Genomic DNA, 132,709 nt, shown 5'->3' on the forward strand with positions numbered 1-132,709 from the left:
ACATTGTATGCACTCTATAAGAAAGTGGCACTTATCGGGGCTAATGAACGGGAAGAAAAAAAGAGTCAAAAGATGATATTTGAGATCATATGAGTTACAGGAAATTCCAGTATTTGTGGGCAATGAGATAAGCCATGTATTCATGCAACAAGTGGCAGAACGACCATGAAAAGTAATCGCTTGTGTTTAAAGACAACTAAGAAAGCACAAGAAGAATTATCTAACCCACGATTTAGAGTTAGTCACGGTGATTCATGCACTAAAGATGTGGAAGCACTATTTGTATGGCATTTATGTTGATATATATACAGATTATAAGATCCTTCACTATATCTTCAATCAAAAGGAATTGAATTTACGCCAAAGGCGATGGTTGGAGATACTAAAAGACTATGATGTTGATATTTTAAACCATCCAGGAAAGATGAGTGTAGTAGCCGACGCCCTCAACCGTAGATCTATGGGTAGCCTGTCATATTTACAACCATAGAAGTGTGGGATAGCCCATGAGATTTATCAGCTAGCTAGTCTTGGAATTCGATTACTGGACTCAGGTGATACCGGAGTTACTATTCAGGACACGACAACATCCTCTTTATTAATGAAGTGAAGGAACGACAGTATGAGGATCATGTGCTAGCTCATTACATAGATACATCCCCTCAAAAAGAGAACACACCATTTGAGATTACATGAGCTGGAGTCCTCAGATATCGAGGTCGATTATGTCTTCTAATGTGGTAGGGGTGCGTCAGCAGATTATGGGAGAAGCTCACCATTCTTGTTATTCTATTCATGCAGGAGCGACGAAGATGTATCATAATATCATGGGAATATACTGGTGGGACGGAATGAAGAAGGATATAGCAGAGTTTGTTGATCAGTGCCCTAATTATCAGCATGTTAAAATTGAGCATCAGAAACCCGATGGAGTATTATAGGCTATAGAGATTCCGACTTGGAAATGGGAAGTGATTAATATGGATTTCATCATAGGCTTACCTCTTACCCAACGTAAGTTTGATTCTATATGGGTTATTGTCGATAGACTTACAAAAGCAACCCATTTTCTGTATGTCAGGACTACTTATTCAGTAGAGGATTATGCAAGGCTTTACATTAGGGAGATAGCACGACTTCATGGTGTCCCTATATCTATTATCTCAGATAGAGGTGTTTAGTTTACAGTTAATTTCTGGCGGTCTATCCAAAAAGGATTGGGGACCCAGGTAAGTCTTAGTACAATATTTCATCCCCAGATAGACAGTCAGGCTGAACTTACTATTCAGACACTGGAGGATATGCTACGGGCTTGTGTGATGGACTTCACGGGTAGCTGTGATGATCATCTTCCACTTATTAAGTTTGCATATAATAATAGTTGTCATTCCAGCATTCAGATGGCTCCATACAAAACTCTTTACATACGGAAGTGTAGGTCACCTATCGGATGGTTCGAGGTTGGGGAAACTAAGTTAGTAGGACGAGAGTTGGTACACCATGTAGTTGAGAAGATTAAGCTTATATGGGAAAGGCTATTAGCAACTCAAAGTCATCACAAGTCCTATGTAGATAATCGACAACGAGACTTGGAGTTTCAGGTAGATGACTGGATATTCCTAAAGGTATCACCGATGAAAGGCGTTATGAAATTCGGTAAGAAAGAAAAGCTTATCCCTCGGTACATTGGACCTTATAAGATTATACACAGAGTAGGCCAAGTAGCATATGTGTTAGACTTGCCTTCCAAGTTGGAGTCCGTACATCCAGTATTTCATGTGTCTATGATTCGTAGGTGTATTGAAGATACCTCTAAAGTCATTCCGGTTGACGATGTTCAGGTTACAGAGCAACTATTAAATGGAGAAGTTCATATTGCTATACTAGATAAACATGTTCGGAGATTAAGAACTAAGGATGTAGCTTCGGTTAAAGTACTTTGGATTGACAATAATGTGGAGGATATGACTTGGGAAGCTGAAGAAGAAATGAAGACTAGGTATACTCACTTTTTTCCACTTCCGGAGGAGGATCAGACTGAAACATCACAACCTTTAGGTACGTATATGGTACTTGATTCTTATGTTAGTTATTGTTATTGGTCGTGTGAGGCCATTGGTGTTATTGATAGTTGTGGTCCTGTGTGGCTTTGTATTGTTGGGTTTACTGTGTGACAGGTTGGTAGTAGTACCGTTATAGAGGAGACTCTACCAAAATTTTAATAGATTTCTGGGAGTTTAACATTCGAGGGCGAATGTTTCTAAGGGGGAAGATTGTAACAATATGTGCATCTCAAGGTGACGTAATGAATATGAGACTTGTTAATCATGATTTAAATAATTTTAAAGTCATAATATATCTATATATGATGTTTGGATAAAAAATATGAAGTTTGGGAAAATCGGATTAAAGTTGCGAAAAAACCGACTAAGGATTTGCCTTGTAATAAAGCTTTTTGAGAAATACATTCTGTGTGGTATATGAGGTCTTTTTGGGACATATTATATACCAAATTGAAGGTCTTGGAATTTAGTTTCCAACGTTCTTAACCGTTCATTCATACAACACCCAGATAAAAAGTTATAAGCATTGGAAGAAGGGCCAATCATAGCGTGCCAAGTAGCACCTTTTTGACTTTTTAAAAAAATGGGATATTTACATCCCATCTCGTCTCTTTCTCCATTTTTCCATAGAAAACACCCAAATAACACCCCTAACTTTACTCTTAAGCTCTCTGCAAGAGCTTCAAACAAGATTATCATCCCGGGCATAGAATTAAGAAGCGTTAACATTAAAACGATCTCTATGACGTAAGTATCGCTATATCGCCTCTCTTTTTCTTTGTAGTTTGAGTTTTGGAAGGTACTTCATAGTTAAGAAAATGTGTAATTTCTGTATTTAAGTGCTTAAATATCAAGGAATATTGATAAATTCGTTTCCTAATAGTTATAACTCATGGGACGGTGATCAGAAGTCGTGAGTTCGAGTTATTTGGCTTGTAGTGGACTGTTTTGTGGGTTGTTTCGTGTTGCCTTTGGGCTGTATATTTTTCTACTGTTTAATGGATTTTTGGAGGACAAATGGTGTGGATAAACACCACATAATGACGGAATGGTAGGCTGGTCGTTCGTCATTACATTTCTTTTTAGTTGTTTGACACTACTTTGGTTGTCGTTTTATGTATGAAGTGATTAGGGTGTGTGGGATGTTTTGTGGTATATTGTGCTGGAGATAAGGTTTGAAAATTATGCTTACATGTTGTTATTGTTGTGTTCTTGTTGTTGTTGGTATATGGTATTGGAGGAGGGCCTAGTTACAGGGGAGATGCTGCCCAAATTTACGTGAACGAGCTATTAGTTTAAGTTGCGCACTTAGCCTTTAATCAACACTAATTTTGAATCTCTTTATGATGTGGTAGGTTGGGTTGAGTTGTTTGAAGAATTTATGGGAAGGTATTAAGGACTCACCGGAGTTAAGGTATGTCAAGGCTATCCTTCATTTCCCTTTGGCATGATCCGTACGATACAAACGAAACGAGCGAATACACAATTTTCATTAATGACTCTATTCATAGAAATACTAGGTATGTCTATATTCTTGATTCCCCACGTGTCTTATTATTCTATCGTCTGTTCATGGGTCTAAAAAAAATACGCAAGTTGATAAAGTTTATTTCATGATATTAATCAAAGGCATAATGATCTTATGACATTTTGAGAAATCTTATTAACGTACTTCTTATGTATTTCATTCATGTATACATGTACATTGACCCATGACCAGATGGAGTTATATACGCATATATTATATGTATATGGGATATGGAAAAAGGTTATGGCGTTATATACGCACCACCACCTGATCAACTGGTATACGTTGATGATTTTGCCCACAATGGCTGAGATTATATGATGGGATGCCCTCAGAGGTTTGATGATGTTATGTACGAATATACCTATGCATGGTATGGCATTTATACGCACATGCATGACATTATAAATTTTCATGATTCACACAGCTATTCAGAATTACTATATGTTTCTTTCATGTCTTTTATATACTACTGTCATGCCTTACATACTTGGTACTTTATTTGTACTGACGTCCCTTTTTCCTGGGGACTCTGTGTTTCATGCCCGCAGGTCCCGATAGACAGGCTGAGAGTTCTCCTAGTAGGCTATCAGCTCAGCAGAAGGTGTTTGTGACACTTGCTCCGGAGTTGCCTATTTGGTTAGTATGATTTGAATATGTATTGATTGGTATGGCGGGGCTCTGTCCCGACCTTTATAATATTTATGTACTCTTAGAGGCTTGTAGATAGATGTCATGTATACAGATACTGGTATGGCCTTATAGGCATGTACGTCATATGTATAAGTCAGTATATCAAGTTGGGTCACCCTATATTGAGTATTTCCTTATGTTTTATTCTACTTATCTCACGACAGCCTCTCCGGATCATTTACCTATGATAGTATGATACGAAATATACGTTACGTTGGTACTTGGTTGAGTAAGCTACCGGGTGCCCGTCGCGGCCCATCGGTTTGGGTCGTGACACCTAACTATATTACTCGTTGGTGGCTTCAACACGATGCCAAGCCCAGACCCCTTTGCGTTCGAGGCGTCATCCGTAAAGAGGGTCCAGATTCCGAAAGAGGTCCCCGAGTTCAACAACAACTCATTCTCGACCTCAGGAATTAGGACCAAAATTTGAGATTTGATGGCGGTTCAGGGTCGATATTCGATATCGTATCCGCTAATCTCCACGACCCATTTGGCCAATCGTCCCTAGAGCTCGGGTTTATGCATTATGTTTCTCAATGGGTAAGTAGTCACAACACATATGGGATGGCATTGAAAATATGGTTTTATCTACTCATAGGCGCTTAGCAAAGCGAGCGCTAATATTTCTAGGTGAGGATACCTAGTTTTGGCATCGCCTAGAGTTCTACTAACATAATAGATAGGAAACTGCTTACCTTCCACTTTCCGGACCAGGACTCCACTTACCTCTATCTCGTATACCGCTAAGTACACGTACAACTGTTCGTCTACCTTTGGAGTATGAAGCAAAGTTGGTCTCGAGAGGTACCGCTTGAGTCCCTCCAAGGCTTGTTGGCATTGTGGCGTCTATGAGAAGTTATTCTTATTCTTCAATAGTGAGAAGAGCCGGTGGATCTTGTCGTATAACCTCAAGATGAATTGACCCAAAGCGGTTATGTGCCCGGTTAACCTTTGAACGACTTTGACATTATCCACAATGGTGATGTCCTCAATGGCCTTGATTTTATCGGGATTAATCTCGATTCCCTAGTTGGACACCATGAATTCGAGGAATTTCCCAGGACCCAACTCCGAATGCGCATTTCTTCGGATTCAGCCTCATGTTGTATTTCTTCAATATATTAAAGGTTTCCTACAAAAGTTTCAAATGGTCCTCTACTCGCAAGGACTTAACCAATATATCGCCAATGTAATCCTCCATTGATTTTCCTATTTGCTTTTCGAACATCCAATTTACTAGGCGTTGGTAAGTGGCATCGGCATTTTTAATCCGAACGACATTATGTTATAACAGTAGGTACTATATTTAATGATGAAGGACGTTTTTCCTAGTCGTCCGGGTCCATCTGAATTTGATTGTACCCGTAATAGGCGTCAAGAAAATTGAGGATCTTGTGACCGGATGTTGCATCGATCATGCGATCGATGTTTGACAAAGAAAAAAAGTCCTTGGGGCATGCCTTGTTTAAGTCTTTATAGTCTACATACATTCTTAATTTATTCCCCCTTTTGGGGACTACTACTACGTTTGCTACCAATCCGGGTACTTAACCTCCTAGATGGACCCTATTTTAAGGAGTTTATATACATTGTCCTTGATGAATGCATGATTGACTTCGGGCTGAAGCCTCATTTTCTGCTTGACTGGATGAAACTTCGGATCTAGGCTCAGCTTGTGAGTAGTTACCTCTAGCGGAATCCATGTCACATCGAGGTGGGACCAAGCAAAACAATCTATGTTAGTTATAAAGAATTGAATGAGTTTTTCCATTAGCTCGAGACTTAACCCTGTTCCCAGGTATACCTTACAATCGGGCAGGCGCTCGATCAATATGACTTGTTCCAGTTCTTCGAACATTGATTTGGTGGCATCGGAATCATCAGGGGCTATGAAAGACCTGGGAACTCTGTAGTCATTGTCCTCACTCGTCCTCTGCTTCTCCGATTCGATCGAGGCTGGTGTCGGTAATTGCTATTTGGTTTTCTCTTTGGCCCCCAGACTTAGACCATTCGATGTCGAAAGTGCGGACATCGGGATCACCTCATCGACCGCGAACATCTCCTTTGCGGCCAATTATTCTCCATAAACTATCTAAATCCCTCATAACATTGGGAATTTTAGCACATGGTGCAGCGTCGAGGGTACTGCCCTCATGTTATGAATCCACAGTCTCCCGAGCAAAGCATTGTACCTCATGTCTCCTTCGATCACGTAGAACTTTGTTTCCTGGATGGTTCCGGCAGTGTTCACCGGTAATGTTATTTCCCCTTTAGTGGTCTCACATGCCATATTGAATCCGTTCAGAACTCTGACTGAATGCACGATTTGGTCTAGTAGACCTAGTTATTCCACGACCCTCGATCTAATGATATTGGCCGAGATACCTGGATCAATTAACACACGCTTAACTCGAGATTTATTTATGAGTACATATATTACTAGTGCATGATTGTGGGGCTGCACGATGCCTTCAACGTCCTCGTCGTTAAAAGACAAGGTTCCTTCTGGTATGTAATCTCGAGTTCGTTTTTCCCTTGTGATGGATACTTTGGTGCGCTTTAACATCGGCCCCTAGGGAACGTCGACCCCACTGATGATCATGTTAATGACGTACTGAGGCTCTTCCTGCTCGATCTGCTTACTAGAATCTCTATTCCTGAAATGGTTTTTGGCTCGATCACTCAGGAACTCCCGAAGATGTCCGTTGTTGAATAACCGGGCTACTTCCTCTCTCAATTGTCGTCAATCCTTTATTATGCGGCCTTGAGTGCCATGATATTTACATGTTAAGTTGGGATCCTTTTGTACCGGATCAGACTGTATAGGTCGAGGCTACTTAGTGTCTTTGATGCGTCTGATGGTAGACACGATAGCAGCAACATCGACGTTGAAGTTGTACTTCGATAACCTCGGCTTCCTTAGGCCCGATGGGCTTATCAAAACCGTTTTTGCTCATGAGTCCCCAGTTATTTTGACCTCGATCACTTCTTCTTTCACTTCTCACAGGGTTCCGTCCAGACCCGTTACCCCTTCGATCACCGTTGTACGGTTGATACCGATCTCTACTTGACCTTGGTTTATGATCAATGTCTCTATTTGATATGTCACTAGCTCGGATTGGATAAACAGACCCGGAAGGGGTCTCAAGCTGATAGTCTTCGACCCTAATTTTTGATTGGTACCGGTTGTGCACATCGGCCTAAGTTACATCCGGATATTCTACTGGATTTTGCTTCAACTACTGCAAAACCAATGAGCTTCGGGTATTGAGTCTTTGGGTAAAGGCCTAAACGACCCAATCATCTGCCACAAGCGGCAGGTGTGTCTGTTCCATTTGAAACCTTGACATGAACTCCCTGAGCATCTCGTTATCTCTTTGCTTTACCTTGAAAAGTTTCGACTTCCTGATCTTGTCCTTGATGGCTCCGGCGTGCGCTTTTACAAAACATCTGCAAGCATAGCAAATGAGTCAATAGAATTGCGGGGCAAGTTGTAATACCATATCATAGCTCTTTTTGACAAGGTCTCTCCGAACTTTTTCAGCAGGACAAATTTGATCTCATCATCTTCCAAGTCGTTCCCCTTGATGGCGCACGTGTACGAGGTCACATGTTCATTTGGATCAGTTGTTCAGTTGTACATAGGAATTTCAGGCATGCAAAACTTCTTCGGGATCGGCTTCGGAGCTGCGCTCGGAGGAACAGGTTTTTGAAAAAACTTTTTGGAGTCTAGGCCTTTCAATATCGGTGGTGCTTCAGGATTTGGTCGATCCTGGATTGTAGGTCTCCACCTTCTTGTCGTTGGCTTCGATCTTCTTTTCTCCCGTTTCTATCCATTTTGTCAATTCCTCGAGCATCTTTATTATCTCAGGGTTGGTCCCGGGTTCAGCTTCATTTGGCCTATCTGTGGCTGGTTCATTTCTGCGAGTGTTTTTCCGGGACGGTTCGGGCTCAACTCTACTAGGAGCGTGACTTTGGTTCTGCAATTGGGCTATCGCTGCCTGCTTAGCCTGCAATATTTCGAAAATCACTCGTAAATTGATCCCATCCCCTTTACCATCACGAGTATTTTGGGCTACCGATCGGACTCCCCCGCAGACGTTGTTCTCAGGATCGGTAGGCAAATTCATGTTAATGGCCACATGTGAATTGGTGTCGATCGGGTCCGCGGCCGGAATTCCATAGGGATCAGCATGGGGCACCTCGTTATCGGGCACCATGTTGTTGTTCTCGCCATGGTGGCCAGACTCAACATCTGTGTTTATAGGGACAAATTGGGAGTTCAACATTTTAAACTTATACATGAAATCAAAGACACTTCAAAGAACAAGTGTGAAATGGGGTGTGTTGTAGAAATTTGTATCAAATTGCCACTATTATCCTTAGCCCCACGGTGGGCGCCAAAGTGTTTACCCTCAAAATGGGATAACAATTAAATTTGTAAGTGGTTTTAAGGATATGCAGATTAATTTGATACAAAACGATAAATTGAGTTAGAATGCACGAGTAAAGATACTGTAAATTCAAACCACGCGAGGAGGATGATTCCAGCCTCAATGAAGCATTCACCCTCGATCTGGACTCACAGTGGACAACTTTGATGAACGAGAGAAAAGACTTACAATAACCGTGAAAATAGTAGTATATTGCTTTGTAATGCGTGTTACTATATCTCATGAATTATCAGACCCTCTTTTATATAGTAGGGAATCCTACTCTAAGTACAACTCTATAAAAGGTAAAAATCTTTTGTTTAACTGATTGTCGGCTCTTCATCGATACGTGCCGAGATCCACGCCGTGATATTCAGTCGGTCGCGGATATTACGACCTTCTATCGGTCGTGTTCGATTACCCGAAGTCTTTCAGGATTTGGATCTATCTCGACTCATGACCCCTATATTTTTTAGGGCAGACAACGTGCCCCCGGTTTCTGACCCGATGAGACCTTTACTTCGATCTCGATCCTTCGCAATCATTTTTGAGCCCGCTCTACCCTAATGGAGGCCAGAGTGTATCGTGAGCCCGGTTTTTACCCGTATACACAAACATATGATTAATGCACAATAGTATCATACTTTTCCTGAAATATGATTAAGATACATAAATTAATTACGTTTACAACAACACGTGTTGTAATTAAAACATATGAAACTAATTAATGTATGGCTCACCTCATCAGTATAACCCCATACCTCTCTTAACAGATCCCTTAATGTCATACGATTTGTAAATATGTTACTTTCAAGTGGTATCCCAAGCTTGCATGTTTTGGTTCAAGATTGATTTTGATATTAGATCTGACAAAATTGTTTAAATAATTTAAACATATTCCAATATTAAAGAGAATAAATGGTAAATACGTCCAATAAAAAAAAAAATCTATATTAGAATGAACCTTGTAGTCATCATTTGGATATCCGATATTTCTGGATTTGTTTATATCTTTGTAGCGTTAGTACTTGATAAGCATATATTGCCTGAAACGCTATATGATATAGTCAGTTAAAAAAAAGCAAGCGATATATATAAAACAATCACGTATATATTTCATACATATCGCTTATATATTTCATTGCACCTATATAATTTTTTATAGTAACTGATGTGATGATAATGATTAATGATTCGTTGCCTTGTGAATAGACAAATATTTTAAGATGCTCCGCAATATAATATTTACAGCATCACTCTAATACTCGCTTTCTTGCATCCGTATGAACAAAAAAAATTAAGACGTTTAAACATGACAATACAAAATAATATCTATTATATATATATTAAAGGAATAAAGTTACTATATATATTTGACATTTTGGTTAAGTCAAATGGCAAGCTAATAAATGCTAATAGTATATGGTAACTTTATTCTATATTTGACTATGTTAATCAAATAGAAATACAAGTGTGTATATATATATAAACTGAATTTGAATTAAAGGATAATTTTGAATTTATAGATAAAGTTTTTAAATTTGAATTAAAATAAAAAAGAAATTTATCTTTTGTTATCATGTTATCATAGGTAATTCGGTTAATGATTATATGCAATTAGGAACTTTTGTAATCTTTTCTAATTATTTAAATACTACTTCGCCCCTAGCAAAAAAAAAAAACTACTCCATATAACTATAGAATCCTTTCACATTTAAAACCCTATAATTATAGTTATTTAAAATACTATATCTATATTTGAATAAAGCAATTTTTTTTTAAAATAAATGTAATTTATAGGGTACACGTCTATGTTATCCATATAACAAAAAAGAGTCTAAAAATCGAATAAAAGTTTACTTACATATATAATGAAGTAAACCTACACGATGGAGAAAGAAACAACACAAAAATCAGTCAATATTCAAAAAAAGTTATTTTTTTCCCTTTTGAAAAATGTTTGTTTGAAGAGTCAATTTGTATAAATCGACATCAAACAAATAACAAAACTTTGGCTATACAATTACTATCATTAATTTCAATTTAGCACCTTTTAGGAATTGAAGGGTATAAGCTAAAACCTCTTCATTTAGATGCCGTCAAGCCAACAATGCAAGGGTATAATATTTTTTTCATTAAAGAATATTAGTTTTGAATCATTAGATTATGGAAAAGTTTTTTTTTTTATCGAATTCAACAAGAGGGATATTACTTTCTAATTGATAGTTTCTATAGCGATAAGAAAAAGTATATTTAAAAAAAAAAAATAGTATGACGTGATTTCTTTTTAAAATGTAAACAAATTATTTCGAAATGTGATTATTTTTTAAAATATAATGTAATTTTAAAAATAAAAAGATAATATATTTTTGAATTTTAGTAGAGATTTTTTAAAATTATTATAATAGAAGTCATATCATGGATAAAATCAAGAAATCGAAATCTTATGTAATATTTACATAAATATCGGTCAGATTTATTGTTTGCTTTTTATAGCTAATATACATAGATGATATACCGGCAACACACGATTATACACATATTATATATGAATTATATATAAAATTACTCATCCTTAATTTTTTTTTTAATTTAAGTGGTTGTGAGAGCACCTATTTAGGTTGATTAGATAAAGCCAAAAGAAAAAATATGAAAGAATTTCAACCAAAGACTAAAAATATAAATAAAATTCTTATTGAGACAATTTCAATTAAAACTCATCCTTTTATAGTGAAATAAATTAACTTTTTGTAATAAAAGAAAGAAAGACATAAAAAATAATATAAAAGAAAATAAATATAGAAAAAATGTATGAAAAATCTAAAAACCAGAAATAAGAGATGACAACGAATTTCTTCTTTTGTTTCATCTTTGTTGAGTATAAAACAAATTGGAAGTTGATCTCATTGATTTCAAATATTTTTTTCAACTCAAATACATAGATTATAAGATAAGGATATCGTAGAATATTTTTCTTAAATTACATTATGTGTCGTTTTAAAAATATTACTATTACTAACAAACATATATGATATTCGAATTTGGATTTAAATGCAATTTGCGTAGTTTGCATTGAGGTTAAGCTAAGTATGGTGTCGACAAAAATTATTTGGCAATTTTAAGACAATATATGTAATGTTATATAATGACAATTAACTAATTTAACATTTAATGATTTAAAAAACAAAAAATCGGTATATATAGGGTATTCAAAATTCAAAATATGTGGCTAAAGATAAACTCAAAATGGAGTCATACTGAAATGAAGTTTCACCGGCTAAAGAATTATTTAAATTTTTAGATAGCCAATTAAAATAAATTTTAAATTAAGGATACTATCCTTACTTGCATCACTATAAAGATAATCATTATTAAAATATATATAAAGTTTTAGAAATTGGAATTTCAAAATAGAAATAATTTTTGAAAGATAACAACATGGAATGCAAGAGTTCAAGTCGTAGTAAAAGAGTCAAGTCGTAACTAAAGAATTGTTTATATTGTGTCAACCTTTGTGCTTTGCCATAAATACGAGTTATTATTCGCTTTGTGGCAATTTTTAGGTTCAAATGACACCAATGAGAATGGTTCAGAAATAAAATTATCACTACGAGATTTGAGAAAATGTTAGTCTTTTTTCATGTATTGTTTCTTAATTAATATTTAAGGGTTATCAATAATTATCTTGAAGGTTTAAATTTTAAGGTTATTTACATATAATTCAAATAACTCAGATATTTAACATTATTAATATCAAATATGAAAATGGAGTCATACTAGGAAAAATAATTCATTTGCTAATATATATTTTTTAAATTTTTAGATAACCGACTAAAATGAGTTTTGAAATAAGGATAATATTTTCACTTATATTATTATAAAATTAATTATTATTGAAAAATAAATTTTAGAAACTGAAATTTTAAAATAGAAATATTTTTAGAAAGATATCAACACACCAAATAAGAGTTCAAATAGTAGTAAAAGAGTTAAGTAATATCCAAAGAGTCCTTCATAGTCACAACATTTGATTGTGTTTGCCATAAATATGAGTTATTATTTTGCTTCCTAGCTATTTTTAGGATCCAATGACACCGACGAGAATTGTACCAAAAAGAAAAAATAGAATTATAACTAGGAGATTTGAGAAATGATTAATCTTTTTCATGTAGCGTTGCCTAATTAATATCTAATGCTTATCTATGTCTATCGAGAATATTTAAATTTTAAGATTATTTACATATAATCTAAATAACTCAAATATTTGACATGATTAGTGTCCGTGCATCCGCGCGGGTGCTAATACTAGTTAATAAACTAACTCCGATAATAGAATCTCCTTATCTCTCTTGCTCTTGTTACCATATAACCTATATTCAGCCAACGAACGTCACACATCCTATAACATCTACGTTAGAAAACATAACAAAAAACTTAGAAAATAAATTTAAATTTTTTAATAAGGCACAATGATTTTTAAACCTGTAAGTAGTCAGCTATCACTAATTCGGGTCTCAGTAGTTAGGACTTAGGACGTCAATAAATTGAAAATCATGGATTTTGGGACTTCACAAAATTTTATCATTTTTTTTAATGTAGTAAATATCAAGAAATATATCATGTGATTCGCCATAAACCGGCATATAAGTTTCAGTATTAGGAGCCACCTTAAAACCCACAATTACGTATGCACAATATTCCTGGATCTTATCCTACTGCCTCATAATTTTATTCTTGCGAATGGTTTCAGGTGGTGTGTATATGGACCGAGTTGGTTTGGTTTTCAACTATATCAATTTGGACTGGTTCGGTTTTATCGAATTTTCGGATTTTTTTGTTACATGAATATTATTTCAATCTTACTTTGTTAAAGTTAATATAGTTTTGATAAGTGAATATATGTTTAGTAAATATTGAAAAAATTGACAAACATATGATCTATTAAAATATTCTAATGGGAAAATTCTTTTAGTAACACATGATAGTTATTTTCTTAGTCGTCTAACAATAATTTTTCGTTAATGTACGCTTTCAAAGTTAACACATGATAAGATCCCAAATATTTCTATATTTTTTAAAGAAAATTCAATATAAAGTCTTAAAAATATATATATAAATTAAATATTTATATGTCGGTTTGGGGTTGCTCTAGTAGTGAGCATCCTCCACTTTCAACCAAGAGGTTGTGAGTTCGAGTCACACCAAGAGCAAGGTGGGGAGTTCTTGGAGGGTCTATCAGAAACAACCTCTCTAACCCAGGGTAAGGTTAAGGTCTGCGTACACACTACCATCCCCAGACCCAGACTCCACTAGTGGGATTGTACTGAGTTGTTGTTGGTTCGGATTTTTTTACTCAATACCAAACCTAGTCGAATTTTTTAATCGATTTGGTTTGATTTTTTCGGTTTGGTGCGATTTTTCGGTTCGAGACTTTCATGTATCAAAATCTTTGGTTGGAATAAAAAATAACAATAAATTCGCATAAAAGTTTCCCACAACTAAAATATAATAGGATAATATAATGCTTGAGACAAATAGAGATTCATGACACGAAAGAACCAATAAAGAATCAAAATAAAACTGAAACACGTACATCCTGATCAATAAGAATCATGTCGAGGCTAATAAATGTTCTTCAAATTGACCAAACGCCAAATACGACATATACTGGCTCTTATGGATCAATCTTCCATAGAAGGATTGAGGTTATCAAGCGATGCCGCAACTGTTTCCTCAAGAGGTCGTTTAGAAAAAATAATTAGTCGTAACTATTTAAATTCTACCAAAATAAATTCACATGGATAGTTTACTAATATTGTCCCTTTATATAGCCGATGCAAAGGAGACGTCAAAAGGATAATAATTCTATGTATCTAGCTTAGCGATGCATAGTGGTGACCACCGGGGGCGGCCCAAACTCATCGGATGCCTAAAACAAAATTTTAATAAGAGACCTTAATATATATATATATAAAATTAACATCGTTTTTAAAAAAAATTAGACAAGTGTTTATGTAGAATTAAAAAAAAATAAGAACTTAGTTTTATAAAATACAAAAAATTAAATAAATTTAACGTTGATTGCATCACAACTGAAATGGGAAAACCCTGAAAACATAAGTGACTCCTTTTTTTTAGTAAGTCCCTTTCTATATTTGGTAACAATTCAACTTTCGATTTTTATTTTTACCATTAATGAGATGATTTCTAGCCCAAAAACTTCTATGATTTATTTAAGACTACAAGTTTCAAAAGCCTTCCTTTATTTCATAAAATCCATGTCCAGTCAAACACTTTCATATAAATTGGGACGGAGAGAGTATAATTTATGTAAGAAAAATAAATAATAAGTTAGATTATTAGATATAGTTACGTGACCAATTAATGAATAGAAAAATATAATTAAGGAAAAAAGTAAAATAAGATTGACAGAAAACTATTTTAGTTATATTAATTAGAGAAAGAAATCGAGTTATTAAAAATTAATATGACAATAAAGAAATAAATTTATCAATAATAAAAGATAATTATATAAATAATATACTACTATATATAGAGAATACTAATAATTTTGGGGCTCTTAGATTTTTGGGGCCTAAAGCAAGTGTTTCACTTGCTTTAGGGTTGGGCCGCCCCTGGTGACCACTCTACACTTTCAACCAAGAGGTTATGAGTTCGAGTCATCCCAAGAAGAGCAAGGTAGAGAGTTCTTGGAGGGAGGACGCCGATGGTCTATCGGAAACAGCCTTTCTACCCCAGGATAAGGGTAAGATCTGCGTACACATTATACTCTCCAGATCCCACTAGTTATATTATACTGGATTATTGTTGTTGTTGTTGTAGCTCAGCGATGCAAAGTACTTAAAGAATACAGGGAACTCAAAAAATTACTACACTATTAAAGATGAAAAGCTTTATAAGACAAGAATAATGCAAGCTTAACAATCATGAATGCATCTGAACAATCAGAGGCAGAGCTAAAATTTGAAGCTTGTGAGTTCGGGATTGTAATCTTTTTAAGTTATTGGGTTCTAAATTGATAGTTTATATGTATTCAATGAATTTCTTAAGACAAATATAGAGTATGAACAAAAGCTACTGAGTTCGGCCGAACCCGCATTCCACACTCTAGCTCCGCCCCCGTGAACAATGTTACTAGCATTCAAAGTATTGTGTTCACTAAATGCTAAATGAGCAAGCAATCAACATGCTAAATTGAAACTACAATGAAAAAATAATTTAGGATTCGTCCAAAATCGATTATCTGCTTTCTGAAGTGGGTAAGGGTGGATAAAGAGAGGAGAAAAGAGTAAAGAAAAAAATTAATATTCTAAAAGAGGAGGATTAAATTTTCAGAAAAGCCAAAACTACCCACCCTTTAATTATGCTAATTGATATAATCAGATATGAATTAGGGTTTAAGATTCACTTGTTAAAAAATAAAGGTAAAAATGATCCAAAATTTAGACGACCATGGTTTAATTGGTAGTTTGGTACCAAGATTTAAGGGAAGATAGGGCAGCGCAATGCACTAAGTATTTGCTGTGTGCGAGGTCGGAGAAGATCGAATTACAAGGATTTATTGTAATTAATTTTACCTATATTTCTGTAAGAACACGTGTAACATAACAACAACTTTACTGTAACGCCTAATTTCCTAGTTTAGGGTTTATTTTGGCCCTTTTTGTGTTTATTTATGATCACCAATTCACCATCGCGTCTGTTAGTCCCCAGTCTATTCTGCCCTTCATATATCGTTTTACTACTTTTTCTATAACTTGGTTTATCTGTAATTTTATTTAAATCTGGACCTAAACTTTATCAGTTCTAGGCTTTCTGAACAATTCCGCCGCCTCCAATCATACACCTCTTTGTTCCTTATTTCTGCTCCGCGGGTACGTTAATCTGAGGCTGTTGCTCTTATTGCGATCTCACGTGTGATCTCTGCGCTGCATTATTTTTCTTGCTGAAGGAAGAAAAAAAAAGGACAGAAAGATTCAAAATTTTCTGTTGTAAGTCCGCTGATGCTCTCTGGCTCTCTCTTTCTGCCCCTTTCTCTTTGATTTTTTTAAATATTCTTAGATTCTACTGTTTTTTTTTCGATCCAAAATCAAGATGGATCGAGTAAGGGTTTTGGGCTTACAGCTTGTTTGGATGGTTGTTAATCATTGTATTGTATTGCTATCCAAAAATAATATTTGTTTTGATTGTTTTATTAAAATTGATTGTATTATATTTTTAAATCTATTATTCCGTAACAATGAAAAGTTTCATTTTTTTAAACAATACATGTGGTGAAGTGAGATTGTTTCCTATTTTTCTTTCCAATTATACCATAACTTATTACTCCATTATTCTATTTTACCCTTTGCTTTTTTTTCTTTTTTTTTTTAAATTTTAACTCCAAATCTCCCGCCTATAACCTATTGTTTCTTCTTTCCTTTTTTTTCCAGAACTTATGTGACATCCAACTCCAACTTAAAATTGCTAATTTTGTTAGAATTTGCATGAATTTAATTGTTCAGTCTATTTACAAGACATATTTGGTGATAAATTAGTAGAGAAAAGGGTTTTCTAAAATTATTTTTATGCGTAATTCTTGATAAATTTAATATTTAAATAATTGAGGGTATTTTAGTAAACTTATCAAGTTACAGTACAGTGCGATACAGTCAAACCAAACAACAAAATGTTATTTAACAACAACAAACAATACAATCTATCCAAACGTTGTGTTTATTAAACGATACAATACAATACAATATAAAACTATGTGTAACAACCATCCAAACAAGCTGTTAGGGCTCGTAGGAAGTAGGACAAATTATAGATTTATGGCTATTGGAAAGCCTGACGGTTTAGAGGGTGGTCCTTAAAACGTTTTACTGAGACTCAGCTATACTAAAATATAAAGAAATTGGTTCCTGGACAAGGTTCAGTCCAAATTAGGACTAGTGTTTTAAGTGGATTCAGTTATTCAGTACGTGTCCTACATGTGCTGGTAGGAGGTGACATGTACCCGATGGAATAATTAAGGTGCACACAAGCTAACTTGAACACCACTATCATAAAAAAGAGAGGATTAGTGCTGATCTATACGCCTACCCCTAACTTATCTCGGAATGATATTGAGAGCTGCATATCAGGCTTTCAGAGTAGTGGCAAGAAGATAAAGTCCTATCTGACACTAAGAGTTTTTTGACATCTTTCTTGCACCTTCTAGGTTTTGAAATATAAGAATACTGTGCTTCTATGAGATTAAGATATTCATATGGCTTGAAATTGTTGTAATATTTTCTTACTTGGGAATGCTCAACCTTTTTTTGCATGTGTAGGGTTTCTGCAGTTGGAATGAGTAATTGAAGTTACCTATATTCTTTTGGAATTTTGTCCGAATTTGGAAGTTGGAATTTTCTTTTCTTATGAAGTCCAGTCATTTTAACTGCAATCAAGTCATTTTGACATTATATCAGTGTATCCTTTTTGCTACAAGAACATTGATTTTAGATTTATCAGTGTTGTCAAAGGCAAAAAGCTCTAAAAAATGCTCTAGGTCTGTTGGGGCTTTAAGCGCAAAGCGCACTTAAAGTGTGGGCTTTAGTAAAAAAAAAAGGCGCAATGAAGGGGAAATATATATAGAACAAAGTAACAAATTCATTCAAAATATTTTCCTTTACAGCTAATACACTTATTTTATTTTCCGATTATGTTTGTTGTTTAGTGCTGCTTGATTTACGACAAAACTCATGGGCAATGAGGTGCATGTCTTAGTGCCTTGCCTTAGACTGAAGTGCAACTTAAGCGTGTCGAAGCACCCTCCCTGAGCTTTTCTGAGTTTCAAGGCTTAAGCGCGCCTTAAATGACCCTTTGACAACACTGAGATTTATGAGATGAGTACTATTTAAGCTATAAGAGTTGTTTAATATAACTGATGGTATTGATGTGGCTCCCAAAACAAAAAACCAAAGAAAAAGCAATGTGTATTTCCTGACAATAGCATCACGGTTATATGAAGATATGAATCTAATTCGTTCATGTATTGTTAAGAAATAAAAAATAATTGGTTAGTATTATAGCAAGTGTACTCAAAGGGTGGGAAAAAAAGCTATTATTGCCTTTAAGCTTTTAGAAATTTGAATTTCTGCATTTGAAATTATTGAGCAAATATAGTAGATAATCAAGAAAGGTCATGGAATTTCTTCTCTATCATTTTCTATCATTCTTAAGGCACCATAATAAATCATTTAATGTACTGCATATGCCCCTGAAATGTGATCAATCTTGTGATTTACATGTAACTAAAGTGATGAATGAATGATGCTAACGAAACAAAAGGATGCATGTATCAGTTGAATGGGCACCTTGCGACCCATCAATTAACATAATGTGGTAACTAATAAAATGTTAATTTTCTGAATTATCATATAAAGGCACATTTTTATTTGAGTCAAAATCCTTCTTTATATTTAACATGTATTTTTTTTGCCTCTGCAATGAGTAAATAAATTTTCTCATTGTCCGATTATCCAGGAGTGGCTCATTTCCAGGTGAAAAAAGAGTGAAGTCCCTTTACATTTTTTGTTTTCTTTTCTAATCTTTTTGTTTTTTTGCTTTTGATAATTAGATTTTTAACTTTCATTTAGCTGTTTTTTTATTACTTTCTGGAATTGATCAAGTGATTCTTCTGCAATCTATATTTTGCTTAATCATTTTTGGGTATCTTGTGATTGTTCAAGTCGCAAATCCCATATCTCTTTTCTGACTCTGGAAGACATCTATTTTACCTATCTTGATCTTATTGATGCTTTGCAAAATAAACTTTTACAACTTTATAAATTCTTTTTCATCCTCCTTTTTTATAAAAACCACCAGTACTCTTTCTAGGAAGTATTTTCGGGGCCAAATGAAGAATGAATTAGCTAGGATCCATGGTATTCAGACTCAAGTCATGACTCGAATAACTCTTTTGATATTGATGAAATCTCTTCCCTCTATCTTCTTGTTTTAGTTGATTTTGATTCTTTGTTGATCTTATATATCTTTGGTAGTTTTGTAGTTGGTTTTATCCATTGACCTTTTTAATGATAGTTGTTCTGTTTCTCTGTGTAAAGCAGTCTAGGCGTTTCAAGTCTGGACGTTTGAACATGGCAGCTCTAAAGGACCTGCTTCCACCAGCAAAATCTACTAGCAGTACACACTATGATCATACAAATGACCCGTGGTTCAAGAACAGATATACTGCAAGTGAGGCAGAGAAGACAGCAGTCATCAAGGCAAATCCTGTTCCTCCTTATCTGAAAAGAGCTGGCTTTAGGCCATCTAAGCTCGAGGATTTTGGGGATGGAGGTGCATTCCCCGAAATTCACTATGCTCAGTATCCACTGGATATGGGCAGAAAGAAGGATTGGAAACCTGGGGGGAAGACCTTGCCTGTTACGGTGGATGAGCATGGTGATGTGAGGTATGATGCGATTGTGAGGCAGAATGAAAATTCAAAAAAAATTGTTTATTCTCAGCATAAGGATCTTATCCCGAAGTTTGTGAAGGATGAGGATGACGAAGACATGGATGTGGAAGAGAAGCAGAAAATAATTGAGGAGACCACCCAGGAGACCAAGGCTGCTCTTGAGAAGATTGTAAATGTTCGGTTGAGTGCTGCACAGCCCAAAAATGTTCCTACGCAATCTCAAGACTCCAAGTTTATTAAGTACAAGCCCTCCCAGCAGTCGGCAGCATTTAACTCAGGTGCAAAAGAGAGGATTATTAGGATGGTGGAGATGCCTGTGGACCCTATGGAGCCACCAAAATTCAAACACAAAAGGGTTCCAAAGGCCTCTGGTTCTCCACCTGTGCCAGTAATGCATTCTCCACCTCGTCCTGTTACAGTGAAGGACCAGCAGGATTGGAAGATACCTCCGTGTATATCAAACTGGAAGAACCCCAAAGGTTATACAATTCCTCTTGATAAGCGTCTGGCTGCTGATGGTAGGGGACTTCAGGAGGTGCAGATCAATGACAACTTTGCAAAACTATCAGAGGCTCTATATGTAGCAGAGCAGAAGGCCAGAGAAGCCGTTGCAATGAGGTCAAAAGTCCAGAAAGAGATGATGATGAAAGAGAAGGAAAAGAAGGAGATGGAACTTCGTGAGTTGGCCCGCAAGGCAAGATCTGAGAGAACTGGTGTGGCACCTCCAGCAGCTGAGAGGGGAACCATGAATGATGATGATATGAGTGTGGATTATGAGCGTGCAAGAGATTTTCCTAAAGAGTCAAGGGAAGATAGGGAGGAGCGATTACGGAGGGAGAAGATACGGGAGGAGCGGCGTCGAGAGAGGGAGAGGGAGAGAAGGTTGGAGGCCAAAGATGCTGCAATGGGTAAGAAGAGCAAGATTACCAGAGACAGAGACCGTGATGTCAGTGAAAAAGTGGCTCTGGGGATGGCCTCTACTGGCACATCAAGAGGGGAGGTTATGTACGATCAGAGATTATTCAACCAAGAGAAAGGGATGGATTCTGGATTTGCCACTGATGACGCTTACAACGTCTATGATAAGGGCCTGTTTACTGCTCAGCCTACACTTTCTACTCTATACAGACCGAAGAAGGATGCTGATTCTGAAATGTACGGAGGTGCAGATGAGCAGCTGGAGAAGATAATGAAAACAGAACGCTTTAAACCTGACAAGGCATTTGCAGGAACATCGGAGAGAGCTGCTCCAAGAGATGGACCTGTACAATTCGAGGAGGAGGTTGAGGAAGCTGATCCATTTGGTTTGGATCAGTTCTTGACAGAGGTTAAGAAGGGTAAGAAAGCAATGGCGAGTGTTGGTAGTGGAGGAACTATGAAGGCTAGTGCTGGTACCACACGAGATGGCTATGAAACATCTAGCAGAACTCGTATTGCTTTTGACAAGGGGCGTTAAAGTACCTTCAGGTAGCAGGAAGTACTGGCTGTGGACCATTGCTGACTGCATCTACTATGCATAGTGTGCGATAATCTGCTGGTGTTTCATTCTGTACTATTTGCCAAGTAATTGCTCTTTGCATGACAAAAATAGTAACTGCTCTGTCTTCATGCTCTTGTAACACATCTTCTTTGTTACTCGTTACTGTTTGGCTTTAATTTATTCAGAATAATTCCTGTCTATCTTTTCTGAGTTTGCAACACTTCTTTATTGTTTGCTTTGACACTTAAAATTTTCATCGCTCAACTAAATGAAGCGCCTTTGACCAGTTAGATGATGCTTTAACTGTAGGTGAAATGAAACGTGAAAACATGGAGGAAATGGGTTTCATTTCCAATTTAGAGAAATTCGTGGTCCAACAACGATCAAATAAATATATTCAGAGATGTAAAATCAGTTAGCAGAGATGTCGGAATGATGGAGGAGCTGGAGCTCATGCCATAACACGTTTTACAATATCTCATTGTTTCTTAGAATTGGGATCAACTGTGCAGAGTATCCACATCAAAACTGTTACGTGGCGCCTTCCTGATGTTCTTCGGAAGGGCGACGTAAGGCTAAGCAACCGATGTCAGTGCGGTTGCTATGCGCCAACTGAGGTCCTCGCCGTACGCTAGACTAGATTGTGAGTGCCGTACGGGAAAACCAATGTCGTGTTCAATTGAGCAGCGGAAAATGAGCAACTGATGATGAAAGCTGATGATTGTATTGATAATGATGATGAAAGCTATTACAAGATGCTATGCGGTGTCGGGGGGGAGAGACACCAGCACAGAGAATTGTTTGAATGCTTGAATGCTTTGGTCCCCCTTAATAATGCTTAAAAAAAAAAAACCAAAGTTACATGAGTTGACCTAAGAAAGCTGTTGAAGCACACTGAAAATGAATGAAGTAAAACTACTCTATAATTACAATGAAAAGGACTTAGTCTTCTATGGAAGCAAGTCCGATGGCAGCAACTTTGTCTTGAGCAGCAGGGTCTGCGCGCGCATTGCTGTGGGCGCGCGCGACACTATTTGGATCTGCCAGCGGCTGGGCGCTGGTGCTTGGCATTGGGTCTGCGCGCAGGGCATAGTCTGGGTGTGCGGCGCTGATGGCAACATGATGATTTGTGCGCGCGGCATTGTCGGTACGCGCGACACTGATGGCATTGGCCAGCCGCTGGGCGCTGGCATTGATTATCGGTGGGGCGACAGAGGCGCATGCTCGCTTGTCACTTGGCGCTGCCGAGACCACGGGGCCGACCGTGGCGCTAGGCGTTGGGAGGCTTGCCGGGATGCCACGGGGCGCGTCCAAGGGGTCATGGGTCGATGATGGAAAGCAGCCCATGACATTCTCCCCCACCTGAGTTGGCGACGTCCTCGGAGCCTTACCTGCAGGATGATGATGATTGGTCAGGCTCTTGACGGCTGGGAGGTCTGTTCCCCTCGGTGCTGTGAGATGTCTTTCTGAGTGATCTTCCATGCATTTCTGAACTGGCTCGAGGCGGATGACATGGAAGACTGGATGGATTTTCCACCAGGATGGTGTGTTCAGCTGGTATGAGGATTTCCCGATGCGCCTTTCAATGGAGAAAGGCCCGATGAGGTTTGGCAATAGGCGAGGATCTTGGGTCCTCTTTGCAAATAAGTTCCGCCTCGGGGTTCTTACCATCACTTTGTCCCCTGCTTGATGTTGGGCAAAGTGAAGGTTTCGTTCGGCATGCCTCGTTGCCCTGTCTTGGGCCCTGACAAGATAGCTCCGCACTATCTTCAAAGTATGTTCCCATTCTGTGGAGAAACTGGCAGCTCGATGAGATGATGGTATGGTTGGTGCATTCACATTATGTGGGAGAAGCGGTTGCTGTCCGGTAACAATTTCAAAAGCGCTTTTGTTTGTATGGGCGCACTTTTGGGAATTGAAACACAGCTGAGCAGCATCCAGAAGCTTCACCCAATGAGTTTGTGGCCCGGTAGCAAATTGGCGGAGATATTCCTCCAGCATGTCATTGAACCGGTCTGTTTGATCATGTGTTTGCTGCTGATGATGATGGTTTGAGTTGTAACTCAATTTGGATCCGAGGCAACTGAAGAGTTGGGTCCAAAACTTGCTAGTGAAGCGTGGGTCGCAGTCACTGATGATGTTGTTGGGTATACCCCAATGTTTGACAACATGGGAGAAGAAGAGTCGAGCTGTTGCTTCTGCCGACTGGGGCTGCGATGAAGGTAGCATATTTGGAAAACAAGTCTACTACCACCATGATGGTTGCATGATTTCCGACCTTGGGTAACCCTGTGATGAAATTCAGGGAAATGCTTTCCCAAGGTCTCTGTGGGACTGGTAGCGGCTCCAAGAGTCCCGCTTTTGCTGGGTGATCCGACTTGGCCTTTGGGAATGCTTGGCCAGTCTTCACACAATGAGGGGCGCCATGAGCTGTTGGGCCCCGATGATGTGATGCCTGTTTGATGATGTTGAGGGCAGCCGGAACTGTGGGTTTAGGTCTGTTGGTTCCCTCCTTAAACTGCATGGCCGTGATGTTTCCAGCGGCCATCTTCTTGGATATGCATGGTATGGTGTGGGGTTTGGCCCCTTTGTCTCCCATCATTAGGAGCATGTTGGCATATGGTACCGGGATGGTGTTGGTCTGCCTGAGGAATTCCAATCCCACTATCAGTTCGAAGTCATCGATGATAGCTATGCGTAGGTCGAATATTCCCTTATATGGGCCAAGCTGGATTGGCGCTTCTTTGGCTATTCCACTCACTTACTGAGATGGAGAGTTGATAGCCTTGACACGACCCTTGCATTTTTGCACTGCTAGACCGAGGCGTTGCACCTGAGTTGAGGCCACGTAGTTGTGGCTAGCACCCGTGTCTATCAATGCCCGAATAGGTCTGCCATTTACTTTCATGTCAACGAACATTAAGGTCCTCTTTTGTGATGTGGGAGGCCTTTCGTCCGCCTTTCCTTTCCCTTTCTTGTCGATTGGGAATGCCTTCTTCTTGGGGTTGCCAGTACTGGTTCCCGCCAAGGTATCATGAATGGAGCCGACAAATGCGTTGAAGGCACCTACTTGATCGGTGCCGTATGGGTCGTCGGTGTCTGTATCGTCATTGTCAATAGTTTGTTGAGCATTGACTTGTATGTTGGGGCATTGATTGTTCCAATGTTCCCCGTCGCAATGACGGCATTCTGATGGGGGGTTTCTCCCCTGATGGTTGTTGACTGATGCAGTAGTGTTATTGCTTGAGGTAGGAGTCTTGGATTTGGATGCACCTCGATCTCCTCCGTTTCTGTTGGGGCCACCGTTGCTAGGTTGGCTCCCGTTGTATCCCCCTCGGACAGGCGGCTGGGGCCTATCCTTCTGAGTTTCCAACTGATAATCCCCAAGGCACTCAACAGCTTGAATGGCCTTGGGTAGGGTATCTACCCGCTGTCTTTGCAGTTCCATACGAGCATGAGGTTTCAAACCTTCTATGAATGCGAACAGTTTGTCTTTGTCCCCCATATCCCGTATGTTTAGCATGAGTGCGGAAAATTCACGCACGTAGTCCCGCACCGACCTGGTGTGGCGGAGTTCACGCAACTTTCTTCGTGCATTGTATTCCACATTTTCGGGGAAGAACTGCAGGCGTATGGCGGCCTTCAGTTCTGCCCATGTCTGGAGAGTATCTTCACCGGCCCTGATGGCTTCGTATTTGACTCGCCACCAGAGTTTTGCATCGCCTTGAAGATACATGGCAGCAGTTGCTACCTTTTTGGATTCTTCCAAATGTCCAACGGCATCGAAGTATTGTTCGATGTCAAAGATGAAGTTTTCCACTTCTTTAGCATCCCGGGCTCCGTTGTATGGCTTGGGCTCCGGAATTTTGAGCTTTTGTGGAATGGGGCCAATGTTCATGGCACCCCTGATGTGATTTTCGCCCCCTTTGAGCAGGCTTTGTAGTGCAGCATTGACAACATTGAGCTGGCCTGTCAAGTTGTCTATGGTTTGCTGCATGACTGTCAGTCTGTCTGCCTCTAGTTCCCGATGGGCTAAATCCTCGGCACGCTCCTGTTGGAGGTCCTCGAATTTGCCATGAATGTTGGTTGCCTCGACGGCAGCCGTTTCCCGGTCTTCCTCAGAGTCTTGACTGATGTTTGCAATGTCATTTTCGGCCTGCCGCATTTTGCGGTCCAGGTCGTCCAACCTTTGCACTAGGCTGGTTTTTAGACCAGGCAACGTATCCACGATGGGCCGTAATGCGTCAACCGTCTCTTCTAGGGACGTGAGTCGATCCCCATGATTCACCATGGTCAGAAATGGTGATGATGATGCCAATGAGTTCCCTCATCCGATGTCGAGCCTAGGCTTTGATACCAACTGTTACGCGGCGCCTTCCTGATGTTCTTCGGAAGGGCGACGTAAGGCTAAGCAACCGATGTCAGTGCGGTTGCTATGCGCCAACTGAGGTCCTCGCCGTACGCTAGACTAGATTGTGAGTGCCGTACGGGAAAACCAATGTCGTGTTCAATTGAGCAGCGGAAAATGAACAACTGATGATGAAAGCTGATGATTGTATTGATGATGATGATGAAAGCTATTACAAGATGCTATGCGGTGTCGGGGGAGGAAGGGGGGGAGACACCAGTACAGAGAATTGTTTGAATGCTTGAATGTTTGAATGCTTTGGTCCCCCTTAATAATGCTTAAAAAAATAAACCAAAGTTACATGAGTTGACCTAAGAAAGCTGTTGAAGCACACTGAAAATGAATGAAGTAAAACTACTCTATAATTACAATGAAAATGACTTAGTCTTCTATGGAAGCAAGTCCGATGGCAGCAACTTTGTCTTGAGCAGCAGGGTCTGCGCGCGCATTGCTGTGGGCGCGTGCGGCACTATTTGGATCTGCCAGCGGCTGGGCGCTGGTGCTTGGCATTGGGTCTGCGCGCAGGGCACAGTCTGGGTGTGCGGCGTTGATGGCAACATGATGATTTGTGCGCGCGGCATTGTCGGTGCGCGCGACACTGATGGCATTGGCCAGCCGCTGGGCGCTGGCATTGATTATCGGTGGGGCGACAGAGGCGCATGCTCACTTGTCACTTGGCGCTGCCGAGACCACGGGGCCGACCGTGGCGCTAGGCGTTGGGAGGCTTGCCGGGACGCCACGGGGCACGTCCAAGGGGTCATGGGTCGATGATGGAAAGCAGCCCATGATGGAGGAGCTGGAGCTCATGCCATAACACGTTTTACAATATCTCATTGTGTCTTAGAATTGGGATCAACTGTGCAGAGTATCCACATCAAAACACATGTGCAAACACTTCCGAATCAATTGCTGAATATTTGGAGTCCGAAACCAACGTAAAATTGGGCTTCAAGAACCAAACTCATGTAAAGAAAAGTATCTATAGCGCATGGTATGCATGTGGTATACCATTTTGGTCTGATGAATCAAGCTAACGGGTATTATCAGGCCTAAAGAGGTATAGCGCATGTATATCATGTGCCATAGGTCCCCATTTTAAAATCCACTTTCTTCCCCCACATAACAGAAACAACGCTCCCCCCCCCCCCAAAAAAAAAAAAAAATTCTGCCATTAGCGGCGGATCCAAGGTCCCACCACGTAAATTTAATCAATTTTTTTTAACGAAAAAATACAAGATTCAAGGTATATTCGAGGCGTAGAACACGAATCTTGCTTGCATTTCGAAAAAGGGAGTCGTTTGTCCACATTGAACAATGAGGAAAAATCTTCAAATTTAGCTATTTTCCCTAATATTTTTCTTATAATAACTAAAAAATTTATATATAGTATTAACATTAAACTATGTATTCTTGTAATTTCCTGTTTTTATTCATTTTTATAGTAATTTTTGAAAATTAGATTTTCGGGAAAATTCTAGAATTTTTGTGTTTGTGTTTGTGTGAGGGTTGATTCTTTTGTTGCCTATGATGCCTATGCTAATATCATTTGAGTTGTGGTTAGCGACGAACGTGGCTATTTAGTTGTATTAAGGCGTATAAGGCCCAAGGCAAAATTTATGAAATAGCAATGATGCGTAGAATCGTGTGGGACTTGGTGTATTGTATTCTTGTGGCTTGCTAACTGGCTAAAATTTCTAGGTAGGCCTAGAAACAAAGAAAACGTGATCTTTAAGTGGAGGAGAATGTGGCATACCACATATTTTTAAATAGTTAAGACTTCATTGGAAAGTCATTAAGCACTAAACATATCATTTGCATGCTAATAATAGTTAAGGTTATCAAATAAATTTGTTTAGGTATGTGAAATTGTGTTGACATAATTTGGAGGGTTATAATGATGTTTAGAAGTCGGGGGAAGGAATTTGGAACAAGTTGAAATTGTTAAAAGAAAAAAGACGCTCAAAGTTGCACATGACTTAACTTCAAACTATCATAACTCTCTCTATATAATCTATTGTACTGTGTTTAGAAATTAAATTAAAGATCTTTGAGTCTAGTTTTTAAAGGTTCAAATCATTCGCCATTTGAAATTTTATACACAAAATTACGGCTAATTTAGTGAGAATTGTCCATTCTATGCATCCGACTGTGCGGCGATGCAGCCGAGAGCGCACCTAAGGAAGTCTATCCTAAACCCTAATATCGACCTTTCAAGAGTTGCCCATCCACATAAGCTCTTCTCCGTTTCTAAGGCGACTTTTATAAAATCAATGACCTAAAGCAAAGTTTAATAAGAGGTCTTATACTTTTCTTTAATTGGAATTCACATATAATATTTTTAAATAACATAAAGCCTTTAACTTTACATAATATTGTTATTTATATTATAGAGGTTAATTTAAATAACTAAGATGCTAGACGTGTATTTAAAATATATTACCTTTGATATTATTGTAAAACACTGTATTTACTAATATGAAGATTCAAGTGGTTTAATTCAAATACTCTAAAATATTTTATTGTTTAAGAGCAAACACTCTTTCTTGTTTTCTTTCTTTTTACAGGATTTTTGTACTTTTTAATTTTTTCTGTAAACTTTAATATTGTCTAAATTTAAATAAAATTATAAAATCCACTATAAATTTTGTGGGACCTCAAAATTTCGAGTGCCTAAATCAAGGCTTTACTAGCCTCCCTTTTTACTCACCTATCCATCCGTAACGTTCGTCAAATTTTATATAGTCTAAATTAAGACAACCATGACAAAGAATATTGTGAATGTGTCATCCAATTACCAAATGTGAATAAAGCTGATTGAACATAATATTCACGGGACAATGCTTTTAACGGAACTAGTAGCCTAAAACCAAAATATATTAAAAGATACTTAAACTTCTTTCATAAAATTTATATAATAATGAGATATAAAAAAAAGCATACATGACTTTGATCCAGTGGTAGGAGCACATCATGGTATTAAACTCTCCGGTACACAAAAATGTAATAAAAATCGAGTTTTGAACTTTGTGTCACTTGTCTTAGAATTTTCTTAATTAAAAAAGATATACACACAAGTACTTACTTATGATGTATGGAATATGGATCATTCTTGAATTTAGAGTTGAAATTTAAAAATAAATTATACATAGAAGAATAAAAATAGAATTGATGAGAAAGTAAATATATTATTTAATTTAATGATAATTCTTTTTATCTTTATTAACTCATTCAATACTACTTTTTTCATTTTTTTTTAAAAATTGAAAAATAAAATCTTTTATTCATATATATATAGAGGGGGGGGGGGGGGGGAGAGTACTTAAAGGCAAGGGCTTCACTCTGCCTTACCCTAGAGCCGCCCTTGTCTCCAAGTACTCCCTCCTTCCCTCAACGCTTTTTACTAGGGTTCTTTCTCATGCTCTTTTTGCCTTTATTTTTCTCCTAATTTTCTCAAATATGCTTGTGTTTACAAAATATTAGAGCTGTTTTTTGCATATAAATTATCATTCATTCGTTTTTGTCAATTCGAAATGTCTTTGCTGTTTATTTGATCTTGTTTTGACATGATTTTCCTTTTCCGTTTTTTCAATTTCTGAATAATTGAACTGTAAAATCACTTGGGTCAATTCTTTTTGTTGGAAAAATCTTAGCTTTAGAATATACAACAATTTAACTGTTGCCTGTCAAATTGTGTGACTGACTTTGTGGTAAAGATTTTTCAGGTCAGTTATAAAAGGAGGGTACAATGAGGTTGGAGAAATGCTGGTTTTGCTCCTCAACTGTATATCCAGGCCATGGTATTCAATATGTTCGAAACGACGCTAAGGTAACAATTGTTTTTCTTCTTTTTCTTTTGCTATTTTCTCCCTTGTATATCATGGTTATGCTGAATGTTGCGTCCTTTGTTACCTCAAATTTGCTGGACTAACTAGTTGTTTAGTTGTAGGAGTTTAATACTTTGGTTTACTCATATAATCAGTAGTAAGAGGGGTCTACTGCTTCGATATATTAGAATCATTAGTTGTAAGAGGAGTCTACTACTTTCTTTATGGCTCTTTAAAGCCTCATGGTTAGTAAAATTTTGAGAGAAATATATTCAACCAAATTTTTTATTCTTGTTGCTGGGTCTTTTCAAAAAAAAAAAAGAACTAACAGGTTAAGATATGAAGGATTAGTGATTGCCATTTGTTGTATTGCAATTATAGTGTCGTTGTCCCAGTTGACCCGAGTCAATGTTTTTCACAGCGGCAATTAGGACAGTAGATTTGAGTTGTGAGCACAAACATTTGCTTATTTGAGGATTTTGAGCAAGTGATATTAGTAGTTTGTAATTCGAACTCTGATTAAGCAAAGACTAGTATTGAGTCGATGTGTTTTTCAGTGGGGAGATTAGGTGAGTAGCTTTTGCGTGTAGATCCTTGGGAAACATGCTCATTTTAGGATTTCGAGCAGGAGATGTTAGCAATTTGTATTCACACCCAAGGGCGTGACGTAGTAGTCAATAAAGTGTGTGCAAACCTTGGAGATAGTAGAGACAAAAACCACCGGATGATTTCTTCCCATCTGCCTAAGTTTTGGTGGGCATAGACCATAGTTACTTGGTACCTGAATTGGTGTGAGGTAGCACATACCGGGTGGAGCAGTTAAGCTACACACAAGCTGGCCCAGGCACCAGTGTCTTAAAAAAAGTTTGTAATCTAAATAAGCAAAGGATTAGTATTGAGTTGATCACTTGATTGAAGGTGATAAGTTTCACCTTTTTGAGACTTCAGAATTGACTGCTTGGTATTTGCAGTAGTGGTACAATTTTCCCGAATTCAGAAGGCTATAACTGGGTGAAAGTTGTCCTTCTCAAAATTTACATGGATAAACTACTCAGCTAGTACAAGAAGCATGTTGGTTGTCAGGTGTAAAAATTGAGAATTATTTGTACATGTGCTTTTTCTGACATTTTTTATATAAAAAATTGTGTGCTTTGTGACATTTGACAATACTGGAAAACTGGTGCATAAAGGCCGGAGTACGTTGTAGTGCATTTCTGTGATCTGTAATATTTTCTTTGTCTTTATCATGGTTGGTCCACCATAGTATGATGATGCACCTTCAGACAAAGCAATAAAAAGTAGTGGCTGGTTTTTCAGGAGATAAACCATCTCTTTGGCCTTTGCGCTCTATTTTTCTCCATGTCCTTTTGTTTTGTTGGTTTTTCTTGCTTTCCTATTGCTCTGCTAATGTTTGATAGTGATGGCATCTAGCTTTAGTGACACGAAACAGGTAGATTCTCACTTTTTGCTGTTTGATCAAGTAAATGAAAAGTTGTTTTCTGTTTGCAGATATTTCGGTTCTGTAGATCGAAGTGTCACAAGAACTTTAAGATGAAGAGGAATCCACGAAAAGTTAAGTGGACTAAAGCATATAGACGGCTGCATGGAAAGGACATGACTCAGGTGAGTAGTATTCCTCCTTTTCATTCTTCTTTTCCTGTTGCATTTGCTCCATCCACTCCACTGATTTGCTTATTCTTCTTCAATTATGAATTCTGTTGTTGCTGCATGTTGCTATTTGAAGGACTCAACATTTGAATTTGAGAGGAAGCGCAATAGGCCGGAGAGATATGACAGGAATGTCACTGAGAACACTCTGAAGGCCATTCGCAAAATTGATAAAATCAGAGTTGTCAGGGATGAAAGGCACCACAAAAACAGGTCCCTTTTATACTGCTCCACTAATTCGCATCATGTAGTTTTATTTTCTTTTTTTATATACTAACATTAGTTGGAAAATTGGACAGGATGAAAGGAAAGAAAACCAAGGAGCAGAGAGAGGCAACAAAGGAGCTCGAGCAGAGCATTCATATGGTTAAAGCTCCTGCTGCGCTTGCGAACGACCCATCTCTCACCTTGCCTATCAAGGTCAAGGTTTCACAGCAGAAATCCGAGGAAAATCGTATGGAGGAGTAAACATTTCCTTTATTCTCAAAACTGAAATGCAAAATCATAACTTTCCTGCAGTGGTCAATTTTGTCGGCGTGCGTAACAATATGTATAGCCTTTTTGATGACTTGTTAATGGTCATTACTTTGAGAAAATACACTTATCTTTCGTGCTCACCAGTGATGACTCTTTTTTTGAAGAAATTATCAGAATACTTCATCCTGTAGAAGAAATGTTTGCTAGTTGGGTATATCTTGTGTTTTTGATTATGAATTATTTGTTGGATCTTTTTTCTTTTCTTCTGAAGAGACACAGTGCGCTTTGACTTGGATTGTGGAGAAGTAGATAAATTGGAAAAGATCGACAGGTTGATGCTTAAGAAGCCACCTGCTTATTGTTTGCTGCAAAAACCATGATATAAAATTTGCACAGTTTAGATTAGCTCTTTGAGAATACTGGCTATTTATTGTTTGTCAACCGTATTAGGCAATAGTGTATAACCATTTTCTACGATTCTTATCCATATTCGATTCGTTTTTAAAAAGTTTATTATTCAATTTATTTTTAACGGATAATATGAGTGGATAACTGTATTTTTTAAATCATTTTGCCACCTGTACTCACAATTTACCTTTTCGGAGGTGAAAGCGTAGGTTGTACCGCCGATATTGGCGACAACTAAACTTATTGGATACATGATTCTCCAAAAAAAAGTATGTGTTATTCCCAAGATTGACACTAATTCCTTTTTAGTTGGGTAAGAATAGAATGATACATCTTTAAATTTGAAAACAAGTTTAATTGACAAGCTTTTACATAGATGCCACAAAATATTTAAAATCACAAATTTTAAAAGTCAACAATGACATAAATGAGTGTATTTTTGTATATCCCATGGCAACGACCTACATTGTATTATACCGGAAAAAAGAAGAAGAAAAAAGGAGACAAGAACAACGTTTCAGATTTTAGTTTCGTGTATATGTAGAACTTTTCTCATCATAATTCTAATAACAATGACACTTGGCTTTTTATAGTTATGCCACTTGGCTTAGTGAGATTGCTTTTTCTTCTTTTAATCAAAATATAATTATAGATAAATGTTGAAAATAACGAGGTCAACGGAGATTCTCCTTGACGCATTTCAACAATAAAATTTCTAACATCAGACAACAATACAGTTGTTGATTCTCACTGCCAAATCTTCTATATCTATATATTATTAAAATGAGAAGAAAAAAAATACCATATTAAGCCAAGTGACATTGCCACAATTAGCCAAGTGATACTCATTTAGCACTCATATTGAAAAATTTACTAAAGTTGTTTGGCTTAAAATCTCCTCTTATTTTAACTGCATTTTTTGCGGATTCTTCGTTCTTCCTCTAAATAAACTAGTTTTTTCCTTTTTTTGTTTAATTTTAAGCGCAATAGGGATTATCAAAATACTTCTTCATATGCTGAAGAAATGAAAAAAGGGTACTTGAGAATGACTTCAAAGTCCATGGCAGAAAAATATAGTGACGGTACAGACATGGATTTCTACGTACTAACTACTAAGATTTGTATTCTCTCAAAAAGTACAACTTTAGAGAAGATTGTATCCAATAAAAATAAAGGATAAAAAAAGATAATATAAAACTAGAAGAAGTCTATCACATAAAATGCTAGACACAAATTTTAAAAAGTTGGTTAACCAAGCTCATTGGTTCGAATGACTTCATTACAACACTCCGAACTTGGTAAAGAAAAAACACAACACTTGAGCAAAACTCTGCAGCATAAATGTCAGATCATTGACTCTACATAGCAATTATTTAGGGCAAGGAGCTTAGAACTAAATAAAGGACTGCAAAATGGCCACATACCTCTGATAAATTACTCTTTTCAATATATGTGTTACTCTTTATTGTATGTTCATCTTCCTGATTGATTTATTGAGGAAATAATCTTAAATCCCAACTTTATAAACACGTAAATAGAGAAAGCAAGTCTTTGACTTAATAGACCAAATTAAAGTTTAGCTACTTCCTCCGTCCCAATTTATACGAGGATTGACCTATTCAGGAGTCAAACAACTCTTTCTTTGACTACAATTTTTTCTAATTCCTTTCATATATATTATGCAGACTTATAGTACTTTTTATATAGTTTTCAAATATATAATTTTATTAAAAATACTCAGAAGAATCTATATTTAAAATTGAGTTAAAGGAAGAGTTATTTGACTCCCCAAATAGGCCAACCCTCAGATAAATTGGAATGGAGAGAGTACATCTTATGTGATATGGATGGTGAACTAAGGTACGATGCTATATCTTCTGCCTCGCTTCTTTGTTGGTATATGTGTGTATGTACATTCGAATAGTCAAGTATAGAGTGCAGTAAGATGATTAGCTCGAAAAGATGCAAGTTTTATATTCCCTTTTTACACATTAGCATTCTGCTCGGATAATCACAGTTTTACCCATTAATCGGATGCTCCAAACTTTACTATCATTCTATGACAACAGAAAAATCATATGGGCAAATTTTATGTGTATGTTTTGTGTGTGCGTCTAATCAAGTTTATCATGTAGTTTGTAACTTTATCGAGACGTTGAAGAATATGCTAAAGATATATGATCAAAACTCGCGCGAGTTTGCCATGACATATGTGGCTGAAAGTTGATGGGAAGACATAGAAACATCAAAAGTATAAACATTGTAAAATCTTAAGAAAAACAAATTGTTCAAAGCTTTCCTTTTGGAAATTTCTAAGTAATTTTAGTTTATTTATAATTGATTAGGATACCAACGCCATATATGAGTGGAGTTGCTATGAGGCATAATTTTTTAAGCATGATTAAAACTATAATGAGTGTCAGATGTTTGATCCACAAATATTAATAAAGCGTTCTCAATGTCTTCTTTCCTTAGATATTATTAACAAGCAGAATGGAGATCTTAAAAGTAAAAAGCGGGCTATTATCAAACTTTACTGTTATATATAAACTAATGCATCCATATTAGAACTATTATTATACTTTAAATAAAGTTCTTCCGTTACAGTTGTGTTAAGCTAATTGTGCTTTATTGAGATGAACGCAATTATACTATGGAATTCAATTTTTGTTTTCTTTACTACAACATCCGTGAATTATGCAGGTACTTATAACAACAAATAACAATATACTCAGTATAATTCCATATTATGAGATCTGGGAAGAATAAAGTGTATGCAACTGTTTTCTAAAGACCCTCAACAAATACTTATTATATATTATATAAAAGCAAAAACTTTAGATTTGTCATTGTACCAACTGTCTTTATTAGATACGTCCATAAAATTTATATTTAACTTAAAATAAGGCAATAATTTTTTATGATTTTTTTCTCTACAAATCTCCAATAATAAAGTTGGAGTTTAATAGGCAAAAAAGTCGCTCAAAACCGGTTCATTTTTTGCTACGCTCCAAAATTGCTCTTGAAACCCAAAATAACTACTTGAATTAAAAGAGCCCCTAACCTAAAACCAAAGCTCACACTTTGCAATGAACAATGGATTTGAAGATTTGGATCAAAGGAACATGGATCTGTGCCGATTTTAGGGATAATTGGAGCTATTATTGAAATTTTTGTAATTTCAATTCCTGTTTGTTACTCTTCTATCTCTCTTTCTGCTTTTTTCTCTTTGCTTATTCTCAATTTATATTTTTGTATTTGAAAATTTCTTCTTCCTTTTTCTTGGCAAGAGGTTTAAATAAATATTTGAATGGACTATAATGGATGTGAAAGAACAATCAACAATGTCGCTAAGAATGTCAAAGGGTTTGTACAATTGTTATTCTTCTTCAAAACAGAAGCTTTCTTCTTCAATCAGTCGAGCGGCCTTCTAAATTCTTTTTCTCCATTTTCTTTGTATTTTTCAAGATTGTTCAAATACAACTTCAAATAATTTGGCCTTTTCCCCATCCTCTATTTAATAGAGTCTTTACACACTCAATTTAGTTAAGTTTTAATCGATTGATTCTGATATCTTATCATTTTATCTTCATGTTCAAGTACAGTCAATATTTATGAAAACTGAATTGCTTAGATTTTTTTTTTAAATTCCAAGGTCTTAAACTGACTATGTTAAAATGCAGTGATTGAAACATAGAATGGGTCAAACTCTGTTTACTCGCAAAGGTAAAGCAGAATGCTGCGATTTGAACCTCACAGAACAATGCAGAGTTTTTTTCATTCTACTCGATTTCAGCTTATAGTTTGAGGACGAGGATAGTTAACCATTAATTGTAATTTTTTTGGATGTTGAAGAAAGTACAAAGCAAGGAGATGCAAAGCAATGGGAGTAGTGAAGGATCAGGTAATTTAGTGCCCACTATTTCTAGAGAAAATATGTTTAAGGGCTATTGCCCAACCTGTTGAAAATTTTATTTATTTCGGGAAAGTTCTCTTTATGATAAGATGTCTATACAATAGGAGTCAAAAATCTTATTAAATTCGTCAACCCTTTTAACTTTATTGATTAAGGTGGTAATTTCGTACAACAACCTTTCTTACATGAAAGTAAAAGATGACTATCTATTATAGTTTGACTGGAAATTTGTGATTATATTGGATGTATAGGAAAAAGAATTGTGTGTTGGTAGCCTATACTTTAATTTAAAAGGTATTCAGACTTCACAAATTATTATGCATACATGTTTGTTGCCACTGTGCCACATGAATTCAAAACTTCAATTATGACTTTCTTCCCAGTTGATTGCTTATGGACAATGTTCAGCAATAAGTAAAATATGATTTTTCCTGCTGTGCTTGCAAATTTGGAGAATAAGGAAAAGGAGGACTTAGAGTGAAACCATGTCGTACTATAGGTTATGTCAGTCATACATTTGCGTGCTTTAATGTATGATACTATAGATACTAATCCCAATCTTTAATGGGAAAACAAAGTGAACAAACAAGCAGTATACTTCACACCTCATTTGATTCAAATGTTTATCAAAGAGCTGACTGCATTCTTTTTCTATTTATTGATTGCAGATCTTAATATTTTTAGCCTTTTCGTAATTGCATAAAACTAGATAATGACATAAGAAACAAGGACGCACATTTCTTTTTCAGGCGAGTTTCTGTTGTTATACACGATCTTCCTTACTTCAATATTTGAATTATGGTTGGATATGCAAAGATCTAATTATCACTCACTCTTTGGTTAGTTTTGTTCATTTTCTTACTAGAAAGCATCTCCCGTGCCCTTCCTTTGGCATTGCTGTATGGTCTAAACTATCTGTCCTTAACCCAATTCATCGACTGCTTTCACTAGCAATATAAGCTTTTACACAGTACATCTTGCAGTTGTCTTCAATGTTCTGTTGTTTTCCTCCTTGAACTTATGTCGTTCATGTTCGCTGACTTCTTTGAATGAAAATCCTGAATTGCTCATGAAAACAGGAAGTCAAAATTGGGTATTGTAAAATCTTCACTTAAATTTTCTGTTTCTGAGGCTCTTTGGGCTGTTAACAGTTAAAGAATTTGCTGGTTTGACATCCTTAATCAGGCTTTGAATAGTATAGGTTAAGGTGAATTAGACAATTCTAATTGTTGTTGTTGTTGTTGTTGTTAATTGGAAAAGAATATTAGATTCTTGATGCGATACTGACCTGCAAAGAATTAAAAGCTCTTCTTCTTTGATATTTTCTTCAACTAAGTTTTCTGCTATGCGGGGAGGAAGCATAATTCCTATTTTTACTTTAATTGTCTACTATGACTTAGGACATTCGTTCCATTTGACAGAAGTTCTCTGTCAACACCTTTCTTACAACAATAGAACTATTGTAACGAACCGATCGGTCGTTTTGAGTATTATAATCCCGTTCTCCCATTTACTGCTTAATTTATGCCTTATAGTTATTTTATGATTTACCGGGTTAGTTGGTTCGGGTCAGGAATGAATTCAGAATGAAATGAGACACTTAGTCTCATAATTAAAAATTTAAGTTAGAAAAGTTAACCGGATGTGGACCTATGTGTAAAAGACCTCAGATTTGAATTCTGATAATTTCAACAGCTCCGTATGGTGATTTTGGACTTAGGAGCGTGTCCGAAAAATTATTTGGAGGTCCACAGTGGAATTAGGCTTGAAATGCCGAAAGTTTAATTTTTGAGAAGTTTGACCGGGGGTTGACTTTTTGATATCGGGGTCGGAATCTGATTATGAAAATTTGAATACCTCCATTATGTCATTTATGACTGTGTGCAAAATTTGAGGTCAATCGGACGTGATTTGATAGGTTCCGAAGTCATTTGTAGAAATTAGAAATTTCAAAGTTATTAGGTTTGAATTGGGGTGTAATTCATGGTTTTAGCGTTGTTTGAGGTGATTTGAGGTTTCGACTAAGTTCGTATGATATTTTAGGACTTGGTGGTATATTTGGTTGAGGTCCCGAGGGGCTCGGTTGAGTTTTGGATGGTTAGCGGATCAAGAATTTGAACTTGAACAACTGCTGGAATTTTCTGATATCTGATGGTGTTTTCCTTTTACGCGATTGCGTGAATGTGTCGATCGCGTAGGCTTAGTTGGTCAATGGAGGTTTTTGTTCTACGCGATCGCGTAGGGTTAATTTGAGGCAGTGATATTTTGTGCATCGTGATCGCGTGAAGTGGGACGCGATCGCGTAGCTATGTGAGTTTGTTATTCGTGAACGCGTGAAGAAAGCCGTGTTCGCTTAGAGGAAATGAGGCAGAAATGGAAATCACGCGTTTGTGCTTCACGATCGTGTAGGTCTGTGATGTTGTGCATCGCGATTGCGTGGGAAAGTCTGCGATCGCGTAGAGTTAAACCTGGGATGTGGAAAACTCTTCTTCGCGATCGCGTGGAGATGTTCGCGATCGCGTAGAGCAAATGTCTGGGCAAGGAGTTTAAGTTCTGAAAATGAGACCCATTTTCATTTTTTGACGGATTGGAGCTCGGGAAGAGGCGATTTTCGAGAGTTTTTCAAGAAAAACAACGGGGTAAGTGTTCTTAACTCAAATTTGATCAAATTACCCGAATCCATAGTTGTTTTTATCATTTAATTGGTGAATTAAGTTGGAAAAATTTGAAAACTCTCTTGGTTTAAATAACTTTTGTCGAGTTACGAGACGTGAGCTAAATTTGGGATTTTTATGGAAAATTAGCATTTTATTATGGAATTAATTCCAATGAATTTATTGACTGAAACGAATTATTTATGACTAGATTCGAGGCGTTTGGAGGCCAATTCACGAGGAAAGGACATTGCAGAATAAGAATTTCACGGCTAGAGGTAAGCAACCGTTTTAAATCTGGTCCTGAGGGTATGAAACCACAGATTATTTTATTATGTGAGTATTTTGGAGGTGACGCACATGCTCGGTGACGGGCGTGCACCATGGGAATTGGAACTTGGTCCATTCCGTGAAACTGAAAAGATGAATAAGCTTGTCCTTAGCTATGTGCCCTTTTTGTGCTATAAAAATTTGACAGTGAAGCATGCTTAGGCTATGTGATGGTGCTGTAAAGACCACAAAGGTCTTGTCCATGTTGAATTATCTGGTAAATTGTTGTTTTGTATTCAGTCACAATTTACTTGTTTATTTTATCTTAGTCTCTATTGTTCATTATTGATGCATCATATTATTGTTATTTGGGCTGAGTATCATGACTATTGAGAGCCCGAGAGGCTGGAGAGATTTATGACTGAGTGAGGCCGATGGCCTAATTGTGAGTTATTATACTATAGCACGTGAGTTGTCCGTGCAACACGTGATTTGTCCGTGCGGATCCAGATATTTATACTATGGCACGTGAGTTGTCCGTGCAGATTATAGTGCTTGGGCTGTAGGAACCCCTCCAGAGTCTGTATACCCCAGTGAGTGCGGGTACCCATTGAGTGTGAGTGCTGAGGACTGAGAGCCGAGTGATTGAGTTGTTGTGATGAGTGGAGTGATTGTTGCCCTGAGAGGCTGTACTTGCTTTTCATTTATTGTTGCACTTAGTTATTATTTGTTATTGTTGTGAAAGTCTCTGAAAGATTTTATATCCAGATTACATGAACATGAATTGTATAAATTGATTTGACTTAAACTGCTGGATTTGAAAGCATGTCTATCCTCTGTTGGAATTACTGAAAATGAACTATAAATGTGTAGCTCGTCACTATCTTCAATTCCTTATTTATTATTGTTACTTGCTGAGTTGGTTGTACTCATACTACACCCTGCACTTCGTGTGCAGATCCAGGTCCTTCTGAACATAACAAGTGTTGATTTTCTCGCACAGTTGATTTTTCGTAGATTCAGAGGTAGCTGCCGTATTTTGCAGACCTTGTATCTCCTTCCCTATCTCCTTGTTTACTGTATTTGGTCTTAGAATATTATAGACCGTTTTCTTTTGGCTTGTATCCATATTAGATGCTCATGTACTCAGTGACACCAGGTTTGGGAGCGTTGTATCGGAATTTGCTAGATTTTTGATATTGTATTAAACATTATGTTTTCAAACTTAAAGAAAATCGTGGGTTATTGATGTTGTCGGCTTGCCTAGTACTGAAAGAGGCGCCATCACAACAGGTTATGATTTTGGATCGTGACATCTATTATCGTAGTAGTATTAAATTACTATTTCAGATCCTATACATTAACATGCGTGTTCAATTTTCTATGCGCCTGCGGCTTGTTTGTTAAGTAGGTGTCGTCTTTTGACAATATGACATATGTCCAGAGAAGAGGCCTCTCCAAAAAACTGGAAAAGGTCAATCATTTGAAGAGCAGGGACAGTAAGGAGGAGAATAGTTCTTAGCATTTTGCACCCTAAGGGTGGTTTGCTTAAGATTTCTATTGTGTGACATAAGAAACAAGGATGCACATTTCTTTTTCAGGCAAGTGTCTGTTGTTATATACGATCTTTCTTACTTCAATATTTGAATTTTCTAAATATCTTTTAGCCTTTCGACCTTTCTATATTTTGGACGGTAAACTGAAAGCTACATCTTTATGTACACTTTACAATCTTTCTACTGTTTTCATCAATTTAGAAAGGATGAAAGAGAAAGAATTGAAAAAATAAAAAATACGTTTCTATTTATCTTGCTAAAAAAGAATTCCTGAATCCGTTGAAACCTTAAAGATAATCACTTTCATAAAGAGAGCTTGCAACTATCTTACATATGTATAATTTTGTTGCCAGCCTCGATCTCTCTAGAGAAGAAAAAAGAAGAGGAGCTGCATGTTGAAAAATAATACTCTGCTAAGACAAAGTAATAATGAAAATTCATTTTAGAAAATTGTTCCAAACTTGAGAAGTTTAAGAGAGGACTGGGATTTGATTTTACATTTGCCAACTGCATTAATAAAATTTGGTTTTTTGGTGATAATGTTGTTAATTGTACAGTTATTCATGACATGCCTCAATATATTAATTGTTCAATCAATAACAACGGGGTAACATTATTCATCACTTTGGTATATGCCAACTGTAAGGCTCATCTCAAGGAATTACTGTGGGATGATATCCTATCTTTTTCTAATGATATGCCTTCACCATGGATGGTCGCTGGCGACTTTAATTCTATCGTGGAGCCTGAGGAGAAGAAGGGGGGTAGAATTCATAGTATGTCTAAAAGCCTTCCTTTCATTAATTGTATAGTAGGTAGTGGTTTGATGGACTTTGGCTACTGTGGTAACCCCTTCACCTGGTGTAATGGGTGGGCATATAGTAAGAGGATATGGGCAAGATTGGATAGGGCATTAGTAAACTCTGAATGGTTGCAAAACTTTCCTGATACTTCGGTTGTTCATTTGGTCAGAAATGGCTCTGATCATGCCCCATTGCTTATTTCTACGGCTAACAATCAATGGGAGCCTAAGAAATATTTCAGATTCTTAGATTTTTGGACGGAACAAGAGGACTTCTTAAAAGTCGTTGAACAAGCTTGGCAGATACATGCCGAATGAGGTCCTATGTGGAAATTTCATCTCAAGCTTAAAAATGTTTGTAAGAGTCTCTCCTCCTGGTCTAGGAACACTATTGGGAATATTGTTGACAAAATCAAGGAACTACAAAATAGACTTGCAGAGCATGAGGATAGATGTTTGAATGATAACTCAGAGTGTAATAGGATGGAGTACAACAATGTGTACTCAACTTATTAGGCACATTAAAAATGAAGAATCTTTTTGAAGGCAAAAAGCTGGATTGAAGTGGTATTCGGAGGGGGATAATAACACAAGGTTCTTTGGTTATGTTATCAACTCCAGAAGGAAAAAGCTACACTTAACAAGAATTAAAAAACAGGATGGCACATGGATTGAAAATAAGGATGACATAGTTATTGAAGGTGTTGCCTTTTTTGAACAACAATTTGTATAAGGGACTACATGTAGAGATTTTTCTATGCTCAGGAGGCTTCCCAGAGTGATAGGTGAAGATGACAACCTGACATTGGAGGCCATTCCAACTATGAATGAAGTGAAACAAATGGTCTTCTCTATGAGTAGTAGTAGTTCACCTGGTCCGGATGGATTATCTGGGAAATTTTTTCATCACTGCTGGGATATTATTGCTAAGGATCTTTATGATGTTATACTGGATTTCTTTTTTGGTAGTGAACTTCCAAGATCTTTCACTTACACATGTCTAGTCCTTATCCCTAAAATAGACAACCCCAACAATACACTGATTTTAGGCCCATTAGCTTAAGCAACTTCACTTCCAAAATCATATCCAAGCTGCTGAATACTAGACTATCCCCTTTGATGAATAAGATCATCTCCCCTAACCAAACGAGCTTCATAAAAGGGAGATCGATCTCTAACAATGCAATGCTCACACAGGAATTGGTTCACAATTTAAAAAGGCCAAATATCAACGGGAATGTAGTATTCACACTGGACATGGCCAAAGCTTTTGATAGGGTTGCTTGGGACTACCTTTGCCAGACTTTGAGACAATTGAGATTCTCTGAATTTTGGATTGACATGGTTGCCAGGTTGGTCTCTAACAACTGGTATTCCATTAATATTAATGGAGTTAGGCATGGATTTTCCAAATCCTCAAGAGGTCTCAAACAAGGTGACCCACTATCTCCCTCACTATTTGTTATTGGAGCTGAGCTATTATCTAATATGATGGAGTAATTGAAGAATGAGAATTTCATCCCCTTTTCCGTGGACCATGGCAGTCCTTTGATCACTCATCTTACATATGCCGATGACACTATACTCTTTTTCTATGGGGACCTCCTATCCATTTCCATGATGATAAGGAAGCTAGAAATTTTTGAGCAAGTCTTAGGCCAAATGGTGAATAAAAGAAAATCTTCTTTTCTGGTATCTCCCTTTACTCCTATTTCTATCATAGAGGATATCAAATGTATTACTGGTTTTTCTTATTCCCCTTTCCCTTTTACTTATCTGGGGTGCCCTATTTACTATGGAAGATTTCTTTTTTGTTATTTTGGAAATATGGTGGCCAAAATAGCAAATAGAACTCAGGGGTAGAAAGGAAAACTTCTTTCTGTTGGGGGTGGAGCGGTCCTTATCAGGTCTGTACTGCATTCACTATCATTGCATATCATATCTGTTGTGCATCCACCAAAAACTACCCTTGGACATATTGAAAAATCTTTTGCTAATTGTTTTTGGGGATCTTTAGAAAGTAAGAGAACTTATCACTGGTTTTCATGGAAGAATTTATGTTACCATAAGGTAGAGGGAGGGGTAGGATTTAGGTCATTGCATGACATGTGCATTTCATTTGCTGCTAAAGCTTGGTGGAATTTTAGAACTCATAACTCCCTTCTCACTCTCTTTTTGGAAGCCAAGTACTGTAAAAGAAGTCATCCAGTTTCTAAAAATAAGAACTATTCTCAATCTCACTCTTGGAGAAGGCTAATGGATATCAGAAAAGATTGTAAAAAATATATTTTATGGAAAGTGGGGAATGGCAACATCTCCTTTTGGTGAGACAACTGGACAAACAAAGGTGCATTAGCCAAAGTAATTGGACAAGGCAACAAATCTAAGAATATTAGAGTGTCCGATTTTATCTCAAGCAATCGATGGAATCTGAAAAAGCTCCATGATGCTCTTCCTCCTAATTTGGTATCTCATATCGAGTCTATCAGTATTACTTCGGGAGAGAAAGATCAACCTATTTGGCTTGTGAATCACAATGGATCCTTTTCAATCAAATCAGCCCGGAAGGCTCGTAGAAAATCTAAAGGTTCCTTACTCACCCTCTCTAAGATTTGGCATAGTAAGTTACCATTCAAAGTCTCTTTTCATACATTGCGGTTATTGAATGGTAAATTAGCCACATATGATTCTTTGGTTAAATTTGGTGTGCATGGCCCTTCAAAAAGCTATTGTTGTCCTAATGATACCTCTAAGTCTATTAAGCATCTATTTTGTGAAAGTGTGGTTGCTGGAAAAGTTTGGAAATATTTTCAAGATGCATGTGGCTTGAGAATGCAATCTACAGGTGGCACAAGAGCTAAATTTATTAGATGGTGGATTGTCCAACCTCAAAATAAAGTTCATGAGTTGATATTGCAATGTCTTCCATCTGTTATATGTTGGAAAATTTGGAAGTATCGATGTACTTTTAAATATGAGGGAGTTAGAAATACTACTAGCAGTATCATTGCAAAAATTACATAACTGATGCGACTGCTTCTTTCGGCCCAATTCCCTTCTTTATCCTTCACCTTTCCCTTTCCAAGAATTACCCAAATGGTCGATAGGATTAAGCCCAAGCTGAGCATCATTCCAGTGATATGGAATAATCCTGCTTTCGGTGAGTTCAAATTAAATGTAGATGGGTGCAGCAAAGGAAATCATGGGAGCGGAGGGGGTGGTGGGATTTTAAGAGATCACCTTCGACATATGGTCATGGATTTCACTGTGTATCTTGGGTGTTGCTCCAATAACTCACCTGAGGTGCAGGCTATTAAAACTGGAATGAGGTGGTGTTTAGACCACGACTTTAATAGAATAACTATTGAATCAGTCTCTTTACTTGTTCTTCAAATGATAAAGGGAGAAATCTCCACAGCATGGCAAATCAGAGAAGAAGTTAAAGAGATTCAAGCAATGAACATAGATGGACAGTTTTAATTCACTCACACCTTCATGTAAGGTAACATTCCAGGTGATCTTCTAGCAAATTTAGCGGAAAGAGATAGAAAAAATCAGTTCTTCATTGGGGCTATAAATATGCCAAGGCAGATTACATCCTCACTGAAAAATGATGAGTTAAGAAGACCAAGTTTTAGAATTAAGGTGAAGAAGAGCACCTTCATCTTTGATCCAGGTTGAATGTGATATTTGTGTTAAGTTTCATACTTAGCAATTTTTGGGACCTTAATTGTTTCAGGAGTAACCCTCCTCCTTTTCTTTCTGTTTTCTTAGGGATAAGACAATTGTAAAGTTGGATTTGTCCAATTAGCTCTATTTTGATGAGGTCAGGTATATGCCTCTATGTTCCTTTTGACTTATCTTCAATATAATCTCCTATGGAGAACCTTTGGCCAAAAAAAAAAAAAAAAAAACAATTGTTCATTGCGTTGCAAATTTCATATTTTCTCGCAGACGCCTTTTTTTTGTCCTCCATGTCTTTGTTACATTCAGGGATTTGAACCAGTGTGAAGAATATGAATTCCTAAAGATAAGGGGGATGGATACATGGTGCCTTTCGAGTTTGAGAATTTTACTGCGGTGTACCAATCCTTGACTCTTTTCATATATCTAAGCTTTAATAGACATAGCTAACTTACATATGCAATAACGAAAGGATAGGTTGTCACAGTTGCGGTGCTAAACACTTCTCTATGGAGTTGCTGACTAAGTGCTAATTCATGTGTTCCAAACGAAAAGAAGGATATGCAATATAGCTTTCCAGAAAGAAAGAAATATCTTAACTTCATGTTCATCCCAGAAATTAGATGTTTGAGTGTTTAAGAAATCAACAATAAAGCTTTTACAGTTTTAAACATCTTTTTAGTTAGTTTGAAGCGAATATAAGCTAAACAACAAGAGATGACTCTTCCTGGAGAATTATATATGATATTAGATGGGTTCAAATATATGTCCTCAACCTAAAAAGATAATTTAAATACTAAAACATTAATTTTGATGTGATATTATAAATAAGATATAAATACCAATCTACTATAGTTAGTTCCTTTTAATATTGACCGCGCATCGCACGGGTACTAATACTAGTATACATAAGAAAAGAACAGCATATTACCTTACAAAGAGAAAAGGTTAGAACAGCTTACCGTCGTGCTTTTAGCTTTTATAAACTGGAAATAGTAATGAATCAACAGTGGTTTACTGGCATTGCCCACAAAGTATTTTAAGGTTAATATGGCATACAATGAATAATTTTATCATTGCTCATATTGATAATTATACAAGCACCTACACAATTGCATATTCCTCTTGCATAAAACTTGGATTCTCTTTACACCACAATTTCTCAGTGTTCCAAAATTTTCCTATATAAGTTACAAAATTAGTGTGACATTTTGAAAATCAGCACGAACACATGCTTCTCTGCTGTCTAGCATGTTGCATGTCAATCTCCTAACTGCTGTATTTCAATCGCTGAATTGTGCCTACAAGAGAAATTGGTTATAGTGATGGGAACGTTACTTCCAGCAGAACCTAACTACTGTTTGTCGCGCTTGTATGTCAAAACTGCATGAGAATCAGACAATTTCAACCTCAAGGAAATCTCTGAATTTCAACCAATGGATAGACGCAAGACCATGCCATGAACATCTCTTCTCCAGCACTGATCGAGGACTCTTCGCCTTGTCAAGATATTCAGATCTACATGACTGCTGGTTTAATTAAGCAAGAGTGCTCTCAACATATTCCATTGCTTTTCTTTTCACAGCCTCCATTCGATCGTCATCACCAAGCGTCTTCTCATACTCGAGATACTTCTTAAAAAGGAACTGCACTCCAGACATCAAAAGCCATTAGAAAACCATAGAATCGCTACCATCTTAAAACAATTAAGAAAAAACAAATCGCAAGAAACATCATAAAGAATATTCCATGGTTTTTAAAAATATATAACACCTTCATCTTTTTGGGTGGAAGGCTAAGAGTAATTGCCCTTTCAAATAAAGCACGGATCACTTCCGCATCTCCTAGTCGAATCTCCTGTTCATTTGATTTAATTTGAGTCATGTACAGTAAAAAAAGATTTTCTTTATATATACAAATATGTCTATGTATTTGTATCAAAGTTCAGTTTAAGACGGTACTTGATCAAGATAAACACTCCACAAGTCAGTTCTCTTGGGATACTCGCGAAGCATTTTCTCAAACAAGGAGCGACCCCTGTCAGGAACCCCACACTTGAACTCTAGAATAGCTGTCTGTGAAATAAACTTAATATGCTTGTGCGGAGGAAGACTTAGTAAAGCACGATTCACCACTGACTGGACCCCATCTTGGCTTTGTTTCAATAGCCACTGAACCCGCCTGAGCCAAACCTAAATGCAAAGAGAACAAATAGAGTTGGCAATAGTTAAATAGGATCAACCAAAATATTTCCAAAACCACTTTTAGTTGTCAGTACCTTGCACGAATGCTTGAACTTCTTAACCATCTTGTTAAGCAGTTCATCTGAGAGTGTGTGTTGCTCAGTCCTCTCATACATTCCTAACAAGGCCAGATGCACCTTTTTGGGATCACAATACTGCAATGCTCTTTGGAATACTTTTGCAACAGCTTCCTGGATCGAAATCAAGAATAAGGGCTTCAGAGGAAAATATAGGAGGAACTCTCATTGCAAAATGAAATATAACAAGCATAAAAAATGGATCAATATCTTTGTTTTGTCATACCTGTGAGGGATTTCCATACTCATTTTCTAAATTAAAGTAGGCAACCCAAACATTCAGCTTCTCCGACTCTTCTCGAACATTTATTGTCCTCAAAGCCCTTGAGAAAAGAATCAAGACACAATTAACAGGTTATATATAGATAATTTTCCATCACATTTTACACCTCACAGTACCTAAGAACACTAATGCACGAAAAAGAACAAATATCATGGCAATTTCACTTCAGTGGCCAAGTATGAGCTGTGCATATGACTTTGCACCTCATGTGGTTCTCTTAAATTGTTTCATGCAAAAGACTCCCCCTTTTGGAGCAGAAACATTATACTTAAAAGCCATATGTATATCACAAAAAAATCTCTTCCGAGTCCATTAAATCTGATGGTACAACCTGCCCAAGATAGTTTTTCCAAAAATGTGTTCTTAAGAATCCAGAAATCCATATACTTATCCTTAAATAATCTTTTCATGCTTGCAATTTGACAAGGTATACATGACATTATAATCTTATAACCTCGTCAACATATTGACTGTTCTATCACATTGGAGCACAAGAAGTAGACATAGTTTAGAAGAGTGACAAGAAATAATGGCTAACTGAGAGCTTAAATACCAATATGACGAGAGGCTTGTTTATTAACTCTTCATTTGGCAGAAAGGAAATTCACTGTTTGTTCTAGATGAAGAAGATATAACTTGAAAGATTTACCGTTCAGCAATTGAGCGTGCCTTCTCAACATCAGCCAAAGACAGCACAAATGCCATGTATTTTATCCAGACAAAGCTGCTATTTGGGGAACTTCTAACTAATTTCTCAAACTCATCTTCATCTCTGGGAATATCTTTTTCTAGTAATCTTTCCTCAGCAGCTCTAATTTCTTGTTCCCTGCATTAAAAAGATTGTATCACATGAAGACAGTAAAGATACAGACAACTTTGCTTTCTATGAATTTGTAAACCTGAAGAGAAGATTAATGATCAAACAGTACCTCAATCTTTTAGCTTTCTTTGCTGCTAGTTTCTTGTTCTTTTCATCTGAAGTACCTAAATTGCTAGCATCACCTGAGTCTTGATTAACTACATCGCCCACATCCAATTTTTCTATATCATCAAGTGGGACCTCCAATGGGGGTATTGATGCCCGAGATTCAACTTCAGCAAGGAACGGGTCCATCCCATCTACAGATTCTTCGTCAAGATTATCCCGTTCTTGGGAGCTCCTCTCAGGTGAAGGAGTTGACTCGATACCTCTGGAAAGAGCATTTCCTTCCACTGCACAACCAGAACTGTGCCTTATATTTGTTTCACCACTTGTAGCATCATTAAAATATGAATTCTTCATCCCAAGTGATATTCTCTGTCTTTCCTTATCCACCTAACAAAAGGTTGAAAAAAATGAGTTTGAGTGAAACAGACCCAGATGGAAGAAATAACACACAAGCTACAGCCTAAGTCATCACTCGTGTTATTCTGGAAGCTATATTAGCACTTGAAGTGCTTCAGATGGTATGATGATTAAAGAACTTGAGATGCGCATATTAAGTGAATTCGCTTATATAACGTGGGGTAACATTCTTATTATTGTCTGAACCAGGAAACCAAAAACCAAGAAAAGAAAACAGAGAAGAAAAAGAAACAAAGCAAGGCATATAAGCAAAAAACTTTTCCATTACTCTCCCTTTTCCTTTTAGTTTTGATAAAGTTTCCACCTAGTCCAAAGTATTTGTCTACTCTGTGGAACTGCATTGTCATACAGAACAAGCATTTACCTTCAAAATCTTTGCCGTCGCTCTATCTCCAGCTTTGTATCTAGAGTCAATATTGTTGACATGATCGTCAGAGATCTCTGAAACATGGCACAATCCAACCTAGAAAATGAAGCTGAATCATCAGCACACAAGTAAAACACAAGCTTTCTGCTAAGAAACATAGCTCATCAATATTGTAAACTGATGAGAAAAACATATTCATGATGAACACCAGAACTTTCTTAAAGAATAGAGAACTTGTTTATAGCTGATGAAAATACAAGACAAGAAAAAAGATACACTTATCAGTAAAGAGTCAAGAAGTTGCTTTACAACTGATGAAATTACAATACGTAAAAAGATATAGACTGAATTTCCTGTGAGTTAAAGCATGTGCAAAAGTACTAATGTGGTAACTTGAGTCGTAACTTACTACCCAAAGGCAAGTCATAACTGTTGGAAGTGACAAGTTACATACCATGTTTGTGTGATCAACTAGGATAAACAAGCCATACGGTTCAACTCGCTTAACTCTGCCAGTTATGACATCCCCAACAGTCAAATTACTTAGAGCATCTTTATCAGACTTGGAAGCACCGCCTGCACTTGATGTCCTTAGAGTGACTTCAACTCGCTTAGACAATGGCTCCACTGACACCACCCTACAATAAAGGAACTTAGTATACGACAACATGAGGATTGAGTCATAAATAGTTTATCCATACTGACAAAACTTACTTGCCAACGACAAGTTTCCCAACAGGGAATTCTTTCTCCGGGTTTTCAACATAGCCATCATACAAGTTTGAGAGAAGAACTTTTGCATCAACTTTGCGCGAAAGCATTACGAAACATCCTTTCGGTGTAACATTTTTCACATATGCCTAAAAGTATGAAAATGGGAAAAGAAGAGAGGAACCTCCACATTAATTAACTCGCAAAAAAGGAAATCCATCATCATTGCAGATGACAGTAACATCGATAAACTGATACGCTAAAATGATTTTAGTAATGAGTTCATCAGTACAATCAGGTCATATCCTATGTGTTATCTTTTTATTCTTTTACAACTGAGAAGCCAGTTCATATCCTATATGTTGAACGATTTTAATGGAAAACGATGAATAGACAACAAATTTTGTCCTGTGCATATATAAGAATGAGTTTGTTATGACCTCAGCACATATCCATTTATTATACATATAGAATACAAGAGGCATCTGCTAGCAGTCGCACAAAAAGTTCAGACTTGAGACCGTGTGAAAGAAGTTTCATATGAAGGATGCATAAACCTTTCAGCAGAAAAGTAGAAAGGAAAAAGAAACAAGAAAAACCATATATGCGATGCAATAGAATCAGTTACTTCAAGATTTTGAAATTAGTGGGCAGGAAAAAGAAAACGTATCTGAAGGGAGTGTCATTAGCATCAATTATAAAAATGTAGTACACTTTCCAATCTTCCCAGATATATAACATATCTTTTAAGACGCCAGCCACAGTAAGCAGAAGAGATTAATCAATCAGCAAAGTGGCACTTGAGAAATTTTGCATTGGTACTATAAGTGACAGCAGAAAGGAGAAGGTTAACTTCAGACAAGTATGGGGATGAAAAAGGGACTTGGGGTACAAGGGGCTAAACAGTTCATAAGGGACAGCTCAATGGAAATATGTAATGAATTTTGGGTGATCCAGAACACGTAAGCTGAAATTGGGAAGACATTCTTTCAGCAACCCTTGGTTTGAGGTCAGTTCATTGAGGAGAGACTTGACGTTTAAAAAATAACTAAAAGGTTTTGTTTTGTATTTTAGGGGGAGGGCATTAGCTGTTAAATGTTAGCTTCTTTTCGCTATGATGCAGTTTTGTCCCTAAATGTGAAATCTGATGTTTAATATGTAGGGTGTCGGTTGGTTTATGCCACTTACAGTGAAGGATTTTATAGAAAGCTGAAACTTCGAGAAAAGCAGATGTTGGATGAATAGCAAAGGAAATTATCCTCCTTGTGGGATTTTGGGCTACTTTTAGATAATTGGGTAGGACTGATTATGGTCAGGAAGGAGCAAGTGATTACCTAGTAGTGATGTCGATGAGATATTAGGCAGATCACTTCATTTGGTCCAAGGGAGGAAGAGAATCATATGATTTCTCCAACCACTGGAAGAATACGTCCCTTGGACCTCAGGGAAAGACAAGGTATTTTACCTCAGCCTTTCTTAAGAGAGGGATTGAACCTAATTTGAAGGGTTTTAAAGCCTTCCCAACTAGATGATAAAGATGGCTTTCCTCCCTCTTTAAGTACCCCCAATCTTCTGATTTTCAATCTAGACAAGAGTTACATAAGATTCAATACCAGATGATCATAAAAATTAACTTAGAGACATCTATCAGAGTGTCATTGTCAATGTTGCACATTATCTTTTGCGTGAAGGGGGAATGAAAACAAGACGCAAGCAGAGGCGGATAATATAGGTTTGAAAAGGTCAAGAAAACTACAGAAAGAGCATTGATTGCATATTAATGCAGTTTGCAAAGGGAAAAAAAATACATCTAAATCACGTGGTACCTGCACCGCCATATTTGGACGAAGATCCTCTATCTTCTCCACCAATCCAGGAAAATTCCTGAATAAAAGTGAACAAAGAAAAGAAAAATAAATCAATCAAAAATAAAAAAGAGCAAAGAAATGATATGGGTGCCAACCCCCTATATATCAACATTATTAGATAAGCTCAAGGAGGAAAGGAAGCAGAGGGGGAAATACGGGTCTCTGAATACTTCTTTTGGTATAAGTAATAAACTTCTCATCCAATTGTTTAGTGTAGTTGGAAAGACATCTAAATTGTTTCTTTTGATTCTAGAAGGACTGGAAAAACTAATTAATGTGGAGGCTCCACTTCAGTTGCCCTTGTCTTTTATTTCCTAAGCCAAACCAGGGAAATACCCCCCCCCCCCCCCCCCCCAATTACTACATACAGAGTGAGATTCCAAAGTAATACAACTTCATCAATTTTGTAACCTGTTTACCTAATATATTAAGAGACCACCATAACCGTACAAGTCATCTTACTCATCTAAAATTAACTCCCTTAGGTCTGCAGCGAGGAGGATCGTGAAACATAAAGAAGTCCAATGCACTTCAGATAACATAAGTCACCAGGAGCAAGTGCATAGCACACACATTGGCCTTAGAATTCATTAAAGAGAACTCTATTGTGCTGCTAATCATGTAACATTGACTACCTCAGGTCTGCAAGCAGGATCATGAACACATAAAAAGATCCAGTGCACTTTGGATAACAGAAGTCATCACTGGGATCAAGTACATAGCACACATCAGAGTGAGAGTTCATTGAAGAGTGCTCTCTAGAAACCACCTAAAAGGCTTAGGCAACAGCAATTTTTTATCGGTTATAAGCACCAACATATTCCATTAATAGAAATTTTGAAGCATGTTTTAAATTTGCAGCATGATAATAAACCTAATACCTATGAAGATTATAAATGCATTTAGTATCATGAAGCTCATGTTGTTGACCTTGAAGAAATAATGCAAAACATTGCCTTAAGAGTAGTCCTTAATACGATTCAAGTAAGGAATTTGGAACTTACACAGTGTCATTGTTTACAGCAAGCTTCTGCTCCTGGGTTCTGTGTGAAAGAGACTGCAGCGAAAGGTCAATATGAACAGTGCCCTTGCCTGAATGAGTAGTCTCCAGAACTTTGCACTTTACAAATTGTCCTTCATGATATCCAGACAGCGGATCAGCAACCCCTGGATCTGTCAGTTCAGTGAAATGAACCTTACCATATAGGTGAGGATCAATCTGAACAAGCAATCCACCAACACCTGGAAGGATTTTGGAAATCCTGCCACCCAAAACACTGCCTTCACGAATATGAAATGCCATATTTTCACTTGAATGATCCGTGGGGCCATCTTTTTGACGGGCAGATCTTTCCAGGTCAACCAACAGTGGTCGTGAAATCAAGCGCACCAACTTCTTCTCCTTATTAGCACTTAAAACATAACCGGAAAAAGACCTGCCGATAGAGAACCTTTTCTGAAATTCATCTAGCTCATTAGGCTCACTTGAGCTATCTAAGACGTGGAGCTGGGCCTTAACATCTCGAGATATCGTTAGCCAAGCCCATTCATTGTCAACTTTGTACACAAAGCCAGTAACGAGTTGGCCGGTTGAATAATTGAATTCTTCAACGGGCTCAATTTCACCAGATCCTGGAGATGCAAGTAGAACAACGATAGTCAAAAGGAATACCTTAAAAAAAAGTAGACTTGCCTCACTTGAACATGAAATCAGTCATGTCTATTAAAGAATGTCAATCTGACCATCTTAGAACAACCCCTGGTTCATAAGATTTATTTTAGTTTGTATTTCTTTGAACGGGATAAAAATAAGCTTTTCTGCATCTACCCTGACCATTGAAAGCCAATTTTTTTTTGTTTGAGAAAGGTAACCAAAGAAAGCCAAGATTTTTAAATCTTAGCAAGTCAACATTTGTAGCCATAAACTCATGTAAACAATGAATGTGATTTATTGAATAAAAGTTAAGAGCTCTCAGCATCATGCATATATGCGCCAACCACAAATATATAAGAAAGGGAACAATAGCCCAGTCAAAGAATGGCCCGACATATCCTGTATATAGCAAAGGATAAAATCACGAGACTTTTTGGTGTCAGTAACATAAGAATAAGCAACACGCGCAAAGACACAAGGATTGGGTAAAATATAGGTCCTACTACACATATTGGGCTTGTGGAGCTTACAAAGTAACAAAAATAAGTTAACAAACCTTCTAGTAATATGTCACATAATACAGATTTCAGTATATTTTTTTGATAAGGTACCATCTGGAGTTTAACAGTCAAAAGGTAAAGTTTGACAATCTATGGACAGAGGCGGAGCCAGAATCTGAAGTTTCTGGGTTCAGGATTTTAGCCCTTTTAAGTTATTGTGTTATGAATTAATAATCTGAACATATTAAATGAATTTCTTAAGACAAATATAGAGTTTGGACCAAAGTTACTGGGTTCGGCCGAACCGCTCCTCGGTCTCTAGCTTCGCCCATGTCTATGGATTTGATCTAACAAGAAGAATGCAAATATGTCCAAATTGGATGAGGTAGAAGACAAGCATAAGTGGATGAAATTCATATGAAGTCATAGTCAGTATAAAAAAAAGGTCTCATGCCATACGTGGCCATGTTATCATTTCACCTGCAAGTGTGGATGGTTTAATGGATAGCTCCCACTGATAGCCTCTCTTAATACTTTCTGACATATTGGACTTTGAAATAATCCTTGCAGTAAGAGTCTGCCCAAATCTGAAGTTACTAAATGGAGCTTCAGCATGATTGTCATCTGATGCCTATTCATCAAGTCATCAAGAAATTAAAAACCACAAGTTTAGAAACACTGAAAATCAAATTATGTTTTTTTTCTTTTCCTACTATTCTTTTATTCTTTCCTTTTCTTTCGAGAAGGGTAAGATCTCTATTAAGGGGTCTTTGGTTCAAACACGAGTTATGCAGAGATTAATTATGCAGGGATTAGTTATACATGGACTAGTTATCAGAGTTTAATTACACAAGAATTAGTAATGCGGGGATTAGTTATACGGAAATTACCTTATGTAAGGATTAGTAATATAGAAATGTACTGTCAGTATTATTAATTATTTGTCTAGTTTATTCTATTAACATTGTTAGCATATTATAAATATGTTTTTTAAACCAAAAAAAAAAGTTTGAATAGAGGGTATTCTTGTCATTTTGTGTTTTAATCCAAGTATTACTAATACATTTATTAGTTATTCCATCTTCTACCCTGCATAAAATAATACATAGATTCCCCTCATAACTTATACATGTATTAGTTATGGAAAAGAAAAACATAAACCAAACATTGTATTAGCAATGCTATGTTTAATGTGGAAAAGAGAAAAAACCAACCAAACATTGTATAACTTATGCTAGATTTTATGTGGAGATTATTTTTCCTCATTTTTGTAACCGGCAACCAAAAGACCCCTTATGTAATCAGTTGAGAACAAGTCATCAAGTAGTGGCTCACCTCTGTTATGTGGACCCTCCCATGGAAACCGGACCCAAATTTGAGTCTCAATTCAAGTGGCCTTATTTCAGTAATCTGCAGTTAATCGAAAAGACAAGATATAATCCCTAGCTAATTTATGATCTCAATCTTGCATGCAGTAAGAGTAACTACTACCAGGGACGATATCCATACCTCCGCCTGAACCAGCGATCCAGCATTATAACTAGATTTCTTTTTAGCCCTCTTGGAACTCGACGTTTCAATAGCTTCACTAATAGATTTAAGCAGCAGCAGCAATCTCCCACTTGTTGAAGGAGAGGGAGTGGCCATAACAGTGGCAATGACACTACATTAAAAGAAAAATGAATTACAATCTAGGAAAAAATAAATAAAAATATTACTAACTAGAAACCACAATAGCATGCATTAAATACATATGAATTACTTTAGCTATCCATAGAATAGAAAGCAAAATAGCATGAAGCCGGAGACATGAGTACATTATTGAAGCAAGAACAGTACGTTCTTCCACAGCCTTATGGAGAGGAAATTCTTAGCAACAACTTGTAGCTGTAGAGAATTTCCCCCCCTTTCACCCAACTAGTTTCCACATAAGTCATTCTAATTTTATTGTCCCGTGATTAAATTAATAATTCTTGAGCCTTGACTTAACAACCGAAATCCCCTAATATTAAAATACTACATAGAAAGAGGTGTACGCTCCTGACGTTCCTATATCACAAGTGATTCAGATTCCATGGTAGCTTTCTCTTATATATTCTTCCATTCACATATCAGCTAGCCATAGTATATGCGCACATATCATACTAGGATGAAAGGGCAGCCCGGTGCACAAAGCATCTCACATTCACGCAGGATTCGGGGAAGGGCCGCACCCCAAGATGGTAACTCCTATATCTAAATTCCCTCGACTTTATCAAGATGGCACATTTCCCTTGAACCATACTAGAAGATTCTTCAACATACATTTTTCCTTTGATCATACTACCTCATTCACCCATTTGCTATTCAAAAAGCATAAACTACAACCACGTCGATGCAAGTTTTACTCTCTGAACTTCCTGATTTTCTCTTACTTCCTTCCCAAGTCTAGTGATACTACCTCTTGGAAGATGTCAAATCACAGCATTTAGACCATGATTTAATGCACATCTCATTTGCTTTTCCTTTAGAATTCGTAAACATCAATTTCATTGTCAACTCGAGTACATTATATTCCAAACATCAGCAAAACCACTAAATGGTAAAAACCAATAAATGAAATGACAATCTGTTTTAGCTGCAGCTAGACATCATAAAGTAACTGACAATGAAAACACAATTAAAAAAATACAATGGAAATTATCCGGATTGTTACCTCTCTCCATTGGCAAATGATTTAGGGGGTAGATTTTGAGTGTTGTAATCAGCTCGTGATGCATATCCAAGAGTGTTATTATATGATGGTAGTGAAACCACCTGGTTAACAGAAATGGTTAAGCATGCCTAAACAGTATGGATAGAGTCAAAAAAATTACAACAAAAAACTGAAAAGACTTGCCAAGTAATTTTCTTTAACAATCTCCACAACTGCATTTACAGTTTGATTTACTTCCAATTCCCCAAGTGCTTCCCTCTTGCGTTTCTGTTTATGAAGGGAAAGTAATCAGATACATGAAAGAGAAAAAGAAATGTAGTGCAACCTGTGAGAAGGCACGGGAGAAAATATGTTATTGATATTGGATCATAAATACAATACAAGAAGTCTCTATTTATAGCTATACACTACAAGAAGATATTACTCCTCTTCTAATATGGGACAAGACTACACTATACATATCTGTAAACTAACACTCCCCCTCAAGCCGGTGCATACACATCATATGTACCGAGCTTGTTACACATGTAACTAATACGACAACCAGTAAGAGCCTTAGTGAAAATATCTGCTAGTTGATCATTCGACTTTACAAACTTTGTAACAATATCTCCCGAAAGTATTTTTTCTCTGACAAAGTGACGGTCGATCTCAATGTGTTTAGTCCTCTCATGGAACACCGGATTTGACGCAATACGAAGAGCAGCTTGGTTATCACACACTAGTTCCATCTTGTTGATTTCTCCGAACTTTAACTTCTTGAGCAACTGCTTGACCCAAACTAACTCACACGTCGCCGTAGCCATGGCCCGATATTCGGCTTCGGCGCTAGATCGAGCAACTACATTCTGTTTCTTGCTCTTCCACGAGACCAAATTATCTCCTACTAGAACACAATATTCAGACATAGAACGTCTATCAAAAGGTGATCCTGCCCAATCAGCATCTGTGTACCCAACAATCTGCTCGTGGCCTTGATCCTCGAATAATAATCATTTGCCTGGAGCTGACTTTATATACCGAAGAATGCGAACTGCAGCCCAGTGACTATCACAAGGAGAATCCATAAACTGACTTACAACACTCACCGGAAAAGAAATGTCAGGTCTAGTCATTGTGAGGTAATTCAATTTGCCAACCAACCTCCTATATCTCGTAGGGTCTCTAAGAGGCTCCCCCTATCCAGGCAGAAGCTTAGCATTCAGATCCATAGGAGAGTCAATAGGTCTACAACACATTATTCCAGTCTCCTAAAAAATATCTAAGGCATACTTCCGCTGTGAAATAACAATACCTGAGCTAGACAGAGCGACCTCAATACCTAAAAAATATTTCAATCTGCCCAGATCCTTAGTCTGGATGTGCTGAAAGAGATGTTGCTTCAGATTAGTAATACCATCCTGATCATTACCAGTAATAACCATATCATCAACATAAATCACTAGATAAATACACAGATTAGGAGCAGAATGTCGATAAAACACAGAGTGATCAGCCTCACTACGAGTCATGCCGAACTCCGGAATAATTGTGCTGAACTTACCAAACCAAGCTCGAAGGGACTGTTTCAAACCATATAGTGACCTGCGCAATCTGCACACACAACCATTAAACTCCCCCGGAGCAACAAAACCAGGTGGTTGCTAATATAAACTTCTTCCTCAAAATCACCGTGGAGAAAAGCATTCTTAATGTCTAACTGATAAAGAGGCCAATGACGTACAACAACCATGAACAAAAAGAGACGAACAAATGCTACTTTAGCCACGAGAGAAAGTATCACTATAATCAAGCCCAAAAATTTGAGTATATCCTTTTGCAACAAGACGAGCCTTAAGACGATCAACCTGGCCATCCGGGCCGACTTTGACTGCATAAACCCAACGACAACCAACAGTAGACTTACCTGCAGGAAGACGAACAAGCTCCCAAGTGTCACTCGCATGTAAAGCAGACATCTCGTCAATCATAACATGTCGCCATCCTGGATGAGATAGCGCCTCACTTGTAGACTTAGGGATAGAAACAATGGGCAAAGAAGATATAAAAGCATAATGAGGTGACGACAGACGATGATAACTTAAACCGACATAGTGGGGATTAGAATTAAGTGTGGATCGTACACCTTTGCGGAGTGCAATTGGTTGACTAAGAGGAGACAAGTCCGCAGTAGGTGCAGAATCTGATGTGGGGCGTGAATCACCTAGGCCCGATGCTGGATGTGGACGGCGATGATAAGTTAAGAGTGGTGGAGCTGCAGAAGGTTGAACTGGATTAAGTGGAGGAACTAGAGCCATAGGTGGTGGAGCTACAACCGGAGCTGTAGGTGGTGGAATTGGAGCAATAGGTGGTGGAGCTACAACCGAAGCTGTAGGTGGTGGAACTGGAGCTATAGGTGGTGGAGCTACAACTAGAGTTGTAGGTGGTGGAGCTGGAGTGACTGAATATCTAAGTGATGACCTGAACCAGTGAAGTATGATTGGGTTTCAAAGAAGGTAACATCAACGGATATAGGGTACCGCTGGAGGTCAGGAGAGTAGCATCGATACCCCTTTTGTGTTCTCGAGAAACCAAGAAATACACACTTAAGAGCACGAGGAGCTAACTTATCTATTCCTGGAGTAAGGTTATGGACAAAACAAGTACTTCCAAAGATACGGGGTGGAAGAAAGAACAAAGGTAAGTGGGGAAACATGACAGAGAATGGAACTTGGTTCTGGATAGCTGAAGATGTCAAACATCCGACTAGGACCCCAAACATCTGAATGGACTAAAGTAAAATGTGACTCTGCTCGATTATCAAAACGCCAAGGGAAATGGGAGCGGGTATGCTTACCGAGCTGACATGACTCACACTCTAGAGCTGACAAGTCAGATAAACCAGATATCATTTTCTGAAATTTTGACAAACTGGGATGTCCCAACCGTTTATGTAATAAATCTGGTGAATCAGTAACAAGACAAGTTGTAGAAGAAAGACAAGATGTGAGTCCATGTGATTTAGCAAGGATAAGGTAATAAAGTCTGTTTGATTCATGCCCGGTACCAATGATCCGCCCCGTACTGCGTTCCTGTATAAAAACATGGTCATCAAGAAATAAAACAGCGCATTTAAGTGATTTGACTAAGCGACTAACAACTATGAGATTAAAAGGACTATTGGGAACATAAAGGACTGAATCTAAAGGTAAGGAAGGAAGTGGGCTTGCTTGATCTATTGCAGTTGCCATGGTTTGAGACCCATTGGCCATTGTGACTTTTGGAAGAGATTGAGAATACGAAATAGTAGTGAAAAGAGATTTGTTACCAGAAATATGATCTGATGCACATGAATCAATGACCCAAGACTTAGAGGACGAAGATTGGGAGAAACAAGTCACGCTATTACCTGTTTGAACAACAGAAGCTATCTCAGAAGATGTCTGCTTACATGCTTTATACTGAAGGAACTCAATATACTCTGCTAAAGAAACCATCCGACTATTCAAAGCATCGGTTCCCATGTCGCTACAATTTGTAGTAGTAGGGTTAACTTGAAATAGTGAAAATAAGTAACTCTTGTGAGAAACCTGAAGAAATAGCTTGAAAAACACTGTTTACAGCAGGAAACAGAACATTGTTCTGTGCCGGAAACACTGTTGTCGGAATTTGTTGTAACCAGGATGGATAGAATCGGAATTCCTTTGCGAGCAAGTTGTCCTGAAGAAATGTTTTAAAAAAAAATAGCCATGAAAGGTCACTGTTCACGCCGGAAAATATATTAAAGTGGTCGGAATTTGATTTGAATTAGATGGGTAGGCTCGAAATTTTGAGAAGAGCACACTGTCCTGAAGAAGCTTCGCGAAAAAATGGCCGGAACCCTCGCCGGAAAAGTTGTTGCCGGCGCGTGGAGGAGCGTGGTGGCTTTTCTGCCAGATAAAATTTCAGGGGTTGGGCGTCGGAGGGTGATCTACCTCGTGGTGGTGTTGGTTTAGCAAAACACCGACAGAAAGTGACTTTCACTTAGACAAGCCTTAGGTCACCGGAAAAATTGCAGGATGACTAAGTTCTTTCTTCCCGATTAACGATGGAATGACGCACATCAATCTTTTCTCACTAATGCTCTGATACCATGCGAAAAGGCATGGGAGAAAATATGTTATTGATATAGGATCATAAATACAATACAATACAAGAGGTCCCTATTTATAGCTATACACTACAAGGAGATATTACTCCTCTTCCAACGTGGGACAAGACTACACTATACATATCTGTAAACTAACACAACCAATATAGATGCAAGATAAAAAGATTGCATACACAAAATTAATAGTTTTTCTTCTAAGTAGTAGTATGAGAGCAGCCCCCGAAGGCTTTGGACAAGTGGTAACCGGTAAAACTTGTGATGTGTGGGTTAGCCGCACATCGCGGTTCAAACGGTGTTGCAGACAAAAGCCTGGTATTTAAGTAGAAAAGGGTAGAGGGGCAAATCCATTATAAACTGAGTTTCGAACCGTCCGCCACTAGCCCTTGGTATTTCTCCGTTATCAAAAAAATTAGTATGAAAGCAAGAAGCTATTATTTTTCTTTAAAATATCCTTAATGAGGCAAACAAAACTGAGAGAATGAACATTACAGCACAACAATGAAATAGCAATTTCAAGAATGACCTTCTGGGCTTGATTATTAGTGGTCTCTTTCTTTGATTTATTCACAAAAGCTGGCTTCAAAGACAGATCCACTAGGCGTTCTATCTTGGAAACATCAAGTACCGTGGTTCGAATACTTGAGCCAGTTTCCACAGAGATTCCACCTACTGCAAAGAATCTCATATACTTAGTATTGGTTCTCAGGGCAACAAATAATAACCGGTTATTCAATGTTTCACAGGGACTTACACTGATAGTGGGAGATAAAACCAAAAACATCATCATATTTCTGAAAGCTTACTACAACACCAAATTCCTTTATTTCATGAACTTTTCCCTTCACAGTGCTACCAAGATTGAATTCTTCCACCCATCTTAAGTCAGAACTTCCAGAGTCCACCGACTGCAGCTTTGCAATCTGATAGCAGTGAAAGATGAATAAAGATCCAATCAAAATGATATAGATGTTAAGAGAAAAGAGTGTCCCTACATCCCCTTTAATATAACAAGGTCTGATTGAGCACAGAGATCCAATAGTTGGTATCTCATATTTGTACTACAAAAGAAAACATTACCTGATTCTTTAAGCATGAATTGCTCAACGAATTTGAATACTTGAAACTTGTAAATTGGCATAGATTACTTATAATTACGAGTAGAAGTGTATCTTTGTGATACCCAAGAAATACAAACATTCCTACTGACAGGGAACAATGATGAGACTAGAGACTCCAATGCATGACCTTAGCACACAGGATTTTTTTATTTTAATCTTGACTCAGTTTGCACATTCTTCTCTGTAAGCAGGAGATAATACACATACAAGCCCCACCTATTCTAGACCCAAGGCTGGAATTCATGCTCTTGAAAGTTGTAAAGGTTAATAAATGAGAAAACAGAGGAGCTAAGACCGCAACAGACTTGATCATTCAAGTCAAAAGCTACAAAGCAGAAGATTTATGGTACTTCCAGAAGTTTCAAGTCAAAACAGCCAAATCATAAGAGCACGTGATATTTTTCTTTCCATTCCAAATGGACACAACCAAGAATAAGAAGAGAAGATAAATCAAACGGGAAAAGTCTCGACTAAGGACAGAAAATCTGCCTGCACAAGGCCTATACAGTAATAAAGGAGCATTTCCATGTACACAGACCTATACTGAAGAAGATTTTCCTACAGATTTCCAAAATGTTTCTTTGTTCTGATAGTTCTTTTTTTACTTTTCTTCTTCTGACAATTGTTCTGATAGTTCATTTTCCTACCAAGTGATTACATGTGTAAAGAGACATAGAATAATCGATGTGTCTGACAAGCAAACAGGGATTTTTTGCCAGTCGTGATCAGAAGAGTTGTTCGGCAATATGGAATTCATTGTCAGTAATTACCTTCTCCTCCACAAGGAAGTATTCTTGAATAAAGGATGCATCAGTTGAAGAGCAGGACGACTGCTTCAAAGAAACTGTAATTCGATTTGTTTCACTGCTAACCTGAATGAGAGAGAGAAGGGAAGAACCTAAATTTCAATGGGAATCGCAAAAACATAACATACCAAAGCTTCATTTTACCAAACGGTTGACCTACATCAACTACGTTAGAGCGGACAGACTGTCCAATCTGGTAAACTTCAGAAAGACTAGATCTTCTGTCATCAGTAGCCTTCACGAAAAACGATGATGAATCAGCGATTTTTATTGATCATATAATGCACTTCATCCAAATAAAATAGACAATTATGAAGGTAGTAGATTTACTGCAAGAAGTATATACCCTGTTTCTTGGAGAAAAACCAGTCAAACGCCCGAGGTAGCGAATGAAGACACCACTTTCAATTATATTACAAATATACCCCTGGATAAAAAGATACATGCTGTGGTTATCGAGAAGTGGAATTACCAGAAAGTAATAACATCATAGTTAATAAATTAACTTCAACTACTAGTGCTTTGGGGGTTTCAAAAGATCCTTTTAACTTTATTTGTTGTGACCTCTTCAGTCATGAACAATCACAATTTGCAAGAACCACGCCCACCCATAAGAGGAGTAAAACAAAGAAAAAAATATGCCTCAGTTCCTTGCCATTTGGATTATAAACAGTTACCTAACTCACCTAGAAGGGAGGGATGAAAGAAACTCAGAAACTAGGAAGTAAGTTTCTTACATGCAGCACAGAGTTAAGATGGACTTGACTAACATCCAGCGGAAGCTGCTGAGCTGAGGTCGCAAGAGAATGTTTTGCAGAGAGTATTAAATTGCTGCCCTCAACATCTACAAACATCAAAGATCCAGACAAATATCTAGTCAGTGCACGTGTTTAAATACTCTCTCTCTCTCTCTCTCTCATGCAGCCCGAAAAACTAAAAGAATATAGAAAAACCACAGGTTAGTCTATCAGTCGCAGTTGGTTAATCTACAGAAGAATCACATAAGAACAAGAACAAATAACAAGTCCAGAGGATACAAAGTCGACTGCAGCATTAATATAAGGTATTATAATGGATATCTCCAACATCTACAGCAGTCTTGGTTAAATTAGTATTCAATACTTTGACTTTGTAGCATGCAACTAGAAAACCTAGAGCTAGAAAGCTTTGCACCCTCTTTTGTTTTTTCAGTTTCATACTGCACCATTGATAAGTTTTCCTTAACATAATGAATTTCATTAATTTCTCAATGACATGCCTTATCTAGATTAACAAGACACCATCTTTTTGCTATTATTATTCAGGAACACTACAACTTTGGCCTCTTGTCAGAAAAACTATAAGCTATATGTCTATCCAACAAATAAAAGACAAAATTACTGGACAAGTGAGCAGTGAGCTATGAAACAAATGGTGGGAAATGAGCAGAAATTAACTGTAGAGATAACTGAATACAGCTGGATGTAGGATAGAAAAAGTACCAAGAACCAAAAGCTGATCAAACTCATACCCAGGCCTCAAGGCAGACTTCATCAACTCAGCATGGCCTTGCAAAGTGGCAAAAACAAGAATATTAAACGCCTAATTGATGCATATAGTGCACAAGGACATAAAAAAGGGCAAACTGTAAAAGCAATTGAGGGAGGAAAAAGGATTCAATTGCATAACATTCACCAGTGTGATCAGCCAAGTGTTGAGGAGAGATTGTGCCCTTAAAATGACCCTGAGCAGTAACATCTATGACAACTGCATCGGCAGTTACTCGCTCAACCACTCCAGAAACAACCTTTCCTGGTTTGACCAGTTCATTGCTAGATACCCTAGCATTAGCATTCAAATAAATGGAAGAATCATTTATTTAATAAAAAAAATGCAATCCAGAAAATGCAACCTCAAAAATAAAGCCGTATGAGTACAGGGCAAAGAGACATGCATATTTGATCAATATGGCAATAAAGTGGTTTCGTGAAGAAAATCTTGAAAGTCACATAAATGTTTCAGTCTAAAGATGTCAATGATTCAAGAGACACCAACACTCTAACAAACCACCATGAAGAAAGTAAAAAAGCTGCAAAAAATATTAATTTCAATACATCCATGTATTGAAGATCCACAAAATTTACATCCAATAACAATAGCAACATACTGTCACATAAAGTCCATTTATTAAAGAAGATTGCTGACATCCTTGCAACACATTTGAAGGAACACTTTTCAGGCACGATATCATTACTGGAATACAAGAACTCCATATATTTAAGCATATGAAAAGTTGATCCCCTCATTATGAAAAATATTCAGCTGTTTCTTCAATCGCTTGAGAGTGATCATCAATAGAAATGAAAAAGGATTCCTACATAACTTGTTCTTCTAACGGAAGCTCATTAGAGGAATAAGAAAAAATATTTAGACTGGAGTTACGGTTTTATAAAAATAGTTTCAAGAGCATGTTAGAAATGAATTCTTTTTACATTATTAAAGCAACTTCTAACGAAGACAAAAAAGAAACAAACCTTGAGGGTGTTGTTGTCAAACTGAGGTTAATACGCCGTGAAGCCGGATTAGAACTGGTAACTCTACATTTCACCACTTGTTCAACGTGATACATGGAACTTATCTCACAGCACGGATCTAGTCCAAGTTCAGATCTGGATATAAATGGAAGCATCAGTTCCAATAAGACGCTGCAGAATATAAATTGACATACAGAGCCAAATATACTGACAAATCTCAGATCATATGTAGCCTTTACCCTGATCTTAAAATCATTTTTTGATCATCCAATTCATTTTAATTTACATTAAGTCTTATTTCAATCTGTCAGAACGCAAAGAAGAATAATAATAAAATTTTCCTTCAATGAAAAAGTTAACATCCGCAAAAGATAGTCTAAGAGCACATATTTGAAGAAATTATGAAAACACGAGCAGCGCTGATGCAAAGGCAATTTGCAACACTTCACTACTTCAGTAAACTTCTATTGCACTCTTCCTGATACTCTAAATGTTTTATCGGATAATAGCAATTCAGTAATCTCATACAAATAATAACATATTAGATTATAGCTAATCCACACAAGTATATTCAACTTTCCATTACAAAGCAATTATGTAATCTCATACAGATAATAACAGAGTTCAATTCTGAAAAGAGATTCTTAAAGCTAATCTAGAATATATTCTACTTGCCATTATATCAGTCCACATCCATAGAATTGGTAAAGCAAACTCATAACTCAGAAGAGAAAGAAGAAGTCTGGAAAATATAGGTAATACACATTTAATCCTCTCAGAGATGTAAAAATGATTAACTGATGAAGGAACAGAATGAAATAAAAGTACTAACGTTTACAGAAACATAATCAGATCAGAAGTGAAAAGAAAAGCCTAAAGTCAATGTGATACCACACATTATAAAATAACAAAAATACAGATATACAGATAGGTATTGGCATTTAGTTTGGAGGGTGAATTGCAAGGGAGTAACCTAGGGGCAAATCCTTGTACTCCATTGTAAAAGCGGACAAAGCAACCGTGGTTTTCAATCTTCGTTATCCATCCGTGTATTATTAGTCCTTCAGTAGCATCAGCATAAGAGCCAAGAATTTCAAGTTTTGATTTAACCTACAAAAGACACCAAGAACAAATTGTTAACAACGGCCAAATGATGAGCGAGTGACAAATAGTTAATTTTCTTAAATGCCAATTTATTACAAGGTTGCAACAATATAATGGATAAGAAGCAAGTGATAGAACAGATGAACAGTTAAATGGATTTTGCAGCGCAGGAGGCAAATGGATGGTTTTTCCCAGATAGGTATTAAGTGCGGACTCAAAATGAGCTTCACGGAATGGTTCAACACAACGTAATGCTTTTTTTTGTCTAACTGCAACTAACCCCACTTCAACATGTCTCACCCAATGCCCATATTCACTGATGTCATCTTTCAAAAAGCTAAAACCATATCAAAAATCCAGAAGAACAATGAGATTATAAAACATGATAGTCATCTTTCTTCTACTCTTCGGGCACTGAGCACCCCAGTCGGAGCTGAGAAACCTCTCAAGAAGCCGCCGCCCGCCGCACGATCCATCATTTTGCTCAGAGCATCCATCAATAGAATGAATAACATGGGGGATAGCGGGTCACCTTGCCTGAGACCCCTGGAGCTGCCAAAGAAACCACACGGGCTACCATTAACCAGGACAGAGAATCTGACTGAGGCAATGCAGAACTTTATCCATCCCTTCCATCTTTCCCCAAAACCCATCCGCATCATAATGAAGTCCAGGAACTCCCAATTGACATGGTCGAAAGCCTTCTCAAGATCTAACTTGCATAGTAAGCCGGGTTCTCTATTTTTCCTTCTGGAGTCTACAAGTTCATTTGCCACCAAGGCAGCATCCAGGATCTGCCTACCTTCCACAAACGCATTCTGGGAGGACGAAACAGTCATGTCAAGAACCTTCTTAAATCTGTTGGAAAGCACTTTAGAAATAATCTTGTAAATGCTCCCCACGAGACTAATAGGCATGTAGTCTCTGATACAAGATGCACCTTCTTTCTTAGGCACAATAGTAATAAAGGATGCATTTCTCTCGAAAACACCATTCGCATGGAAGTATTCAATGGCTTCCATCAACTCTCCCTTGATGGTGTCCCAAAAGATCTGAAAGAAAGCCAAGGAGAAACCATCAGGCCCGGGGGCCTTATCACCAGCATAAGACGACACAGCCTCGTGCACCTCCTTCTCCTCGAAAACCCTTTCTAACCACTCGTTGTCTCCCTCCCCTATATGGTTGAACTCTATTCCCCCCAAAGTCGGCCTCCAACTAACTTCTTCTTTATATAAGTTCTCATAAAATCCCACTATCGCCCCTTTTACTTCCTCATCTCCCTCAATCCTCACCCCATCCACAACTAAGGACTTTATGAAGTTTCTCCTTCGATTTGCGACCGCCACCCTATGAAAAAACTTGGTATTCGAATTCCCCTCCTTTAGCCAGAGCGCCCTCGATTTTTGCCGCCAACTAGTCTCCTGAGCTATTGCTAACTCGACTATTTCACTCTTAACCTCCCCCAATCTCTCTTTCTCAGATTCGTCTAACTCCCTCGCCCCTTCCCCTCTTTCTAAATCCCCCAATTCATGCATAAGCTCCCTCATTTTAACCTCTACCCTCCCAAAAACCTCCTTATTCCACCTAATAATATCTCCCTTGAGCAATTTGAGTTTCTTCGAAAGCCGGTATGAAGGTGTCCCTGATACCCCATAGTTTGTACACCATTCTTTCACCTTGTCACCGAATCCTGGCACCTTCAACCACATGTTTTCGAATCGGAAGGGAGCACGCACCCCCTCCCTCTGCATCCATCTAGCAAAATAGGCAAATGATCTGAAGTCAACCTAGGTAAAGGAATCTGCAACGCATTCGGCCCCAGCTCATCCCATGAGGGAGATGTCAGGAATCTATCAATTCTAGACCTTGAGTTGGAATCCTCCGCCCTGGCCCAAGTAAACCTTTCCCCTGACAGAGGAAGGTCAATGAGAAAGTGATCATTGATGAAGTCAGAAAACTCCTCCATGGCCCTCGAAATCACACTACACCCTAATCTTTCCTCCGGAATCTAATAGTGTTAAAGTCTCCCCCTAGAACCTATGGAATATCCCATTCCCCCATAATATTGGCCAGTTCCTCCCAGAAAGACACTTTGGACCCTTCCCCTACCGGCCCGTACACTCCCCCAAATCCCCACTCCACCCCACTCACTCTATCTTTGACGAGAGCTGCCAAAGAAAAAACTCCCTTCCTAATCTACTTAACCTCCAAGCTTATTTCATCCCACATAAGTAGAATGTCCCCAGCACTTCCCGTTGCTGTGACTCAGTCATATTTCACCCAACTACCTCCTCAGACACTTCTCACGATCGCATCCGACTTCCATTTTGGTCTCCTGAAAACAAACTAGATTGGTTCCCCACTCCCTAACTCCCACTTTGATGATAGCCCTTTTGTTTGGGTCATTCATCACCCTCACATTCCATGAAAGGATCTTAACTTCCATAAGCGACAATAGCCCCAATTTCCCCACCCCACCCTAGCCGAGGTCCCTTTCTCTCTGTCACACACTCGCCTCCTTCTCTGATACACCACTACATCTCCTAAGTTATTTTACTTAACAACTTTACCCAAGTCTCTCCCTGCACCATCGTAAAGAGATTGTTGCTCAATCTCCCTCAACAGTTCTAACACCCTATCTTCCTTCCCTTCAACAGAAACACCTAGAAACTTCCCTAAGTTTAATAGTTTATCCTCCATCCAGAAAGACATATCCCATCGTCCAATCCATGACGAAATTGGGCAGGCGTCTTCTATATGTACCCTTTCCTTGCTACTACCAGAGGAATACAAGACCATAGCATTGCTAGCACTAGGAGTTTTAACCTCCGAAAGGGTCTCACCATTTCCTTGAGGGGCAGCAACCTCTGAAATTAATACCTCGTTGCTATAGGAATGTCCAGAACCATCAGTAGGGTAGCATGAAGGAAGAGAACATGGAACCCTTGGCGGCATATTAACTGAAAGTACTGGTCCGACACTAACATCAATTGGGGCATGCTCAACAATCTCCCTAGAAGAAGAAGTAACTTTATGTGTGACCTCAGCACAACTAAGCCCAGGAGCAGGTGAGGGGTTGATGGAACTGGGTCCATCAGAGGCGGGGGGCTGTGGATTAACAGCACCATCTTTAGCCAGTTCTGCCCCTGCAGCAGCGGCCATCGTAGAGGGACACAGGTCACTAGAGCTCGGTGAAGGAGTGCCACTGTGTGAAGCACTATGGCCAGAATGAGGAGGAACGATTATTCCCATATGCTTAGTTGCCTTATCATGCGCGGTTTGAAATAATCTGGGCCCATTAGGATCAATTCTAATGGAATTGGGGAAAATTGTTGGGCCCATGTGAGGAAGCCCAGGCCTATATTTGCTGAAAACTTGCCCGGCCCTATGATAATTAGAGGAGGATCGGCCCATTCTATCTTTCCAGCCCGCATCACTAACCCATTCACGTCTTCCCCTCCTGTTAAAATTTTGTCTTCCTCCCCCAGTTGCAAACCTCCCGTCTTTTCTCGATCTAACGTCTGATTCCGGCTTAATCCAGTGATCCGGTGAGCCCTCCCTTCCCCTCAGAGACTGATTTCCCCTCACCTCCCTTCTATTTGACCTTTCATTTTCTTCCGCCACTATCACAGGCATAAAGATAGGGCGAAATTCAGGGCTCAACCAAACCTTATAACTCAAGTAGCCATCTTCCACCATAGTGGAGACAGGGATTCTGCCCCCTTTCCTTACCACAATCGTCACTCGCGAAAGATCATGTAAACTGCAAGTGACATCAATAAAACCCCCGCAGATTTCCCCTATCGTCTTGAATAGGTCAAGACACCAAAGATGCACCGGAATACCCACCATGTTGACCACCAATGTTTTGCCAGTGAAGCAAGGGTCAAGACACCCATCATGCTCCACCCATCTTTCTAGATTTAAGAAGTTCCCATCGAACCACCTGTTTCCTCTTACAAGAATTTCTGAAGCTTGAGACTTGTCAACAAAACGAAAGAGATATTGAGTGTCTCCCAGTTGTGATATTTTCAGCCCGTCCTTGACATTTCATGCCTTTGCTGCCCAGTTCCTAACAGCCTCTGGAGAACCAACCCATTTGGAGAAAGACCCAATGAGACTAGATTCCAAGAAACCCTTGCGCCTGAGAGTGTGCTCCTCGGACAGCGAGAAGTGTGGCTCCTGCCCTACGTCGAGCTTTCAATAGCATCTTCCCCATATTCTCCAAGAGACAACTTTGATAAAAGACATGTTTTCCAGTTTTCTAGAATCTAGAGAGAAGAAAGTCTGTACAATCCACCATATTCTAAATGCGGTTGTCCCGAAAAAACTGACCGAAAAAAGCCTTTATAGTTGGAATAACAGTAATCACAGTGGGTGAAAACAGTATATAGGAAAGGAGGAAGGTTTTCTCGTACTGAACAAAGGAATCAATCGCCAGAATTTGGGGTTTAATGGCCGGAAAAAGAAAATGTCGTCGGAATTTGGTGAAACTGGCACGGGAAGGCTCGGAAAAACCTCGAGAAGAGGCTATCTGAAGAAAAAAAATTAAAAAGTCGCCGGAAAAAGCCACACACCGGCACGTGGCTGAGATGTCGCCGGAAAACAGGCAATTTGGCGACGCGTGAGGGCGCGTGAGGGCTCGGTTGCTGGAGAACTTTACTGGGATTTGGACGCGGGAAGCTTGGCTCTTGATGGGTGTGGTGGAATCTTAGGAAGAAGAGAGGGATGAGTCTCGGCCATAGAATGCTCAGTTGCACTGTTGCTTTCTAGGTCTGCCTTCTTATTTCTTTCTTAAGGTGTTAAAATCAGTTATCTAGTCCGGTGAACGTTTCTTGGTATAAGAAACAATTAAAGCAATGGTCACATTACAACAAACTTTGGAAGGAAAAACATCCATATTAATGCAAAAAAATTACTTGAAACTCTCTTCTCAAGCATTACTTCGTCGCAACAAAAGCTCTAGTTAGCTATGCAACCGAGGTCACTGCCTACGTGGAGAAACACAGGATGAAGAAAATGACTGGAATTAAGAGTAAGCAGCTATTTCTGTGGGTGCTAATAGTTGAGATGAGCATTGAGGATCCTTCTCAGAATAAAGTTTACTTCAAGACTTCTGTAGGAATTGGAAAGTCTTTTCCCCTCACTGCTTTCGTGACTGAAGAAGAAAAGCAGAAGTATCTGGAGAAAGCTAACGAGTAGAACGATTATCTATATGATTGCCCTTTTTGCTCTTTTTTCCTTTTCTGGAATCAGGGCATTGATGCTATTGGTTTTATCTGATTTTCATATGCTTGCTAAAAGGGCCGAGAGTCTCCCGGAAACAGCCTCTCTACCCCTCTGGGGTAGGGGTAAAGTCTGTGTACACTCTACCCTCCCCAGACTCCACTGGTGGGATTTTAATGGGTTGGTATTGTTGTTGTCTACATTCTCAAGCAGTTCTATTTTTCTCTTTCAACTTTTATAGTATTTCTGACAAAGTTAACTGCAACTTAATTGCAATTTGAGAGAAGAAATTGAGATGCAAAATGCAACCATCTTAGACATCCAGATGGAAAACTGCAATGTATAGAATCTAAGATGGAAAAAAGAAAAAACAAATTACTAAAACATTATGCAGTATGCAAGACAAAATTAAAGGAACAGACTTTGATTGCTTTATTAAAATAAACTTAATAAGGCAATTTGAAAAACCAATGTTCTTCTTACCCAACATATATGTTTCAGTTTTCTTCTACTCCTCATTAGCGAGAGGAGAATTAGTGATAGCTACACATGCATGAGCGAGCTACTACTACAACAACAACAAACCCAATGGATTCTTGGAGTCTGGGGAGGGTAGTGTGTACGCAAGCCTTACCAGTTACCCCTACCTTGGGAAGGCGGAGAGGTTGTTTCCGATAGATCATCGGCTAAAAAGAAGATGATAAAGATAAAAAGAAGCAGTGGCAACAAGTAGTAACAACAGTGAGATATTAAGAAAACCGAAGTGAAAGATAGCACTCAACAATATGTAGTAATAGCAATCTAAGAATAAGAAGGATACCATACTAGCACTAATGCTACCGGTATGAGAAAGAAAAAGTAAAGCGCTTGACTACATACTAGTCTTCTACCCTAATCCTCGACCTCCACACCCTCCTATCAAGGGTCATGTCCTCAGTAAGCTCTAGTTACGCCAAGTCCTACCTAATCACCTCTCCCAATACTTCTTTGGCCTACCTCTACCTCTCCTCCTACCTACCAAGGTCAACCTCTCACACCTCCTAACTGGGGCATCTGTGCTTCTCCTCTTCACATGAGAGAGGTACTACTCATAGGCAAATAATATGCTAGAACAAGGACTGACTATAACGCAAAGTGTCGGGTACCAAACCCAATTATGCTAGTGCTAGTTACTCAATAAATAGGTTCCAAGCTAGATAGAGGAAAAAGTTAATAGGTTGTGAATTGTGGTTAGGCTCAGCCCATGCCAACCAATGAGAAGTGGGTCTTAATGCACCCTTGATAAATTGAAATGGGACTCATTTTATCTTCTTTTTTTTATGAAGGTATTTCACTAGAGAGGTGTCAAGTAGATGCATAGTTACAGAAGCAGAAGACAAAAATACATAAAAATAAGAGTATGTAAGACCCTTTACAATGTGTCAATCTATAACTATGGTGCTAACAAAGTCCAAAAATTGTTTAGTGCTAATCACAGGTGTTAACGTAACCCAGCTAAAAAGGGTAAGCAAACAATTAGCTTTGAGAGTGTGATTTGGAGTTGAGATTCCATCAAAACATCTTCGGTTCCTTTCATTCCACAAACGACAAAAAATTACTGCATGATGGGACTCATTTTATCTTTTGCCAAGCTCATTTCTTTGATGGTTATAGGCACTGTAAATGGGTTAGTTTCTCTTTTCTGCTTGTATTATGATACTGTTACATATGTGCAAACAAAGAATTTCTTGAAAGTTTACTCTCTTGTAGATAATCTTTTTTGAGAGGGCTAGTACCTGAATACCATGTTAGAGAGGATAGGATCAGCTATGAAACAAGTAGAAAAAGATTTGGGAAGTAGTCATGCCAAAGCTTTGTTTACGTTTAGCATAACGACGCAAAGACCTTTTGGACGCTGCATCATGAACAGCACCGTACTAACACTATATGGATAAGAGGCTCATGCTCAGAAACATATCCGTAGACAAAAAAAGATGCAATATAGATAAAAGACTTGAGATAAGAAACTCATCAGTAGGTGAAACAAGATAAAAGAAAAAAACACTGTCAAACTGGAGAATAATAAGTTCAAGTACTCTCGACAAGCAAGTTGATTCAAAGAGCCATACTAGTGTTTTCTTGTGTGTAACAGTAATCCTCTTTGACTTGCAACCAAGAATACGAAAGACTAATTCTGCTCCGACCTGCAAAAGATATCAACAACTCTCTACAGGTCAAAACCAATGAGATGAAATAAAAAAACACCAGCACATTAATCTGGAATACCTGGAATTTTTTCCTGGGTTTTATGATTTCAAATTCTGACATATGACGAAGAGGGCAAAGTGCTTTCACACCACTAGAAAATTGAACTATGGCACCGAAGCTGTCTACTGCAATGACTTTAGCTTTTACCACCATCCCAGGTTTGACATCTGAGTGAGTGAAAACTGATCCCTCAAATGCACTGGTCTGTTCATAAATAAAGGAAAGTGTTGGGATTGCAGAGAAAAGTTAATTAAGGAGAGCATATGCTTAGACCTGCTCCGCGATTCTAATAACAAGAAACCGAAAGAAAATGCAACATCTATCCATATCCCTACTCCAAATCCCCCCCCCCTCTAATTAAAAAGGGAAAAGAATAGTAACGGAACTCTTCAGTTCTACCCAACAAAATTGAGAATAAGTATAGGTGTTTTTTAATCAGCATTCACATAGCAAGAATGCAAAAGGCATTTCAAGAACAAACAGAAAAGAGAGGCAAAGAACAGAGAGAAATCAAGAGGAAGGTAATGTTCAATGCGCGTCGTGCCCAGTTCCTAGAGCAAGAACCAAAAGAATGTCTTGAGAGAGTTCTTCAACTAAGGTATCCACATACAAGTATACCAGAATTTACTCTATCACATTTTGCACTGGACCAACACCAGTTCAACATCTAAAATTGACTTGAACCAAAAGAATAATTTCCAACAGTAAACAAGTATGACCTTTAAAACCCCAGTAGCAAGTCCTTCCAGATGCCTAAACCCAAGAACCCTAACGCGGACAACTTTCCCTTCCTTGAAGCTTTTCTCCAGCTTCTTCACTTCCTTATCAGCAACGTCAGATACCTGCAAAACTTGCCAATTTTTTACTGAAACTGAAAGTTGAGTTCAAAGGCATAAATATTAAGGCCCAAAAACAATGGAATCCAAGAATATCCTTACATTGACATATGCCGGAGTTGGAACTGGGGAAGAGGGAATTTCCAGCAAAAGGCCCAAACCCCTATCAATCCTGATCACTTTTGATTGATCAAAAATATCCCCAGCCTTGATAAGCTGCACAACAGAAAAATCAGTTTAATTTAACGATATTAAATGATTAATATAAACATGGAGTTGATACAGGGAAAGCAAGGATGCATGCATACTTAGTTCGCGACACAGTAGAAGCACTGTAGCCGAAATTGAGTGTTTTCAATAGGACTAACTAAATAGATAGATAAAGTTTGCTACCATAAAAACTTGCATGTCATCAGCTCATAAATTAAAATAACAGAAAACCGTGTTTTACTGAGAATTCCTCTAATTTGTAGATATTAGAAGGTTACTTGCTGGTTTTGAACTGTGCTTCACTGTATGCGGGTGGCAACCTCATAGTTTCCATCTTAAACACCAAAAGTAAAATTGTACTTTGCTTCATCAAGGAAGAACCTTGAAAAGTGCACAGCTCAGTGCTTACGACATACGACAAGAGTAGATATACTTCCTCTTTATTTGACAGGTAGGGCTATAAGCAGCCAATAGAAGCAGCATTCCATCAGCTTTCCCATTTAAGCATTTTGAAGGGCAAGACCAGGTATGCAATATGTATGTGCTGGATCAAACCAAAAGTGTACTGAAAGCAAGTATAGAAAAATGAGGCCCAACAATTAGAGGTAAGACTGACATCTCTGAAGGAAATGGAACAGACCCAACCACAACTATCTTACAAATAACATTTGAATCGGGCCTATAACATCCACAGTAGAGAATCAAACGCCTTAGCAAGATTCATCCATAGAACAAGCGATGATTTCTCCTGCAACCATCCTGAAAGATGCAAAAGGTCCAGAGGTCTGTGTCTTCATTATAGCCCTAATGTCCTCAAAGTAATCTAATCTTTAAGATTGACTAAACAATCTTTTCTCTCCAACAGCTCTATCTTAGGGCCATATTCTCTTCCTATAATCCAAAATCTTATTTGTCCTCATTCCAAGTTTCATCTAAGCAAAGGCACTTCTATGATCAAAGAAGTGAAAGCCATGTACAATAAAATGAACAGCTTTATTAGAAAATTCTCCATATGCAAACAATAAACCTGCAACTTGCAATATTTTAGAACTGATAGAGAAGGATACTTAGGATCTTATGAACTTACTGCAGGAGGAGCCTTGTTGTGAACCAGGTGAGAATTCAATGTCAAACCAACAGCTCTAGTTGAGGGATCAATAAATAGTATCCGAGCATTAACCTACACCAAGTAAATAAAGTGCTAGTTGAAATTAAAGAAGAGAGAATTATCTAACTGGAAAAAAGTAAAAGATAGCAAGAAAACTCAATACACAAAAGTCCCTAAATATTCAAATACACTATCCAGGATAAACGTATTTGGCAACTCATTAATTTTCTTTTTAGAGAAAGAAAGAACAATATTAGTTAAAGGGAAGAAGAGCACAAAGAGGGATGGGCGTCTATCATTATAGAGCTTAAACATAAAGTTCTACAATCTCGCTGAAGATCGGTCAAGTGTATATCATGAAAGGCTGATTGCCATCAGCGTCACACCATATGGAGGACCAGAAAACCCCTGTATCCTGTATAGTGTTGTAGAAGATCTGACCAAATAACCACAGTACACAGTGAACATCTCGATTATCTTGCCATTTTTTTATGTGACTAAAACCTCAATATCAACCGTTAAAACTCACTAATTGTAATCAAGAACAAATATGGGCTGCAACACAATGGTTGGGATGCTAAAATACGAGTTAACACCATTGTTTAAGCCCCTGACATTAATTTCAGGTATATGCTTCGTTCTTTTTTTGATAACCGAGAAAACACCACGAGCCAATGGTGCACGGTTCGAAACTTGGTGGATAATGAGCCCACCCTTCTACCCTTCTCCACTTTAACACTATGCTCTTTTTCTGTCCGAACCTCTGATGTGCACCTAACCAACACATCACGAGTTGCATTTCCACTAGACCAAATCACTGGGGGCAGGTATATGCTTCCTTCTTTTCTCTTGTTCATGATAAAATGATTTTGCACTCAATTCTGGGAGGATAATTGGATGGGAATTACTCCTTTATCTACTAAATTCCCTCATTAGGTAACTTTTATTCTTCAGAGGGAGGCAATTTTGTGTGGAGGTTCCATATTTTTGCGTTTTAGATGATAAAGAGGTAGGCAATCTAATTGTTTTACTTAAAACACCATCTGATTTCAACATTCCCTTGATCTGATACAAGGGTGTAGGAGGTGGATACATGAGGAATTTGCTGAAGTAAAAACCATTACTTAGTGCAATCCCAAACCTACTCTCCTTTTTCTTTGGAATCTAAACTGAAAATCTAATACTCCTCTAAAATGAAGGCATCTGCATGATTCTTGTTTTTAAATAGACTGAACAACAACAACAACGACCCAGTAAAATCCCACAAAGTGGGGTCTGGGGAGGGTAGTGTGTACGCAGACCTTACCCCTACCCGATGGGGCAGAGAGGCCGTTTCCGATAGACCCTCGGCTCATGAAGACGGGAATAAAACAAGAAGAGACAATTCATCAGTAACGTCGGCATAACCATAGAAATAGTAACAGAATGCATAAAAACGAAAAAATAGATGACATGCAATAACAGTAACCAGTAATTAAGGCCATAATCACCTTTCCTACATCGTAAGTTTGCCTACAACTTGTGGAAGAGGCTATTCTGAATAACTGGTGAAAGTTTCTAGCTCCAGCATCAATTTACAATTTCCAACCTAAATTTGTGGCCTCGTGGTGTATTTGGCTTGAGAGAACTGCTAGGATTTTCATGACAAATATCTACCACAGTATTTGGTCTGGGATAAAGTGATTACCTTACCCCCTCTGTGGATAGAGGGCAATGGTTAATGTAAACTTAACTGATATACAACACACTGGGTAACCCGGTCTTCTTAAATTCTAGAATAACTCATGTTTGCCACTTCTAGTTTGAGAGGACTTCAGGTCCTCTATATTGAACCCATAAAATCTTCTTTACTTTATAAAGGAAAAGAACTCGGTGTTCGATAATGGAGCAGCAAAAGTATCCCCAAACAATCTAAACCATACAAAAGCACAAATGGAAAAACAAATGAGAATGACTCTTCCTTCTAAAAAAACAAATGAAAATGACTTTCACTGCTCTTACTACACATTGTGCTACAATCACAGCTTATGAATATGTAAAGTCTTTTTAATGGTGGCAAATCACTGATGTTAAGCCTCTCAGGTAGCAAGCACCAAGTAAATACCTTGATTTGCATAGCCATGCAAGAACACATGAGAATGACTTTGCAATGCTCTTCCTACACATTATGCAACAATCTTCCTACACATTATGCAACAATGACAGCTTATGGATTTGTAAGGTCATCTTGACATTAGCAAAATTGCAAACCGCAGGTATTAAGAACCTCATGTGCTAGGAACCAAGTAAATGCCTTGATTTTCAATGGTTATTTAGTTTGTATTTTAGAAAGGACAAGCTCATTCTTTTAAAAGGAAGAGAATATATTGGTGTAGCAAGTCTTTCATTCATGATCCGCAATGATTACTTAGACCAACTTGCATAAATTTATATGACATGCTCATTTGAAGCATTCTTCCAAAATCCTTTCCAACTTCGCTCCTTTTTTTTGTTTGATAAAGTAAGTGATTTCAATAGATGGCATCAAGAAGATGCAAGAAGTACATGATTTGGCATTTGAGCTTACAAAAAATATTCCGGCTCCTATACATAATTGGCTAAGCCAGAGCTAAGGAACTAATGAAATCCAAAAGATGATCAATAGTGTTGATAGGGTACAGTCTAGACCAACAAAACAAATTGGCAATACACATAGCCTTTAAAGAACCAACTTCGCTCCTTAAAACAGACGAGTGAGAAGTTATTACCTTTTTATTTTGAGGATAATCAATCTTCCAACTGGAAGAGGGGAAAGTTTGCTGCAGATTGAACATATCAGCCTGTAGCAGCACAAAGTAAAAATGAATAGATGGAAACAATGAAACTAGAGATGCAAAACTCTGGTGAACAGGACTGAAATACAGTAAACTTACTGTTCCTGTAAAGTAAGTGAGGAATGATAACATAATTCCATTTTCAAGTATTGAACGCACACTAGCATTAACCATCATGCCTGGAACGAGAAGATCAATTGAGATACCCTTAAGATCCTTGGTCTGTACAGAAGTAAAAAATGTGTATGTTATACATGAATGCAACTTGAGGCAAAAAGGACAAGACAATGAAAAGGAACACAGTGCAAAAGTTAACAGCAATCCATTCAGTAGAATAAACTCAAAAAACATACCACACATTTTGAGACCACATCAGGATCCGAACTCAAATAAACTACTTTACGTGTTCTATCAATACTTTTAACAACCCCTTGTACCAGCTGCCCGCTTCTAATCTTAACTTCCACATTTGCTGTAAAAAGGATATAAGCAGATAAGAAATTAGGTTCAATATCAAAAAGCAGATAAGGAGTTTGGTATAATATAAAACAGTGCCTTTCACGAAAAATTGATAATAATGCCTCAGGAACAAGCCAGCAGCAAGAAATCTTTTATAAGGCGAACAATGAATAAATTAAATTTATCATGCAGAACACATTCTATTTGTGTTTCCAATATGACCTAATGATATTGAAAAATAAGAAAATATGCAAAATAAAGTTAACTGAGATTCAGACAGCAATTTCTCTAGTAGCAAACTCGTGCCAAAGAAGTTTTTCTCACGAACAGACTGATGTACCAATTTGGTATCTGAAAGAGAAAAAGGAATACTGCACTGGAAGAACTCGGAAAAAGAGAAGTAATCAAAAGTAATATCAAGGAAATGCAGCAAGATTATTGCTGAAAATGGTCCAGCACTTTCAGCAGATTACAATACTTTCTTATCTTCAAAACTGAATACCTATACCACCTGCTTTATGTCGTCGACCTGACCCACTAGAATAACTTCAGACTTCTTAAGATTTCTCCTCAGACTTGAAACTTGCTTGAAATCACAAAAGAGTACCTTTCAGGTGATGTAGTTTATCCTACTTAGCATCACATAGCACAAGTGTATCGTTTGCATAAGAAAGATAATAAACTTGTATACTATTTCACCTTCCAATGTAAGCTGAGAAACCTATCACACAGCACAATTTCTGATTCCATACATCATCTTGCTGAACATTTACAAGCTCAGTATGAATAACATTGAAGATAACGGGTCCCCTTGTCATAACACGTGAACATTCGAAAAATAAGGCATAAAGAAGCCCTTCAAAGGTTGAAATTCACTACACTAACATGGGAAACACATTACCCTTCATAAGGTGGACGTAAGGTCTGCGTACACATTACCCTCCCTAGACCCCACTTGTGGGACTCCACTGGGTTTTTTTTTTATAGGTAACTGAGAGAATTTTATTGATGTAAAGAGGGGGCCAACTTTAAGAAAAAGTTGGATAGGAGTACATCTAAAAGATAACTTTACAGAGAGGATAAAGAACTAAGAAACTCAGCCAACGCCTCCGGCTCAAACATTTGACGAGGATTCCACTGGGTTTGTTGTTGTAATATGGCAAACAACTTGGGATTGCCAAAAGAGGATACATGCATATCTCAGAATGAAAGGAAACATTGATCAAAATATGACATCCTCAAAATACAAATACATCAAATTTATTTTAGTTATAGGAAAAGGGAAATAGTGCCTGAAACTGAAAGACGAAAGTTGACTTTTCTGCATTTGAGGTTGGTGAGCAAGATAGTAGGGGAACAAACATTTTTCCCGGAGAAAAAGCATTCTGTTGAATAGCATGAATCATCTCACTAAAAGTTTAAACTCTCAAAGATGACACTTTTATTTGTTTAATTGTGAAACGTGCACCTGGATCTAATATTTTTCTTGGAAAAGCACATGAAAATATTCACTGATTAATAAGGCTCGTATAAAGACATTTCTCTGCCCTAATCCCTTGTTAAATTGTGTGAACTTCTCTAAATAAAAATTAACTCTTAAAAAAGGAGGCGCTTATTAATTTTTTTTAGGTTTGCATTGTCAATCATCTATATTAAGTTCTTTCCGCAGGATATTAGAAGGAAGTTGGGTTCTCCCTACACTCAACTTTCTTTTTCCCTTCAAGCAAATACATGAAAGAAAATGTATATCCTTTTGCTTTTTGCACCATTATCAGGATCACAATTTCAAGAAACAGCAGCCAAGCACCAGATAAACACGGCACAAAAGAGCCACAAAAATAAACTTAGCCCTTCCTAGCTTTATGTGGTTTAATAAATCAAGGTAGTTGAGGGATCTACATATAGATATATAGATCCAATTGTTTTCTATATGAAGCTTCTAGGTACAGCTACTATTGTTGTTAAATCAGACGAAGAATCAAAAGGGAGTACTTGAGCAGACATGAAGCTTACCTGATTGATTATCTTTCGGCATAAATCCGGAGAAGGAAGGCAGCCCGAAATGAAGTATATAGCCATGGTCTTCCATGCTTTTCACATATGCACTAAGAATCTGTACATAGCATAAGATAAGCCGCATGTTCAGTAAAAATACACAATATCAGGTAAAGGAATGTGAATATATCATTTAAGGGAAAAAAAGTTAGCAATATACTCCCAGAAAAGATGGAAAAATCACTTATAATAAGAGAAAGGCTTCTCGTTCTTCTACAAAGTGACATCCCAATATACAAAAAAAGTGTAAGCGGGTAAAAAATGCTCTCAGGCACATCTAACAAGGCTAGAAAAGATCACTTCTTTTCCGGCAGTATCTAATCAGTTCCGCCGTCCTTTTCAGAGTTTTACTATTAATCATTCATCAGTGATTAATCTTAAAACTTCTTTTATTTCATTATGGGGGAAAATAGGATTTATTTTGCAGCAGGTTTTAAATCTTATGATATTACACGACTCAAGTCAAGGGCAGAAACATGGTTCGATTGGGTGGAAATGAGCCATAATCTGATGCATAGAACAACTTTCAACTGGAAAACAATGGAGTGGCTATGCTTTGTTCTTCAGGAGGCTTCAAGAGATGTTGGCACACATGTAAGGAAATGGAAATTAAAGGAGCAGTACTCGATCTTTTTCAGTTCCAGGAAGAACAACAAGTTTGGAAGATTTATTAGCATTGTATCAATCCAAGGTGACAAAAGATCAGTAACTATTATTCCTGAAGTAACATTTCATGTGGGATCGAATGATATTGCATTAAAGATTAGAAGATTCATCAATGCAGACAGAGGACCATTTATTACAAGTGGCCCCCGAAAGGTAGATTCCAAATTTTCTTATACACAATATGTCAAAACCAGTAAATGGCAGACGAAGGAGTCTAATGAAGCACGCATTAGTAGAGAATCATGTTCTGATGTAAATTCTCTACGTCTTTGGTATACTTTGTGTACACGGGAGTTCTCTCCCTTTTGATTAATACAATTTACCTTATCAAAAAAAAATGAAGCATGCATTACAAAAGGCCCCAAAAATAGAATTTTGATTTCTGGTGGTGTTCTAAATGCTGATGAAGGTCTGTTGGGTAGATGTGTTGTTGGTAGCTTCGAGGAAGGCCTTGTAGAGAAACCAACTATTGCTGATATCCGGAGGTGGTCGGTGAGCTCCTGGAAAAGTGTTTTTGGAATTGATGGATATGAGATCGGTGGATCAAGGTTCTTGTTCCAGTTCCCTAACAAACACATGGCGGAACACATTCTTCAAGGGGAATGGAGGTGGAAACGGGCAAAAATTTCTCTGGAATGGTGGTCTCCAACCTCTGGGTGCTGCTCCTCCTTGCAAACAAGAGGTTCGACATGGATTAAAGCCATGGGTCTTCCATTGCACTTTTGGACTGAGAAAATTTTCAAAGCTATCGGTGACCACTGTGGAGGTTGGATGGAAACAGAGGAAGAAACATCTCTGAAAAATCATCTTAAATGGGCAAGAATCAAAATCAAAGGTGATGGTATTAGTGCTCCGACGGAGATAAAAATAGCAGATAAAGGCTTTGAGTTTACCATTCCAATTTGGTGTGAATCTACGACCAAGGTGGTTGTAGAAAAAGAAGAAGAAATGGGGGTGGCTTTTAACCAACAGGCAATACAGCCCTACTCTGTCGAAGAAAACAGTTGTAATATAGGAAGGGATGGGCATGTGGGTACATAAAAACAGTGCCCAATTCAAATTACAAAAGTGACCTAGGGAATGGAGTAAGTGGCTATGATAATAGGGCCACAGATCTGATGGTTTCGGGGCTTGCACCGGCCCAACATATCAGAGGGAATAAAAAAGAAAAGGAACAGGGAAACTTATTGGGCTCATTTTTATTTAATGAGGCCCAATTGTCATCATCAGTCCAAAATATTTTACCACCCTCACATAAAGTGCAAGGAAACTCTGCGGGCTCGTTTTTATTTAACGAGGCCCAATTGCTATCATCAGTCCAAAACATTATGTCCTCAAATAATTTGGACCCATTATTTGTGGGCAAATACTTTTGGTCCTTCACGAAGCTCTACAATAGATGTGAACAAAGGAGGAATCTCTCCTTCCCAATTTTAAGCTACAAAGCAGATTGTAATCCACGAAGACGCTGAAGACTATGAAGATGCCATGACCAACATTGACGGTGAGGGTACACAATTTGACACTGGCGGAGATAGAGATGACATGCAGATAATCGATCCCATGGAGACTTGCTTCGAGAACAATCGTATTAGCGCCTTCGCAGCCTGCCTTTCCATTCTTCGAGTGCAGTTCCTTCTTGAGCCTTTTCTTTTTTACTCCTACCGAAGCAAGCCTCTCGAGTGCTGAACTTTGGTCAGTTGAAGAAGCACAACCTCTTGAAATTCAAGAGCAAGAATAGGAGATAGATGGGGAGATGGATGCATCTTTATGGGTCCATCAAAATGTAATGAAACTAAGCAAGCAATTTGGAATTAACTTCCAAGGATGTGAAAAGGACGCTCTGGCACTATTCACGACAGATGCAGGCAATTTAAAAGACAAGAAGAGAACACCATTCCAATGGAAACACCCAAGAGAAAAGACAATAATGAATTGAAAGGTCTGGTCATTAATATGAAATTTAAAAGCACTGATGCTAGGAATAGGGGGAAAGAAATTCCAATTGTGGATCAATGAATATCAAGATTATATCTTGGAATGTGACGGGATTGAATCGTAGAGCTAAGATGGGGGTGGTTGGCAGCTTGATCACCGAATGGAAAGCTGATGTTTATTGCTTTCAGGACAGAGGGAGATATAGAGGAGATGGTTAAACAATTATGGGGTAACAGGGGAATGAAGTATGAGCAATTGGAGGACAGTGGTACTAGAGGGCGTATTATAATGTTGTGGGACAGTAAAGTTTGGAAGTAGGAGGTGATAGCTACCGGGTCTTACTCTTTGACATGTAGGTTTGAGTCATTACCCCAAGATTTCAACTGGCACATGACTGGAGTTTATGCTCCAAATTATGTTAACGAAAGACAAGAAGTGTGGTGGGAGATTGGGGCTGCTAGGGGTCTATTTATTGGAACTTGGGTGATTGCTGTGGATTTCAATATAATAATATTTCCTTCTGAAAAAGGAATTGCACTGGAGTTACTAGAACAATGACAGAATTTTCAGATTTCATTTAAGACATGGAGTTGGTTGATCTTCAGTAGGAGGAGCAGACAGGAGTGACAGATTCCTCATATCAGTGGAATGGAATGATTGCTTCAGAAACATCAAGCAGGAAATTCTCCCCAGAGTGTGTTCAGATCATACCCCTTTAATTTTACAATGTGGTAACTAGGAGCAAACAAAATCCTACTTCAAGTTTGAGAATTGGTGGCTGGAAACTGAAGGGTTCAAAATGATAGAGTTCAAAATTGGTGGACATCACTTGAAATAGAAGGAAGACCAGATTATATTCTTGCTTGTAAACTCAAAGCTCTCAAAGGAAAACTAAAAGAGTAGTAATAGTAATTTTGGTAATCTAGAGAGGGAGAAAAATCATATTCTTAATAAAATCATTGTACGGGATATTATTCAGCAACAAAGGAACCTTAATCAAGAGGAGAAGGCCAGGAAAGCAAGACTCTTCATGGAATTTGAAGAATATGCCAGAAGGGAAGAAATTGCATAGAGGCAAAGATCTAGAGCACTTTGGCTCAAACAGGGAGATAAGAATACCAAGTTCTTTCAAAGAGTTGCAAATGCACACAAGAGAAGCAATAACATTGATAAGTTGGTAGTGGAAGGGAGACCATTGAGGAACCAGAAGCCATTAAAAAAAATAGTTGACTTTTATCTGAAATTGTACTCTGAAACTGAGGTCCGGAGACCTACCTGCAGTATGACTAATTGCCCCACTATTTCTGTAGAAGAACAACAAGCGATGCAAAGCCTTTTTTAAGAGGAAGAGGTCCTACGATGCCTTAAATTATGTGCAGCAGACAAAGCCCTTGGGCCAGATGGATACACTATGGGTTTTTTCATCAAATGCTGGGAGGTGATCAAGTCTGACATTATGGCAACTGCTCAAAATTTTCATTCGCGTGAAATTTTTGAGAAAAGTTTTAATGCCACGTACGTGACTCTGATTCCTAAAAAGACTGGAGCATAGGAGCTAAGAGATTTCAGGTCTATTAGCTTAATAGGAAGCATATAAAAGTTGATCTCTAAAATTCTCACGAAAAGGCTCAAGAAAGTGATGCACAAACTAGTTGATTAACACCAAATGGCTTTCATAAAAGGAAGACAAATTACGAATGTTGTATTGATTGCTAATGAATGCATACATTCCAGGATTAAGGAAAAAGATCTAGGAAAGATGTGCAAGCTAGACATTGAGAAAGCATATGACCATGTCAATTGGGATTTCCTCCTAGGAATTCTGCATAAGATGGGTTTTTGGAAAAAAGTGGATCAGTTGGATGAAATTTTGTATAAGTACGGTTAGATTCTCTATTTTGATCAATGGTTCCCCATAAGGTTTCTTCCCCTCACAAAGGGGTCTGAGACAAGTTGATCCCTTGTCACCATTTCTCTTCATAATAGCAATGGAAGGGTTGAACAACATGTTGAAGACTGCACATAACAATGGGTGGATTAAGGGCTTCAATATTGCAAGTAGTCAAGTTGAGAGATTGGAAATTACTCACCTTCAATATGTGGATGAGAGGAAAGTCAAGTAAAATATATTAGGATTCTCCTTATCCTCTTTGAAGCTATTTCTGGACTTCATATTAATTGGAGGAAAAGTCAGATTTATCTTGTTAATGAGGTGCCTAACATACAGATCCTGACAATCTGGGAGGGGAAGTTGCTTCTTCTCCTACTATTTATTTGGGGATGCCATTGGGAGCAAAAAGCAAATTCAAAGAAATATGGAATGGAGTTCTGAAAAGATGTGAGAAAAAGTTAGCCAGATGGAAAGCACAATACATTTCTTTGGGAGGTAGACTAGTTCTTATTAAATTTGTGTTAGACGCTCTCCCAACCTACATGATGTCCCTATTCTTTTTACCTGCAAGTGTAGAAAGGAGAATGGAAGTCATGAGAAGGAATTTCCGATGGCATGGAAATAAAGAGAAGAAAGGATTTCACTTAGTTAAATGGAAAAGGTTGACCATTAGTAAACAAGAAGGGGGTTTGGGAATCAGAAATCTGAGAAGGCAAAACAAATGTCTATTAATGAAGCTGTTGTGGAGGTTTACAAGGGAAGAGCAAACACTATGGGAAAGGGTGATAAGAGCGAAGTATGGAAAAGAAGGCTTCTGGATGACTAGGAAAGTGAAGAATCCTTAGGGAACGAGTTTATGGAGATCAATTAGGAACTTGTGGCCAAGTCTTTCATCCAAACTGAATTTTAATTTGAGGGATGGAAGGAAAATATTATTCTGGGAGGATAACTGGCTGGAATAGGATGCTTGAAGGTTTTATTCCCTGACATTTTTACATTGAATCAACAACAAAGAGCTACAGTAAAGGATGTACGGGGGATTCGGGGATGGAACTTAACATTCAGAAGACTATTTCAAGATTGGGAACTGCCTAGAATTGCAGAATTCTATAACACCTTGGATCAAGGTAGAGGATTGCAAGAGGGGAAGACACTCTTTCAAGGAAGAAGCACATCAGTGGAAGTTATACAGTAAGTTCAGCCTATAAAGATTTGAATCAGGTGTCTCAAAACAGTTTATGGTCTTCGAAACACATATGGAAAGTTAAAATACCATACAAAGTGGCATGTTTTACTTGGTTGGTGGCTAAATAAGTAGTACTTACTCAGGAAAATCTTAGGAAAAGAGGATTGCCAATTTATTCTAGATGTTATTTATGTGGACAAGATGCAGAGACAATTGGCCATTTATTTCTACATTGTAGAGTGACCAGACAGTTGTGAGAATTGTTCATCAATCTACGGGGCATTAGGTTGACAATGCCAAGAAGAACCTTTGAACTTTTGGAAAGTTGGAATATAGGGGGAATTCTACCTCTAACAAAGACAGATGGAAAATTATCCCAGCAGCTATTTGGTGGACAGTGTGGAAGGAGAGGAATGCAAGATGCTTTGAAGATACAAGCAGCCCTACGCAGAAGATTAAGATGAATTGCCTTCTTTTTTTAGTTATTGGTGTAAATTAGAATATATTGATGACCATGATTCAATCATAGAAGTCTTAGGCTCCTTGTGAGAAGAACAAGGATGTTACGCTTTTGGTTTTTGCCTAAGTTCTCCATGTTGTACATTTTGGCTCCCAGAACAATTTTTGTGTTGATGATTTAATTAGTATAATAGATATGTTACCTTTTCAAAAAAAACAATTAATAGATCAGTTCCAAAAGGTGATCAGAAACCAAAATTTAGATAATGTACGTATTTCTTATAGTAGAGCCTAGAGGGAAAGGAACAAAGTTAGGGAACTACAAAGAAAGGAAGCACAGGGCATGCGCAAGAGCTGAGAACATCCGCTCAGACTTGCTTGCTTCAGCACACATAAGATTCCTTTGTGTATAGATTATTTGGTTCAGTCACCTAAAATACCTTAGCTACCTTAAAAAGACCAGGATCAAAATTAACTCGCCCTATTAAGGAAAGGGGGCAGCATCTTTCTCATCATTTTACATTGTTAATTGGTTTGCACAAGTTTAAGCTCGTGACTTATTAGGCTTTCTTTCCTACTATTGTGTGTTCCTTTTCTCCTTGCTTCTGCTTAATGTCTCCAATTTTCAGTCCCAAAACTCAGGAAAAGCATTGAAGTCTTGCCCTTTAGATCTTGTATTTTAGCTTTCCCAAACACCTTTTTTCGGTCCCGTGTATTTTGTCTCTTCATCGTAATCAAAATCTAAATCATAATATCATTTCCTGATGATGAAAAGTCACACCATTTCGTGAAACAACCTTCACCGTGAATGATTTGATATGATAATTTCCTCTATCCATTTATTGTCGCTTCACCTTTTTGGTGTGCACAAATTGCTTTATCATTACTTTTTACTAAAGTTTCAACCATTGTCCAAATTATAGAGCAACTAAGTTAACATTCAAAAACCTACATCTCTATAACTTTCAACATCACTCCTATTTTTATAACTGTAATGACCAGGCCAGCTTGCGCGCACCTCGAATAATTCTACATGTACTTGCTACCTACCTTCCACCAGTAAAGATATGAGTAACTTTGTCCACTAAGTCTTGGATAGACCGGAAGAAATCACCTAGTGTTTTTACCTTCAGTTTACATTCAAGAACCTCATTGACACATTAAACAAATAAAGGATTGGGGCCAATAACATTCCACCAAAAAGTGAAATAAGAGCAACTTGGTGCAAAAGCAGCATGCGCTTAAGGAGGGTCCTGGAAGGGCCGCACCTAAGGAGATATTATATAGGCAGCCTATCCTGACGCAAGCGTCAGTGGCTGATTCCACGGCTCGAACCCGTAACCTATAAGCCACACTGGGAAAACTTTACCCCTTCTACCCAAAGTAAACTTGGTTAAATTGCATAGTCGACTATTCACATTCAATTGTTTTATGCAATCATATCTATCCCTCTAGTTGCTAACTCAAGAGACTGCATGAGATTTTTCCCAGTTGCTTGACTTTATTTGTCAGGTTTGTAGTCCAGAATTACTTCTCTTTTGATCAAATTGTATGACAATGAGCCCATCAGTTCATGACCTGTAACTTCCCAGGTTTTACAGAAGTCTTGATTCAAAACTTGAAATCAATCGAAACTTCGGCACATCGGACCTTCTGTTGAAAACAACTTTGTTTCTACCTTTCTAAATTTACTCTGATTAGGTTTTGTCTGTTGCTCTATTGCATGCTCCATTTTCTGTTTTCTGGTTCGCATTGCGAAAATACTTGGGATTCAAAAGATAGCTTGTTTACTTACGACATCACCTTTCAAGTATTCCCCCATCATCTGGTTGCTAATTGAAGAGATTCCACAAGATTTTTCCCAATTGCTTGACTTTATTTATAAGGTCTGTAGTCCAGGATTACTTCTCTTTTGATCAAATCGTACTATTTGGGCCGACCAGTTCATAGCCTGTAACTTCCCAGGTTCTTTTACGGCTATAATTCTTGATCCAAAACTTGAAATGAATCAAAACTGTGGCACGTCGTACTTTCTGTTGAAACAACTTTGTTTCTACCTTTTAATAAAATTAGGTTGTCTGCTGCTAACTATTGCCTGCACCATTTTCTGTTTTCTGGTTCAACTGCGAAAATACTTGGGATTCGCACTGAAAGCTTGTTTCCTTCTGGCATCCCCTTTCAAATATCCCTCAATAATCCGCCTAAGACAACTTTTTACCTGCATACTCTACTTCAACTACACGGAAAAGTTTTGTAAGAACTTTACTCTCCCCCATCATAACACCTCTTGCATTCATAACGTCCCATTTCCATAACAGCTTCTTCCAATTCTCAACTCCCCCCAAATACTCTAACACCCATTAGATTTCCTTTTCTTGTGAAAGAATGTCAAGACATAGCACCACACACATCCTCACAGAGGATTAGAGAAACCTATCTAGCATGTAAAACTCCTTTAATTCAGACGTCTATCAACTGTTCATTCTTTTAATCAAATTATGTTCATTCCTAACAATTCACCCTTGATATCATTGCTCGACCCTCTGAATCAATAGCAAATCTGTTTTAGGAAGAGAACTTTTAAAGTAAAGCAGCATGTCTATCTTGACTTCAGTTTGGTACATGGTGTTTGAAAACTATATTGTGTTAACCATTGAAAGTGACAATAGTATTCACCAAAATATGTAATAGTGGAGATGCAGTTTAGAAGATAAGGGTTTAGGATAGGTAGAAAACATTATATATGGACCGTCAATTAGACCCCATAGAAGGATAAAACTGGAATGTATGCTGTATGCACCATCAATCTTGCTAGAGAATGGCATGATAGATGAAGATATAGCACATAACATCATAATAGGACACAAAAGAGTGTGACAGGCTTGCTATGCAATAGGAAATAACCAAAATGAAAGAAGATTCTATAGAATTGTGGTGACAACACAATAGTTTACGGGAGTGAATGTTGCCCTTTAGCATATCCAAAGATGAGGGTCCACGAAATGTGATTATATATGCACCATCGATCTTGCTAGAGAATGACATGATAGATGAAGATATAGCACATAACATTATAATAGGATGGCTAACACGAAAGAGTGTGATAGGCTTGCTATGCAATAGGAAATAACCAAAATAAAAGAAAATTCTAATAGAATTGTGGTGACACCACTCTATATGGGAGCGAATGTTGACCCTTAGCATATCCAAAAGATCAGGATCCATGAAATATGAATGTCAAAATGGATGTGTGATCATACAATCTTGGACAAGATTAGAAATGTTCACATCCAACAAGAGGTACAAGTACCACACAAAGGATATAGGATAAAATAAGATAAAGTCCCCTTTGGTGGTTAGCCCATGTCCTACATACACCTCCACATGCACCTGTCTTTAGGTGCGACATTATGAAGATTGAAGGTGTTATAATGAGATGAGGAAGATCCAAAATCATATGGACAAAAATTGTCTCACACCTATCATTTATTGGCATCAATGCGTACTTAGCCAAGTACAAAACACAATGGAAGCAACGGATCCATAAAACTACTATCAATTAATTGGAATTTTTTTTATAACCGTGGTATCCGGACCAGCTTGTGCACACCTCGACTAATTCCAATGGATACCTGCCACCTCCCACCAGCAACAGGTACCATGTGACTCTATCCACCAAGGCTTAGACAGATTGGAAAGAAATTCACCTAGTGGTTTGCCTCCATTGGGATTTGAACCTGAGACCTCATGGTTCTCACCCACTTCATTGACCACTAGGCCACACCCTTGGGTGCTACTATCAATTAGTTGGAATTAAGGTTTACTTATCATTGTTTGGTTATTTAAAAAAGGTTTACTTATTGTTGTTACACATACAATAGGTCCAATGTCACCATGAGTATTTATGGTTTCGAATAAACTTGTATACCAATGTAGAGTTCAGAGTGAGATCTAAAGAAGCTCTAACATTAGAGAGCCCAAAATTCGCCTTAGAACACAAATTATTTACGAGCAAAGAAAATTCTGAATTTGTTTGGCCCAAATAAAGCGGAATAGATACAGAGGATTCATATTACCAAATCTTTTTGTAATTCAGACTTACTTGATTGATTGATAAGTGTACGTTCACTTGGATTTCTGAGTTATCTTTTCAATAAGGTGGATTTATGAGTTATCCTACTGTAAATATATTTCTTATTGTTCTAACCAGTAACAGAATCTGAAATATTCCTTAAGGTGGATTTATGCCTCAAAATCTGAAATGCAAATCAGACTGCCGTATAATTTCTAATTTTCCCTTTTTTGTTTTTGGTAAGTACTTTCTAGCTTTCTCCTTGACAAAGCAAAAGGCAGGACAATGACAATATTCTCTTGGGGAAATAATGAAGCCGTCATTTTTATTTTTATTTTTTGACCAAAAGATAAATATTAAAACATCATCTTGTAACAACATCCTTACTAGGCTACAGCACGATAAAAATTAAATCAAAATGGTGGTAACTAAAAGATAATTAACATACCATTCCTTCTTGAATAACGTCAAGAGTTAAACTCTTGTGCAATAAAGCGAGACGCAAAGAAAGCCAAATTTTTCTCTTCCCCGCTTCTTTCTTATCGTCATCCAAATGCAAGACGATGCAAGAAACAAGCTGACCGACGTGATATACAATAGAAAGAAGATTGGTGTTCATCTCCGACTGTGAAGGAAAATTTGAGCCATTAGAAGAATAAAATAACACAACAATCACTAAGAACAGGCAATATCTTCAACAATTACTTTTATTAGAGGAGAGATGATAAACTATATAGAGATTTAAGGAACCTAGCATTGAATTTACCTTTATTAGAATTCTTTGACTCTAGCTATACTTCCATTAAACAAGTATTTTCCCAATATTTTGATAAAGTAATAAACATTATTAATAGAAAGGGAAAACTTCTCATATAAGATGTATATAAAATAAAGTGTTCTCTACATACAATATTTCAGCAATTATTTGTTTGTGTAATTGTGTGTGTTACCTCAAAAATTAAACAACTAAATGAACAAATTGTGCCAATAATAAGATCTCTTTGGTGAAAAGAAAAACCTAGAAGGATTATATCTTTAATAAGTCAAAAAGGTTTCAGACAGAGACTAAATCTAATTTATGCCCTGCTAAAGAGAAGTCATACTTGGATGATATATCATCATCTTATGATAGGAAAGAACAACCATTTTTTTCCTCCAGCATAGCGAAGTAAATCATAAACATAAAAATAATCCCCTCAAATCCAAGTATGTGGTGTACATCTGTAAAAGCTTCCACTTCAAAGGTTGACATTGCTTTTCTTAACTAATGGGGTTACATATGAAAATCTCCCCTCATTATTCGATTTGTGGTATATGCCTCTAAGATTTTACTAACAAATTCTTCTAGGTCATGGAAAGTAAAAAGAGTTGAGCTTTTCTTATGAGGAAAAAGAGTTGAGCTTTTTCTCCAAAACATCAAATTGTGTACCCAAAAATTACCTCATGGATGTAAAATACTTCGAATAATTTACAGCTCATTGTTTAACCATCTTTGACCTTAAACAAGATAACCGTTCTATTCTAAAAATGTTTTGCATAGTAATATCCAGGAACTCAAGTTCAAGTAAAAAGATCATTTTAACCTTGCCCAGTTGGTTTTCATATAAATGTTAACTACTCCATACCTCTCATAATGGTTCTCAGGATATTGGCTAAAGATTAAAAAGATATGAATCCATTAAAAGACTGACCAAAGCTCTCGTGAATACAACATATTTCAGATATGCTATAGCTCAATGTTTATCCGTATTTGAGTAAACAAGAAGACCTTTCTCTAATGGAGATGCTTTGCATAGTATTATCTGGGAACTTAATTCAAGTAATAAGATCATTTTAACTTTGACATGTTAAATTACGTGAAATAGTAATCACCCCACAACTTCTCAAGATGCTTCTCAAGAAATTGACTATGAACTCAAAGGATATGAATCCATTGAAAGACTGACCAAATGTCTCATTAAGGACTTAAGGGAGTGGTACATCAGAATTTTCTTGAGATGCAATAAACATATATCGTCTTCAGTAAGCCTCGAGAGACCATGAAACATAAGGAATCAAAAACATTTCCTATTAATTTAACCAAAAAGTAGGGTGGGAAAAAACCTAAACCAATTAATGATTTTATACCTTCTAGTGCATTTCTTCAATAAAAACAAATATGCCTCAATGCCAAGCAAGTTCGCTAAGTGAACTAACCATGCCGCTCCATTTAAATCAACACTAATTCAATAGTTGAAGATTCAAATATCCTACCACTAGAAACTCTCTAGTGAGCCTCGAGAGACCATGAAACATAAGGAATCAAAAACATTTCTTATTAATTTAACCAAAAAGTAGGGTGGGAGAAAACTTAAACCAATTAATGATTTTATACCTTCTAGTGCATTTCTTCAATAAAAACAAATATGCCTCAATGCCAAGCAAGTTCGCTAAGTGAACTAACCATGCTGCTCCATTTAAATCAACACTAATTCAATAATTGAAGATTCAAATATCCTACCACTAGAAACTCTCTATGTATTCTGTTGGCATACTAATCTCTAACAAGACTAGAAGGCTCCTCGTTAACTAAACCTTAACCATAGCTAATTGATACCTCCTATGTGAATCTTTTCTTTCACTTTGCCCTATTTTGTGCTAACTCTGCATGGGTTCTAAGAAATTTGTAGGTGTTTGAGACAACTTCTTTACATGAGATTTTAGGCCTACCGTCCTTTTAACACCTCCAATCACCACGGATTCACACCTATACACCGCCACGTCTAGAGGACGATATAGGACATGACTAAACCATCTCGTGATCTCTCATTTTTATCCTCTATGCAGACTACTTGTTTCTGGTGCATTTCTTCAAATGAGACAATATTCCCAAACCATGAGATGATGTTTCAACACTAATTTGGCTTTGTTGACCAAAATGCAACCACGAACTCACAGTAATTTTTGCTAGAAAGAATGATATTAATGCTCCTGCCGAGTAATTGGCATAACTTTACACCACTGGTCCTCGAAGATTTCTCAATTGCAAAAAAGGGTGCAAAGAAATGTGAAATGACACGGGGAAGCCTTCTGGAGAAAAAAAAAAGACAATTTGGGAAATAAAATTTCAAAAAAATATAAGCTGAGGATAAAACAAAAATAAAAAGTCATCAAGGATAAACTAAAATCCTCAAATGCAAATGTGAGAAAGCTAAAGAGTCTGTCAAGCAGGAAAGAACATTTTGGGTATGCAGATTTTTTTATTAACTAGGACTTAATATCATGTATGTTCTTAAGTTTATCCACTCCTGAATATTTGAGTTCGCCTATTTTCTTCCTTGTTTTTCGTTGACAGTAGAGGAAAAAGAAGCATTTTGAATTCTTATTTGGAATTTCAATGTTACACACATGCACAATAATCACATAGACTCGGGATTTTTAAATTTATGTTGAAACTATGTCCATAAGTATAATTCTGAGCCAGGGATGTGAATAAAAGTCAAAATAATGGAACCGCTGCAAAGATAAATAAAAAAATCAGCACTATTCAAATGGGGCTTAAAAAAACATTATTTACTTAGAAAGAATTCAAGTAATATAAAGAGCCTTAATTGGATATGTCTAATTCAGTAGCAATTGAATTTTAAGGGCATTTAGTCAATAAGTTTAAACTAGTGTGGGAACATCACTTTTTGGTTGGTTACAGTACCACACCTTCTTGTATCCTCCCATTTAATAGATAAATTGAAGAAATTGATACACCACACACTACATAATAGTTTAAATTCCTTCCAGCTTGCCTAACAATGAAAACTCCTGCCTAGAATAAGCTCTGGACCAAAAGTTATTCTTCTTAAATTTTCATTAATAAAGGGACTTCAGGAACAGAACCTATACTTAGGATTCAGAAAATAAGTTGTCAGAAGATTCAGTACCAGTTTTGCTCCATCCTCCACAAAAGGAGGAACTGCTTCAGATGCTCGAACCAACCCCCGCAAGCCTCCCGGGAGACTGACAACGATATCTTTCTCATTTACTTCAGAAACCACTCCCCAGAGCTTCATTCCAGGAGATATATTCTGAATGCATAAGAAAGCAAAGCAGTTATATGCTTACTGCCAGTTCGCATAACTGTTAGGACAACCACACAGCATAAAACTTGGAACACAGGTAGACATGATGAATTATATATGTAGTCACTAAAAATGAACTTGTAAACTGCTCAGTGTTGTCACAGGCTCATTTAAAGCGCGCTTAAACACTGAAGCTAGGAGAAGCTCGGGGATGGCGCTACGCCTCGCGTAAGTTACACTTCAGCCTAAGGCAAGGCACCAAGACATGCACATCATTGCCCATGAGTTTTGTCGTAAATCAAGCAACAATAAACAACACACATAATCGGAAAAAAAGGGTGCTAGCTGTAAAAGAAAACATTATGAATGAATTTGTTACTTTGTTCTTGAATGATATATATATATATATATATATATCCTCTCCATTGCGTCTTTTTTTAACTAAAGCCCACACTTTAAATGCGCTTTGCACTTAAAGCCCCAACAGACCTAGATAGAGCTTTTCGCCTTTGACAACACTGAAACTGCCTAAACAACAAAATGGTTCTAAAGTCCACGACGTCGTATAAGGCACATGTAATTGTGAAAGCAAAACGTTTCACAAACATTTTTCTATCAAGTAAATAAATTTTCATTGACGAAAAGGCCCCAAAAAAAAGAAGCGGTCGTATATAAAAATAGGGAAAAATGCTTCCAGAAGCGATTGAAACCACGATCCCAAGGTTTTCACAGACATGTGAGCAAGTTGTTAAGTACACTCTTTTTTAGAGAGAGAGAGAGAGAGACTGATTTCAAGCTAAAGTAAGTAAATTTTATTAATGAAAGTACGAAGAAGGTACTGCACACCACAAAATTACAGGAACGGTATGGTTCCCTATCTCCGCTCCGCTAGAAAGCTACTATATTAACGGAGCATGTTTGACTTTATGAAGAGATACACCCCTCCACATACAAGCATGGTTAAATGAAATGCCCTACATCTACTGCACTCAGATATGTAGGGACGGGAGTGATATGTGGAACATGACACCAAACTGCATTAGAGAAACTGCTAGAGAGGTGCTAGGGTTTATTATCCAAAGAAATGGGGAGATTGATGGGAATGTTACACATTGCATCAGAGCAGGGTGGGTGAAATGAAAACTCGCATCATATGTGTTATGTGATAAGAACGTGCACCTAAACTTAAAGGTAATTTCTACAAAGTGGTTGTTAGACCGACTATGCTGCATGGGACAGAGTGTTGGCCAGTCAAGAACTCCCATGTCTAGAAGATGAGAGTAGCAGAAATGAGGATGTTGAGATGGATATGCGGGCATACCAAAATGGATAAGATTAAGAATAAAGAAATTCGGGCCTTGGTAGGAGTGGCTCCGATGGAGGACAAGATCCGAGAAGCGAGGCTTAAATGGTTTGGGCATGTGAAAAGGAGAAGCGCAGATGCCCATTGAAGAGGTGCGAGAGGTTGGACCGGGTGGGTTTGAAGAGAGGCAGGGGCAGGCCAAAGAACTAGTGGGGAGAGATGATTAGGCAAGATATGGCATTGATTCAGCTTATCGAGGACATGACCCTTGATAAGGAAAATGTGGAGGTCGAGAATCAAGGTAGAAGTCTAGTAGGTAGTGGAGAGTGTTTCTTTTATATACCAGTAGTACTAGTGTTAGTCTGGTGTTATATTATTGTTAGATTTCCAGTTTTACGTGTTGTCCTCTTTGCTTCGTTTTCTTGTTACCTTGTTGTTGTTAATGCTTGTGCTACTGCTTTATTTTCATCTTGCCTTGAGCCAAGAGTCTATTGGAAATAGACCCTCTACCTTCCAGGTAGGAAGGTTTGCGTACACACTACCCTCCCCAAACCCCACTTGTGGGATTATACTGGATTTGTTGTTGTTGTTTCTACTGCACTCGTATCTAAATCTATAAACACAAACGATAAAAGCAAGTGCCTGAGTACTAGCCAGAAAATGAAGACATTAGAAAGAAAAAAAAAAGGAAAAAAGCCCGAGAGAAAAGTCAAAACGCATTGAACAAGGTTAAAATGGAGGTAAGTAATGCATAAGGTGCTAACTATCAAAAAGAAAAAATCATATGGTGTGCAAGAAAATCAGCAACAATTTTTCTTTTTGATAATCGTGGTGTCCAGGCCAACTTGCGCGCACCTCAACTAATTCCACGGGTACCTGCTACCTCACACCAGTACAGGTATCGAGTAACTCGAGAAAATCTACGACAATTGAGTTAATTTCCTTTTTTGTTCCCTTTTTTTTGGACAATAGGTGGTAATAAGTGTTGGCAGTTCCGTTGTCATTTTATAAATACGGAAATACCCAAAGACTCAACTGCACTAACCAATTCAAGAACTTTTACAATGGTATTATCAGCAAAGCACATATATTTCAAAAAATGACTTCTAAATCAGATTCAAATGGATGAAACAACTCTACCTTAATCATAATATTATGACAACTTTTTTTATAAGGAAAACATTGTGATATCTTAGCATGTACCCTGTTGTTTTACCGTTTTACGTTTGAAAAGTTATCTTTCCGTCCTATTATGCAAGCAGTTACTCGATTTTCACTTCCACAACCTTAATATCATACTTCATGCACTTGAATTTTCAACAGACATATCCAATTACCAAGTCCAAATATACCTTAAAGGTCTCATTAACATTTATACTCTTTTGACATATTTCAACAGGATGGCCAGTGACAAAATCATTCTTAGAAAGGGATACAAAATACAGAGAAACTACTTATAATTGTAAATTTCCCTAATGTTCAAGCAACACATATAGCAAACGTCTATGATCAGTCTGAATCCTCTACAATTCCAGGAAAATTTAGTTAAGAAATTCCAGGCAGGCCATACCTTTAAAGTGACCCTGTTAGCAAACCTCGGCAATTTCCCATTGATGCCACCGCCAAAAAGCGAACCTAAGTCATCTTCTGTTGATTGATTACTCCGTTGCACCGTGTTTTGCTTCTTCCCCTTCTTCTTCAACAATCTCTCTTCAGCCTCAAACTCTGCATCCACCTCAGCTCGAACTTCATCCAATTCCTCTCTACTCAAAGAACTTCCCCCACCTACAAAATTCATACGGACAAACCGGTCCATATGTTCGAGAAACCAAATTAAATATATCATACATTTTTTCGTTCAACAAACCAATACGACCAAGAAAATTAAATAAACTAGCTCTTTCCAAAGAAAAAATCTTTAGACAAATTAATTAATGTCACTAGACATGCACAGCTAGGGAAATGCCCACTACATTTTTTTTCTCACAAGCAGTTATATGATCGAGAAACTCAAACAAACTTTCATAAAAGCTTATGTGTTGACCAGACCCAATAGCAATATTCCAATAGAAATACCCACAATATTCATGACCCATTTTTTCATTAAATGCAATGAATACACAAATAGTAAACTGAACAAATTTGCTTCCTTCTACAAAAAAAATGGTGATTGGGCAGAAGAAGTACCTCTAGGGAAGTCAGGAACGTCGTCTTCAAGCTGAAGGGGCATGGTTGAAACATCGCCTTTGCCTTTGGCCTTGAATGGTTTTTTAGATGGATTTTGAACATTCCTAGAAACGGGTTTAGAAAACTTTTTGCTTTGGGATTTCTTTGAAGGAGGTGCCATTTTTCTAGTACGCTTTTTCCTCAATTCAGAGAAATAATATCAAGTTGTCCGAGAAAAGAAGAGAAGCAGAGACTGACGGAGGGTTTAGAAGGGTTTAAATTTGCCGCTGGGTCATGTGGGCTGGTAGAGATTGTTGTTTGCTATGTATTGGGCTTTTTTCAATTTGCTGTGAAGTGCATAAATAAAGGGAATCTTTACAAAAATATCTCAATTAAGTCTAATCATACATTTACCAAAATTAACCAAACACATATAAAAATTAAAAACCTAAATAAATAAGATTCTTTCTCTTCAAGAATCACACACAAAAATCTCATTCCATATTTTTTAGCGTGATCGACAACATTAGATGCAAGACGAAAAGGAAATTTCATGGATGAGATAGCAAACAAGGTGATGAAATACAACAAAATATAAATACAAGATTTCAAAAATCTAAGCAAAAAATGACCTTTTTCAATGTTTATGATTGAAATTCATTGAAAATATGTAGATTAGTCAATATACAATTTTTGAGGAAGATTGGAGGTGATTTGGACTGATTTGGTATTAAAATTTGTAGTTTAAATCGAATTCAAAAACTTCTTCTACGACACATGTATCACACATACAAGTTTACATGGATATACATGTGATACATATTTGATGTAAATATAGTATATATGTGATACACAAATGATACACAGTGCGATACGCATATCATTTTTTCATGTTACATCTTCTATTTCGAAATTTCAGTTCAAATCACCTCAAAACTCTGTCAAATCATCCCAAAACTTATATTCAAACTCCTTAAGATGTATCCAATATATTCTAATAACACTCACTCGAAAAAAACAAAAAATTAACCTTTTTGCTGCAAATAGCTAATTGGCTAATATTGGTAATATTTTATGAATTGACCAATTTTTGTAATAAACTACTTATAAGTGGACATATGTCGCGTCCTTAGTCTTTGACTAAGTACACGTGCGTCACTTGACAACTCGCTCACGATTTTGCACAACTTGCTCACGTTCTTGCTATGCCAAGTCAACCTTACTACTCTAAAGATCGATAAGCGAATGTTAGAACACAAGAGAATTTCCAAAGGAACCTTTTATATTAGAGAGAACTTGATTGTTTTGCTTAATGAGCTACAAATTAATAACCACTATTTATATACTAGTTTCATAGAGGCTAGTGAGTAAATAATTATTATTACACAAGGCCCTTATTATTACAAGTAAGTTTATTCTCTAGAATATTCTAAATAGCTAGAATCTTCAATGGCTTTCCTAGCAATTTCATAGGGCTCTAAGGTCTTTCATGAGAAATCTCCATATTTCTCTAGAACCTTCCCACATGTGCTAGTCCATTTCATATGTAAGCTTGCATATGGCAAAAATATATGACAAATGGCACCTACGTGGCATGATGATGTGGTGGGTCATGACACTCTCCCCCACCCAATTTTGTGTCACCCTCGGCACAAAGCATCGACACATACGCGCGCACCTTACCTTGGCATCGCTGAGATCTTTGTCCATTAGCCATGATGCCCTATGGGGCAGTTCGCCTTCCCATATCACAAAGTACTCGTCGTCTTTCTTTTTGCCCCATTTGTACTTTGGACGGCTAGCAATGATGGCCTCGATCCTCCGCCCATTGGATGCCTCTCCTTGCTCTTGGCCCGAATCTCCCCATGACCCAACCAAATCTAGCAGCTTCTCAAGCATCGGGTCCATGCTTTCACTCCCTATTTGACTGCCCTCTGTGATCCCAGCCTTGCTAGCAAACTTGTCCCCTCTGCTTGGTGCATCGTCTAGGTTGGATAGCATGACATCACTTTGTAACTTGCCATCCTCTTCAACTATGTCCGCCCAACTTTTCTTGCTACCACCATGATCCATTTGCATGGGGCCAAGATAGGATTTGGAATCCTCTAGTTTCGGCTTAAATTCCGAGCGCATCCGCCAATGCAGGCGGTCCCTCCTGTGCCTAAACAAAGTTTTCGATCATTGCTGCAAGCTTCCCCTATTCTGGGCATTCACTTGTGCGATGTGATCCTTTACAGAAGTAGCACTATCCCTTAGGCACGTACTCGCTACTTTTTTTGGCCCCTTGTCGTTGCTCTTGGACCCTTGTCCGTTATGGGGTGGCCTCTTGTCATTGCCCGTGTATACCTTGGTTATTCCTTTCTTGTTGTCCTTGTCATGATCTCCCCCACCTCTCTCGGCGTTGCCTTCTTTGGACTTGGCAGGATCTATCTTGAAATCAATGAGCGACTCGGCTACCGCTATGACCTCGTCCAAGTTAGCTACTTCATGTCGTTTTAACTCTTGCTTTGCCCAAATTTGAAACTCATCCATGAAATATATGAGCACATTTCACTTCCAACCAAGAGGTTGTGAGTTCAAGTCACCCCAAGAGCAAGGTGGGGAGCTCTTGGAGGGAAGGAGCCGAGGGTCTATCGAAAATAGCCTCTCTACCTTACCTTAAGGTAGGGGTAAGGTCTACGTACACACTACCCTCCCCAAACCCCACTAGTGGGATTATACTGGGTTATTATTGTTGTTGTTATCCATGAAATATAAGAGGGAATCTTTCTCGTACAACGACGAGATTTGCAGTATTAAGGTAGTGAACTCGTGCACATACTCCCGAATTGTGGCCGTCTTTCGGAGCTCCCTTAGCTTCCACCTAGCCTCATACACCACATTCACCGGGTAATATTGCTTCTTCAACTCCTTCTTGAACTGCTCCCGCGTCTCAATCTTGCATAGCCCCTTCTCCATGTCAGCATACTTTTGACGTCACCATAACGCGGCAACCTCGGTCATGTACATTGAGGCATTGCATACCTTAACAACTTCGTCATCCTCCCTGACTACCTCAAAGTACTTATCCAACCTCCAAAGTAAGTCTGCCACCTCGCGTGCGTCCCGTGCACCGCCATACTGCTTTCGCTTAGGGACCTTCACATTTTCCCCTTTTGCAAGTACCACACACTTGGTAATCCCGATCATGGTTCCCTACAAAGCTTCCTTCTAGCAATATCTTATATTTTTTCTAACATTCTTTTAGTCATAACCTTTGCTCTGATACCACGTTGTCACGTCCTTGGTCTTTGACTAAGTACACGTGCGACACTTGACAACTCACTCACGATTTTGCACAACTTGCTCACGTTCTTGCTATGCCAAGTCAACCTTACTACACTAAAGATTGCTAAGGGAATGTTAGAACACAAGAGAATTTCCAAAGGAACCTTTTATATTAGAGAGAACTTGATTGTTTTGCTTAATTAGTTACAAATAAATAACCCCCCTTTATATACTAGTTTCATAGGGGCTAGTAAGTAAAAATTAATTATTACACAAGGCTCTTATTATTTACAAGTAAGTCACTTCTCTAGAATATTCCATATAGCTAGAATCTTCAAGGACTTTCCTAGAAATTTCATAGGGTTATAAGGTATTTCATGAGAAATCTCCATATTTCTCTAGAACCTTCCCACATGTGCTAATCCATTTCATATGTAAGTTTTCATATGGCAAAAATATATGTCAAGTGGCACATACGTGGTATGATGATGTGGTGGGTCATGACACTTAGCTTGTAGTTTCCTATAAATAAATAATGGAGTACACAAATAGCCCTCAAAGCGGATGGTCTTGAATTTTGGGGGAAGTGGACAAATACTCGATTAGGGCCACTATTTAAGTAGCACCCTAAGTTGAATATTTTGTACAAATTTACCCACTTCATAGTACAACTCAAAATTCGCATGTGATCACTTCAGAATTCGTATCTAAAGTTACAAATTAAGATTAAGAAACAAATCTAAAGTTATTCTATCATTTCTAAGTGCAACTTTAAAATCGTATCTGAAATTATCGTTTCACTTTAAAGTGCAGCTTCATTATCGTGATATGAAGTTTTTATCACTTCAATGTGCAACTTCAAAATTGGAATCTAAAGTTCTTATCACTTCAAAGGTGAGATCAGAAGATTATGGGCAGTATTTGATTTTCCAAGGTGACAACTGAATTGGTAAGATTCAGCTTGGAGAATTTAAACTCGGACATCATTGCCGGCTCCGTCGAGATTGAATTTGATATCTGAATTGCGAAGTTAAAATAGTGACTCAACTCTATTTGATTACCTGAAGAAGAAGCTAAACACCATTGTTGAACACTTATATTTAGCTGAAAATTTTCATATCTGAAAAGTAGGAGCGGAATCTAGTGTGGCGTAGAAGAATCTGAATCTGAAGTACTCACTAGATTGGGTACTAGGTAAACTTTTTAGAAAAAGTGAGTACGAGTTAAATGGTGACGATCAAATAGGGTGTCCCGTGAAATTTTTACTTGAATTTTTGTCCCACTTGCCACTTGGATAGAATTACAAGTTTAACAAATATTGTCCCTCGCTTGCCATGTCGGCAACACTTTTAACTTTTGACCTTGAAGTTTTGTCTATGGGGCAAACAGGGGGTCAAAAATTAAAGAGCACCCAAAAAGTGTCATATTTCCTGTGATTTTTTTTATAAATACCCGAGGGACCGCTGTTCAAGCAATAGGCTAAGTTTAATATTTTTTATAGATTAACTCATTATAAATACCCGAGGGACCGCTGTTCAAGCAATAGGCTAAGTTTAATATTTTTTATAGATTAACTCACTTTGGACATAACTTTAGACATGTGTAACTAGAGTGGTAAAATTTACGTCTGATGTTGGGAGGTCACATACATGAATGAACTTTAGTCAATTATGACTGAACTCTTTGAGAAGATAATTGTCGTGTTCTTCCAAAATTGAAGTGTAGGCAACGTACCAATGAAATTTGATATTAACATATATGTATTTACATTTAGTGATACATTTGGTGCCATAATTATCTTTGTGGTATCAGTCAAGAATTTAGTTACGTCGTTAATGTTTACCTACTATTCAACTTCTTTGTAATACTATCTGGATTTTCAAAGTAGTGCACTATCTAGGAAAGTTTTTGCCTTTGACCCTCGTAATCTACCTTTTATTCTTTATTGGATACTTTATATTGTGCGGATGTTACATCATGTGCGTCTTAAGGTGACGTATAATGAATATGAGACTTGTAATTTTGATTTAAATGAGTGTAGAGTCATAATATGACTATATATGATATTTGAATATAAAATATAAAGTTTGGGGAAAATCGGATTTAAGTTGCGAAAAAACCGACTAAGGATTTGCCTTGTAACGAAACTTTTTGAGCAATACATTCCGTGTGTTATATGAGGTCTTTTTGGGACAAATTATATACCAAATTGAAGGTCTTGTGTTGTTGTCTCGCCTATAGTAGGCTTGAGGAAGTAGTAAAATAAAGGGAAATATTGCACGTTTTGTTACATATTAAGTTGCTTTCGTTATATAAATGAGAGAGTCATTTGTAGCTTGACAATAACTTCATTGTCGTTATTGTAGATTAAGGTGCAGTGAGATGAGTTTAACATTGTTATTGGACAGATTTCTATAAATTATGTTAAGGCTATCCCTCCTTTCCTTTTGGCATGACCCATATGATACAACGAAACGAACAAACACGCAACGTTCACAAATGACTCTGTTCTTAGAAGTACTAGGGTTGCCTATGTTCTTGATTCCTCATATGTCCTATTATTATATCGTTTGTTCATGGGTCTCAGAAAATACGTAAGTTGATAAAGTTTATTTCGTGACATTAACCGAAGGCATATTGATTTTGTGACATCCCGAGTGGTCTTATTGACTTACTTCTTATGCATTGCATTCATTTATACATGTATATTGACCTATGCCTAGATGGAGTTATATACGCATATATTATATGTATATGGGGTATGGGGAGAGGTTATGGCATTATATATGCACCACTATCTAATCACTAGCATACGTTGAGGATTTCACCCACTAAGACCGAGATGATATGATGGGATGCCCTCAGAGGCTTGATGATATTACGTACGCATATACTTATGTATAATATGACATTTATACGCATATGCATGACATTATAAGTTTTTCATGATTCACATAACTATTCAGACTTACAGGTTGAGTCATTTACTCCATGTTTCTTTCATGTCTTTTATATACTGATTTTTATACCTCACATATTCGGTACATTATTAGTATTGACGCCCATATTTCCTGGGAGCTTGCGTTTCATGGCCATAGGTGTAGGTAGACAGGCTGACGGTCCCCCTTATTAGGATCCTTGCTCAGTGAGAGTTTGTGTGCTATATTTGATCCGGAGTTGTTATTGGGTTTTGGTACTATATTTTTGTATACATATATGGGTATGACAGTGTCTAGTATTGTCCTTTATATAGTTGTACATTCTATTAGAAGTTTGTAAACAGTCATGTATAGTTGGATAATATGTGGTATTGTCGGCTTTTATTTTGATATATAGTTGTCCATAACAGCCTTGTCGGCTCGCCTAACCATATTCCGTATATATATATATATATATATATATATATATATATATGTGTGTGTGTGTGTGTCTGTGTCTGTGTCTGTGTGTGTCTGTGTATGTCTTTTGGGCATATTTCCTCACGTATGTTATTCACATGATTCATCATTTTATTAGCACATGTTATGCATGACCTACCCCTATTTCATGTTTATTCTTAGACGTATGCTTAGGGGTGTTCGACAGGTAGGACTCGGGCACTCGTCATCGCCCATCGGTTTGGGTCGTGACAACGAAGATGGGAACAAACAAATCTTGGCTTCTTAAGGAAAGAATAGACCTCAAAAGTTTAATAATATTTTTTGCCTGCAGATATGCATGACTGAAATGCACTCATTTTTACCTGTAGAGATATATAACCGAAGTGCCTAAAAAGGTATTGGCGAAGAAGTAATGGAGGATTTTATATAGATTGAAAAGAGGGCTAAGTTAGCTAACGTATGGGTTGGGATTTGCCTCGCCCTAGTACACCAAAAAGAAAGAAAAAGAATTGGCCGCACTTGAGTTATTGTTGTCTACACTATATCCATACATGACTGAAGTGCATGCAAATTTTTACAGTCATGTGTGTTTGAAGTCATGCAATTATGTCTAATATTTAGCTGAATATTTTTTTGCCTAGAACAAAAAACTTGTTCTTCGAATTTCAACAATTCAACACATGATTTAACGCTCTAATCTACTCCAAGTGAACTCAAATTTGAAATATAAATTCTAAATATTATAAAGAACAAACTCAATCATCAATTTATCAAAATAACAACAAATCTAACAAACTCATCTTATAACAATGGCGATTTGATAATATTTTTTTAATCTTTTTCAATAATACCTATTTGATTTAAAATTCACTTTTTATGTTCAAAATGCAAGAATCATATTGTACAACAACTCGGAAGCAAAATGAAAGAAGAAAATAAGAAGAAGATGAATGACGACGACGTCGATGACAATGAAGAAGAAGAGGAAGAATAAGAGAATAAGCAGCTTTGTATGAAGGTACCTAATTATCACGATCCAAATCTCACAGAGATTGCGATAGCGCCTAACCCGATCCGCTAGGCAAGCCAACCAACAAAAATACAACTCAAACTAAAGATCATCAAATAAATAATAAAACTAGAACACGAAATTTAATACAAGTTATCCCAAGAACTTGTTTTACAAGTCATGTGCAACTAATATTAGTATTACGACGTTGATATGAAGAAGATACATCATTTGTTTGATTGTACATAAACTTAAATATAAGTTCTAAACTGCCATGAACAAAATGACAGCTAATAACTTGAACGTTCAATATCTTTAATGCTTGCCCTAGAACTTCGCAATAACTTAGCTCCAAAATCTACACACAAGATACAGAAGTATAGTATCAGTATAATCGATCTCATATATTCAGTAAGTATCAAGACTAACATCAACAAAGTAGTGGCGAGGTTTAGTCTAAATATACTCACTTTATGTAACTCGTGCGGTTCATAACCATAAATAATAACAGAGAAATAGCCAAGAACAACCAATGATCAACATATATCAATAATAAGATGCACAATTAAAGATATAGATAATAAGCATTTTTTTCAGATAACCAAATAAAAAGCATATACAAATGGACCAAATTCGCATGTACAGGAGATATTCACCAAATAACACTAATTCGAATTTAGATGAGTCTAGAGTGTACTTTGCACGATAAAGACTCAATTTCAATCAATCTCCAGATAGCATGTATAAGAAAACCTTTTTACATGAGTCTAGAATATCTAAGCATAATAAAGACTCAAACTTTACATAAACTAACACCCTCCAGTGTCTAAAAAAATGTTAACTAGTCTCATAAATGTATAAAATGCATCAAATAGCATACATAGATGATATGCATGGATATAGCATGTAAAAATACATGAATAGACATAAAGGATTCACTTAAATTAAATTAAACTTCCATTTTTATTCTTGTCACGACCTAATTTGCCATCATAGGTCATGATAGCACACAATGCTACCGTCAGGCAAACCAACAATAAATTATCACAATAATCGACCACTCATAACACTTTTTAAACCAAACGATGAAAATAAATTTGGGAACCATGATAAAGTACTATCAACCTTACCAAGATACGAAATATGAACAAACTACTAAGCTGAATGATATAACAACAAATACAATCATGAACATCTCCTAAAATTCCCAAAACTCGGTATCACAAGTGCATAATCATCTATAAGAAAATACAAAATTACTATAACTATTATCCGAATGAAAAGTAAATAGAATACAATAGATATAAATGAAGGAAACTTTGTGTGTTGTGGCCCGAAACAAAGAATGCGGCTCACAACTAAGTCTCCCAATAAGTGTGTCTACGCGTGGATGACCACCAGAAGTACATGTATCAGTACCTGTACAATTAGTGCAGAAGTGTAGTATGAGTACATAAATCAATGTGTACCCAGTAAGTATCTAATTTAACTTCGAAAATGCAGTAGCGAGAGATCAGCATCGACACTTACTAGTGGTCCTGTAATATATATACATAAAAGTAGACAGGTATGAAACATAGCAAATAGCAACGAAATAAATAAATGTGTATAACATGAATCTCAATAAAAGGTGTCCAAAGAATTTCAGAAATTGCTTCGGTAAAACCACATACTAAGCTCTCCTTCATCATGCTCTTGGTGCATGTTAATTAACGTACGCTGCCTGTGTCAGCCATGGCGAAAGGGAGAGGTAGAGGACGCGACATGCCTAAGATGCAACCCCTGGCTAACTTTGTAAGCTCGATGGTAACACGTAACCAACCACTGATGGAGAAATTGACGTAAGAGATAACTACACCAACCTCAATCCCCATTGTAGATCCAGCTAATATTGGAGGAATTCCCTACTGTTATGCCACTATGGGTAAAGTTTCCTAAATTACCTATGTCGTGCTGGGGAGCTGGCTCTTTAAGCATGATTGCTAGTGTAATTGGGACCCTTGTATTTGACGATGAGTGCGCTACTAAGCAGACTCGAGTATCTTATGCTCGAATGCTTATTGAAGTTGATATAACCAAAGAACTGCCCACTTAAATCATGGTTATGGACCCTTATGGAAAGAAGTTTCAACAATCTATAACCTATGACTGGAAACCTGCTTATTGTGATAAATGTTTGGTTGTTGGACATAAATGCACTACCTAGGCACACCTTGTTATACAACAACCAAATCATATAAGGAGGGAAATGGTAAAAAGGCTGTTACACAATAATAGAGAACCAAAGGGCCCATACATGTTATAATTGAACCTCAGAATACAAAACAAATTGCACCTGTTGAACAAGAACTATAGGGTAATAACGTGGGAGCTGCAGGCCAACATGAGTAACAAGGTTAGCTTATCCTAGGGGGACTAAAGAGCTATCTCAACACTAACACAACCTTACATGTAGCTGCAAAGGAGAAATAGGATGACATGGGCAAAGCAATGCAGAATATCACTAAACTTAACTTCACCAGCTTCCCAACTTTGACCCTATCCTAATGAAGAATAGATTTGAAGTTGTATCAACAAGTAGATATGAGGATCAAATACCACCCGGGGATAGAGGTGGAAATACCATGCAACTATGATGAATTGGTTGTTCTAGAACATTAGGGGTGTAAATAAAAGGTATAAACAAAAGGAGGTAATAGAGTATATTAGAGTAAATAAAATTAAGTTGTTAGGACTCATAGAAGTTAAAGTGAAGGAGCATAATGCCCAGAGGATGCAAAAGCTATTGCACCTGGTTGGAATGTGCTAACAAACTACCAAGATACAATCGATAATTCTGGATACTATGGGAATCCACTAACCTATTGGTTAGTGGAATTAACTATGATGCTCAAATGATACACTGTTAGGTAAAAAGTAGAAGAAGTGATATTGACTTCTTACTCACAGTAGTGTATGGATACAATAGGATTGAACAAAGAAGAATCATCTGGGATACTCCACAACAACTCTCATTAAGTATAACAGTCCCTTGGATGATAACTGGCGATTGTAATGTAATGTTATACCCCAATGTCAGGTTATCTGGTAACCCAGTAAGCTACTCAGAAATTCAAGACTTTACTGCCTGCCTTCAGAACACTACATTAATAGAACTACCTTGGAAAGGTGATTACTATACATGATTTAACAAGCAACATATATCTGATAGGGTTAGAAGTATGTTAGATAGAGTGTTTGGCAATTATGAATGGATGATGTCTTGGGGTCATATAGAAACAAACTATGAATTGCCTTAAATATCTAATCATGCTCCTAACTTTGACATCTTCCACATGGAAAATGTAAAGTGCCTTTCAGATTATTTAACATATGGACAGAATATGATGACTTCTCTCAATTAGTTACTAGCATATGGAGTTCACATAGTCCACAGGGTAGTTTGAAATCAGTTTGGCCAAGATTGAAAGATTTGAATCTTGCTTTGAAATCTCTGAATTCTAAGGAATTCAGGGGCATAACTCATAAAATTGAGAAGGCTAGAATTGAGCTAAGTGACATACAAGGAAAATTTTCACAAGATTGCACTGATACTTTACTTAATATGGAGAAAAAAGTCATACTAAACCTTGAGAAGTGGTCTTTAATTGAAGAAAGTGTCCTTCAACAGAAAGCTATAGCAAAGTGGATACAGCTGGGGGATTCAAACTCTAAGTACTTCACCGCAATGATGAAGGATAGAAGTCAAGAGAAGCAAATCATAAAAACTACAACTTTGCTAGGAGACAAGCCAACTGACCTTGATGCTATCAAAAGAGAGATTGTTGATTTCTACAAAAGTTTAATGGGAACAGCTGCAACTACTTTGCCTGCCATCAACAAAACATACATGAAGCATGGGCCTACACTATCTCACCAACAAAGGGTTGATCTATACACAGAAGTAACCAATCAAGTGATCGTTGGGAGCCTTAAAGCAATTGGTGATGATAAAGCTCCAGGCATTAATGGCTTTAATGCAGTTTTCTTCAAGAAAGTCTGAGACATTATCAATATACAGATCATAGATGTTGTGAAAGAGTTCTTCACAATTGGGAAGCTCTATAAGGCCATAAACTGCACTACTATTACATTGGTGCCAAAAGTTAATAAACCTACTACAATCAAAGAGTACATGTCAATATCATGTTGTTCAATCCTCTACAAGATAATCTCTAAACTCTTGGCCTCCAGATTACAGAAAGTCATGCCTTACATCATTTGTGAGGCTCAAGCAAGCTTCATTTCTGGTAGAAATATTGCTGATAATGTCATTCTAGCTCATGAGCTAGTTAAATCCTACACAAATGCTCATATTTCTCCTAGATGTATGATAAAGATTGATCTTCAGAAAGATTATGACTCAGTGGAATGGATCTTCTTACAATAGGTTATGAAGGAGATTAGATTTACTGACAGGTTTATCAAATGAATAATGGAATGTATTAAGACTGTCAACTATATTATTCTTGTGAGCGGAGAAACCATAGAACCATTTAATGCTGCCAAGGGTCTTCGATAAGGAGATCATATTTCCCCTTTTCTCTTTGCTATAGTGATGGAATACCTGAGTAGATCACTGCATGGACTTAAGAAGGAGCCTGACTTCCAATATCATCCCAGATGTAGGAAGCTTGGTATCACTCATATGAGTTTTGCTGATGACCTTCTGTTATTTTCTAAGGGTAATCTATCTTTTGTGGCTACACTTTACAAATGCTTTACTCGATTCTCTCAGGCATCATGCTTACATGCTAATCTAGGAAAAAGTTCAGTATATTTTGGTGGTGTAAAACAAGCTGTGAAGGACCGGATATTGGCACACCTAGGATTTACAAGTAGACCCTTACCCTTTAAGTACCTAGACATCCCTTTGTCTACAAAGAAAATAACTCTTATAGAGTGGCAACCATTGATTGAAAAGATCACAACCAAGATTTCTTCCTCGACAACTAAAAAGTTATCTTATGCTGGTCGTGTACAGCTGGTCCAATTTGTAATATTTTGTATACAAGCATACTGGGCTCAATTGTTTATCTTACCTGCTATAGTGCTGAAAATGATAGAGGAATTTTGTTGAAGTTATATCTGGTTTGGAACTAATACAATAACCAAAAAGTCCTTAGTAGCATGGGAAAAAATTTATACTCCCAAGTGAGTTGGTGGACTTAACCTCATCAACCTTTCTCTGTGGAACAAAGTAGCTGTTGCCAAATCTTGCTGGGACTTAGCACATAAACAGGATAAGCTATGGATAAGGTGTATCAACGCATATTACATCAAACACCAACAACTCCATCATATGTCTATACCTCAGCAAGCTAGTTGGATGGTGAGACAAATAATAGGATCCAGAGCAACTCTGCTGTAGACAGAAAATATACATGACAAGAGGAAAAGTATCATTAGATAAATATACCTGCAACTCTTAGGTGAATTACCAAGAGTAAACTGGAAATGTCTGATTTTTCATAATACTGCTAGGCCAAAGGCAGTCTTCACTATGTGGTTGTTGCTACATGGAAGATTACCAACTAAAGATAGACTAGCCAGCTCGGGAATAACTGTTACCTCTCAATGTGTTAAGTGTTAAGATCAGGATAAATCAAGGGAGCACCTCTTTGTCACATGGCCATAAATTATTGAACTGTGGAAGAAAGTAATGTCTTGGGTCCAAAGATCACAAATTTCTCCCACTTGCTGGGATCAACATCTTCAGTGGATCATCAAACAAGGAAAAGGGAAGTCCAGAAGGCTGGCATCTTCAAAATTATCTATGTTGAGGTTTTCGCATGCAATATGGATAGAGAGAAATATGCATATATTTGAGCAAAGGTATCGAGGGAATGATGTACTGGTGCGGGAGATTACACACTTATGCAATGCTAGAGTAGTTGCTCGATCTAGGAGTTACATACAACAGTTTTGGTTAGGAACAAAGTAGATTGAATAGTTTGTTTTGTAAATAGGTACATATTGTTTTTGTCTTTAAGTTTTGAGATAACAAGCTGAGTTAGCATGGTTATGGTTTTCTACAGTCCTTCTTTGGTGATTAATACAAAAGAAATTTAATTACCAAAAAAAATCTCAATAGAAGAATAAATACGAAATTGTCAAATACCGAATAGTGCCTCGAATGGAATATATATGACTGATATCTTGTGCAAATATCAAATTCGGCTAGGATACTCATATGTGCAATGACTCCCTATCGAAATATTATGTACGATTTTGCTGAGGCGAACAACCCAATTCGGTAAGAGTGGTGTTACATGATACTTCTGAGGTCGTATAGCCCGATCCCATAAGTGTGTCTTGTAATACTACCGAGGCGAACGACCGATTCTATAAGAATAGTGAAACTTTTAATGTTTCACTAGCCCAACTTGCAAATATACATGTGAGTTTAAGTAATTATGAAACTACCTATCAAATAAGCACAACATGAGGATATGAACATAAGAAAAAACATAACTCTACTGATAGTCAAGTATCCCGCCAAATCTTAATGCAACAATTGAACTATGTAAATTCTAGTCTCAAGCTCAATCATGATTTCAAGTATTTAAACAGGCAATATTAATTCAGTTAGTACATTTAAAGTATGATATAAGTTTAGGTCTGCCCGAACATATTGAGAACCTAGCATATGCACGGACGCTCGTCACCTCGTATATACGTAGCTCCCATAATACGTAGCACATAACAAATAGAATATCTACGAGGATAAATTCCCTCATATAAGATTAGACAAGAGACTTACCTTGCTCCAATCCAATAGCCACGCAATCCAATACCACAAAGAAGAACGAAGTATAAAACGAGTAAAGGCATGCGATAAGTAACACAAGTAATAAGTAAAGTCACACAACATGTAAAGGCAAATAGCGGGTAAAAACATGTAGCAAGTAAGAGCACGTAGTATGTATAGGCATAAATCAAGCAAAAATATTTAATGAGTAAAATCATGAAATAAGCAAAGGCATTTAGCAAATAATCGCAAAAAATAAGTAAAGACATGAATAAATTAGTCCCACCCACTTGCTTTTAGCCTATAAAAATTCATATGCACTCTTCACCTTGCATATACACGGTCCTCATTTAGAACATATAGCAATTAGACCAATTGCTACACCTCATATTTTGGTACGCATAAGTATGTCACAAGTCAATTAGTGTAAGCTATGAGATCCACTTTGAAAGTATATAAAGTAAGTTAATCATGTTACCTTGGAGGTTACAAATATTTAAGATCATGATCATCAAGTACCAATAGGGTTGGAAGGTTTAGAAGCTAAACGAATCAAGGAAATTAAGTTTCATCGAAAGTCGAAAAGTTGAGAATGTTATAACGTGTACTTTTAGGGTGAGACTCGAGTGCTTAACATGATAAGAATATGATATTATGAGGCATTTTAGTCATATGATAGTCGCGTATTAAGTTTTGAATTCAAGCGAGTTATAAAACAAAAGTCGACGTAAGGCAGCACAAGTTACGTTCATAAATTTTACTGAAATTTGGGTTTAATATAAATGAGCCTTTCTCCCAATATACTTGGAGTTACGAGGTGATCCACCCACTAAATTAAAGATCTATGAGTCTAGTTTTCAACGCATTAAAGCGTTTGTCCATGAATCATAGAAGTAAAGATATTCGTATTTTCGCGAGACTGCGTAGACTGGTAGGTGACAAGTAGGTGTGCTGTAAGCCCCCATAAAATTTAGTAAAGGAATTTAAGGTTTCGTGGTGCCGAGGGTAGGCTTAATTCTTCGCGGCGAATTGCTCGCCGCAGCTCGGACTTTTTGGGTTGAACAATGCGTTGGGAAGTTGAAGAAAATCTTCAGAAGCGCAGGGTATTTCTGCGGTTCATTATGTGGTCGCATAATTGATAAGCGGACCGCAGATTTATCGCGAATTGAAGCAGGGAGATTGTTGAATATGAAGGTCATTTCTGCGGTCCATTATGCGATCACATATGCACTTCGCGGACAGTATTTCAGTCGCAGACTTGGAATGAGGAAATCTTGAAAATGATTATGTGGTCTAGTCTATAGTCGCAGAACAAGTATGCGGACCGCAGAACAGGTCTGCGGACTGCAGAACTGTCGCAAACTGGGTCAGGAGAGTCCAGTTTTTGGGCATCATTTTCGCGACCATTATGCGGGTTGCATATCAATTATGCAGCACGGTCTGCGATCGCATACCTAGTTTCGGCAATTTTAAGTTTTGGGAATTTTACCCGATCCCATTTTTATAAAAAGGCTTTGGGGGTCATTTTTAAGGGATTCATCTGATACTTTTTTTTAGAGAGGTGAGAGTATCTTAGAGAGAGATAGAGAAGACCTAGCCATTTTTTATCAATTCTTGCTCAAGGCTTGAAGATTTCACAAGGATCTTGCTAGGGCTTCAAAGAGGTAAGAATTTTATTCCCCAAATCTTCAATTTTGAGTTTGGGATAAAATATGTGGGATTGGAAGTATGATTCTTCGGTGTGAGAATATTATGTATACATGCATGTACCAATAAGGTTTGTGGGAAGATTGTTGAGCTCAAATAAGTAAAGATTGGGTTGTGGAATGAAGGAAATCTTGTAGAAGAACCTTGTAGCCAAATTTACACACCTAGTGTTTGACGAAATGCTCAAATAAGTTGAAACCATGAATATCTTCCTAATTTGTGTTCAATTGTTTTTATGTTTCAAAATAAATTGGGATTGCTAAGATTTTCGGAACGTTGTAGTAATTTAAGGAAAGCTCAAATCGAGGTATGTTAGCTAAACTCCTTTCTTAGTATTGAATCACATAGTATTCATGTAATTTATGTAAGTCCCGAGTTGTTCATTATAAAATTGGCTATTTCGAATAAGCTTGTGCTGAAAGATATATGCTCAATATGTATCCCAAATGCTTTTATCATGTTATGTTATCATTTGAGAATGTGTTCAAAGTATGAGTTGTGCATTAAAAATGTTTCGACTTCAAGTCAAGTTCAAACGAAGACTATTATGCCAAATTTTGTGAAAAATCTCTATGTGCCTAAGACTCTTAATTGCTCACATGTGTACTAAAAACCTTGATTTGAAACGCCTTTGTTGTTGTTGTTGTTGATGATGATGATGATGTTTGAAAATGAAAAAGGTGAGCATGAATTACTAAATACGGCCGACGTGCCAATAATGATTTTATAATTATGACCACTAGAAAAGGATGATGTCGATCCACACATCATTGTGGTGAGACGGCCTAGTCGATCGGGTCGTGATCGGACGTCATGCCGCATACATGGTAGTGATTGTTCTAGAAATTATAATTGAAATTGTGATCTTGGTTGAGTTCTTGGATGAGACGGCCTAGCCGATCGGGTCATGATCGGACTCCGTGCTAAAAGTACGGTGGTATTGGTATTGTGAACGGTGGAATATTGGTAATAAAGATCTCCCAACTTAAGATATGGAAATTTATTTGAACACTGTATTGATCCTAATTTGAGGTTTGATGTTGTTTGTGGCTTTCACTGATATTATGATTGTTCTTGCTTGTATTATTTATCATTCTATTGAGAGGGTATTTTGTCATTCATACTAGTATTATTCCATATTTACTAACGTCCCTTTTGCCTGGGGCGCTGCATCTTCAATGGGTACATGAGGTTCCACAATATGAGATATTGATAAGTGTTAGTGGTACATCCTCTTCCCAGCTGATTTGGTGAACCCCACTTCATTTCGGAGTGATGTATCTTTTGTTCCTTGTGTATTAAGTTTGATGTATAGTCGGGGCCTTGTTGCCGACACTATCATAGAACTCTTTTTGTATCTATTAGAGGATCCTTAGACATAGTGTGGATTGTATATTAGAGTTGGGGAATTCAAACGAGTTATGTTGTGTTTGAATTACTTGTTCCACTTCAAACTATGAAAATGTGTGAAATTTGAGACTTTAAAATGAAGTAACTCATGGTAATGAATTGGTATTGTAGACATGATCTCCTTATTATCTAATTAACGAAAATATTTATTCTCTTTATTTATAAGTGAGTTTGGGTAGAAAGTATCTAACATGCTTGCTTGACCGGGTTCACTCGGTTGAGCGCCGGTCGCACTCCCCGAGTTGGGGGCGTGACATGTGTCACCTACTTGCTTAAATGAAGGGACCAAATAAATCCCCCCCCCCCCAAATAGGAGGCCAAGGGGACTTTTAAGGGTTGGATTAACTCATTTATTTCATTTATTTTTCATACCAAGAACATCATATTGAACACCTGCAACTCCTCCCCCCAAAATCCCACACAAACCCTAGGTGATTTCGGGTGATACAAAGTGATTCTAGTGCCGAAATATCCTGACAACTTGCTAGTTGCCCTTTCTCCTTCTTGTAGCTGCGTTGGGGTACTGGTTTGGATGACGAGGGACTAGGTTTATTGGGTTCTACTATGTCCAAGGTAAGTTTATGTTTCTATTTCTCTTATCTAAGCTTCTACGAGTTGTAGCTCGATCGTAAAGACTATAACTAGCCAGTTTCAAAAACACAGTATGTTGTTTGTTGTTGCGTCATTGTTGGATGGTTGTGAACTTATTTTTAAGTTAAATTTATGGCTAGTTTATATGGTAAGAGTCTTAATAATGTATTGTTGGTTTGGTTGCTCGATTTGAAAGAAAAGACAAGTCGAAAACGTATTTTAGTAATCTGAAAATTAGTTTTGAGTTGATGAACTTGTGGGACTGTTATGATGTCGTTTTAAAATTGTATCGTAGCTGAATTAGTAGGGGTGATTGAATATTCAGCGGTTAATGTCGTTAATAATTATGGAAGGAAGAAAGAGTTTAAAACTATGGTGATTTAATCACAAACCGAGCTTGCCGCTCGTTGTACTATTGTTTGAATTGTTGGAACTATTCTTACGTTGTTGATGGTTGAATGGATAGGATTGGTTGTTTATATTTGTTGATGTTGTTTTTGTTGTCGTTATTTTTTATTCGGAGAAATGAGGAAATAAATCCATTTTTTTGTATACAATCAAATTAAATCCATTTTTTTGTATGGCTAGCCTATTTATCTATTTCACCTAATGATGGAATAATGCAACTAAAAAATACAAATTATGATTTTATGTATTTAACTAATGCATCTAACGATGAAATTAAATCCTAAAAATGCAACTAAAGTGTAAGAATGCAATAAAACAAAAGATAAAAAATATTCTTGACATTTTGTGATTTAAGATATTCCTAATTAGGCTAAAAATGCAACTAAATGTGATAAACTTCAGACGACAAATAGAGAAAAATTCTTTAAAATCCTACAAAAATCTAAACCAAGTAGAAAACTATTTTTGGGGGCTTTTTTAGGAGTAATTTTTATGTAGGGCAAAAATTACGTGCTCACAACCAAAACTCGTAGTGTATAATTGTAAGTGGGTAAACGTTGTATCAACAAACTATCATACTCAAAACATGAATACAGACGGGCCATCAAGGCCTCTAACATACTGTACATAATGGACATGTGTCTACAAAGCCTTTAAGAGTATTTGGCATCGAAAGATGGTCAAGACATGGCTTCATCATGCCTATAAGTTTTTAGCAAAACTCCAACACGATGACTTGTAGACCAGCTGCACTCCGAATGAAGTAGAGTCTTACCGATCATTCATTTAATGTTAACCTCGTCTATTGTGAGGGCTCGTCAAATTGATTACACACACCTGCAGGTATGAATGTAGCGTCCACAACAAAGGGACTTCAGTACGAATATTGTACCGAGTACGTAAGGCAGAACTGAAACATAACAATAAGCCAACATCAAAGAGAGAGATATAAGAATCAACTTGAACCTTTGAAGTGCCACTGAGGGCCATGATATGCATAATAATTATACTTATATATTTAATGCCTCTCTTTGGGTCCATATTGTAACATGACTGACGGACCGACCGACCGTAGCTCGATGGCAAATACGTGTCTTCCCAACCGGTGATAAGTAACTATACATAAATGCCAACCTGGTGGTAACTGCCCGACCGATCGTTGCTCTGTGGTAAATGGGTAAGTGCCCAATCGGCCGTAGCTCGGTGATAAATGAATGACTGCCCGACCGGCCTTAGCTCGATGGTAAATGCGTGAAGAGCCTTTTAGCATCATTATGGCATCTTTATCGTATGCCTCAACAGGGATTTATAAACATACTTAGACGTGTTTTGAATTACATTTCACAAGAATGAATAACGTAAACATCCTTAACTACCAAGAGTAGAACCATTTATGGAATAACATTATGTGTACGTTTCGTTACCTAAATCATGCCAAAAGAAGGAATGACTAGCCTTAACATACCTTTGTTAACAACGACTCAATATAAACTGCCCATAGTACTTAAACAAACATCAAGGTATTAGAACTATGGTTAATACCATGGAAGAAATTAAAACACATTTCTAAGCTAGTAGCTCTTTTACGGAGAATTGGGAAGCACTTCCCCTATATTTCCTCGCTTCTCCGAATAAAAAATAACAACAACAAAAACAACATCAACAAATATAAACAACCAATCCTATCCATTCAACCATCAACAATGTAAGAATAGTTCCAACAATTCAAACAATAGTACAAAGAGCGGCAAGCTCGGTTTGTGATTAAATCACCATAGTTTTAAACTCTTTCTTCCTTCCATAATTATTAACGACATTAACCTCTGAATATTCAATCACCCCTACTAATTCAGCTACGATACAACTTTAAAACGACATCATAACAGTCCCACAAGTTCATCAACTCAAAAACTGATTTTCAGATTCCTAAAATACGTTTTCGACTTGTCTTTTCTTTCAAATCGAGCAACCAAACCAACAATACATTATTAAGACTCTTACCATATAAACTAGCCATGAATTTAACTTAAAAATAAGTTCACAACCATCCAACAATGACGCAACAACAAACAACATACTACGTTTTTGAAACTCGCGAGTTCTAGTGTTTACGATCGAGCTACAGCTCGTAGAAGCTTAGATAAGAGAAAGAGAAACATAAACTTACCTTGGACATAGTAGAACCCAATAAACCTAGTCCCTCGTCATCCAAACCAGTACCCCAACGCAGCTACAAGAAGGAGAAAGGGCAACTAGCAAGTTGTCAGGATATTTCGGCACTAGAATCACTTTGTATCACCCGAAAACACCTAGGGTTTGTGTGGGATTTTGGGGGAAGGAGTTGCAGGTGTTCAACCTGATGTTCTCGGTCTGAAAAATAAATGAAATAAACGATTTAATCCAACCCCTAAAAGTCCTCTTGGCCTCCTCTTTGGGGGGATTTATTTGGTCCCTTCATTTAAGCAAGTAGGTGGCACATGTCACGCCCCCAACTCGGGGAGCGCGACCGGTGCTCAACCGAGTAAAACCGGTTAAGCAAGCCTGTTAGATACTTTCTACCCAAACTCACTTATGAATAAAGAAATTGCATATTTTTGTTAATTATATAATAAGGAGATTATGTATACAATACCAATTCATTACCATAAGTTACTTCATTTTAAAGTCTCAAATTTCATACATTTTCATAGTCTAAAGTGGAACAAGTAATTCAAACACAACATAACTTGTTTGACTTCCCCAGCTCTAATATACAATCCACACTATGTCTAAGGAGCCTCTAATAGATACAAAAGAATTCTAAGATAGTATCGGCAACAAGGCCCCGACTATACCTGAAACTGAATACACAAGAAACAAAAGATACATCACCCCAAAATGAAGTGGGGCTTACCAAATCAGCTGGGAAGAGGGTGTACCGCTATCACTGATCAATATCTCCTATTGTGGAATCTCATGTATCCATTGAAGATGCAACACCCCGGGCAAAAGGGATGTTAGTTCATATACAATAGTACTAGTATGAATGACAAAATACCCTCTCAATAGAATGATAAATAATACAAGAAAGAACAATCATAATATCAGTGGAAGCCACAAACAACATCAAACCTCAAATTAGGATCAATACAGTGTTCAAATAAATTTCCATATCTTAAGTTGGGAGATCTTTAGTACCAATATGCCACTATTCACAATACCAATACCACCGTACTTTTATCACGGAGTCTGATCATGACCCGATCGGCTAGGCCGTCTCATCCAAGACATCAACCACAATCACAATTTCAATTACAATTTCCAGCACAATCACCACCATGTGTGCGGCATGGCATCCGATCGCGACCCGATCGGCTAGGAAGTCTCATCACAATGATGTGTGGATTGACATCTTCCCTTTCTACCAGTCATCTCGTTTCATACTTATTTCACATCTTTTCATTTCATTGGCACTAGTGGCCATAATTATAAAATCATTCTTGGCACGTCGGCCGTATTTAGTAATTCATGCTCACCTTTTTCACTTTCAAACATCATCATCATCAACAACAACAAGGTGTTTCAAATCAAGTTTATAGTACACATGTGAGCAATTAAGAGTCTTAGGCACATAAAGATTTTTCATAAAATTTGGCATAATAGTCTTCGTTTGATCTTGACTTGAAGTCGAAACATTTTTAATGCACAACCCATACTTTGAACACAATCTCAAATGATAACATAACATGATAAAAGCATTTGGGATACATATTAAACATATATCTTTCAACACAAGCTTATTCGGAATAGCCAATTTTATAATGAACAACTCGGGACTTACATAAATTACATGAATACTATGCGATTCAATTCTAAAAAAAGAGTTTAGCCAACATACCTCGATTTGAGCTTTCCTTAAATTACTACAACGTTCCGAAAATCTTAGCAATCCCAATCTATTTTGAGACATAAAAAAAATTGAACGCAAATTAGGAAGATATTCATGGTTTCAACTCATTTGAGCATTTTATCAAATACTAGGTGTGTAAATTTGGCTACAAGATTCTTTTACAATATTTCCTTCATTCCACAACTCAATCTTTACTTATTTGAGCTCAATAATCTTTCCACAAACCTTATTGGTACATGCATGTATACATAATATTCTCACACCCAAGAATCATACTTCCAATCACCCATATTTTATCCAAACTCGAAATTGAAGAATTGGGGAAATAAATTCTTACCTCTTTGAAGCCCTAGCAAGATCCTTGTGAAATCTTCAAGCCTTGAGCAAGAATTGATGAACAAATGGCTAGGTCTTCTCTTTCTCTTTCTAAGATACTCTCACCTCTCTAAAAATATATATCAGATGAAGCCCTTAAAAATGACCCCAAAGACTTTTTTTATAAAAGTGGGATAGGGTAAAATTTCCAAAACTTAAACTTGTCGAAACTAGGTATGTGATCGCAAACCATGCCTTATAATCGATATGCAACCCGCATAATGGTCGCGAAAATGATGCCAAAAAACTGGACTCTCCTGACCAAGTTTGCGACAGTTCTGCAACCCGCAGACCTGTTTTGCGGTCCGCATACTTGTTCTGCGACCGTAGACTGGACCGCATAATCATATTCCAGATTTCCTCATACCAAGTCTGTGACTGAAATGCGGTTCACGAAGTGCATATGTGATCGCATAATGGACGGCAGAAATGACTTTATATTCAACAATCTCCCTGCTTCAATTCGCGACAAATTTGCGGTCCGCGTATCAGTTCTGCGACCACAAAATGAACCGCAGAAATACCCTACGCTTCTGAAGATTTTCTTCAACTCCCCAACGTATTGTTCAATCCAAAAAGTCTGAGCCGCGTAAGCCTACCCCCGCGCAATCCTCAAACATGTAAGCCTACCCCCGGCACCGTAAAACCTTAAATTCCTTTACAAAATTTTATGGGGCCATACAACACACCTACTTGTCACCTACCAGTCTACGCAGTCTCGCGAAAATGCGAATATCTTTACTTCTACGATTCATGGACAAACGCTTTAATGCGTTAAAAACTAGACTCATAGACCTTTAATTTAGCGGGTGGATCACCCCGTAACTCCAAGTATATTGGGAGAAAGGCTCATTTATATTAAACCCAAATTTCAGTAAAATTTATGAACGTAACTTGTGATGTCTTTCGTCGACTTTTGTTTCATAACTCGCTTGAATTCAAAACTTAATAGGCGACTATCATACGACTAAAATACCTCATAATATCACCTTCTCATTATGTTAAGCACCCGAGTCTCACCCTAAAAGTACACGTTATAACATTCCCAACTTTTCGACTTTCGACGAAACTTATTTTCCTTGATTCGTTTAGATTCTAAACCTTCCAACCATATTGGTACTTGATGATCATGATCTTAAATATTTATAACCCCCAAGGTAACATGATTAACTTACTTTATATACTTTCAAAGTAGATCTCATAGCTTACACTAATTGACTTATGACATACTTATACGTACCAAAATATGAGGTGTAACAATTGGTCTAATTGCTATATGTTCTAAATGAGGACCGTGTATATGCAAGGTGAATAGTGCATATGCATTTTCATAGGCTAAAAGCATGTGGGTGGGACTAATTTATTCATGTCTTTACTTATTTTTTGCGATTATTTGCTAAATGCCTTTGCTTATTTCATGATTTTACTCATTAAATATTTTTGCTTGATTTATGCCTATACCTACTACGTGCTCTTACTTGCTACATGTTTTTACCTACTATTTGCCTTTACATGCTGTGTGACTTTACTTATTACTTGTGTTACTTGTCGCATGCCATTACTCGTTTCATACTTCGTTCTTCTTTGTGGTATTAGATTGTGTGGCTATTGGATCGTTTGCATGTTAATAACCTTGTTTGGATCCTTATTACGTTACATGAGAAAGATTAGCTCTAAAACCTGAGGTTTGACATTTCTTCGTTCTAGTCCATCTTTTTCTTAGTGAGTTATATTATTTCATTCTCCTCGATATTTAATATGGATTTTGCTATATTTTGATGTGTTGTTGAATGATTCGTGTAAATTGATATGTTGGATTGGGTTGTCGATGTAATAATGTTACGATAAGGATCGTTGCTCGCTGCAATAATATTTGGTGTATCAGATCGGGTTGTACACCACAATGTATATTTTTATATATATTTTGGTGGTGTTGTGATTTAATTCTCTATGTGAGTTGTAGTTATGTACTTCACGAATGTTGTTCTCCCTTGTTGTTGAGCTGCTGAAAAAGAGTTTGGTTGAGTATTTTAAAGACATTATGTGAGTTGAAGTTATGTGGTCCCGCGATGACGGAGAATAAAATTTGGAGGGGCATCTATTGTTCTTTGTGAACGTAAAGCAGGTCCCGCGAATGTGATGGAGGACATGGCTCCTCTCTTCGAATGCGATGGTCTCTCCGCGAACACGAATAAGGAATAGGAAAGGGGCCGGCATGACTTGATCGCATTTCTAAATAATTAAAGGTGGCTAAACAATTAAATTATAAATATGGCATGCACTCCTCACATGAAATATTTCAGGAAGTGGTGGGTGTTGATGCAATTTTAATAGTGAAACAGTAGCATTGTTGTGAGAATCACTATCAAATGACATACACAACTTTTTCTTCAAGATTGTAAAATATAGCAACTTCATGTATAGTATTACTTATAAGTGCACCAGTATGACTTTGATCTTCATCATATTTTAAAGCAATAATACGTTTTTGCATACAAAAATTATCATCTATCCAATGTCATGTAAAAGTCAAATATTCATTTTCATTAACATCACGATAATATAGTAAGAGAAACTCTACAAGGAAGAATAACGAACAAATAACGGATATATGTATGATATTGTCCAAAAAGCCTAAAGATATCGGCTCTACAAGTACTTCTAGGAATACCTTTAATCAAATGGTTATAAATTCTTTGAATATATGTAACAAGATATGGAGAAGCAACAAAGCTAAAAGGTAAACAGCCTAAAACAATCATTTTAGCTAATTCTTCTCGATCTTTCAATGTATCGTATTTACCCATTAAACCGCCAGTACTCGGGTTAAGTTTTTGTTGGCAAGATTCTTCATCAACAGCCCATGCAATTTCAAAAAATTGCCAACACTTAACTTCCTAATCTTCGATTCTTCTTAATAGGGAGGGGAGGCCTACCTTTATTACCACGACCGCTACCCCTAGTATTTTAACTAGCAGTACTATATGTAGGTGGCGGTGTTTCAAGATTATGAGATGACTGAATATCATCTAAATTATCATCTATACCATAATCTTCTTGAAGTTGTTCATAATCTACATTTAAATTTTCAGGTGAACTTTCAGAAATGTGTTTAAAGCTACTAGAATAACCAGTATCACCTTTTGATCTTTTAGTATTTTTACTCTTACTAGTACCACCCCTACTAGTACACGCTTTTTTGGCTGCTCTAAAGATATCCATTATGTAAATTAAATTGAAAAAAATAAATTAATAATTCTAAATAATAAAATAAAAATAAACACCAAAGAAGAGAAAGAGACAGAACGAGTGTACCGGGAGTCTGGATACCGCACTAAATTTGATATCACACTTCAATTGATAATTGTGATTTTGTAGTGGCTACCATAAATAATTGATACTTGAAATAATAATTAATTGCGAACTTGAGAGCAATAAGCAATTCAAATGGACATTGCAAGTGGCCTTTTTTTCCGCCGTCACTGTAGCAGTGAAATCCTAAACAAAAAATTCTCTCTTTAAAATTTCCGCTGTCACTGTAGTAGTGAACAATGCCAAACTGTCCCATGAACAGTGACTTCATCACTATTCATCGTGGACAAGCTGGAGCTTTAGGCTTCAATGGCCACAATGGCCGGTGACCAGCAGGATTTTCCGGCTGGTCTGCCCCCCAGCTTTGCACAACAACATAAAACAACTAACGCCAACCCAACTCCTCTAGATTACTCTAAGATTTTGAAACCAAATTCTTTAAATCCTCCAGCGATGGCTACTGCTGCAGCTTCAATTCAACCCATTCCACTGCGACGAGCAGTGTATTTGAATGGCCAACCAGTGGTTAAATTCACAGAGCCAGAAGTAGATAGAATGAACGTGATTGAAGGCCTCCAATATGCTGTCGTTGGCAAGCTTCATATGGTTCTCCGGAGATTCACGAGCTTCGCTGAATAATTCCAACTCAATATGGTATCAAAGGTGAGTGTAATATCGGATTCCTTAGAGATCGTCATGTGTTAATTAGATTAACTCTATGGCAAGATTTCCTCGATCTCACATCGAAGAGTACGTACTACATCAAAGACAAAGATGGGTATGAATACCAATTGCGTACTCTTATCTACGATGCAAAATTTAAGGCAGGTGAAGAAACTCCAATGGCGATGGCGTGGATTTCTTTTCCTGAATGCTGTCTACCTTTTTTGTAAAGGAAACTCTGTTTTCTTTGGCTACAACTGTGGGAAGGCTAGTGTGTCTTGACGCAGCAACTACAAACAAAACTAGGCCGAGTTGCGCAAGAGTAAAAGTTCTTGTCGATTTGTTGGCCGAACTACCTAAAAAGGTGCGATTGGATATTGATGATGAAGCTTCTGGTGGTGTTCGAATAGAATGGGTCAAAATTCAGTATGACATGCTACCAAAATATTGTAAGGAGTGTAAACTACAAGGACATGATGAAATTGAATGTTGGCGTTTGCACCCCGAGCTTATTAAGAATCGAAGCAGCAAGAAAAGGAATGATCTTGCTGAGTTGAACAACTAGAATTCTGCTGCTGATGAACAAGGAAAAACCAAAAATCACATTACCCCTTTAATGATTCTCACGAGTGGAAAAGTAGTCGGGAACGTAGGTGCACAGTGGAAGGAAGTTCGGAATAATCGGGGAACCAACAAAAATAACAAAACCCAGGTACAAGGGCAAACTGGAAATGCAATCGTGCCAGTGAGGGTTGGTGTACAGCAGGTGCACAATAACTTTGTACTGATGGAGGTCGAAGAAGATCAAACAAACAAGGTTCAAACAAGGAATAAATTTGCAGTATTAGAGGAGGAACAAAGTGATATAAACGAGAACAACCAACTGGTTTTGGTGGGGGAAAAACTAGTCTTCAGTTCTAAAGATGGTCCTACTCCTTCTGGGATTCAGTCCACAATCGACTGGGTTCATAGAAGGTTTGGGACTATCAAAGAGGAGCTAAACAACTCAATGTGACCACAAACCAATCTTGTCATGCGACTCCATCTCAAACTTTTAAAGATTCTGGGCAGATGGAGCATCTTGATGAGGTAAACTCTACAAAGGTCGTATGGAGCGATGCAATTGAGGTTAAGAATGATCAGCTGGGCAAAACAAATACAATAGAAGACAAGGTGAAGAAGGACAACAATTCAAGCTCACCTGTCGATAGGCTGGCGACGCCAGGGCTAAAGCCAGGCTCCCCAGACGTTAGACGGGCGATGCCAGGCCTAAAGCCAGGTTCACCTGATGAGGAAGCTACAGTAAACCCCAACCTTAGAGCCACTGGAGATATTTTGGCCTATGTAGATGGTGTTCCGGCGTATGTCTATGAGCTACAATTAAAAGAGTATGAACAGGCTGATGAGCGGGCAATTGTTCCAAGAGCATCCGAGGAAATAGAGAAAGTGCCTATGGAATTTGGCACTGATCAAACCATGCAACTACATCTTAATATTCTAACTAAGACTTCTCTACAACAGTTACATGAGTTAGTTACACACAATGTGACACCAATTGATGAAGACTTATTGAGACAAAATCCAATGGTGGATGAAGGAGATGATGAATCAACTGCAGAAAACTTCAAACAAGTGGCTAGGGAAGGGGATTTATCACCCACAACTAGTGCTAAAGGAGTTAAAAAAAACTAAGAAGAATCAAAGTAAAGATCCCCCACAACCTTCAAGAATAATGCCTATGAGGGTAGCTTCTCTATCTAGATGATGATCAAAACATTAATATGGAACATAAGGTCTGTGAATACACAACAGGCCTTTCCTAGGGTGATCAATATGAATAGGGAGCATAATTTTTGTGTAGTTGCATTGATGGAGCCTTTTCAAAAGAAGGGACTCATTGATTGATATAAAAGGAGGTTGAATATGGAGACTGCTTATACAAATATTAATGGGCAAATATGGTTGTTCTTTGATGCAGTGGTGGAATGGGAATTAGTGGAGGATACTGAGCAACATGTGACTGTGAGAGTGTTTCACCATGACCTGGGGCAACACATGATGATGATATTTGTTTATGCAAAATGTTCAGCAATGGAGAGATTGGATTTATGGGATCACTTGTATTATTTAGCAAGTGATATGGAATTACCATGGTTGGTAGGAGGGGATTTCAATGTGATATTGCATGAAGATGAGAAAATAGGGGGACTTCCAGTACACCCTCCTGAATATGAGGATTTTGCATTTTGTGTAAACTCTTGTGGTTTGTTTGAGCAAGGGTACAAAGGAAGTCCATTCAAATGGTGGAATGGGAGATCCAATGCTGAGTGTATATTCAAGAGATTGGATAGGATTTTGTGAATTTGCCATTTCAGAACATGTTGCCAACTATTGAAGTTGAGCATCTAATCAGAAATGGATCAAATCATGCACCATTGCTAATGACATGTGGGGTGCAGACAAACAATTGTTTCAAGCCTTTCAGATTCTTGAACTTTTGGACAAAGCATGCTACATTTATGGATGTGGTGAGGCAGAATTGGGAAGCTGATTTCATAGGGGATCAGTTTTTGATGTTCAAGCAGAATATCAAGAGGGTGAAGGCAGCACTCTCAAAATGGAATAGGGAAATATTTGGTGATATCTTCAAGCAATTGGCTATTTTGGAGGACATTGTTAGGGTGAAAGAGATGTTGTTTGAAGAAGAGCCTACAACTGAGAATATGATTGTGCTTTAAAAGGCTCAATCTGAATTGAAGAAATACTTGAATATTGAGGAGCAATATTGGAAGCAAAGAGCTGGGATGACTTGGTTTGCTGAAGGAGATAGGAATACAAGTTTCTTTCATAACCATGTCAATGGCAAAAGAAAGAAATTGCAACTGAAGAGGATCAAAAGTGGCAGTGGGGTATGGATTGAAGACCAGGAGAAATTGGCTACAACTGCAGTTGACTTCTATCAAAAACAGTTCACAAATGAAGGTGATGCTTTTGAATTTCACTTGCGAAATAATGTACCTTCAATGGTCACTATGGATCAGAATTTGGAACTTAGCAGATTGCCAACAATTGAAAAGGTAAGGGCATAATTTTTTTAGCTTAGTGGGGAGAGTGCTAGTGGCCCTGATGGATTCACTGGCTTGTTTTATCAAACATGCTGGGATGTTATTGGTGCTGATATACACAACATGGTGCTACACTTCTACGGAGGAGCTGCATTGCCTAAATCCATCACTCATACCAATCTAGTGTTGCTGCCCAAGAAACATAGAGTTGAGACCTTCTCTGACTTAAGACCTATTAGTTTGAGCAACTTTATTAACAAGGTTTGTCTAGGGTGTTACATGAAAGATTGGAAATTTTTTTGCCATCTCTAATAGCTCCTAATAAATCCGGATTTGTAAAGGGTAAGAGTATATTTGAGAACATCTTATTGACTCAAAAAATTGTCACTGACACAAGGTTAAGGGGAAAGCCAGCTAATGTGGTAATCAAGATTGATATGGCTAAGGCCTATGATAGGGTCTCATGGAAGTACTTATTGCATATGCTAAGGAAGATGAGATTTTCTGAACACTTCATCAACATGGTGTGGAACTTGATGTCAAATAACTGGTATTCAGTATTGGTGAATGGGCAGTCCTCAGGGTTCTTTAAGTCGACAAGGGGTGTGAAACAAGGGGATCCCCTATCTCCAGCATTGTTCATTCTGTCAGCTGAGGTACTTTCCAGGTCTTTGAATAAGATTTTTGAAGACAAGTCATTTGTGGGATTTGGAATGCCTAAGTGGTCTGATTCTTTAAACCACTTGGCATATGCTGATGATACGATAATCTTTACATCAGCTCATCCTCCCTCTTTGAGCAAGATTATGGCAGTGTTGGGGGAACTATGAGAAGATATCAAGTAAGATGATCAACAAAGCTAAGAGTTCATACTACATGTATTCAAAGGTTGCTAATGGATTGTTTCAGGCAATTGGAGCTATTATAGGATTTGCAAGAGGTAAATTCCCCTTCACATATCTAGGGTGTCCTATTTTTTACACTAGAACGAGGAAGGACTATTATGAGGATCTTATCAAGAAGGTGAAGGCTAAATTGCATTCATGGAAAGGAAAACTACTGTCATTTGGAGGAAAGGCAACACTCATCTCTAGTGTGTTGCAAAGTATGCCAGTTCACATGTTATCAGTCCTTGATCCACCAAACAGCATCCTGGGGCATCTACATAAGACTTTTGCTAGTTCTTTTGGAGCACAAAGGAAGAAGGGAGAAGCAGACACTGGGCTTCATGGCAAAATCTTTGCCTTCCTAAAGAGGAAGGGGGGCTAGGTTTTAGGTCCTTAAATGATATCTCAAGGGCACTGTTTGCTAAACTATGGTGGAGGTTTAGGACCACAAAATCTTTGTGGTCTAATTTCATGTGGAATAAGTATTGCAAGAAGGAGCCACCAACTGTGGTGTATTTTAGGGGAGGGTCTCATGTTTGGAGACAAATACTGAATGCTAGGGAAGAAGTAGAATATGAGATCGTATGGGAATTGAAGAGTGTAACAACTAATATTTGGCATAAAAATTGGACTGGATTGGGTGCACTATATCATGTATTACCTGAAGACTTTCCAATCAATGAAGGTCTTTAGGAGGTGGCAGAACTGCGGCAAGGGGAAACATGGGATGATCAGCTGCTAGATCAAACTTTCAATGAGGAAATTGCAGAACATATAAGGCTAAATGTGCACTATGAAGGCAGTTAGGGTTATTGGGATAAGCCATACTGGATGCCAACTCCTTCAGGCAAGTTCAGTGTTAGCAGTGCTTGGCAAATATTAAGGCATAGGGCAGATCCTAATCAGGAATTCAAGTTAATGTGGATTAAAGGTTTGCCATTCAAGATATCCTTCTTCTTGTGGAGATTGTTGAGGCATAAAATAGCCACCGATGACATGTGGAGGAGGTAAGGGCAAATGGTGATGTCTAGGTATTGGTGTTGTCAGCAGCCCCAAGAGGAATCCATTGAGCATATATTTGTCACAAGTCCTACTGCCTCTAAGGTATGGAACTTGTTCATGGGGCTGCTGGAATTTCTGTGCAATTGATTCAATTGAAGCAGATTATAAGACATTGGTGGAATGCTCAGTGTTATCCGAAATTAAAGCCACTATTTCAAGCAGTACCAACTATCATCACTTGGGAGCTGTGGAAGAGAAGAAATGTAGGTAAACATGGTGGTTCAATGTCCACAAATAGGGTGATTCATGAGATAAATAGGACATTGCATCAACTGGCAAGAGTGAGGTATGCTTGGATCCCTAATATTCTATTGTTATGGCCAGACATGATTCAATACTTTGAAGGATATAAACCTATATTGATCACTACAAGAGTAACATGGCAACTTCCTTGTCATGGTTGGTACAAATGTAATACTGATGGAGCTTCAAGGGGCAATCCTTGACCTAGATCCCTAGGATTTTGTGTGAGGGATGATGAATGTGATGTGGTGTATGCTAGGGCAGTAGACCTGGGAGTGACAACTAATGTGGTGGCTGAAGATAAGGCTATTCTTCAAGGGTTGAAATATTGTGTGGAGCATGATTTTCACCTTCTCATACTCGAGACTGATTCATTGGTGATGAAGAAGGCGATAGAAGGGGAATGAGATCCTCCTTGGGTAATTGCAAAGGATATGAAGAAAATTATAGAGGTGAAGGACAACTTCAATGTGATCTTTCAACATGTGTTCAGAGAAGGCAACTCAGTGGCGGATTTTATAGCTAACATTGTGTTCTCTTTTGCATGTACATCTGAGTTTCATTCATTCTCTGAACTGCCTAGTGCAGGGAGGAGGTTGATCAATCTAGACAAATCTCAATCACCTAACCTTAGGATTAGGATAGCAAAGAGAAGAACCCTAGACTGATGGCTTCACAAGATTGGACTCTGCACAAACTGATATGTCCAAATGCTAAGGAAAATGTTGAACCCATCATATGGTATTTTTGGAGATTGTTGAATCATTTCTCAGTGGTATTAGCATGCTTTTAAGCTCAATCTGAGGATGGTTTAGCAATGTTTTGAATGATGTCTATATTAAAGGTTCTCGTAGAGAAGGATCTGAGCTTACAAGATCACAAAAAGGCACATTCTCAAAGGCTGGTATTTGCCTTGCAAAGTTTGCCATCTCATGCCTGGCTTTTGCCTTGTAAAGCCATCCTAAAGCCATCTCATGCCTGGCTTTTGCCTTGTAAAGCTTGCCTAAAGCCAGCTCATGCCTGGCCTTTGGCCTGCAAAGCCCGCCTAAAGTCAGCTCAAGCCTGGCTTTTGCCTTGCAAAGCCTGCCTAAAACCAGTATGTCTGGCCTTTGCCTTGTAAAGCCTGCCTAAAGCCAACTCAAGCTTGGCTTTTGTCTTGCAAAGCCTGCCTAAAGCCAGGCTCCTCTTCTACACATTAATCTTGATGAGTGAGCACA

General features: G+C 37.5%; 7 protein-coding genes and 1 long non-coding RNA gene across 16 annotated transcripts; 6 read left to right on the forward strand and 2 right to left on the reverse strand.

Moving 5' to 3' along the window:
• Window positions 1-725: 725 nt before the first annotated feature.
• On the forward strand, window positions 726-2,174 carry LOC138906845 (uncharacterized). The gene is made up of 3 exons (XM_070196550.1): window positions 726-932; window positions 1,168-1,229; window positions 1,394-2,174. Exons 1-3 carry the CDS (start codon window positions 726-728, stop codon window positions 2,172-2,174), a joined length of 1,050 nt encoding a protein of 349 aa, XP_070052651.1.
• Window positions 2,175-16,460: 14,286 nt separating this feature from the next.
• Window positions 16,461-21,867, forward strand: LOC104085311 (SNW/SKI-interacting protein A-like). 3 transcript variants are annotated; one of them, XM_009589310.4, is made up of 2 exons: window positions 16,461-16,732; window positions 19,835-21,867. In XM_009589310.4, exon 2 carries the CDS (start codon window positions 19,865-19,867, stop codon window positions 21,641-21,643), a length of 1,779 nt encoding a protein of 592 aa, XP_009587605.1. In that variant the 5' UTR covers window positions 16,461-16,732; window positions 19,835-19,864; the 3' UTR covers window positions 21,644-21,867. The 3 variants fall into 3 exon arrangements, with proteins under 3 accessions (XP_009587605.1, XP_009587606.1, XP_070051003.1); XM_009589311.4 differs by having other exon boundaries at window positions 16,477-16,732; window positions 19,832-21,867; XM_070194902.1 differs by lacking the exon at window positions 16,461-16,732 and adding an exon at window positions 18,854-19,267.
• LOC138906846 (uncharacterized) lies at window positions 21,651-23,668 on the reverse strand. The gene is made up of 2 exons (XM_070196551.1): window positions 23,059-23,668; window positions 21,651-21,829 (listed from the first exon to the last, which is right to left on the reverse strand). Exons 1-2 carry the CDS (start codon window positions 23,666-23,668, stop codon window positions 21,651-21,653), a joined length of 789 nt encoding a protein of 262 aa, XP_070052652.1.
• A 5,700-nt stretch (window positions 23,669-29,368) lies between these two features.
• Window positions 29,369-32,277, forward strand: LOC104114974 (probable ribosome biogenesis protein RLP24). Of its 4 annotated transcripts, none has more exons than XM_009625536.4 (5): window positions 29,369-29,446; window positions 29,789-29,901; window positions 31,409-31,522; window positions 31,644-31,780; window positions 31,867-32,277. In XM_009625536.4, the coding sequence occupies exons 2-5, from the start codon at window positions 29,821-29,823 to the stop codon at window positions 32,033-32,035; spliced, it is 501 nt and encodes a 166-aa protein (XP_009623831.1). In that variant the 5' UTR covers window positions 29,369-29,446; window positions 29,789-29,820; the 3' UTR covers window positions 32,036-32,277. The 4 variants fall into 4 exon arrangements, with proteins under 4 accessions (XP_009623831.1, XP_009623833.1, XP_009623834.1 ...); XM_009625538.4 differs by having other exon boundaries at window positions 29,387-29,480; window positions 29,798-29,901; XM_009625539.4 differs by having other exon boundaries at window positions 29,391-29,446; window positions 29,798-29,901.
• A 3,109-nt stretch (window positions 32,278-35,386) lies between these two features.
• LOC104114973 (uncharacterized) lies at window positions 35,387-40,541 on the forward strand. Of its 3 annotated transcripts, XR_011413611.1 has the most exons (4): window positions 35,387-36,356; window positions 37,037-39,007; window positions 39,234-39,300; window positions 40,251-40,541. It is a non-coding gene; the product is annotated as an uncharacterized lncRNA (long non-coding RNA). The 3 variants fall into 3 exon arrangements; XR_011413610.1 differs by lacking the exon at window positions 37,037-39,007 and having other exon boundaries at window positions 35,405-36,356; XR_690512.3 differs by lacking the exons at window positions 37,037-39,007; window positions 39,234-39,300.
• Window positions 40,542-41,545: 1,004 nt separating this feature from the next.
• LOC138906847 (uncharacterized) lies at window positions 41,546-42,713 on the forward strand. Its single transcript, XM_070196552.1, has 3 exons — window positions 41,546-41,949; window positions 42,034-42,150; window positions 42,416-42,713. The coding sequence occupies exons 1-3, from the start codon at window positions 41,546-41,548 to the stop codon at window positions 42,711-42,713; spliced, it is 819 nt and encodes a 272-aa protein (XP_070052653.1).
• A 3,620-nt stretch (window positions 42,714-46,333) lies between these two features.
• Window positions 46,334-99,717, reverse strand: LOC104114975 (rRNA biogenesis protein RRP5). 2 transcript variants are annotated; one of them, XM_070194904.1, is made up of 40 exons: window positions 99,456-99,717; window positions 98,839-99,053; window positions 95,828-95,971; window positions 92,362-92,538; window positions 81,660-81,759; window positions 79,541-79,659; window positions 79,287-79,409; window positions 79,122-79,193; window positions 76,354-76,446; window positions 75,159-75,272; window positions 74,940-75,062; window positions 74,239-74,424; window positions 74,082-74,156; window positions 66,617-66,753; window positions 65,644-65,778; window positions 64,805-64,950; window positions 64,612-64,677; window positions 63,868-63,974; window positions 63,477-63,557; window positions 63,291-63,365; window positions 63,095-63,196; window positions 61,958-62,126; window positions 61,730-61,875; window positions 57,261-57,344; window positions 57,078-57,178; window positions 55,892-56,045; window positions 55,718-55,792; window positions 54,842-55,013; window positions 53,233-53,860; window positions 52,187-52,244; window positions 50,364-50,509; window positions 50,104-50,287; window positions 49,647-49,745; window positions 48,867-49,252; window positions 48,587-48,763; window positions 47,881-47,977; window positions 47,613-47,768; window positions 47,296-47,526; window positions 47,108-47,191; window positions 46,334-46,980 (listed from the first exon to the last, which is right to left on the reverse strand). In XM_070194904.1, the coding sequence occupies exons 1-40, from the start codon at window positions 99,613-99,615 to the stop codon at window positions 46,873-46,875; spliced, it is 5,805 nt and encodes a 1,934-aa protein (XP_070051005.1). In that variant the 5' UTR covers window positions 99,616-99,717; the 3' UTR covers window positions 46,334-46,872. The 2 variants fall into 2 exon arrangements, with proteins under 2 accessions (XP_070051005.1, XP_070051006.1); XM_070194905.1 differs by having other exon boundaries at window positions 54,863-55,013; window positions 99,456-99,716.
• A 9,107-nt stretch (window positions 99,718-108,824) lies between these two features.
• LOC108943014 (uncharacterized) lies at window positions 108,825-111,132 on the forward strand. The gene is made up of 4 exons (XM_033652888.2): window positions 108,825-108,884; window positions 108,970-109,128; window positions 110,000-110,258; window positions 110,471-111,132. The coding sequence occupies exons 1-4, from the start codon at window positions 108,825-108,827 to the stop codon at window positions 111,130-111,132; spliced, it is 1,140 nt and encodes a 379-aa protein (XP_033508779.2).
• Window positions 111,133-132,709: the final 21,577 nt, after the last annotated feature.

The sequence above is a fragment of the Nicotiana tomentosiformis genome, chromosome 2, assembly GCF_000390325.3.
Source record: "Nicotiana tomentosiformis chromosome 2, ASM39032v3, whole genome shotgun sequence".
In the NCBI taxonomy this organism is placed as follows: domain Eukaryota; kingdom Viridiplantae; phylum Streptophyta; class Magnoliopsida; order Solanales; family Solanaceae; genus Nicotiana; species Nicotiana tomentosiformis.

Coding starts and splice junctions, on each gene's coding strand:
- LOC138906845 (XM_070196550.1), top strand. CDS start 726: ATGTCTTCTAATGTGGTAGGGGTGCGTCAGCAGATTATGGGAGAAGCT. Junction 933..1,167: donor AGCATCAGAAACCCGATGGA/GTATTATAGGCT, acceptor CTATTATCTCAG/ATAGAGGTGTTTAGTTTACA. Junction 1,230..1,393: donor AAAAAGGATTGGGGACCCAG/GTAAGTCTTAGT, acceptor TTGTCATTCCAG/CATTCAGATGGCTCCATACA.
- LOC104114975 (XM_070194904.1), bottom strand. CDS start 99,615: ATGGCACCTCCTTCAAAGAAATCCCAAAGCAAAAAGTTTTCTAAACCC. Junction 55,793..55,891: donor GATCGCTGGTTCAGGCGGAG/GTATGGATATCG, acceptor GATTAACTGCAG/ATTACTGAAATAAGGCCACT. Junction 48,764..48,866: donor AAGAAAGCTAAAAGATTGAG/GTACTGTTTGAT, acceptor TTTTTAATGCAG/GGAACAAGAAATTAGAGCTG.
- LOC104114974 (XM_009625536.4), top strand. CDS start 29,821: ATGAGGTTGGAGAAATGCTGGTTTTGCTCCTCAACTGTATATCCAGGC. Junction 31,523..31,643: donor ATGGAAAGGACATGACTCAG/GTGAGTAGTATT, acceptor TGCTATTTGAAG/GACTCAACATTTGAATTTGA. Junction 31,781..31,866: donor GAAAGGCACCACAAAAACAG/GTCCCTTTTATA, acceptor AAAATTGGACAG/GATGAAAGGAAAGAAAACCA.
- LOC104085311 (XM_009589310.4), top strand. CDS start 19,865: ATGGCAGCTCTAAAGGACCTGCTTCCACCAGCAAAATCTACTAGCAGT.
- LOC108943014 (XM_033652888.2), top strand. CDS start 108,825: ATGGCGAAAGGGAGAGGTAGAGGACGCGACATGCCTAAGATGCAACCC. Junction 109,129..109,999: donor GCGCTACTAAGCAGACTCGA/GTATCTTATGCT, acceptor ATACACTGTTAG/GTAAAAAGTAGAAGAAGTGA. Junction 110,259..110,470: donor AATAGAACTACCTTGGAAAG/GTGATTACTATA, acceptor ACATATGGACAG/AATATGATGACTTCTCTCAA.
- LOC138906847 (XM_070196552.1), top strand. CDS start 41,546: ATGCCTTCACCATGGATGGTCGCTGGCGACTTTAATTCTATCGTGGAG. Junction 41,950..42,033: donor AAAGTCGTTGAACAAGCTTG/GCAGATACATGC, acceptor CTCCTGGTCTAG/GAACACTATTGGGAATATTG. Junction 42,151..42,415: donor AGGATGGAGTACAACAATGT/GTACTCAACTTA, acceptor TTCTATGCTCAG/GAGGCTTCCCAGAGTGATAG.
- LOC138906846 (XM_070196551.1), bottom strand. CDS start 23,668: ATGCTGGAGGAATATCTCCGCCAATTTGCTACCGGGCCACAAACTCAT. Junction 21,830..23,058: donor CAATCATCATCATCCTGCAG/GTAAGGCTCCGA, acceptor AAAGCCAAACAG/TAACGAGTAACAAAGAAGAT.